At 40.3% G+C, this 144179-nt stretch overlaps 6 protein-coding genes across 10 annotated transcripts; 3 read left to right on the top strand and 3 right to left on the bottom strand.

The window, feature by feature from the left end:
• Positions 1-12425: 12425 nt before the first annotated feature.
• Positions 12426-15702, bottom strand: LOC6037887 (transcription factor MafB). Its single transcript, XM_001847701.2, has one exon. It carries the CDS (start codon positions 15072-15074, stop codon positions 13908-13910), a length of 1167 nt encoding a protein of 388 aa, XP_001847753.1. The 5' UTR covers positions 15075-15702; the 3' UTR covers positions 12426-13907.
• Positions 15703-15865: 163 nt separating this feature from the next.
• LOC6037886 (tektin-4) lies at positions 15866-35564 on the top strand. 3 transcript variants are annotated; one of them, XM_038253994.1, is made up of 6 exons: positions 30122-30458; positions 30529-30627; positions 30686-31256; positions 31321-31615; positions 34755-34977; positions 35035-35564. In XM_038253994.1, exons 1-6 carry the CDS (start codon positions 30387-30389, stop codon positions 35401-35403), a joined length of 1629 nt encoding a protein of 542 aa, XP_038109922.1. In that variant the 5' UTR covers positions 30122-30386; the 3' UTR covers positions 35404-35564. The 3 variants fall into 3 exon arrangements, with proteins under 3 accessions (XP_038109924.1, XP_038109922.1, XP_038109923.1); XM_038253996.1 differs by lacking the exons at positions 30122-30458; positions 30529-30627 and adding an exon at positions 15866-16163; XM_038253995.1 differs by lacking the exon at positions 30529-30627.
• Positions 20628-22001, top strand: LOC119766995. Its single transcript, XM_038253997.1, has 2 exons — positions 20628-21229; positions 21288-22001. Exons 1-2 carry the CDS (start codon positions 20735-20737, stop codon positions 21975-21977), a joined length of 1185 nt encoding a protein of 394 aa, XP_038109925.1. The 5' UTR covers positions 20628-20734; the 3' UTR covers positions 21978-22001.
• Positions 35388-35884, bottom strand: LOC119766996. Of its 2 annotated transcripts, XM_038254000.1 has the most exons (3): positions 35802-35884; positions 35566-35747; positions 35388-35500 (listed from the first exon to the last, which is right to left on the bottom strand). In XM_038254000.1, the coding sequence occupies exon 2, from the start codon at positions 35684-35686 to the stop codon at positions 35576-35578; it is 111 nt and encodes a 36-aa protein (XP_038109928.1). In that variant the 5' UTR covers positions 35687-35747; positions 35802-35884; the 3' UTR covers positions 35388-35500; positions 35566-35575. The 2 variants fall into 2 exon arrangements, with proteins under 2 accessions (XP_038109928.1, XP_038109927.1); XM_038253999.1 differs by having other exon boundaries at positions 35566-35850.
• An 8667-nt stretch (positions 35885-44551) lies between these two features.
• LOC6037885 (regulatory-associated protein of mTOR) lies at positions 44552-60868 on the top strand. Its single transcript, XM_038252898.1, has 5 exons — positions 44552-45153; positions 45291-45641; positions 50878-53506; positions 53563-54552; positions 59789-60868. Exons 2-4 carry the CDS (start codon positions 45335-45337, stop codon positions 54500-54502), a joined length of 3876 nt encoding a protein of 1291 aa, XP_038108826.1. The 5' UTR covers positions 44552-45153; positions 45291-45334; the 3' UTR covers positions 54503-54552; positions 59789-60868.
• A 5634-nt stretch (positions 60869-66502) lies between these two features.
• Positions 66503-141145, bottom strand: LOC6037882 (tribbles homolog 2). Of its 2 annotated transcripts, none has more exons than XM_038253062.1 (6): positions 140618-141145; positions 135018-135990; positions 127671-127799; positions 127209-127369; positions 75459-75650; positions 66503-68449 (listed from the first exon to the last, which is right to left on the bottom strand). In XM_038253062.1, the coding sequence occupies exons 2-6, from the start codon at positions 135606-135608 to the stop codon at positions 68092-68094; spliced, it is 1431 nt and encodes a 476-aa protein (XP_038108990.1). In that variant the 5' UTR covers positions 135609-135990; positions 140618-141145; the 3' UTR covers positions 66503-68091. The 2 variants fall into 2 exon arrangements, with proteins under 2 accessions (XP_038108990.1, XP_038108991.1); XM_038253063.1 differs by lacking the exon at positions 140618-141145 and adding an exon at positions 139723-139866.
• Positions 141146-144179: the final 3034 nt, after the last annotated feature.

Genomic DNA, 144179 nt, shown 5'->3' with positions numbered 1-144179 from the left:
AATGCCCGTAAAATGCAACTGAAAGTAACCCGCTAAATGTTGTCATTCGGGATATAAAGGCCTTCAAAGTCGGGGCCTCAGAAGGATTAACGCGTTAATTAACGACGTTAATTAACGGCGTTATTTAACGTGCTCCGTTCGCGTTCTCGTTAAGATCAACGTAGGCTCCGTTCGCGTTCACGTTTAGGTTAACTTTTAACGATTCCGTTAAGTTAAACGTCGTTAATTTAAACGTTTAACAGCACTGGCTTTTACCTTCATTTGAAAGCTTTTCTTGCGATCTTTTGAATGCTGTATCGCACAACTGCGAATTTTAACTTTAATATTAAGTTTTTAAAGGAATGCTTTGACCCTTGAAATCCACAAATTCGGAACACTTTTTTCTTACGGATGTAAACAAACTTTAATTCTCTCCATGAGTACATTTTTTACAAAATAATGGCTTCACGCACTGAAACCAACGAAACTCAAGCTAAGTTATGTTTTATGAATGGTCTGATAACTTTTTTTGTAAAATATCAGTTAAATTTAGGTGTTCCACAATTGTGAGAGGCACAATAACATCCCACAATTATGGAATAGGCAATTTGGAGGCAGTCACGGTGTTCAAAATACCGTTATTATGAAAAAAAATATGCACTCCGAGATTTTGGGGTCTGTCGATTCCTTACACCATAGCGCATCTCTGTGCAAAAAATAAAAACATTCGCTGATGTAGTTTTCGAGATACAGCCCTTTTAAGATGTTACATCCGATTTTTAATAAGAAAACCAAAACAATCAATACAATTTCAGCACTTTAAAGAATATGCATTTCGAGATAAAGGTGTTTTTGCTTCAAATGGCTGTCAAGTATCTCTGGGCCAAGTTCCAGAAGGTTTGCTGATGTAGTTCTCGAGATACAGCCATTTTAAAATGTTATTTCCGATTTTTTCAAAGAAAATCCATAAAATCATCAGCAAACCTTCTGAAACTTGGCCCAGAGATACTTGACAGTCAAATGAAGCAAAAAATATCATTATCTCGAAATGCATATTCTTTAAATTGCTGAAATTAAATTGATTTCATGGATTTTCTTTGAAAAAATCGGAAATAACATTTTAAAATGGCTGTATCTAGAGAACTACATCAGCAAGCCTTCTGAAACTTGGCCCAGAGATACTTGACAGTCATATGAAGCAAAAAACATCATTATCTTTAAATGCATATTCTTTAAAGTGCTGAAATTGTATTGATTTTATCGATTTTCTTTGAAAAAATCGGAAATAACATTTTAAAATGGCTGTATCTCGAGAACTACATCAGCAAACCTTCTGAAACTTGGCCCAGAGATACTTGACAGTCATATGAAGCAAAAAACACCTTTATCTCGAAATGCATATTCTTTAAAGTGCTGAAATTGTATTGATTGTTTTGGTTTTCTTATTAAAAATCCATACTGATGGGCTACATATTTCATGGTATAATATTACATAAAATTTCTTCAAATAATGCAACTTCTTTTCACACCCAGGCCTTTTACACGCATCTGGATTCTTACTTTTTTTTGCTGTGCAACGGATTGTGCTGAAAAAAAACAAATAAAATACAACAAACTGCAAACTTTATCAATCAATTTTTACTGTATTCTGTATGAAAACAACAAAAATCATTTAAATTGCACTTTATTAAAAAAATGTCTATGAGATCACATTTATTTAAAAAAAATCAACCATTAAATTCCATCAGTATCTGATCGACTGATCCAAAAACTACATTTTTAAGGTATAACTGTCACTATCACGATTTGCACACAAATCCAAAGGAGAAATACAAGAAAAAAAACTCATCGCTTTCCCAGTCACGTTCCGCTCGGACTTGATCCAACAAATCAAGTGCGACCATCTTCACCATCAGAGCAAGCGTGGGGTGGTCATTGAAAAATATTCATGTGTGAAACCGAGCGATTAGTATCGGTCAGATTTTCCGACCGTTTTTCCCAACGAGGGGCTGACCTTTTATCGCTGGCCAGCTCATGTATCATAATAATGGACCTAATCTCCCCATGTCGGCCGCCAGTGCAATCGCCCATCGAAACATGTGCGACCGCTTGTTGGACACGGATATATAAGGCGAATCCCTTTTCTCTTTTTTTCGGTCCTGGTCTTATTCCGTGTGGACAGTTTGAATGGCGAAATAAAAAAAATGTATTCACAAAGGAAAATTATAACGAGATTTGCGTTTTGGCCTTTTCCTGTGGTCATCCCCCAAGCTGAAGAGAGAGAAAAAAAACTTAGGGACCGACTTCTGTAATGAAGTGTAGAAGCCCCCTCCTGACTAAACTGTACGCAAATCACGTATGCAAAATAATATGTTCACACTCGGAGGGTAACATCAAACGCACTCTCTCGCTCTTGTTTTACGGTACGATTTTCGACCCTAATAAATATGAATGCAAATGGGATTCTTGCGGAAGTTTTTACTGTAATCGCCCTTCCAGGGGGGGGCTGGGCTGGAGAACCGGGCAACATTTGACTATTAGGTGTTACCCAAAGTGGCTTAAGTGGAAGTGATTACTGTCAACGGCGAGGGCACGGGTTAACCGAGAAGTTTATGGCTATTCCCATGAAAATTAATTTCAAGTGGTCTCTAAACAATGCCCGACCAAAATGTTAGACCATTTCGTGGGATCACAGTGAATGAAGCATCGAAACGGTCATTGATAAATAAACACTTGTCGTTCGAAAGTTGGCTCAATGGCCTAAGAAATGATTTGTCACGGTCGTAAAGCTATGTTTTGCTCAAACTTCCGTTGATCCATTGAACCGAAATAGTTTATTTCTAGAGAGGAATAAAAATGAGATATGATATTAGTTTTTGGATTTACATTGATAAAAACTCTAAGTCGTTTGAACTTGGTTCAATTTTCAAACCGACTGCAACTGGTGGAAGTAAATTATTCTAATATATACACCATGAGATTATTGACAGCTCAATCTAATTTTTTCACACCCAAAGGAAAAATATATCTCAAAATCTGCAACATTGGATTTGATGCAGAAAATGTCATATTTTATAACATTTTTTGCAGCAAGCCCGTAGATCATTTTTGCCCGCGTGTAAAAATTTCAGCGATCTGCAGTTCTCACCAACACATATAAAGCTGGCCCGTCCCCGAGCAACACTCCAAAGAGAAGCATATGATGGTGCTCTTTCACTCACTTTTCATCAAGCGTCCATGGCGCGGTGGTAGCGTGTCGGATCAATAACAAAGAAGTTGGTGGTTCATTCCTCGTTCTGCTAAGTGTTTTTTTTGTGAAATACATCCAAAAAGTCGTCGGTAATGTCGATAATTGTCGGTAACGGGCAAAAATGTCATACTCCTATATCGCAAAAAATACATGAGGACAGATTTCATGCAGATTCTGATATACTTTCATGCCGCCATGCATCACAATCATGCGACTGCCAGTTGGGTGTAGTGGTACGGGTTTCGCTTTGTAAGCGGAAGGTCGATGGCTTGAACCCCATCTGGCGAGGCAAAAGGGGGGAAGGTGGCGGTCGAGGGGGGATTTTTCGGCTGCTGCGGGAATTGATTTGTCAAATCCCAAGCCTCCCCAAAACCCATCCCATCCAATCTCTCGGACGATCTGTAGGCGACTGAGTCTGAGCGTTGAAGAACTTTGTAACAATACGCAGAGAAGAGCTTCAAATGCTACTTTCGACTCGGTCACATGCTCTCAGGCAAAATTCGAGCTGAAGATTGGGCTATAACGTCATGATTCGAATTCCCGGACGCTTCGAAATCCGGACACTTCATCTTGTTTTATCAATTATTTGGATATAAGTTCGCATTATGAATGTCAAAACTGTGTTATTTGATGAATTCCAACATTAACTTTCATTTAAAGTTTGTTTGTACGCTGTAGTTAAAGCCAAAACAATTAAATACAATAAAATTGTAAGTTTAACAAAAATGCGAAACATTTCACTTGAAATATTTCATAGGCGTTCGAAGCACCGGGAAGGCAAAGCAGAAATTTATGGTTTCGATTTCCTTAAATTCTAGCAAATTTTTAAATAAACTATCGATTGTTTTAATGTTAACAGCTTATTTGAGACCTAAAGAATGCCATTCACTGACATTTCAGTCCAAATTTGTGCGATTCATAAGTAAAATCGAGTGTCCGGAATTCGAAGCAAAAGTGTCCGGATTTCGAATCAGCTTTTATCAGTGTCCGGGATTCGAAGCACAACAAGACATTTTAATTTTAAAATTCTTATGAAAAATTGTTAGAAAAGACTTATTTTGCATGCACTTTCTTGAAACTGACTGTTAATACTACATCCTGATGATATTTCTTCATTTCCAACTTTTACATGATTTTTTGTCAGCTATAACAAAAATGATATGCTACTAAGTGTCTGGATTTCGAATCATGACGTTATGATCGGTAACGATCTCTAGATGGGTCAAAAATACACGAGGTTTCCCCTCAATCTCGCTCATCTCCACGTCCTCGAATCGGTCTCTCGTGCTCGTGTGGCATGGCATGGCATTGGGGGATTGGTCTGGGGAATGAGATGGGGCAACTGCTCGAATAATTCGTCAAATACTGTCTCGCTCAAACAATAGCGCTACGGAAGACGATCGTTCGGCAGGCTGTTCGGCAGCAAAACAGAAAACCTGAGAACAGATCATACTACAATAGATACGCAAGTGTCGCAATGGTCCGTGTCCGTGTTCACAGTAAAAAAAAAGGTTTTACTCAAGATTATTATTTTTAAAACATGTAAGGCCACACAAAGTCCATGCACTATTTTGGAAAAAAAGTTTTTTCAATAGTTTTTAGAAAAATAGCTACGTTAAAAATTCTTAGTTTAAATTCCGGGGTGACTTTGATAGTCATAGTTTTTGTAGTTAAAATCATATTTAAGATGTTAAAACTTTATTTGTACGTTAAATGTACCATCACTGAAGTTGCTGATATTGTGTTTAAGAAAAAAATCAATGTTTATATTGAGTTAACTAAGTTTATAAACTTTTTAACAAAATAAATATAAATTTTAGGTAAAATTGTTAAAATGTCGGAATTTTGTCTGTAATTTGTTAAAACTAGTTTTGTTTATAAAAATATCGATTTATATGGCATTTTTTACTGAAATCGAAGCACTAATCACAAGTTTTCACATTTTACATGAAATTTGTTCAACTGAAATTGCCTATGAATTTGGAGATTTTTTTAAATTGTGTTTCAAAACACAAATTATTTATTATTTACAAACTTATTTTACCTTCTCCTAGTGGAAAATTGTCCAAAGAATCCGAAAATGCATTCCGTTTTCCGATTCAAAATCATGTTCATTGATAAAATCATGAAACTTTGAGAAGTTTTAAATGACTTTCATCAACATTTTCTTTACTATAGTTAACTAACTTATTGAACTTTTCGAATTTTTATGAAAAGTTCTTTTTGAGGTTCTTTGAACACTTCTCTTCCACGTAGAGCGTCCAATTTTTCGTCCCGGGAAAAAATCCCGGGAATTCCCGTAAAAAAAGATTTCCCGTGTCCCGGGTTTTCGTTCTATGAAAAAACATTTAACAGAAGTCAATTATAAACCTGAAAACCATGTGGAAAAAAACATTAAAACTACTTTGTATTGTTTAAGAGGTGCCCGAAAATGCAAACATAGTTTTAAAACTTGCTCCTAATATGTGAAAATATTGAGTTGTTTGATATAAAACATACACGAGAAGTTTAATTTCTACGGAAAAAAACTAAAAAGCTCAACCATTTTTTTCAAGAGCTGAAACCAGTATAACTTGGCTTACAAAAGTTATTTGTTATGAAAAAAATAATTTCTAAATGATTTTATTCGATTCAACAAAATGTGTCAAACCATACACTCTCAAACTGATCACAGAGGCAAGTTTAAAAAAATAAGATTGTGGAGTATGGATTCATTTTACTAACTATTCAGAAACTTGGATAAAAAAAATCTTCTCAGCAAAAAATATTAGATATCATTTTTTGATTTATTACACGATTTGAGCTTATAAAATTAGAAAAGAATAGACATTTTCTTCTAGTTGCATGAATTAGTTCCCGCGGGATTTCCAGGATAATTGGTAGAAAATTTCCCGTTTCCTGGGAAAATTGTAGCCCCTGGAAATTGGACGCTCTACTTCCACGGTCAGAATTATTCTAAATAATTCCGTACGTATTTTAATAGTACTCTTCATTTGCGGAAAAATCGCCAACCTATCAAAGTCATCCCGGCTATCAAAGTCACCCCGTTTTACGATACTTTTGGTTTAGATTATTTCAACAATCTTTTATTCGACTCAAAGTAATTCAGTTCTTCTGATTGCGTAACAAATATTCACGATAGTTTACGACCCAAAATATGTGTTTATTTTCATTTCGCAGCAGTAAAGCTCCTAATTAGTCTCCAGTAACATCCGCGAAAAACATTACCTACCACGCACTGGCCACACCCGTAAGGAATAACAAAATCCAGTCACCACAATTCCATGTACCAAAATGTCCAATGTCCATTCATGGAGGGGGACTCGATTGTAAACATGCCACCGTGAATGCGAATCCCTGCGTCCCAATCATAATAAACTGCCCGTGCTTTTTACCCCTTATGCAGCGACCTCCACCGCGGCACCACAATCCTGTTCCTGATGGTCGTCGGTTTTCAATGGTAATTACAGCCCAGTTTGTTCATTAAACAATGCCTTCGCAACCAGCAAGCAGGGCAGCAGCATTGGAAAACATAAGCCACATAATCGCAGCCAGTTCGCGATAAACACCACCGCCCACGTTATTCCAGCGAACGAAGAAGATATGTTTGGGATAAACATGGAGGCCATATCAAAAGTGCGAAACTGGTTGGGGTTACCAGAAATGCTGCTTAGTTTTTTAGATTTAAAACGACAGAAAAAATAAACGACAAATTTGGCAAATATTCTTACAGGGAAAATATACCCTTTCTTGGCCCATTTTCATTATCGGTCCATCATCTCTTTGATCACAAATTACAGCTGTCATAAAGTAGTGTTTTTAACCAGATCAAAGTAATAAATAGCTCTAGAGGTGGGCAAAACCGCTATTTTTTCGAGCAGTTCATTTTCGTTCGCGGATCAAAAAGGGCGGCTCTTTAGAACGGCTCTTTCGCTCTTTTTTTAAATATGAAAATGTCATTTCTAGATTAAATTTTCAAAAGGTTAAAAGGTGCATACGAATCCCATGACTCATAGGTTGTTTTGAAAATTTACTCTAGATTTTCAGAATGGTGTGATTTAAAAAAAAATTCAAAGGACTTTAATAAATTGTTTGAAAGAAAACTAAAAACGAGAAGATACCCTTGAAAACCAAAGGTCTTTGGTTTTTTTCCAAAATCTCATGTGCTATTGTAGATTTTTGGTAAATTTTTTCTCAATTTTCCTAAAATTCTCAAATTTGTATTCGCGTTTTTTTTTAAGTTTCGTTACGATTAGTTGTACAATAAAAAAGTTGTTTATATTGTAAAGAAAATCATTCATTTTTGGAATTTCCAAGAAAAACTAGGAAAATGAAGAAAAATGGCATAAATGCTATTTAAGAATCATTTAATATATATATAGATGGGAAAGTTGAAATAGCCCCTCAATAAAATATTCAGCTCTCAAAATGTCGGGAAAATAGTCCCTCATCAACCTGCTGTTTCAACTTGTACATGAAAAACTACACAGTGGGATAACTCTGACAAATTCGGCATTGATTTATAAGCATTGAAATATTTCAAATTTCACTATCAGTTCTGTAAAACTAATTTGATGCTGAATTTCATTGGAAATTGAATGAATTATATTTACAAAATTAAAAATAGACACAACTTCAAAAATCATTCAATCTTTTAACGGTTCTCTCGAAAGACTAGAGTTATAAAAAACCGCTGCTCTTTTTTGTGAGCCATGGTTCGTTCCCTCTTTTTAATGAACCGGCACTTTGAGCGGCTTGCTCTTTTTTTGCCCACCTCTAAATAGATCAAATAAAAGTGATCAAACAACTCTCCATGGTTGATGTAGGGACCATCCACAAATCACGTGGACACTTTTTTGGGAATCTCAACCATACAATCGCCATACCCTCCCCCCCCCCCACTACCTTAAAATGTCTACGTGGTTTATGGATGGTCCCATATCTGAAAATGTTGTTTGAATAGCGGGAAACTGCAAAGGGATGCTAATAGGTCGAAGGAGGTTGGGGTCAAAAAATCTATTTTTTACGTTTGGTAAAAAAAAAACGCTCCCAAAGAAGAAGATAAACACGATGAGTGCTAACAAAATCATGTTTTGCAACGGGTTGCTTGAAACGTTTGCAATTCCGGAAACATCCTTTGAATGGATTTTTAAGTCAAAAAAAAACGACGAAAATTGCAAGTTTTCGGACCACCCTAACAAGGCATAGGTTATTCTAATGGCCAAACAAAAAAAAATACAGGTCTAACTATTTAGGCCAAAGAACCCCCACTTGAGCCAAATCAAAGCACTTTTTTATAACTTTCATTTGAAACTGCTCAATAAAAAGTTGTTACAGTCGACTCTCTGGTTGTCAATATCCAAGGGACCGTCGAGGAAGAGAATCATCAGTTTACAGAACGATGCAAAATGAAGACTCGATTGAAAATATGTTTTTCTTGATACCCAGCTATGGGAGAGAATCATGGCAACGTCCAGCAAACAAAAACAAACTAATGTCAAACACCCTTCAAAGATTCGTTTCGCAAAGAAAAATGTCTATGCAAGCCATGAGATAGTGACAATATTGACAACCGGAAGAGATTTTTAAAGCAAACAGAATCCAAGGGACCGTCGAGGAAGAGATCCTTTAAGCAAGAGAAAATATCGAGGAATAAAGCCAATAGAAGTATGCAGTTTGAAGGGACTGAAGAATTCATCGATAGATGGAGCAATATTGATATCGAGAAGATTGACAGCCAGAGAGTCATTTTTTTTATTTTCATTTAGAATTTTTTTTTTCCAACTGGAACAAAAAACTACCTTAAATTTGCGTGTTTCTTGTTTGTGGGATGTTATGAAAATTCCCACAATTATAAAACACCAGAATAAAACATATAGTTCCGTCATCAGGGGTGACATTGGGTCTGGGAAGTGAGATTAAGTCATACAAATTCCAGCATTTTTGTATGACCCAATCTCACACCCCAGACCCAAAGTCACCCCTTATGAGGTTCCACAACAAAATTATAAATTAAATATTCAAAACGTTGTAATGTCATAGAGAATAACATTGAAGAATTTTTTGTTATCTCAAGTTTGAGATTTATTTCCAGTCACTTGACTGAAACCCCAATTTTTTTTTTACGTCAGGAATGTGTCTTGAAAAAACATTTCGACATTTTTCAAATTAAAAAATGCTGGGTTAATTTCAAATCAAACTTTTAATACAACCTGTAGCCCTAAATCCGCACTACCGAACGTGCCGCGTTCTGTGTGTCACCCGGGGACAAACCGGTATGGACACTAGCCCCCCCCCGATCCAATTCGGCCGTCTCCGTGGGCTCGCATTATTGCGATTATAAAAACAACTGTTGCGTTTCGATTTTCACAAACATCCATTGATTGTGATACGACGACGACGATGTTTACCGCCGCGAGGAAATGTTTCCAACACAAAAACTGACCGTCCGACCATATCTTGCGGAAGACCTCAGACCGATCGACGTTGGCATCCATTTCATAACCTCACTTTTTTTTCTTTCGCGAGTCTACCGTTTCACGTTCCGGGGTGGTGGTGGAGTTGAGGCATTATCTTCCAATGACGTTGGACGGACCAACGGCGACGACCATGGAGACCTCAAGCAAACCAAGACTCAGACGATCTGCCATAAATAAACATCGACTCGAGACGCGGACACATAAAAGTAAATAAGAAATAAAACCACCATGATTCTTTTTTAAACTTCTTATTTTTCGTATGATAAACTCTGTGCTTGTCTTTTCCTTTAGAGACTGCTCGTTTTGATACTTTTACATAATCGCTTTTGCTTTTGTTGGTAACGCTCCGAATGATTTTTCTTCTTTGAATCGAGAATTAGTATTTATCCTGCTCCGCGAGTCACCACCTTCATCGATTACTGTATTTACAAGTTGATTCAACAGTTTTTGATATTACTAGGCAATTTAACTAATTAAATTTATCCTTGCTTGATTGCAACTATTTGCAAGTTTGTCTTAGTATATACTATTTACATTTATGTTACAGATAATTGTGCTCTTAAAACGTAACTAATTAAGTCAATCAGAAATCAAATCTCTCAATAAAATGAAAATGTCACCAGCACTATACTTCTACTTCATACATATTAATTGCAGAGGTATTTAATTCGTATACACGTGTCTATGTATTTTGAGCAAGTTTGTATTAAAATGGTGTGAAAGAATAAAAGATTGGTCGCATATAGTTAGGGGTTAAAATGATTAAAATTGATATGAGCTTCAACAAAAGTTAATTCTGTATGAAAATCAATCACTCAATCATCAAATTTATGCAAGAGTGTTTTGCATCAACTTAAACTAAAATTGTGCATTTTAAACAAAGAATGGTTCGTTATAGAAAAAGTATTCCTATGCATTTTTGTAAAAATAAATGTTTAGGACATTTGAAAATTATTTTTAATTTTACGTAAAGTGAAATTATTTTGAAATAAACATGGAAATGTCTTTCAAAGAAGTAAATTTAGTTATTTTTTTTAATTAAAATTTGATTTTGAAGTGGGATTTAATCTTTGGAGTGATTTCGACACTAACATTTCAATTAGCTCCATTTACATATGCTTTGCGTGAGACATAGCGCTGTTTGGAATGTTAGAGACGATTCTTCAGCAATATCACTTTCTACGCACTTTTGACATTTTTGCGATTTATTTCAATACAGACACCGACTAAACTTCAATTTTTAAATGTAGGTATACAAAATGTATCGCATGAATGAAATAAATCACAAAAATTGTCAATGTTGAAGGTCAAATGGCAAATTAAAAAAAATTATGGAAAGTGTTCGAATTACCTTTTCAACAAATGTTGATCTTTATTTAAAAAAAGGTCAACTATAATCAAGAAAATAAGGCTAAATAGGAGTAATTTGTCTCCTCAAAGAGCATCAAAGAGTAATATTTAAAAAATAAATAGAAATTAGAATAAATTGCAAAACAGACTGCATTTTTGGCTTTATTTGGCAATTTCTACTAACAAACACATCAAATATAATAAGCATTTGCCTATGAGAGCGTACTTTTATTACGTAACGCAGTTGGGGTGGAGGAGAGGGGTCGAAGGCCGTGTTACGCTCCATACAAAACATTTAAAATTTGTGTTAAAGTTTCGTTCTGAAGGGGGGAGGGGTCAATAAATCATTAAAAAAAAATAAAAATAACCAACATCAGGGATACCCTCTGACTCGATTTCTTAGGCAAAAATAAGTAACTGTGCCAATTTTGAGCCAAATCGGTAAAGGCTATACCAACAGGAAACAAATGTATCAAAATCTGTCGTGGTGGGTTTGCTACAAAAAATGTCACCTTTTATAACAGATTTTGCAGCAATTTTGGCCGTGTGTAAACATGTCAGCGATCTGCAATCCTCACCAACACAAGCATCTGATCAGAAAGAATCTGGAGCAACACGAGAGCTGGCCTCCCCAGCTACTGTTTAACAGAATACAGTTTGTAAAATAGTTGCTTGTTGCCTGGGAAATTGAAAATGTTGCAGCTGTCAAAATTCTTATGGTCCCTTTTTCATATCTTCATATCAAGGTGCGGTGGTAGCATGTCAGATTTGCAACCAAGAAGTTAATGGTTAAATCCTCGTTAAATCACCCTCCCCCCCCCCCTTCCCCACCGTTCCAAATTCCAGAGCCTAATGGAGAGGCAAAATGTAACTCTTAGGGTTCTAATCGAGCTGATTTGGTTAATTTGGTTAAACATTTGTTTACTATAGTAGTTACACTATGTTTGATGTCTCGCTTTTTGCAAATAAATATTTAATGCGATTCCAATCTGTTGCGCCTCTCCATATCCAGGTTTTTAAGCGAAGATGGCGTTCGAATGGTGAACGTCCCAAATGTCAAAATCGTGCAGAAGCACCAACATTAGAAAATAAAATATGCCTATCATACATTACACACTTTTTTCGTAATGTTGGTACCACTGCGTGATTTTGACATTTCGGGCGTTCATCATTCGAACGCCATTTTCGCTTAAAAATCTGGATAGGCTCTCTATTCAAAATCGGTCAAAAAACGAAAGATTTTTTTAAACTTCAAAATTTCGATGTTTTTTACAGTGCACTAAGCTGAAAACGATTTTAAATGCATCCCCTGTGCTTAAAATAATTTTTCACTTGTTTGAGTCGATTTAAAATATTTTGAGTTTTAGTAAATTCACGATGAATGCAGAAAAAATATTATATTAACTAGATTTTTTTTTAAACTACTGACTGCAAACCGACTGTACTGCCGTAAGCGGAATACGCACTTCAGAAGGAACCGGTCAAGAAAAAAATTAAATGGGCAGCAGCGGCAGCAATTACATTTTTGTTCTGTTTCAGAAAAAAATACAAAGATGACAACCAGACATTTTTTATGATTTGATTACCTGAAGATTTGATTATCAAAACTGAAATTATTTCGAGGACTATACTGCCGTTCTACGCATAATTGTCCCATGTCATTTTTGGTCGATTCTGACATTTTGACATTTTTGAGTTTAATTTGATGTATACTTTAAGAAAACCCCATAAAATCCAGTACTTTGCTCAGAAACTCATCAAAAACAACACCAAGTCTGTTTGTCCCATCGTTGAACTTCTACGTATAATTGTCCCACCAAGTATTTTCTTTCACGAAATCATTAGTTTTACGAAGTATTGTGTCTTGTTTATCCATTTTATAGCGAGAGGATTACTAATAGGAGTGACAAACTGCTAACTGGGATGATAAGGGACTTATAGGGTGAACACAGGACAATTATGCGTAGAAACACAAAACACGGTTGAAAAATTTCAATCGCGTTTTTCTCAGTTGCACTTTTTTGAACATGGGACAATTATGCGTAGAACGGCAGTATAATCGAGAATAATCGAGGCAGGAATATACTTTTTGTAAAATACAATGTTGCTTTTTGAAGAGAATGTTATTTTTCTTATCTTCGATGGTAATGTTTTACTTAAACAAAAGGCTCTTATAAGTTTTCAACTTTTGAAATTAAATATTCTTTTGACAACTCAATCCGTGATGCCCATTCAAACATCATAAATCTTTCACAACAACCAAAAACACTCGAAACTCACTTCATTAACCAATCGTATATGCGACCATTCAAAACCCATTTTCCAGCGTGCGTACGCCACGCGTGTCCATCATTCCAGCACAATAACTGTCATCATTAACGTTCTGTTTGCGCGCGAGAAACAATTTACAACCCGCTTCTCGATTGTGTTGGGCGGAATCCAAAAACGATTATCAACGACAAATAACATAACAAATGAAGCGAACCGAACTGAGGGAGTGGGTGTTTTTTGGGGTGGAAAATAAAAGAAATTATGTTATAAAACGATCATAGAGTTTAATAAATCTTTTCCATTGCAGAAATGAAAGTGTTAACAAATGAAGTTGCTTCAACTAAAGCCCTAACAGAGTGCTAGTTTGTTCACAATTTAGAGTTTTGTCTGGTCACGATTAATCCTTGAGTGAAATTACGAACTTCGTATAAGTAGCGTCTGTCATAACATTGCGCCCGCACAGATCCAGTCTTTTTATGTACACACACGTCGTTGTTCAGCGTTCCGACAGCCGGTGCTGCTGCTGCTGATTAGGAAGCGTAACGTCCGATCCACGGTTGTTGGCCCCCAATCTGGCGTCATACGTAGTACTCGGGCGAGCTGGTGCTGTCGTTGATGAGCTGCTGCTTGGATGTTCCGTTGCCGGACTGGCGAGGTTGGGGCTGTTGGGACTGATGCTGGCCCGGGTGGTGCTGGGACTGCAGGATGGCCGCTTGGTCGCGGAGTTTGAGCTTGAGCTCGTCCCGTTCCTGCTTGATGAGGGCGATCTCCATCTTCATGTGGTGCATTTCGCTCTGGAGTTGGCGGTTGGTGATCTCCAGGTCGTGGCGTTGCTGGAGTCTCTTGGAGCGACAGTTTTGGGCGTATCCGCGGTTTTTCAGAGTTCGTCTCTTTTGCTTGAGGCGCACGACTTGGTCACGTGGGCAGCCGTGCAGTCGCTTGTTGAGTTCCCGTACGGACAAGGACATGAGCATTTCGTCGTTGAGGACGCCATCACTGCTGTTGCTGCTAGTGTAGCAGCTTCCGGCGCTGGTTCCGTGGCGTGGCGATGCAAGCGATCCGGCGGAACTGACCGAGTGGGGCCGGTTGGGATGGCCGTGCAGATGGAGATGATGGTGGGATCCGCCGTGGATCGGGTTAAGGTGTTCTAGCTGACCATGGTGGTGGTGGTGGGAGAATCCGTTAGCCGAGGCGTGGCCCTGAAGGTACTCCTTGCGTTCCAGCCATTCGCCCTCGGTCGCAATCGAGAATTGGTGCGAAGGTCGCAGGTCCAGTGGTTGTTCCATGCGCATCGTCTGCGGGACGATCATCATGCTTTCCATCTGATCGGGCTGGATACGATTGCCGTAGTAGGGATAGGAGGCCGAGTTTGGATGGTTGGGAGATCCAACCACTGGGGGAGTCTCTGGAGGGGTCGAGGGAACACCGGCAATCGGAGGGTTAAGGAGAACCGGTTGACCGTGGGTTGGGTGCGGATAGAAGTCCGACGTCGGAGTGATCGAGTTGACCTTTCGCTCCTCCACGTGCCAGGTGGCTCCGTTGGCTTTGAGGCGTATCGGGATAAAGCCATTTTCCTCGGTTGCGGCCGTCCAGATCTTGGCATTCGCTGCCGTTGGGCTGGTATCCTCCCGCTTTACATTGGTATCCTCCAGGTGTTCCAGCACAAACTCCTGTATGTAGTTATCTGCGAAAGCTGGCTCTTCGAGATTCATCACCTTAGCAATGCGTTCGCCCGGTAGTTTCATAAAACAGTTTGGCTATTCACGTTACACTAACAAAAAAAAAACTCCTCTCCGCGGTACCGACGAGGAAACTGGACCAAGGCTCTTTCGGCTAGCGTTTAACTCCACACTCGTAACTGTAGAGCACTCTTCCGCGTGTTTCGGTGCCTCAGTGTTTACAAGCAGACCAAACGGAACCTTCACCAGCGGCTTGCATAATTCACCAGCGGGCAACTCAAAACAAAAACACCGCGCCTCACACTAAACTTTCAACAACACACTTTGCCCCGGGGAGTCTACCGGTTTACAGTTCTACAATCCCGTCACCACCACAAGTACAGTCACGTGGTTGATCTTCTCTTCCAAGTTATAGCAACCCGGGATCACGATCGCGAGATCCAATCAATCACACAAGTGGGTCCGGGTGACCGACAACAAACTCCGTAACACACGAACTCTACGCGACAGCCAAAAATTCCGGAGGCGCTCCGCGCAATCGATGTGAATTCATCCGCGACTGGACGTGAAATAGATGAAAAATATTCAGCCAAATTCCCATAAAGAGCCCTCCGGCGCGAATCTGTCCCGCCGACCTATGTGAGCGTGTGTCCGCAGCATACAATCCGACACATGCGCATCCTGGACATCCCTGGCGCGAAAGCGAGACGCAAGACGACGGCGCAATGTTTATGTATAGGCATTTCTCGGCCGCAAGTCAACCGACCGTCATCGTCATCAGTGAGGCCACCACCACTTGGCAACGATTCCGCGAGGACTGCGCCGCTGCTGCGAAGGGGTGTGGCCAACGCGAGCTTTCACACTGCCGTGACTCCGCCCCTTTGAGTAATTTCGGAAAGCTCTGCGTTGAGACTCGGCGCGCATGTCCACCAACTAGTCCAGCTCGGTGAGAACGGCGGTGGCGGCCTCCGACGAGCCCGTAATCTAATTCATCCTCGTGTCGCGTTTTGATTGTTGATAGTCCGCCGCCGCCGCCGTGACTTCAACGGAATTTCCTCTCGCCACTTGTTTTTGAGTATGCAGTGAGGGTAGAAAAAACGTCGTCGTCCATAACCATCGATTTTTTTTGCGGCCGATGTCCGCCTGAAATTGAAAGTGAGTTTTTCATCCGGTTTCTTGGGAGTTTGGGGGCAATTTATGTCGCCAACCTGCCGCTGCAGCAATTTTTTTGTTCGCCCCGGATGTTCAGTGTGTCAGCTAGACGAAGGCCGCCCGAACTTGATGAAAGTGCATGTGGATGGGTGGGTGGTTCGTCGCACCGTAATTTATTAATCTTTGTCCTAGCCTTGAATGCTGGGACTGCTGCTGCTGCTCTATCTGTTTCGATCTTCGCTTGGGCAAGCGAGAAAATGTGGGTAATTCTGGGTTGAACTTTATTCGCGACCGCACGAAAAAAATCGATCGATGGATGAGACTTTAACGGCGGGGTTTTGAACTCAAAATTGCAGAAAGTTTGCTACTTCCGAGTTGATCCTGATGAGTCATTAGAAATGCGATGAAAAGAAATCGGCTCATCTACTTGAAAGTATATCGAGGCTATATAAGAAGTATATAAGAAAATATTTTTTACTAAAAAATCACCAAAAATAAGGATTAACTCGGGTTGTTTTGCGTCTTCGGAAAATTTGTAGGGAATAAAATTTCCTACGTGAATTCTACACTTGATTTTAACACAATAACTTAGACGAACTAAACTAGGGGCGTGCCTTGCGATCAGCGATGATAAAGGAAGGACTGATTTTATCATAGCTGGTAAGATAAATCACAGTTTGTTTACATCTTTAAGAAAAATGTGTTCCAATTTTGTAGATTTCAAGGGTCAATATTAAAAAAATGATATAAAACGTTAAGATTTACAATTGGTCGATACATCAATCAAAAGATCACAAGAAAAGCTTTCACATGAAGGTAAAAGCAAATCATTATGTACAACTATCGATTTTCTATGATTTTTTGAACATTGGCCGATTTGTAAACCGTTCCGAATAAGTGGGATGACTGTACTGCCCATGTTCGCATGAATGTCCCATATGCAAAAACAGCAAGCTGAAAAAAACCGCATTTAAAGTTTGTCCCATACATAAGGCACGTGTTAGGTTTAGGCTAAAAAACAGGATTTCTTCCTGATTTGTAAAACAAAGTTTTGGATGTTATATGCTCTTTTTAAAGAGCACACAATTTTGAACCAAACTGCATCAATAACTTGAACTCGATGAAAATGCATATGGGACATTTATGCGATCAGGGACAGTGTAACCTAGATAAATACAGAGAGAATAAGAAAAAAAACATTACTTAATTCACCTTTGGTGCCTTCCTCTCATTTATAGTGATTCCAACCCCCCTAAAGTGTCCACATGTTTATGGATCTCCCCTAACGTTCGCAGCACCTAAGAGGTCCTAATAAAAATAAGTGATGAGTAAAAAAACAGACTACCTAAAGACTTTTTGTAAAGATTATACAGTAGGGTGGGTACGTTTTTCAAAAAGTTCTCGGATCAAGTTTTAGTATGGTTCCCCTTGTAGGGCATGCCCATAGGGACTTTCATGCCAAATATCAGCTCATTTGGTTGTAAACTGGCTGCGCGCATCGAGGTTAAAGTTTACATGGGAATAACTATGGGAAATTGGAACTTTTTGTTCAAACGCTCCTACAGGCCTGGGAAAATCACGCGCCAACTTCAACTTGGTCAGGCCAATGGGCTTTCATAGCATGCTAAGGAAAATTTGATGCTTTTTGAGGGAAAACCGTTGATTCCGGAGACATCGGATTGTTTGCCGTTGCGCCAGGTCTTGGGACAACGAATCCATATGCTCTCTTCGGGAAAAGTGTTCTCCAGACCATTCCCCATAGGCCTGACCATACCAGAAGTTGGCGCGTGATTTTCCCAGGCCTGTAGGAGCGTTTGAACAAAAAGTTCCAATTTCCCATAGTTATTCCCATGTAAACTTTAACCTCGATGCGCGCAGCCAGTTTACAACCAAATGAGTTGATATTTGGCATGAAAGTCCCTATGGGCATGCCCTACAAGGGGAACCATACTAAAACTTGATCCGAGAACTTTTTGAAAAACGTACCCACCCTATTATACAGACACGGCCTTTGAGGAAAATTGCATCCCTCTACACGGCTTTTTCATGGCAATCAGACCCGACCAGTTGAGGTTATGTGAATTCAGACCATTTTTCAAACTGCTTGTAATTTAAGATAGGTAAGTCAGATCTTGAAAATTCTTACTTCACCTAAAAGGTCTTTTCATATGCTTTCTAAAAATATATAACATGTGAGGGTTTCATGATAAAACCAACCTTTTTACCATAATTTTAATTTAATATGAAACAGTTTATTTAACATAACTTTTTAAATACATGATAAAACTGCATGAATTTGAAAAGCAACTTAGGGGACATTAAGACGGGTCGATTAAAACCATTCCGGCCAAAATTGGTTGAGCCTGTGACGAGATATTCCAGTGACATTGATTTGGTACACATGTCTACATACAGCCAAACACACAGACATTTGCTCAGCTGGTGATTCTGAGTCGATATGTACAAATGAAGGCAGGTCTAGGAGGTCTAATTAAAAAGTTCATTTTCCGAGTGATTTTATAGCCTTTCCTCAGTAAGGTGAGGAAAGCAAAAAGAGGATTCCTCTGGAGATCGCAGTAAGCCGCGCGAGCGAACGGTTGGGGAAAAAATCGCAGCACTATTTTTGACGGTTCGAAATGCTCCTAGAGAATTTAAAAGTTGTCGTTTTTCACTTGGTTTGCAAAAAGTTCACATTTTCTTGTGATAAGATTTTCTACAGTTTTTAAAACAGGCCATAAGTGCAACTTCTTTTTTAGAACCACCGAACTATGGAGAAATACTGGTTGGGAGCGGACATACTCAGTGCTAAAGTGAAAGTGTTCACGTCAAACGATCCTGAGAAGAACCTGGAATCTGACGATCGGGATACCACCTCGCGGCGTCTTTTTAAGATTTGAGCTTTATGTTAAAGATTTGCTGTTTCTTGGTGAGAGCTGTCCATCATTAGTTGTTAAATTATTATATTCCCCTATATTATGATATTATAAATTAAATAACCCTTCTATCCCTTCCACATTATCCCTTTCCCAATTTCCATTTTCCCCAACTTCAATTGCCCAATTCCACTTCCCTCCTAAAAATATAATTATTTGCCAATTTACACTTACACACCACACCTAACTGATTCGGAGCGTTTGGTACGGTATGTCCACGCATCCTTCCTCCCCTGTTGATTCTGTGAAATGTGATCCGTTCACCGAATCTGTCTCTGCGGTTAATGCAACGCAGTAGGCCTGGCCGCTTTAATATTTGCTGTACATTTTTGGGGTTATTCGGATGTACTGCAATTATTAATATAGACAAGAAAGGACTTGAGGCGTAATCTAACCGCAAGTTCTTCCAGGATGCTTTCTTCGGACTGGTTGCGCTTGTGTTCGATTAGATTAGATTAGATTAGATTAGAAGGCAAAAAGAGAATTCCTCTGGATGGACTTGGACTTTGGTACTCAAATAAAAAAGAAATCCAGATTTAAATTCAAATCGATCTGGAGCATGTAGGGGACATCTAGGACTGCCATCTGAGCCTGAGAGTAACTTTTTGCTCGGAAAATACTCTAAATCCTATTTTCGGGAGATAATTTTATCAAATTCGAGGTTCCTGATCCAATTTCACAATATTTATTTAGATTTGATTTGAGTAATTCCAGGTCAACTGGGTACACCTTCACCGATTTGGACCATACTTGTAGGGAACGTTCACCTATCGATAGTTAACAGAAATCCCAAATTTGGTGCCGATGGTCCATCCTCCATTCTTTGACACTGCCAAGTAATGATTCAAAAAATTTAAATTGTTTTTGTTTACAATGACTGATTCAAAATAGGTAAATAAGTTCTATTTTGTTTGTCCAAAAAATGTGTAAAGAACTCTAAGTAAATTAAATCTACCAAAACCATACACCATTACCGTAACGACCTCAGAAACGTGATCAGTTGGAACTTTCAAGCTATTTGGCCTATGCCCTCCCACCTCTAATTTTGGCCGTGTTCGACACGATGTAGATCGCAATCCCTTTTGTTTTAATTTTAACCTCGTACAATGTATCAACGACGCCACCACCAGATGTACTTTGAATTGACGAACAATATATCACAGTGTTGTTACCTTTCGTCATTTAGTACTTTTCCACGACTAATTGATTAATTAATTGCTAGTTAGACTTTATTCAGAAATTTATTTTTTAGTAAGATATGTATATAATTATTTATGTGGTGCATACAATCCTGCCAAGATTGCAATCTTGTTTACGGGCAGCTTGGAAATTCTTGTCCACTTAATGACTGATATGTTTCCCTACACGAGTGCACACAGAATTCAAAAATAGAACACATACGTCCAGCACTTGTCGCCGCCGCCCTCTCTCGCACAGCTGTTCGCAACCACCCCACCCCACCCCACTCAGGCAGATCACAAAAATCAAGCTAAGTGAATCACAGACGGACAGACGAACGGACAGGTTATTTAGCTATCGGCCGCAGCAACGAACTGCTCTCACTCGCAACTGCGCATCCAAGTAGTTCAGACGTGCTCCTAAATTGTCACTCTCAGCGTTTGAACCGTTTCTTCGTGCAGCATGTCTCGGCAGCAGTTTTCCAAGTGTCCTCCGATTGCGGTGGATGATGAAGTGTACGAAATTCGGCAGTGTCTGTACTCGGTTCCGGAGGAATTCTTTCTGAAGGAGGAACCGGTCCCGGACGAGCAGTGCCTTTCGGTGACTCTGAGTACGGTTTCGTCGGGTGGAGTTCCCGCGGTGCCGTCCTACACCAGGCTCGAGGATCTGTTCGACTTGGGGGCCATATCACCGGAGGTCATCGATAAGCTGTGCTTCACCGAGATGATGCTGATAAGCGCCGGCGGCGAAAGCGCAGAGGAATCTGCACTGGTCGGTGGATTAGCCATCCAAGTGGAGTCTATTGCTGACGAAGTGATTGCCGTTTTTTGCAGCTCTCAGTTCTCGATGGGCGACGACAAGGCAGCTCGGTCGGAATTATTGGCCTTGACCGATAGGCAGCTGAGCCCATTCCAGGAGCGCAAATCGGAAACGGTGCAGGATGGAGACTTCCTACAGGTGAGTTGGGTTTTTTAACGTAATTCGTTTTTACTAATATCTAGTCTGTAACTCCTAGGAGAAGCAACTTCAGCTGTACTTTGACGAGGACCAGAACGTAACGGCGGTACGGCATGAAACGATAGGAGATAAAACCGAAACTTGTCACGGGGTCCTCGAAGGTCATCAGGAAGGCATTCTGATTCCAGACGGTCTAAACGTCCTCTTCATGCGGTACCTCATGGTAACTGACTTCACCGGAGAACTGCACACCCGGACGATCGACATCACGGGCCGTGTTGGTCACTCAATCTACCAGATCACCAACGCAATACCGACGAAGGTCAACGGAGATATCCACGACATCAAGCAGGTCATCCGTACAATCTACTACGACGACACGGAAGAGCCCGAAGTGAGCGTCAGTCACTACTTCACCGATGGTCACCTGCAAAGCCACACGTGGAACAACTCCAAGTACTACCTCACCATGAACCGGGTCTCGGAAATGTCCCTGGACATGGAGGACATGTGCACCACAATGCAGGTTTACCTTGAGGAACTTGCCAGGCTGCTCGAGGGAACTCCCAAGGACGTTACACCCGCCAGGTCAACCGACGTTATCCGGGGAGTCCTCTCTGAAATCATGAACGCCGTCTCGTACAAATCAATCTCCACCTCCAGGTCGCAGTTAACCCACGGTTCCGAGGCAACCGAAAATGTCCGGCAAGTTCTCGTGGAAATAATAAATCAAATGTCGCTTTCGTAACAATAAATTTGGGTGTTATTTGAATTCATTAGTATTGTTAGCATGTACCCACTAATGCAAGCATTGACCGAATTTGCACGTCCTTAAAATCGAAAATCTACTGCGCAAAAGCTGACAAATGCACACAAAATTCTGACCTGTTCATGAAATGTAAAGTTCTAATAGTGCATCTCTACTCATTATATAAATCAGCTGCCTTCACAGCTGTGCCGTCACAGAGTCGCAGGTCAGAAGAACGGCATCTGGTATGATGTCATTTGAAGATTTCTACTTTTACTTAACGTTATCGCCATGTAGAGTGCAGGCCAGAGGCGGGTAATCTAATTCGTTTTACGCCTCTGGATGCCGCATGGTAGCAAATTTTCACACACGTGTGCTAATCAACAGCGGTTCATTAGCGAAACGGGACATATTTCCAGACTATGGGAGATTCAAACGGTCACACGACCAACCTGCGACGTCGTGGGAAAACAAACTTTACTTTCGGTGTTATTTCTGGATTTTTGTTGTTAGTTAGATTTATTTGATATGATATTTTAGGGAAAGTCAAATTTCCATAACTGAAAAAGTGACTGTATCCATACAATATTGCGCATATTTCCGAAAAAGACACGAGGTAAACCATCCTCGATTCGGCAAATGAGCGCTGTCAAATCTCATACTGCGGGTTTTGTGTTTGTTGATCTTCTTCGAATCGCTTGCCATTGTTGCCGGTTATGTTTTTTATTGCACGAAAAGTGTCGAAAATCGCTGGCAACAATTCTCTCAGATTTCGGTCATTCGATTTTTTTGTATTTTTTAATGTATGTATGTATGTATGATCCCCATACCCGCAGGCAACTTGGTCCTGGAACACATGTGAGCGCTAGGTGAACAATTCGATCATCTTTTACTCCGTAATCTGTACACCCACGTGCATAAGTTTTTTTGCACGAATTTTAGTGCTACAAATACCGGCGCATAGAACAAAATGGTTTCCCTCTTCCCTCCCCCAAGCGCCGGAAATTTGTAGCGGGTGTAGGGACACTTTGCATAGACGCCCTTGTTCCCATCACGTCACTGAGGGTATGGAGCGACGAGAAATTAATAAGCATGCCCCCCTCAGTCGAACCTTCATTAGAGAAGCAGGCAATCCACAACTCACAGCGAACGACCGGAGGAACACCCTACCGCGTATTTAGTAAAATTGGCGTGGTTGGTCTTAAATGGATTGTATGAATGTTAGAGTGAGTGAAAGTATATTTTGAAATTCATACAGGAAAGATCTCACCAAATCGGGTAGCTTCAACTCCGGCATCATCGGTCTTGAATCTGACTTGAATCTTCTGGGACTTCTGGCCTTGATTTGCTGGACTGCCGAAACCGAAACTGGCACATCACCAAAACAGCAAAAACTTCCTGATTGCCAGTTAAATCTTGAGAGGCCTCGAGCTCGAGTTAATGAGTGTTACCGATCCTGGCGGATATCCGCCGTTGCTGTTTATCCGCCGTTATTTTCCGCAATGGCCATTCCCTGTTCGCCATCCAAGTTTCACCGTTATGGCTATCACTGGCCACAAACAGATTTGCCGGCGAAATATCCGTATTTCCACTAACTTTTTGTTTTTGAAACAACATTCGATTTTTTTGTATTTTTTAATCCGACTGAAACTTTTGCAAGAGTTGAAAGGATTACAAGCCGCCCTGGATCTTCGTTACGTATGGCCTGGACGTAATGGTGCTATCATGGTGAGAAAAACTGAAAAATCGAAGGCCATATCAATTCTGTCCCGTCACGACATACAGAAGCTGTTGCAAACCCCGAAAAAGTAATCTGTGCAGCTTACCATGCAGTATCTACAACTAAACCACCATTAGTGCAACCCATTACGCAACCAACGCCTACGTAGGAAATCCTTTGAATCTGTCCCTTCCTGCCTCGTCGAATGTGATCAAAATTCTGCAGATCAATATTCGAGGAATTAATCGATTTGAAAAGCTTGACTCCCTGTGCCTATTCATACGCAATCTAAACACAGTCATCGACGTAATCGTGGTTGGTGAGACGTGGCTTAAAGAAGCTCGGTCGCAGTACTACAACATACCAGACTACCAAGCTATCCACTCCTGCCGTAGAACGTCGGCCGGCGGTCTGGCAATCTTCATCAGGAAGGAGTTACCCTTTGCAGTAACAGCTAACACAACGAACCAAGGCTACCACCACATCGCAGTCAAACTCCACGCGGGAAAAAATCAAGTTCTCATTCATGGGTTTTACCGTCCACCGGACTTTGATGCTGTTCACCTTGCCTCATCCATTGAAGCGATCCTGGCGAATGCAGATACAGCGGACCCGTGTCTCTTAGTGGGTGACATGAATCTACCGGTCAACAACCCTGAAGCTAGAGACGTTCAACAGTACACACAGCTGCTAAATTCGTATGGCATGGCGGTGACTAACTCTTTGTTACAAGACCCAGCAGCACCAACATCCTCGACCACGTGGTTTGCAGTGTGGCGAACTCATCCCGAGTTTCCAACTATACGATGGATTGTGACCTGAGTGATCACAGCTATGTCCTTACAGTGCTTAAACTCAAGATGGAGCAGGAACGGCGCACACTAACTAAGACTTGGACTAACTATACAGCTGTGAATGATGAATACCGATCATTTCTGCAAGAGTACCAACTAGACTTACTGGTACCAAACGAACGTCTGCAAGCCATAACAGAACGCTATGCTCTTCTAACAAAGAAACACACGCGAACGACGACGGTGGAGGTCAAGGTGAAGCATAACTGTTGTCCCTGGTTCAACTACGACATTTGGAAGCTGAGCAACATAAAGGACAAAGTGTTGCAGAAATGGAAGGCCAATCGACTGGATGAGGTTCAAACCGAACTCTTGGCTCGTGCAAATCTAAAGCTGAATGAAGCAAAGCGTAAAGCAAAGGCGAACTACCACTCGAGGCTGTTCTGTACAAGCAACCCAAAGCTACTCTGGAGTCGAATCAACGAGGTTCTAGGAGGTAAGTCGAAGGCAAACTCCAAAGTGCAGTTAGAAGTAAACCATGAAATCGTGGAAGACCCAAGCAGTGTCTCTAACATCTTCAACGACTACTTTGCCTCAGTGGGTGTTAATCTCGGCAGCCAGCTGACTTCTGACGGCAACATACACAAGTTTGGCACGATGAAGTATGCTACGCGATCCCTGTTTCTTCGACCAGTTACATCACTTGAGGTCCAGAACATAATTTTCGCACTAGACCCCAAAAAGGCGCAGGGTTATGATGGTTTCCCGGTTGCTGCCCTAAAAAGACATAGTACTCTTCTAGCAAGTGTCATCAAGGACTGCTTCAACGAGTGTGTCAGTCAGGGGGAGTTTCCGGCGTGCTTAAAGAGAGCTTTGGTCCACCCCGTCTTCAAAGGAGGCGACCCGACTAACCCGTCAAACTACAGGCCTATCTCAGTGCTTCCTGTCTTGAACAAGGTCTTCGAGAAGCTGCTTTTGCCAGAATCTACAACTTCCTAATCGCCACTGAACAGCTATATCGCCATCAATTTGGCTTCCGTAAGGGTTCATCGACGGAAGTAGCCATACTTGAGCTTGTTGACGAAGTTTCCAAAACACTCGATGATAAACTGTCTGCTGGCTCGATCTTCTTGGACCTCTCCAAAGCATTCGACACGATAAACCACCAAATGTTGCTGAAAAAGTTAGAGTCGTGTGGATTACGCGGATTACCGAACGCCCTTCTACAAAGCTACCTGTCCGACCGCATACAGCAAGTCGTCGTGTCTGGAATCCGCAGTGAGATCCAGTTTGTTCGTTGTGGAGTTCCCCAAGGAAGCGTTCTCGGACCGCTACTGTTTCTGATCTACGTCAACGATATGTCTAAACTGCAGCTCCACGGTAAGACCCGACTCTTTGCCGACGACACCGCCATTTCGTACGCATGCCCATCACCGGTTGTAGTAGTACAACAAATGAAGGAAGACATGGAGTTAGTGTTCAACTACCTGGAAAACAATCTTCTGGCTTTGAACCTCAGCAAAACTAAAATGATGATTTTTAGATTTCTGCATTCACAATTGCCAGAATATCCCTCACTTAGTGTACGCAACACAGTCATCGAAGAAGTAGCATGTTTTAAGTACTTGGGCGTCTACCTCGACAACCGATTCAACTGGGACAATCATGTGCGGCAAGTTATTGCAAAGTGCTCATCACTGTGCGGAATCCTCAGAAGACTGTCTAGAAGCGTCCCACACCATGTGCTCCTGAAAATCTACTTAGCATACATTCACAGCCGTTACCGATACGCCATTGCAGTTTGGGGCCCGTGTCCCAAAGTCTACTTAAAAGAACTTCAAGTGCAACAAAACCGCTGTATTAAGGCTGTCTACAAGCTACCCTTTCTACATCCAACACGTGAACTCTATTCAATGCCACAGCACAAAATCCTGCCAATGTATGGCCTCTACACACAGTCAGTCGCAGTAATTATGTACCGGATCTTAAACAACGTCAACATTCATCACAATTGGGAGTTTGAAGCTGCTATCCACGACCACTACACCCGAGGATCAACTGATTTAAGGAGGACAGGATTTCGTACTGAACTAGGAAGAAGAAGATTCAAAATCCGAGGACCAACCCTATACAACGAACTCCCGGAAAACATGAAAGAAGCACTCACAGTCAATGAATTCAAAAGAAAATTAACAATTTATACACGTGAAAATTTAAACAACTTTATTGTACGTTAGATCTAAGCAATGAATTGAATTAAAATAATAAAGTGTTACCAGCTACACACCACAACACACAACACAACACGACACAAGAAAACACAACACCCATAACATAACATAAAAACCCTTTAAAAGAACTAATGTTCACTAGGGGAATTATGGAATGCATTATGAATTGAAATGAAATAAAGATTATTATTATTATTATTATTATTATTAAAAAAAAAAAAAAAAAAAAAACTTTGTTGGTGCCTTCGGTATGCCCAAAGAAGCCATTTTGCATAATTAGTTTGTCCACATAATTTTCCATACAAATTTGGCAGGTGGCCATACAAAAATGATGTATGAAAATTCAAAAAACAGTATCTATTGAAGGATTTTTTGATCGATTTGGTGTCTTCGGCAAAGTTGTATCTATGGATATGGACTACACTGAAAAAAAATGATACACGGTAAAACATTTTTTGGTGATTTTTTATTTAACTTTTTGTCACTATTAATAATTTCAAGAAAAATTAGAATCCTGCGCTTCAATTAAACGCCGCAGAAAGATACCGTCGCAATGGAAAAACCTATGGAGAAGTCAAGAGAGTAGGCTTAGACAAAAATAAATAAAAACATGTTGATTGTCAATCTGAAAAAAATCGTAGGGACTTTTGGTGCTGGCTGTCGATTGCTTATTGGTTTTAGCTGACTGATGTTTGGTGACGGAATATGCGGTTCTGAGATCTTCTCGGCCGGCTCGGTGGCATCCGTACCGGTGCCGGAATCTGTGACCATCAGGATTAGCTGTATCGTACCGTCGAATGGAGGCACTGCGGGCGTTATTGGCTTCATTGGGCAGGCTCCCCTCTCGTTGGTGAACCTGTTGCCCAGGCTTATCGGGACATGCCCTGAGGTTAAGCCGCCTGATTATGTTGGCACTAAAAGGCGCAAGACGACGGGGAAAATGGACACGAACAGTTTAGTTTTAGTTTCCAAAAGCTTGATTTCTCACTGAGAAACCGAATCTAATGAAAAATCACACCGTACGAACCAGAGTAGGGGCCACCGGAAGATCCAAATTTGTTGAATTTTCATCATGTTTATTCATACGAATACAATTCCATGTCTTTTACCAAGAATGATTATTTAAAAGAATCTAGGAATAAAAAAAATCCGTAAGAATGGAACTTGAAAACGGGTTTCAAGATCTTCGGTGGCCACATCCAGAACCGTACAGTATAAACTGGTCATGCAAAGTACAGAACTTCTTGAATGTAGAGTGTCTCTAGTGCAATTTCGTCTTCTGGACAAGTTTTTCATGTTCCCCGGTGGCCACATCCGGTTTCTCGAGTGTAATAAAGTCTTCGACCCCCTAACCAAACCGACCCGAACCCCACCCCCTTACTGTGTTACATTATAAAAGAACGCCTGCGGTTGGCAGGTCTTTTGGGCTGGATGCAGCGGTTCCATGACCTTCGCGGTGGGCTTGGTGGTTTTTTAGCTTCGCCCTTGGCTAGATGAACGCACTGCGTTCCAGGCTTCTTCGGGCAAATATCTTTGGAGTTGAATCGGCAGCCCTAGCATCGCGTGGTCTGGTTGTGTGCTCGAATAGTGGATGCAGGTGCCGCCGATTCACCAACGAGGAACAATTTGGCCCGACAAAGCCATCACCACCCACAGTGCGTTCATCCGACCCGATACGGAGACCGAGGATCACCATGCCTGCCGCAAAGGCCACGGAATCGTTGCATCCGGCGGAATTCCTGAACATAATTTTCTTAACCTTTGTAAATTGACAGCAATGGAAAATTAAAATCAACACGGTTGCTGCGATGAATTTGAAAAACGCTTGCGCTCGTATCTTTGAGACCCCTACAAGAAAATCACCAAAACTGTTTTTTTCTCAATACGCGCAATAAAACTTGATTTGCAAAAAACACTATTTTTATTTTTTTTATTTTTTGATATGTTTTAGAGGACATCAAATGCCAACTTTTCAGAAATTTCCAGGTTGTGCAAAAAATCTTTGAGCGAGTTATGAATTTTTGAATCAATACTGACTTTTTCAAAAAAGAAAAATTGGTCGCACAAATTTTTTAACTTCATTTTTCGATGTAAAATCAAATTTTCAATCAAAAAGTACTTTAGTGAAATTTTGATAAAGTGCACCGTTTTCAAGTTAAATCCATTTTTAGGTGACTTTTTTGAAAATTGTCGAAGTTTTTATTTTTTTTAAATTAGTGCACATGTTAGCCCACCTTTGAAAAAAATTTTTTTTGAAAAGCTGAGAAAATTCTCTACATTATGCACTTTTGAACTTTGTTGATACGATCCTTAGTTGCTGAGATATTGCCATGCAAAGGTTTAAAAACAGGAAAATTGATGTTTTCTAAGTCCCACCCAAACAACACACCATTTTCTAATTGCGTAATATTGAATGTTTGGACCTTTTAAAATGTTAGTCTTGGTTTAAAAAAATTGAAAATGATTTTTTTGAAAAAATTGGAAAATTTCACGAATGTTTCATAGTTTAACATTGAAAATCGAACCATTAGTTGCTGAGATATCGACATTAGAAAATGGTGTGTTGTTTGGGTGGGACTTAGAAAACATCAATTTTCCTGTTTTTAAACCTTTGCATGGCAATATCTCAGCAACGAAGGGTCGTATCAACAAAGTTTAAAAATGCAAAATATAGAAAATTTTCTCAGCTCTTCAAACATATTTTTTTCAAAGGTGGGCAAACATGTGCACTAATTTAAAAAAATGAAAAACTGCGACTATTTTCAAAAAAGTCAAAATTTCACTAAAGTACTTTTTGATTGCAAATTTAATTTTACATCGAAAAATAAAGATGAAAAATTTTTGCGGCCAAAATTTCGATTTTTTGAAAAAATCAGTATTGATTAAAAAAATCATAACTCGGTCAATGATTTTATGCACAACCTGGAAATTTCTGAAAAGATGGCATTTTATGTCCTCTAAAACATATCAAAAAATAAAAATAATTAAAAATAGTGTTTTTTTGCAAATGAAGTTTTAGTGATAAAAAGTTAAATAAAAAAATCACCAAATTTTTTTTACCGTGTATCATTTTTTTTCAGTGTAGTCCGTATCCATGCCTACAACTTTGCCGAAGACACCAAATCGATCAAAAAATTACTTCAAAAGATACTGTTTTTTTGAATTCTCATACATAATTTTTGTATGGCCAGCTGCCACATTTGTATGGAAAATTATGTGGACAAACGATGATGCAAAATGGCTTCTTTGGGCATACCGAAGGCACCAAAAAAGTTACAGTCGGACTAAAAAATACAAAAATTAAAATTTAAGAAAAAAAGACCGATTTCGTAGAGAACTGCTCATATGGCACATACTGAAATGCCGCGCGGCGTGTATCTTTGAAAGAAACGGACAATATGTATGGAAGTGGTACTTCAACCATCAAATTCAGTCCTGTGAGGGACGGCGAAAAGTCCAATTTTAACCACCCTAATGAGCAATCTCCCACGTGCAGTCGACACAGGGGTTGGTAACCGGGGCAAATCCAATAACAACGATTCACTGGCTTCCCCTAGTAACGATGTTGGGCATTTATAAACACAAGCCAATCTAGTTTTCAGAGAAAACTACTTACAAAGATTGAGGGCTAATTTCTTTCTCAATTTACTAAATTTTACCCGTAATGGCTCAGCTGAACTGTCCACCGTGCACTCCGTGCGCTGCCACGTGCATCGAGCATCAACCAACGCAAACCGTATGTTTTTGTTACATTCATGATTACAGTTTTCCTAGATCTGCACAATAAAATTGCACAACCTGTTTAGTGTGAAGCACCGCAAGTTCAGAAGCCCCGAAAAGAACGAACCTATTTTTATGCACTTCAAGAAATCCGGAATCAAATCAAGTCCAATCGCTGGGGACATGTAATTGGAGCTAAGTTGTGAGGAGTTGAAACACTCATTTAATTTTAAAACTGTTCAGGAAACTTCGTACGACAACCCGTTCCACGTGCACAAAGACCCACCGCCGCCATGTCCGGACAGCATGGAGCTGAAAACGAGTCCCGTTGGGCTGCCGGCTAGTGATCCTCCGTGTTACCTGCCTCAGCGGACAGGCAACTCGGACGTTCATCCGCTGTCCAAGCCGATGGGACCGATCGGACCATGGGCCACGGGTCGCGTCGACTGGGGTGCCCTGTCTGGCCAAACGGGCACACGTCCGGTTGTCGATCGCTACTCGATCACTCGGTACAGCGTGGACGAGTGGCGCCAGCGAAACGCGGACACGATCGACGCTTGCGCCAGTACGGTCACCAAGAGCGAGAAGATCGAGCACGACAGCCGGAACACGATCATCCGGACGTATGCCATCACGGACAAGAACCAGGCCGACTGCACGCAGAGTTTGCACGGTCGGGCCAAGACCATCGATGACATGAAGAGCGAGCTGGAGCGGGCCATTAAGGCGATGCAGGACGAGATTAGCACGTTGGAGGAGCAACGGCGACGGTTGAAGCAGTCCCTGGCGGTTCTGCGCATGCCAGAGGCCATCGGTAACCTTATATAACTGTGTTGATCTAGTTTAAAAATGTGATCAAATCCCCATTCACCACACAGCAACGGAATGCCTCGAACGACGCACCGGCCGCCCCGATACCGAACTGATCCGAGATCGTCCCGAGGAGGAACTGATCCGCGAGATTGCGCTCATTGCGGAAATCAGGTCAATTTTATTGAAAACCCTGTCCGAAATTGAATCACAGCAGGTGCAGAACCGTGCCGCCCGACAGCGCATGGAGTTCGACTGGAGCGACAAGAAGATGGCCCACGAGAACGACGCGATCAACTGCAACCTGACGAACAAGTCTACGATTACGCTGTTCCGCCCCGGGGCGACCCGGTGCCCTTCAGAGTGAGTTAACTTTTCTAGGTTTGATTTGAATGCTCAACTTTGAAAAAACGGCCGTTGTCAATTTCGCTCCAAATTTTTTTTTTTTTTTTTAAATTAGATATATCTTAATTGAACTTTCTTATTTTATGATCACGTTGATCACGATACTTTATTTCCTTGTTGTGTCTCGTCATTTTGAGATTTCGACCACATTCAAATTAAGAGTCATCGCGTTCTCGATTGCAAGATTCCGAAACTAGGTGTCCGAAGGCTAGAGCCGTCTGCGCGAAATTCGTCATTTTCGGAAGCTAATAACTTTTCAGCAAAAAATCCTAACAATGTGGTGTTTTCGGGAAAGTTTTTTTTTTTTTTTTGAGGGTGGTCCAGCCGCACATCGTTGATGTTGAAACCTCTAAACTGGGCCCTCGTCCTGTCACGTCCGTCAGTAGTCTTGTCGTACATTACAACATGAATTACGTCAAAAGATCCGTAGTTCCTCGATTCGCAAAAACGGTCGATACAACCATAATCCGAAAACCGTTAGTTCAACAGATCAACGAATTTTGGCCGATATCATTACATTATTGATTGATCGAGACTCTATAGACAATTTGACATAAAAGAATACCTAGTATTCTACATCAGTCAAAGTTTATTGACACCATTACTCTAACTTAACAATTGCAACTAAATTTATCATCAAATAGATTTGGAAAGCATACAGATGTATTTTAAATGCTAAGCAACAAATCAATTGTACTATCCTGAAGTCCCACCTAAATCCCACATTGTGATAGTGAAAAAGTCACAGAAGCAGCGGTGCCTTGTGCAATTGTGATATTTTCACTATCGGAGAACTACCTAGTTCACGAAGACAGCTTATCGGTCAACGCTTAAGCCCTGGGGCTGCGACAAAGCGAGTTCTCGTAGCATGAAGTGGTGTCCATAGTGCTTATAAAAAAGAATATATATCCAAATTTCAACTAATGCACTAGGATCAAATCATGCCCCTTGACTTTACAAGGCCCAGGGAATGTGGTGTTTTCGGGAAAGTTGTTCTCAATTTAATAAAGGTCCTACATCTGAGAATTGGTAAGAATTGGTAAAATAAAACTGAAACAGTTGCCTTTTTCCCGTGGTCATTATGAGCTCAAATTTGGAATTTAACCTAGTGATGGGTCAATCTTTCATTTCAGGGGGTAGCCCCGAGGAAGCCCGGATTTGGACCACCCTAATGGGTATCAAACTATTTGAAATTTTGCTTGCATTTTCACTGTTTAAAGTGAAATTTTTTTATGATATAAGTAAGTTTCAAAGTATAAAACGTATCAGACGAAGCGAAATTTGATTTGTTTTTTCAATGTTCTAGTATTTTAAGAATTAAATGCTCTAGTTTTCACAAAATTCCGTATTCTTAAAAAAATATTCAAATTTTTGCAAAATACCTTTTTTTTGAAAAATACTCAATTTTCACTCAGTTGTCAAGTTGTAAATTTGATTTAAAAAAATAATTAAATAAAACATTTTCGAAAAAAGAAATAGATCTTGTTGGAACCTACTTCAGGTTCCCAGGGACTCTCCTGCTTGGCCATTATTCCCGTCACCGGCGTGCTATTCGCGGCCTCTTGTGCCCGCGTGCTCTCACTGCCGCAGTCTGTTCTTGACTGACTCCCCGTGTGTATGTGTGTGTCCTCGCCTGACAACTTGACAAGATGTTGGCGCTTTAGGTGAGCACCACAGATCTTATTTACCTTGTGATCAAAACGTCAAATGCCGTATTAAGTAGGCGAATATCTGTTTTACCCCTAATCCGACAAAATGTTTAAAAATATTTTAATTAATTTTAAATTGCATTTTTTTTATCAAATTTACAACTCCAATACTTCTAAATTACGTGAAATTGTCCGAGGATTCCGAATATGACAAAATTGAGACCAAAAAGTGCCGCAATGACGGCCTACAGGGCAAAAACTAGCGTTGTAAAATGTTTGTTATAGAAAAATCGAAAAACTATGAGAAAAACTGCGATTGGCCAAAAAGTTATTTCCGAAGGCTTATACTGCCGTTCTACGCATAATTGTCCCATGTTAAAAAAAGTGGAACTGAGAAAAACGCGATTGAAATTTTTCGATCGATTTCTGTGTTTCTACGCATAATTGTCCCGTGGGTTCCTATTCGCCCTATTTGTCCCTAATCGCCCAGTTAGCAATTTATCACCCTTATTTGTGATTATCTTGCTATACAACTGGTAAACAAGACATAATGCTTGGTAAAACTAATGATTCCGTGTTAGAAAATACTTGGTGGGACAATTATGCGTAGATGTTTAACGATGGGACAAACAGACTTGGTGTTATTTCAATGAGTTTGCGAACAAAGTACCAGATTTTATGTGTTTTTCTTAAAGTACACATCAGACTAAACTTAAAAATGGCATAAAGTCAAAATCGTCAAAAACTGACATGGGACAATTATGCGTAGAACGGCAGTATAGTCCATGAAATTACCTATCTTTTAACCTATGGGAGTATAGGTGTTTGAGGCTGTTGGAAAAAGATATTAGGGTTTTAAAAAAATCCATTTTTAACAGTAATTTGCAAAAGCTATGAGAAAAAAATCAAACCAATCCTGGATGTCTATAGTACATTTTGAAGTGCTTCAAAAGACCATTCGAATGCATCCAAGAGAGTTGGAATTGAAGAAGTTTTACGGAAATGTGAGCAATTTTAAGATTTTTAATGTTTTTTTCGACCTCAAACTTCAAAGCCCGTTTTACCCCACTTCCCTTTGTCGTAGAGGGCTCATATTTGGCATGAGTTCATCTCATGTATAGACAAAAAACGCTGAAAATTTCATCCAAATCGGAGCACCTCGATACCACCTGTTACACATTGGTGAAAAACTCGCTCTTAAATGAAATACTAAAAAAAAATATTTTTGGGAATGTACTAAAATTTTTATAATTTGCAATTTGGGTATCGTCAGCTTTTTCAACCCCGAGGGCTCTTTTTGGCATGAGTTCAAATTTTCACTCAAATTCGATACGACGTCTAGAAGACAACGAGCCAATTTCGTAGTAACAGTTCTATAGGGCGAATCTGCAAAACTGCTTCTTAAAAGAGTCTTAAAATTTCTAAAAATGGCTTTCGGAATGTTTCAGGCAATCAACGAAAATCTACTGGGAAAAGTTTAGCAAGGAAACGTTGGCAATGTGCGCCACCTGCCGGATGCAATCCCATGCCCTCCGGAACACGCTGGATGCCATCCTGATGAACGCTGCCCGTGACCTCCGCTCGCAGGCCGACAGCGTTGAGCGCGCCCTGGCCGATAGAATCTCCTGCATGGAGGAAGTCCGCCAGAAGTTGGAAATCGATCTTCTTACGGTTGAGAGTTAACTTAATTTTAGAAATGTTTATAAACTAACGTTTTGTGCTTTCCAGACCCTCCAACGTTTGGCTGACACGGAGATCCAAATCGACAAACTGAAGGTGGCCATACGGAACATGGACCACGCGATGAAGGTTGTCCAGACCCGGCTGGACAATCGCAACCAGAGACCAAGGGTAGAAAATTGTCGCGATCAGTCGCAGTTGCTGCTGATTGCGGAGGTTAAATCTATCGAGGAGGGACTGTCGGCCATGAACGCGCAACTTCGGCAGGAGGAGGAAGTCAAGAACGAGCTCATGAATCGCAGAGGTGAATTGGAGAAGGAAATTATGATGAAACGGCGCACGATTGCGATCGATCGAGATCGGTGCCAGCTTTTGCGAAGCCATTTTCCGTCGGCAACTGCACTGAGCGGATATTAGCATGATTGAGGTCATTGCGGTATTTATTTTTCAAACTCATTTACAAGAAGCAATACTTTACAGATTTGACTAGTTTAGTGTGTGGCACGATTGGAAGCTAAAATATACAAATTTGCGATACATTTTAAACCCGACATAAACACTTTGTTTTATCTAACTTACCTTCAATTTTTCAGTTATTGACGAAAAGCTCCCAGCCCATCCATTGAATCAATTTGAAGGCCAGATACATAGGGATCAACGTCAACGAAATGTAGATGTAATAGCTGGAATCCTCCTCCATTTCACATTCACTCTTTTATTTCGTTTACACCGATCAATCGTAGGGACAAAGCGATATTTATCTGTAGAATTTCAATAGTTTTTTAAACAATATTTTTAAAGAAAAACTAGTTAACCTAATCCGGCGAGCAAGTCGTCATGTTGCAATGTTATCAAACAAATTCATTTTTGGTTCCTTGTTTACGTCTTTACGCGTCTGATGACGTTAGCATACCACAGTTGATTTTATTACACGATCCTCGAAAATAATTTATTTCTGGGTTAAATCATACTCAATTACACTCAGAGATAAATTTACTCACAATAGGGTCCCACAACCAGATGTAAATTTTGATCAGAGTCTCGGCCCGAAACTTCAAACACGAACAAAGGCAGCGAACTGCGAACCGAAGATTGACAATGACGTTTTGGAATTTTGACAGTTTGGAACGCATGAATTACCCCATTATCGGTTTCCCGCATGGGTGATGTGGAAATTGTTGCACATGGTTGAAGTTGGTAATTTTGCAACTTATTTTAATTTATACTAAATTTAAAAATTTAAACACGAATCTACAGCGAATGGATGTGAAAACTAAAGATATACTAAAGGCACGATGATTTGATGTGCATTCTTTATCAGAATCACGTTAAAAGAGGTTTAAATTGAAAATTAATAATAAAACAAATTCTGGTCTAGAATTTAACGAAATTTTGTCTGTTTGTAAGACTTAATGTTACTACACAATGGTTATAGATTTTTTTTTACAAAAAAGTAAATTTTTCGTTTCGTCCACAAACAATTTTATGTTTGTAAACAAAAGACGCCATATTGCCAATGTCTAGGGGGTGTACAAAGTAAAAATATTTACCATTCGTTAACATATTGACGTTGTTGTTGATTTATTGGCCAATAAATCAACGAGAATGTTATGACCTACATTTGCACACCTTGATTTGACAATTTGACAGTTGACAGTTTGACAGACAGACGAAAACAACAAAATATTGTTGGCGACAAAATTTTACTATCTAAAGAATACCGTTTGGAAATTTTCGGAGAAAAAAGTCCTGTTCGGTCCCATATTGGCCAAATCCGGGCACAGTAAGACCTAACTTCCGGCGTAATGACGGGCTGACGGAGCTCAAACAAGAGGAGATTTCAGGACCGTAGGCGAAAGCAGAAAATATTCTTTTACCAATCGTTTTCTACGATGCGGCTCGCGGAGGATGAGGATTCGATATCAATGGTTGAAAAGATTTTCCGCGTTTTTTCTCCAACAATATGGCTCGAAGAGGCATGAAACTGCTCTGCCAACGATCATGACCATGATTATGTCCTTCCAATTGTTTCCTCTTGCGTGGTGGAAGAAGGAGGAAATCGGTCTCGATGTCGATAGTTTTCCTCCTGCCGCTACTTTTCATTGAGTGTTCATTTTTGCTTATTACATGATCGAGGAAGCAACGGGACAAGACCTGGTGACCGGAACATGGTCCCTTACTTTTGCGTTTACCACAGGCAACTTGTTCAAAGAGAAAAACAGTCTCAGATTGACCAAATCCGATCACAGGTAGAGGGAGATTCCGTCTCAATGGAGTATGTAGCGTTTCAACCGAGGTTGACCGGGTTTGACGGAATTCAAACGGTAGGAGGATTCAGGACAGTAGGCGAAAGCTTTGACTTTGACCCATCGTTGCCCTCTAGTGCAGTTCAAGGAGAAGGAGGAGGCAATATTTACGGTTTCATCCGGGATTGTCCGGGTTTTACTTCAACTGTTCCTCTAGCGGCCATGATCATGATGATGCCCACATTGAAGAAGGAGGCAATCGGTCTCGTTGCCGATTGTTTTTCTTCTTCGACACTGGTTTCATTTGGCCACAATTGATGATCGGATTTGCTGTTTCCCTTCCACTATTTTGGACCAATCCGGAAAGTCACCGGTTCTAGCATTTTTGTTTTTCTTTGCATTCTAAATATCAGGTTATGTTATCCGGCCTGTCCAAAGAATTTGTCCAAGTTCCGTAGAAAAAGAGAAGCCTGCTCCGTTTTAACGAATATAGTATTCATCGAGGGTTCATTTTTGGAGGAAGCAACAGGACGGGTTCTGATCCCGGAACATGGCCTCTTACTTTTGCAACAAGTGGAGGAGGAGGAGCAGAAGGAGCAAGAGGAGGAAGCTAAATTAGGTGGACATGACTTTTCGGGTAATCCTTCAACGTAGCGGGACGTAGAGGAATCAGTTAACCGGTCCACTGCATTTTTCTTCTTTGGTGTTTCAGAAGTAACTTGACCATTCTTGGCCGACGGAGCATGGTCCACGCTGAAGAAATGTCCAATTTCTGCTACTTATAAATTTCCTTGAAAATCCTCACCGTCAAAATTGTTTGTGTTTATGTTCAATTTGACATTTCTATTTGACAAAGGTTCAAGGATCCACAACCCAGGTAAGGTCGCGTTAAAGTATTGACGAAATATTAATCAATCAACGAACTATTATAAGCTATTATTAGTCTATCGACCAAGTTGTCCTGCCCCTAGGCCAATGTTGTTCGGTAGCTCATATCAGGCCATCGCCGGGGCCCTGATTTTGATGTACGACGGTATTGCAGATTGCAGCGATTTTTAGACAATCGTGCAACTTGTGGAAAGCTCAATACAAAAGTGCACACCTCAAACTACAGCAGAAAAAAACTGTCTAAGACACACACCCTAGTTCGAAACTGTCCTAAAGTGTTCGAAACAGCCCTCTGTCACGACGGCCATGTTTATGAAACCTAAATGTTCGACGCGAACATGAAGACAACAAAGAAGATGAAGAACGTATTTGCTGTCAAAATTTGAAAATAAACAAACCGCGTGGTAAAAAAAGGCATAATTGAAATGATTTCAATGATAAAATAACGACACGGGACGGATTTCCAAACACAAGTTCCCGAAGAACCCTATCCGCCCAGAGACAAGTTCAAAGTTCAGATTTGTTCGGACCACTTCGCGATGAACTTCTTGTGAGCCCACAAAAGGTCGGATTCTACACAAGCACGCGATTCCCTCGATTCCCTGTGTGAGTCGACAGCGGGAGTGGGCCATTCCTCGGAGAAGGTTATCGAAGGATGCTCGGATAGACCAGCTCCGCCACAATCACCGGAATCACAGATGTTTCTGCACTTGGTCGGTTACTCCCTGCCGGAGATTGCAGCGAGTTGTTCGGAAGGATAAACAGCGGGACTTTGCCAGTCCCCGGCCCAGTACTACCCGGCAAATCTTCCCGGTCAATCGGAAGCAACAGTTCTCACCTTTTTTTCGTAACAGATTTGCACACACAAAAAGTAATGTTCTTGAAGATTTGGTGTAAACAAACAGACAACACCAATACTGCTACACTCACAGAGCCCACGCAGTAGTATTAGTGAAGAGCCCACGATAAACAACGTGGGCTCTTCACTAATACTACTATGTGGGCTCTTCGAGGTTTTGGTGACTGTCAAACGTTTTAGCCATTTACAGTGGTGCCAGGGGGTTGGTTCGAAAGCAACAAAGCTCAGTCGAGACACGCACCACGCTAGGCGAAAGGGGGGGGGGGGGAGAAGGGGTAGGATTTCAAGTGTGCAAATATTTGGTGTGCAGTTATGATTTGCAAGGGTGGAGAATTTGGTGCAAAGTGTGCAATAAAGAAAACGATTAAAAACTATATTAATGGTACGTTCGTTTGATGGCTAGTTCCACACTGAGTGCCGCACACAGAGCTGTCAAAGTGTTTCTTTGAAGAAACTCGCGCTAGTTCCGCACGAGTTTCACCGCCATCTTGGAACTGAAACTCTAGTGCAACACTCGATATTTTTTCAGTTTCATACGAGTTCCACGCGCACTGACAAATGACGTTCGATTGGCACCGACGAGTGCGGCACTCAGTGCCGCACCGGCTCTTCAAACGAACGTACCATAAGGCTCTGAAAGGTATCATAAGGCTTTCTAGTCAGAAATTTACCAACACATTCAAAGTATGTTTACATGACAGCTGGACGTTTGTTTGCATCAGGTTTCCTATCTCTTTCTAGCAAAAAAATTTTGTCAGGTTACTTCTAGCTGGTTTTTTTGACTGACTGCCCGATATGTCAGCCAACATACTTCGCAGGGCTGTGACAGCTACAGCTCGATCATTGTTTGCATCAGGATACTGTGACGAGGAGTTCGTCATTTTTGAGTTAAATTATATTTTTTTCACTGGGCCTAGAAAGCCTTATTCCCGATCGGCCATTTGGCGGTCATGTTTGTTTCAGAAAAACATTCAAATCTTGATTCCGAATGTTTCAATCAAAAAATAGTTTTCGTTGTGTTTCCTGTAGAAGCATTTTACATAAGGCGCGCATTAAGTGCGCCAACCGAGGCGCCAACTGTGACGGTCTACCTCGAGGAGCAGGAAAAGAGGAAGAAGAAAGCAGCAGCATCCTACCCGAGGGGCGTGACAAAGGCCTTAATATATTAATTTTTGATATTTAATACATTAAGGAATTAAATTCCTCATGTCATTTGACATTTGACAGCGCCACACCTGCTTTGAAAACATTGGTTTGCTTTGTGTCTCTTTCGCGCGCTCGGCTGTCAAGATTGTTTTGGTTTCGTGCTTGGTCACGGTGGATAAAAAAAGAAGCGGATGAAATTCTGGAGCAGGACGATGCAAAAGTGCAATAGGAGATGTTGCAGCCGGCGGATTTTGATGACATTGGCAAGCAGCAAATCAAAAAGCTGGTAAAGTGCGGTTTCATCGATGACGAGATCCTGGGACGCGCCTTGCGTCGGACACTAGCAAGATTTCTTTGCAGCTGGTGGTGGCTTGTGACAGCGATGCCTTCAACAAGTCGACGCCGGAGGAAATGAAATTCAGTTGTCCACTCACGCTCGGATGCAGGAGTGATTAATCCGGAAAACGGTTCAACAGCTAGGCCACTTTAACGCTCGCAGGTTCAGGATCAGGAGTCAAGGAAGAGCAACCAGGAGGGAGTGGACCATTATAATTATGAGACCATCAGGGTTGGTTACTCGAAGTGGCCTTCACTAACGTTAAGTGGTGACTTTTTTGTATATTTTATTGAAAATAGACAAATAAAATAACTCAACTCTGTTGTTTCATTTATTTCAACAAGAATCGCATCAACTGTGGAATTGACGACGGTCGTCGGTGGAACCGTGTTGAGTTGGTAATTTCCTGAAGTGTCTGGAATAAATATGCCAAGTTGCCGATCGCTAAGGACTTTGACGAGGACGTGAACAAATACACAACTTTCCGTTCCCGGGAAGAGTCCTCATCACCGTCAACCGGCAATTGCTTTTCCACCGGGCTCATGGTAGTACCTTTGATGGAGGTCGTCACGGGACTAACGGAGGTCAAAGACTCAGCGGTGATAAAGGTGGCAACGGTAGGGACAACATCGGGGGAAACCACTTCTGATGGGCCACGTTGAACATGCCCAGTAGTTTGGCGGGAGTGGCGACGAAGAAACCAGACCAAATAAATAGGACAATTTTTGCCAAAATATGTGGCCCGTGGGAAGAATTGGAGTCGAGAATACGTTTAAGCAAACGCAGCATTAAGGTGTGTCACAATGCGCCGCTTCCGGCGGGGCAGCTTCGATATCGTCCCTAGTACGTCTTGGTCACTTCCTGGGATGGCTCTGCGCAGCTTTTCCGGGTTGCCTGTGCCGCGCCGGCACTTATCTGCTCAAGCTGCTCTTCGAGGACGCAATTTTTGGACCAAACACAACAACAAACACGTGCGGTGTCAAACTGTCAAATCAATGTAGTGTAAGGAGAGGTGGCGTTGTTTTGACCGTAAACAATCGTTAATGTATTTAATTCCTGCCGTTAATTAATTAAATAATTTAATTTCTTACTATTGTCGCGCCCCTCGGGTAAGGCTATAATCCTGCTCTAAAAATGAACTTTGAATCAAAACGTCGTAGACCCACCTTCATGTATACATATCGACTCAGAATCGAAAACTGAACAAATGTCTGTGTGTATGTGTGTGTGTATGTGTGTGTGTATGTATGTATGTGACCAACAAACTAGCTCATGTTTCTCGGCACTGGCTGAACCGATTTGACCCGAACCTGTTGCATTCGACTTGGTTTAGGGTCCCATAGATCGAGTTTTATACAGATTGAAGTTTTGATAAGTAGTTCAAAAGTTATGTAAAAAAATGTGTTTTCACATATATCTCACTTAAATGTATGTAAACTCTGTCCGGGTCCATCATCCGACCCATCGTTGGTTAGGTTATCAAAAGACCTTTCCAACGAGTCCAAAACATTGAAGATCTGGCAACCCTGTCTCGAGATATGGCCACTTAAGTGACATTTATGTACTTTTTGGAAACCGGATCTCACTTAAATGTATGTAAACTCTGTCCGGGTCCATCATCCGACCCATCGTTGGTTAGTTTATCAAAAGATCTTTCCAACGAGCCTAAAACATTGAAGATCTGGCAACCCTGTCTCGAGATATGGCCACTTAAGTGATATTTATGTACTTTTTGGAAGCCGGATCTCACTTAAATGTATGTAAACTATGTCCGGATCCACCATCCGACCCATTTTCGATAAGGTTATCAAAAGACCTTTCCAACGAGTTCAAAACATTTGAGATCTGGCAACCCTGTCTTGAGATATGGCCACTTAAGTGATATTGATGTACTTTTTGGAAGCCGGATCTCACTTAAATGTATGTAAACTATATCCGGATCCACCATCCGACCCATCGTTGGTTAGTTTATCAAAAAACCTTTTCAACGAGTTCGAAACATTGAAGATCTGGCAACCCTGTCTCGAGACATGGCCACTTAAGTGATATCGATGTACTTTTTTACTCCGGATCTTAAAAAGAGATGAAATTTTTGTATCTGAAAGAGATGAAATTTCTTATCAGCCATTGTTGGTAATAAGTGAGGAAGGCTCCAACCACATAGGTGGATTAAGTTAGTTTTTCTCCTTAAGGTTGCCCAGAAAACACGCTGTGACGAATATTCACCAACGCGAACCTTAAATCCCACGAACGATCTTTTTAAATTTAGAGTATTTTTTCTTTGTGTTCGTGCACAACAGGTTTCGGCAGGGGACATCAGCCTCGTTCTATATTTTTATAACAGACAAAGTACAAAGTATATTTACATGGCAGCTGCGTGTTTGTTTGCATCAGATTTGCTATCTCTTTCTAAATCGCACTACAAAAATATTACTGTAATGACAAAAGTAATTTACTCTCGAATTCAAAAGTGGGTTAAACTTGGGGTTAAATTTGATAAATTGGGTCCCAAAATGAAGCTTAGATTGCTGATATTATTGTTTACAGCGATAAAGCCTAGCTAGGATAAAGCTTATTTTTCTGAGTACAATGACCCTTTGTACGACCACAAAGAGTTTAAAATGGATTTTTAAAAATCAATTTTGAAAAATTAACCTCGCGGTCCTTCTTGACCAGCCCTCTGTCACGACGGCCATGTTTATGAAACCTAAATGTTCGACGCGAACATGAAGACAACAAAGAAGATGAAGAACGTATTTGCTGTCAAAATTTGAAAATAAACAAACCGCGTGGTAAAAAAAGGCATAATTGAAATGATTTCAATGATAAAATAACGACACGGGACGGATTTCCAAACACAAGTTCCCGAAGAACCCTATCCGCCCAGAGACAAGTTCAAAGTTCAGATTTGTTCGGACCACTTCGCGATGAACTTCTTGTGAGCCCACAAAAGGTCGGATTCTACACAAGCACGCGATTCCCTCGATTCCCTGTGTGAGTCGACAGCGGGAGTGGGCCATTCCTCGGAGAAGGTTATCGAAGGATGCTCGGATAGACCAGCTCCGCCACAATCACCGGAATCACAGATGTTTCTGCACTTGGTCGGTTACTCCCTGCCGGAGATTGCAGCGAGTTGTTCGGAAGGATAAACAGCGGGACTTTGCCAGTCCCCGGCCCAGTACTACCCGGCAAATCTTCCCGGTCAATCGGAAGCAACAGTTCTCACCTTTTTTTCGTAACAGATTTGCACACACAAAAAGTAATGTTCTTGAAGATTTGGTGTAAACAAACAGACAACACCAATACTGCTACACTCACAGAGCCCACGCAGTAGTATTAGTGAAGAGCCCACGATAAACAACGTGGGCTCTTCACTAATACTACTATGTGGGCTCTTCGAGGTTTTGGTGACTGTCAAACGTTTTAGCCATTTACAGTGGTGCCAGGGGGTTGTTCTTGACAGAAAATCTCCTACTAGACAGCTCGTTCAAAGGGGACCATAGTTGATCCATCGAAAAAATGATGTCTAGTCAATTTGAAAAAAAGTTGTACATACAAATTTACATAGGGCTTTAGTGGCTTTAGTATACCCAATTAAAAGTGTTTTTTTTTTTTAATCGAAAACATTTACTGCTAAAGTTTCGGAAAATTTTCTGACTACACTCAACCTCCGGTGGTTGGTCACTTGTTTCGTCAAACTAAAAAGTGACGAACTGTCACTTTTTACACGGCACTCACGCCCACTATCAAAACAAACGGTTTTCGAAAAGGACAAAATTTGATCTAGCTTCCTACAGAACCTGGAGCTGTTTCACGACAGGAATGAATTAGAAGTATGCTTGGATGTTTTGCGAGTTTTGTGATTGATTCGGTGGCGTTTTTTTTTTTTTTTTTTTTTTGCTGACTGACTGACCGAAATGAGTTGACGCAGGAGTTCGTCCTTTTATAGCTTATTCATTTTTGAGTACTTTCATTTGGTGGTCCCTTTAAATGATTTTTTTATTGAGCGTGTATTGTCAACTGTGGCATAAGCCAGAAGAATTTGTTTTGACGTTTCCACTTTTCTCCTCCTGCTTTCTGTCAGTGTGAAGAAAAGAAAAAATGCTCACAGGACCATAACCTCAGCATCTAGAAGTTTTCGCACTTTATTGCTAGTAAAGTTTTTACAATTTTCTACCGGAAAACGATCGATTTTCGGGACTCGCGCGTGTTGATTCAACAGTTCCCGGTCGGATTTATCGTTACGAAATAAAAGAATCTGCGATCGCAGCCATTTATCGGCTAAAATAGCACTTTTCGGCAGAACAGGCGAGCCCGAAGAAGAAGGAAAATATGCCTCCCAAACCATTGGACATGAAAGTCGCAAATTAACCGCAGCCGGACAAACCACCCAGCTTTATAAACCGATTCGAGAATATTGAATCATCACCGCTTCTGATAAGGGGGCAGTTTCGAGGAGCACGCAGCAAGGTGAAGTTGAAATTTTGTCGATTTCCTTAGGAAAGCAAGAGGGAAGAAAGAAGCACTGATAGTCGTAGTGCCTCCCGGAGGATTTCGGAGGGCGGAGGAAGCAGGAGGCGGACATTCTTCGTTGGTTGTATATTATTCTTCAATATATTAGAAGCCACCTCTGGCTGGAGGAAGAGGAAAGAGAGCGTCGTGGAAGAAACGTACAGAAAAAAAGTTTCAAGGTAAATATTGATTCTGTGGCAATGAAAAATGATTACGCCGATTTCATTGCCCATGTGGACGATGTTTTTTCCGTGAAATTTTGTCTATTTAGCGCTCAAACTGCGTCACTGAATTTTGCTTCCTCATCATTTTCCAGGGACTGCTCGGCGGTTTTGGTTGGCCCTCCTCCTGCGCAATTGAATGTGCAACACGATGATCGAAACGACGGACAAGTGCACCGATGCCAGCGTAGTGGAAGAGGAGGACGATTCCAAGCTGCCGATTAGCTTTGTGTACGCCCGCCACCTGGACCGCATCGAAGGTATCAACTGTATCACGCAGAGTTGGCGCGTCAAGGAGCGCATGAAAACGGTCAGCGTGGCGCTGGTCCTGTGTCTGAACGTGGGTGTCGATCCACCGGATGTGGTTAAAATACAGCCCTGCTCGCGGCTCGAGTGCTGGATCGATCCGTCGTCGGTGTCGCCGCAGAAAGCGATGGAATTGATCGGTGAGTTTGGGCATGCACTGTGCAACAGTAATTGTAATTGTAATTTATTTGATAACGATATCCTGTTAGTTTACACTTTGTAACAGTCCTTAAAGTTATGAGTAGAATCTTTATCGGAAAACGCCGCAGTCGTTCGCGAACCTGAATTTGATAATTGGATCCTAACATTTCAAAAGGGCACAGAACTTTTGTAAACAATAGTGTATCCCTTTCACTCGAATTACAGTTTACATAAGGTGTGAAAGGGACACAATCTTGTCTAAAAAAGTTATGTGCTCTAATGAAATGGCAAGCACGAATTTAGAAAATCAAGGTTTTTCGAATTTGGGAATTTATTGATTTTTGAATTCTGAAATTTGAGAATTAAGGAATTAATGAGTTTATGAATTTGAGAATTAAAGAAATGGTAAACTTAAAATAAAAAAAAATAATATTTTGAGTGACAGATTTTTTTACATTTCAGGGTTTTAGAATTCTGTTTATCGGATTTAAAAAAAAAATCAATTCTATTTTTTTTTTCAAACTCAACGTACACAAGTGCAAGCAGCAGTTATGTGCTCAATGCTCTACTATCGATTTTTCGAACTTTTATGCCGCAATTGACTGTGATTACTCGCTAGATGGTCCTCCAGCATTCCAAAAGCCGACGGTAGCACTACCGTCGTCGACGACGACGACAATAAACGATGTTGAAGAGTTGCTGGATGGTATGAAAATTGGTAAATCGACAGTAGTTGTTGCCCCGTTTGTTGGAGACAGCTGTAGCTAGTCATACAGGGCTACCAAGACCGTCCAATCTTCGACCTGAAGGAACACCTCTCGGGTGCCGGAATAACGCCACGGGAGGTGAAAGTTCTCTCGCAGAAGACAACGGTCACGGGTAAAAAAAAAAAAAAAATCGGTAACGGCTCGCGGAACTGCGGTGAAACACACCTCTCGGAAAAAGGTGCACTGTCACGAAATGCGAACTTGGGGAACAATGCAAAGCAAACTAAGTCGCACGTCAAGTGTGCAAACTGCAAAGGTAATCATCATACTGGAAATAACGTGACGTCGTCGTGCTATCTTGTCGCACCCGTCATTTCGACGTTCCGAGAAAAACGCGTTTTAATGTTTGACCTTGAATAAACAAAAACGAGAGCACGCGATGTAAACAATAACAAACACGTTTTGTTGGTTGACCATTCTGTGCATTGCCCCAAAGTTTGGTTGAAGTTGGTTGCTAGAGTCCCGATTTATAATTACAAATGTTTACGCTAGTCTAACTTCCCTGGGTCTTGTAAAGTCAAGGAGCATGATTTGATCCTAGTGCATTAGTTAAAATTTGGGTATATATTCTTTTTTATAAGCACTATGGACACCACTTCATGCTACGAAAACTCGCTTTATAGCAGCCCCAGGGCTTAAGCGTTGACCGATAAGCTGTCTTCGTGAACTAGGTAGTTCTCCGACAGTGAAAATATCACAATTCCACAAGACACCGCTGCTTTTGTGACCTTTTCACTATCACAGTGTGGGATTTAGGTTGGGACTTCAGGCTAGTACAATTAATTTGTTGCTTAGCATTAGCATTTAATATAAATCTGTATCCTTTTTTAATTGAACGTGATGATTTGCTTTTCCCTTCATGTGAAAGCTTTTCGTGCGATCTTTCGATTGATGTATAGACCAGCTGTACATTTTTACGTTTTATATCAAGTTTTTAAAGAAAAACATTCACCTTGAAATCCACAAATTCGAAACAATTTTTTTCTTACGATGTAAACAAACTTTTTTTTTCTTTCCAGTACAGTCATCCCACATATTCGGAACACCCACAAATTCGGAACACTTTTGTCGTAATTTGTCAATAGAATGCAAAATGCAACTTTCCTGCCAACCCTGCTATTTTTAGGGCCTTTATTTGGACACTCTCTTGCTATTTCACCAGTAAAAGTAAAACTTTTTAAACAAAAACTGCATTTCCAGACTATTTTATCTAGAGCACCAAAACACTGCCTCAAAATTGCCTGTTCCATGATTGTGGGATGTTATTGTGTCTCCCACAATTGTGAAACACCTGAATTCAACTGATATTGTCACAAAAAAGTTAGTAGACCATTCATAAAACATTACTTAGCATGAGTTTTATTGGTTTCAGAGTGCAAAGTCATTATTTTGTAAAAAAAATATGTACTCCTGGAGAGAAAAAAGTTTGTTTACATCGTAAGAAAAAAGTGTTCCGAATTTGTGGATTTCAAGGGTAAATGTTTTTCTTTGAAAACTTGATATAAAACTTTAAAGTGTACAGCCGGTCTATACATCAATCGAAAGATCGCAAGAAAAGCTTTCAAATGAATGTAAAAGCAAATCATTATGTTCAATTATCGATTTTATATGATTTGTTGAACATTGGCCGATCTATAAACTGTTCCGAATATGAGGGATGACTGTAGTACATTTTTTTACAAAAAAGTTACTTCATACTCTGAAACCAATAAAACTCAAGCTTAGTGATGTTTTAAACATGGTCTGGTAACTTTTTTGTGAACATATCAATTAAATTCAGGGGTTCCACAATTGTGGGAGGCACAATAACATGCCACAATTATGAAACAGGCAATTTGGAGACAGTGTTTTGCTAGTCTGTCTTGAAGTCTTGAAATGAGATTTTTGTTCAAAATTACTATTTTGACTAGTGAAATAGCAAGAGAATGTCCAAATAAAGGTCCTAAAAATAGCAGAGACTACAGAAAAGTTGCATTTTGCATCCTATTGCCAAATTACCACAAAAGTTTTCCGAATTTGTGGGTGTTCCGAATATGTCGGATGACTGTAGTTAGCAAATGAATATTTGGACTTAAATGAATAATTGAATAAGTTGGACTTATGAATAACACACAACTGTGCATTTATTCTAGAGTCAGATCCATACAGCGTCAGTGTTTATTTGGTCGAAGTGTACTAATTCATTGGCAGATCTGATTCTAGTTGTAATGTACGACAAGACTACTGACGGACGTGACAGGACCCAGAGGGCCCAGTTTAAAGGTTTCAACATCAACGATGTGCGGCTGGATCACCCTCCCAAAAAAAAAAAAAGTGTTTACGCTAGTCTAACTTGTACTGTACGTGCGTCAAAGGTATTCTGACCTTAAATCCCTTTGGCCAGTTGTCGCACTTACATTAATTTTCAGGGAGTGACAAGATAGCATAACAAGATTGAAACTACTTTCATATAAAAACTAACTTAATCCACCTATGAGGTTGTTGCCTTCCTCACTTTTCACCAACATTTGGTGATATGATGGGTTTGGACACAATTTCTATCTATCTTCTATCTATATATATAAAAAATTTCGACGGTTTTGTTCGAACGCGAATCAATTTAACACGGAACGTCGGATCGAGGTGATATTTGTTGCGTTGGGTTCGTATAAGTCCAAGGAAGGTTCTTACGCCAAAAAGTTATAACTTTGGCCACGCTGGAACCGATTCCGGAAAATCTGCAGATTATATGGAGAAAGTTACGTAAAATCAAATTTAGATCACAGGAGGCTGAAGAAGCAAAAACGTTAAAAACGTCAACAAACGAAAGAACGCCGAACGAAGTTTGTCGGGTATGGCTTGTTTCTCAATAAAGAAATACACAAATGTCACTTAAGCGGTCATAACTTGAGACTGAGCGTTGTCAGATCTTCAATGTTTTGGACTCATTAGAAAGTTCTTTTGATTACCTAACCAACGATGGGTCGGATGATGGATCCGGACATTGTTTACATGCATTTAAGTGAGATCCGGCATCAAAAAAGTACATAAATATCACTTAAGTGATCATAACTTGAGACAGGGTTGCCAGATCTTCAATGTATTGGACTCATTGGAAAGGTCTTTCGATGACCTACCCAACGATGGGTTGGATGATGGGTCTGGACATAGTTTACATACATTTAAGTGAGATCCGGCTTCAAAAAAGTACATAAATATCACTTAAGTGGTCATAACTTGAGACTGAGCGTTGTCAGATCTTCAATGTTTTGGACTCATTAGAAAGTTCTTTTGATTACCTAACCAACGATGGGTCGGATGATGGATCCGGACATTGTTTACATACATTAAAGTGAGATCCGGCATCAAAAAAGTACATAAATATCACTTAAGTGGTCATAACTTGAGACAGGGTTGCCAGATCTTCAATTTTTTGGACTCATTGGAAAGGTCTTTTGATGATCTATCCAACGATGAGTTAGATGATGGATCCGGACATCGTTTACATACATTTAAGTGAGATCCGGCTTCAAAAAAGTACATAAATATCACTTAAGTGGTCATAACTCGAGACAGGGTTGTCAGATCTTCAATGTTTTGGACTCGTTGGATAGGTCTTTTGATAATCTAACCAACGATGGGTCGGGTGATGGGTCTGGACATAGTTTACATGCATTTATGTGAGATCCGATTCGTAACTCTGGCACTTTTTTATACGTAACTTTTGAACTACTTATCGGATCTTCAAACAATTCAATAGTGCAGTATGGGGCACCAAACCGGATCGAATGCAACTAGATTGGCTCAAATCGGATCAACCAGTGCCGAGAAAACTTGGCAAGAATTTTGAGCACCAAGGGGAATACGCACACACATACACACACACACACACACACACACACACACACACACACACACAGACATTTGTTCAGTTTTCGATTCTGAGTCGATAGGTATACATGAATATAGGTCTACGAGCTGCTTTTCAAAAGTTCATTTTTCGAGCAGGATTATAGCCTTACCTCAGTGAGGAAGGCAAAAGTGAATAAAATTTCGGAGCTTTTTTATTTTTCATTGAATATCTCAGGATTCAAATCGAATTTTGGGGATCTGTGAAGGTCAAAAGATGAGGCATTGTTTCAAGCGGTTCCGGACACACGCCTGAAAGGTACTTCAAAATTGTGTACATCAAGAGAACTTATTGTAACTTGATTATTCACCAATAAAACTGAGTTTAATTGAAAGGTATGACAATCGAATCGCAGGGATTCGAAGTCCTTGGAGAAAAAGGGAATACACTCGTCGTTAGTACTAGAATGAATAGTAGGGTGGTCCAAATCCGGGCTTACTCAGGCTACCCCCTGAAAGCAAAGATTGTTCCATCACTAAGCTAAATTGCAAATTTGAGCTCATGCTGACCCTCGCTCTTCGCCCTTGAAGTTTGTATGAGATAAAATAATTCCAATGATCAATTTTACCTCCCCAACAGGAAACAACCTCCAAAAGCAATACGAACGCTGGCAGCCGCGGGCCCGCTACAAGCACTCGCTCGATCCGACCGTCGAGGACGTCAAGAAGCTGTGCACGTCGCTGCGACGCAACTCGAAGGAGGAACGCGTCCTGTTCCACTACAACGGCCACGGCGTGCCGCGACCCACGGTGAACGGCGAAATTTGGGTATTCAACCGGACGTACACGCAGTACATCCCGCTGTCGATCTACGACCTGCAGACGTGGATGGGCGCCCCGTCGATCTACGTGTACGACTGCTCGAACGCGGGCATCATCGTGAACAGCTTTAACACGTTCGCCGAGCAGCACGAGAAGGAGCTGGAGCAGATGCGGGCACGCAGCGGCAGCACGGCGGGTCATTCCGATCCGGAAGCTGCGAATAGGAACTCGCCTTCGCCGCCGATTCTCGGCGCGACCACGTACAAGAATTGCATTCAACTGGCGGCCTGCGCCGCCAATCAGATTTTGCCGATGAACCCGCAGCTGCCGGCGGATTTGTTCACGTCGTGTCTCACGACACCGATTCGGATAGCGCTCAAGTGGTTCATCCTGCAGTCCACATCGAAGTTGGTGCCGCACGTGACGGAGGATTTGATTGATCGCATTCCGGGTCAGTTGAACGATCGGCGGACAATGTTGGGCGAGTTGAATTGGATATTCACTGCGATTACGGACACAATCGCGTGGAACACGCTTCCTCGGGATTTGTTCCAGAAGTTGTTCCGCCAGGATCTGCTCGTGGCGAGTTTGTTCCGCAATTTTCTGCTTGCGGAGCGAATTCTGCGCTCGTACGACTGTACGCCCATCTCGAGTCCTCCGCTGCCGCAGAGCTATCGACACCCGATGTGGTCCGCGTGGGATCTGGCTCTGGATTTGGCACTTTCGCAGTTGCCGGACATTCTGGAGAAGAACAAACGCTTCAAACATTCGCCCTTCTTCGAGGAGCAGCTGACCGCGTTCCAGGTTTGGCTTGAGGGCAGTTCGGAGCAGCGAAGTCCACCGGAGCAGCTGCCGATAGTGTTGCAGGTGCTGCTGTCGCAGGTTCATCGATTGCGTGCCTTGGAGCTGTTGGGACACTTTTTGGATTTGGGCCCGTGGGCGGTGAATTTGGCGCTTAGCGTGGGTATTTTCCCTTATGTGTTGAAACTGTTGCAGAGTTTGGCGAAAGAGTTGCGTCCGTTTTTGGTGTTCATATGGGCGAAGATCCTTGCGGTGGACGGGACGTGCCAGATTGATTTGATTCGCGATCAAGGACACAAGTACTTTTTGGCGGCGCTACAAGACACTAGTCCGTGTCCGGGATTTAAGGGCAATCATCGGATTTACGCCGCGTTCGTGCTGGCCAGCATTGTTCACAACTTTCCGATTGGACAGGCAAACGCACTGCAGGGCCAGCTGGTGTCCATCTGCTTGGATCAGTTGAACGACGAAAATCCTGTGCTGCGACAGTGGTTGACGATCTGTTTGGGACATCTCTGGCAAAACTACGAGCAAGCCAGGTGGTCCGGAGTGAGAGACAATGCGAACGAGAAGTTGTACCCGCTGTTAAGTGATCCCATTCCGGAAGTTCGAGCGGCAGCAGTCTACGCGCTGGGTACGTTCATAAGCTCCGTAACGCAACGATCGGATCACGCGAATAACATCGACCGATCGACGGCGATGCACCTGTTCAACACGGTTTGCAACGACATGAGCCCGTTGGTGCGGATGGAACTGATCGCATCTCTTCAGTGGATGGTTCGGTTCTTCGAGAATCAATTTGTGTCGGTGTTTCTACAGGAGACGGCCAGCGGAGGCCATCACGTAGCCTCAAATCACCACTATCACAGTTTAGAGCGGACTATTAACATTAAACGTGTTTCGAGTACTAGTAATATAATAAATGTAGGCAAAAATTCCGTTAGTGTCGGATCTATTTACCAAAAGCTGTGGAACGGTTTGAACGCTCTCGCGAAGGACCCCTTCCCGGCGGTAGCAGCCATGGCCCAGAAAGTGGTAGAACACGTCGGCAAACAAGGCTACGAACTGGCCAAGGAGGCCACCACGTCGGAGAAGTGCATGAGCTTGCCACCCTCACCAAACACCCGCATCAACTATCTCGGCGGAGAATCCCCTCCGATCCACGGCCATCTGAACCAATCCACGCACCACACGCCACTCCCAAGCAAAAAGAAGCTCGGCCCCATCAGCGACGGCGCCGAACTACCCACAATGACCGCAACACCCCAAGCAACTCCACAGCATCCGGACCAACAAATGCCTCCGCCGCCGTCGACGCCGCAACCGGTGACGCAGCAACAGCCACCGGCCGTCACCCCGATCGTCACCACCAACTACATCGACTGGTCGGTGAGCTTCTTCGCGCGCCCCTCCAAGTTCCTCAACGAGGGCAAACTCAACACGGCGTCCGATCAAAACTCGACCGAGTATCTGGACCGGCAGTCGCGCTGTCTGCGAAACCGGATCGTCCGCGACGAGGGACGCGAGCAGCAGCGACGGGCCGTGTTTGGCCGGCTGGACACGCAGAGTTGGTCCTGCCGGACGCAGCACACGCCCACCATGGTGAAGCTGAACCCGTACGACGATCAGATTGCGGTCGCTTACAAGTGAGTTATTCAGATGTCGGTCTTAGTCTACGAACTAACTCTTTTTCTCCTTTCAGGGACCGCGTAATCCTGCAAGATTGGAGCACGGACATCACCAGTTCGTTCATCCCGTTCAAGCAGCAACCGTCGCAGCAGCACCAGTCGATCTTTCTTGACCAGAACCGGTTCCAAAGCACACTTCCCGCGCCCGTCTCCGTTTCCTCGCTCGACTTTATCAACGCCCACGACGTCGGCCTGGTGCTGGTAGCCTACAGTGACAGCGTGATCCGGGTGTGGCGTCCGGCGGATGCGAACCGGGAGTCTGCCCTGGTCACCGCGTGGCACGGGCTGTTCGACTTCAACTCGCCCACCACGGCCAAGGTCGGCACGAGTGAGCTGGGCCTGGTGATGGCGTGGCATCAAAAGACGCAAACAATTATGGCGGCCGGCGAGGCCAAGTACGTTCGGCTGTGGGACGCCGAGCGGGAAATGAAAGTCTGTGATATCCCGAGCGGGACGGACACGACCATCATCAAGCTGTCGTGCGCGCCGAACGGCATCTTTGCGGCCGGATGTAACGACGGCAGTGTGAGGTTGTTCGATCGAAGGTGTGCCCCTGCGGAAGCGCGGTTCGCCACATTCCGCGAGCATTTGAACCCAATTTTAACCGTTTGCCTGCGGGACGACTGCGAAAGCCTAGTTTCCGCGTGTACAACGTCCACCGTGCGGTTGTACGACATCCGGAAGACGGCCGCATCGGTTCAGCACTGGAGTGCCGGGTCGGACGTCTCCGCCATGAGCATCCACTCGAGTGCGGACATTGTGGCGTGCGCAACGAGCGTCATCACCGTGTACGGACTGGACGGAACCAGTCTGAACACGATCCGGTGCAACGAAGGATTCATGGGCACCAAGAAGGGTGTCACGTCGTGTTTGTCGTTCCACAAGCACAAACTCAGCCTGGCGGCGGGTTTCAACGATAACACGGCGGCCGTGTTCGTGACGGACCGGAAATGATCCGGAAGTTGGAACGGCGTGTTCGCTTTTGGTTGAGTGAGCCTGGATAGGTAGGTAAAATTCGAAAGAAAAACATATTTCTCACATTTCTCAAAGTAATTGTTGTGAGTTTTTGCAGTTTTGTCCATGGATAATTTACCACAAACTCACACATCAGTTTCCCCGACCCCTCTTCGATTTGCGTTAAACTTTATTTTAAGTGGTCCCTGATCACGAATCTGAGTTCAATTTTTCGATATCTTGTGTGTTTCCATTTTTGAACATGCGAAAAACACATGTTTTTTCAATAATTTGCAGCCTGAAATGGTGATGAGATGGAACCGAAAACCCTATTTTTTTATCGAAAAATAAACAAAAATAGCAGGCCAAGGATTAATACCTAAGAGCATGCAATGGCCCTGACCTTGTTGTGTGCTCTTCGGTTGACATCCAGGTAAAGAACATCCTGGAAGAGCGCAACTAACTACATCAGTAGTTCTGTTAGATCATTCTAATTATCTTGATCAGAACAGTACAGCTCTGGTTTCTGGGCGCGACAATGCGGGAAAGGGAAGTAATTTGTGAGTGTAGACGGTATTGTTTTGATTCGCAGCATGTCAATTCAACTGCCATCTTTAAATTCAAGATGGCGGCCAAAATGGCGATGATGCAATATTGAAAAACAGCTTTTTATTTTTAAACAGGCAATCAACAACTCAAATTTGGCTTAAATGGGGTCGTAGAGCTCATTTTAGTTGCTGAGACATGGCAATAGGGTAGAGGACCCAGTTTTCGCCCACCTACTGGATTCAATCTGTATTTAGCAAACTTATACCATTTTTTGGTTGAGTTTATTATGCAGGTTCACATATTCATTCATTTCTAGTACTAATTGAAACTTTCCTGATGAATTTCTATTGTTTATTTAGTTTTTATAAGCTTTTCAAAAAAATGCCTTACTGCAGCCGCCATATTTTTTGTCAATTAGCCTACAGCGGGTAATAATGTTTATGAAGTAAAACAACTCATTTTGCAAAAAATAATGTAAATGAATAATTCATTAGTTCACTGTATGTCTGAATTTCATGAAAATCTAGTGATTTACCTTTTTTAAATGTTTACCAAAGGTTATTTCAATAAAATAAAGTGCGCGATTTCTGGGGTCATGAAAAAACATGCGATCCAATTTTCGTCCAGGGCGAAATCTAGTATTGTGTTTTAAGATTCTAGAACCAGTTTTCGTTTACCATAAAAACTTATCTAATCGCAGCGAAATGTGCTTGAAAATATATTTGGAACATTCTAGATTATTTTTTAAGGATAAATAATCATTTTTATTCCTTTCACTCATAAGGGGGTTTTGGTATAAACATCAGTTTAAAAATTAACCTAAGCTAATATATGGGACACCTAGTTCAAATGTACACAGCAAAAAATCCGATGGTAAAATCAAATGCAAAAGCATGCACATCACCTTCGTCAAAATGAACACTTAATATTACACACTGCATGTAAAATATTTGCAAACACAAAAAAAAAGTTGCAACCGACGGGATTCAAACCCAGCACCAACAGTAAGGACTGGCGCCTTGGCCCACTCGGCCATCAGACCGATAAAAAGCTGTTAGGATAAACACATATATGAGCTTGACATTTCGGTCAAGTAGGTTTCCCATAGTGACGGGTTGCATATTTCAGGGTGTAAAATTACATAAAATTGCATAAAATAATGCAATATTTATTTTACACTCAGGCCTTTTACACGCAGCTGGATTACTACTTTTTTAGCTGTGTAGTAAAAGTTTACTGGTACAGAGGAGAAATTAAGCAGAGGATGGAAAAGTAGTTACACATGTGCTTTAAGAGGTACTCGAAGTTTTATATTGAGTCAATTCGGGAGCGAATGACCTATAGGGTTAAAGCTCTTCTAACAAAATCAACAACAACATGGAGCTAATTGTAACTGTGTGCCCTTATATTGGGTGAATCGGGACACATGAGTTCTATCACAAATTTTGATTTAGTCATATTTTTTTAGTGAGAGTGAGAACATGTTTTGGTTTTAGTTAGTATATACAAAGAACCTTGTAGCATAGAGATTTGATCATAGTAAGCCGTTGTTACATGATCATTGTTACCCAAACTAATTACCAGTTAAGTTGACATTCTGGAAATGTTACATTGGCGACGAGGATGAAGAAAATGAAAATTCGTTGAAGCACTTGAAAATTTAAAGTCAAATACAAATGAATATTCGTAGAAAAGAACTCCCAAAAGTTTTAAAACAGAAATAATACTTGAATGAAATATTTCTGAAAACAATTTCCGGCATTTTGGTGAAAAAAAAAACGGAAAATGAAGCCAATTTTGTCAAAAATAATGTTATCCATGTTGTGATTAATGATTAATCTTTATTTTAGCAAACTAGGAACTAGGAAACTTTATGCGACGCGGAGGACCTATTTAAAAAGCAAGTTGCACAATAAGTGGTTGGATCAAGATCAAGTTTAAAAACACCTTCATATCGATTTGAATAATTTGGAATTTGATAAAAAAAAATTGAAAACCTAAAACTGTAAGTAAAGTGAAAAACAATATGCTGGTATATTGATCGATTGTTTAAATTGGTAAACTGTATTGGGAAGAAACCAATTGTTTAAAAAAAGTTTGCTGCCTTTGTGATAATTTAAATGATACATTCAAGGAACCATTCTATATTTGTTGAGATTTTCCTGTGAAAATTAAAAGATAATAAAATTGGTAGAGTGCAAATGAATGTCTGCAAACAGAGTAAACAAAGACAGTTTTACCAGGATAAAACATAATCTAATACAAGAGGTAATTGGAAATAGTTTTGATTAAACGGTAAGACTCCGGTCTACCGGGGTTGAAACGTATAGCTCGTTTGACCTTAACTGTCGAGACTCCGGTCTGACAAGTAAATCGGTAAGACTCCGGTCTACCGGGACTGGAACGATCCGTCGTTCAGTCTATTTTGTTGAGGCTCCGGCCTGACAAAGAAATCGGCAGGACTCCGGTCTGTCGGGATTGAAACGAATCCGTTCGTTTGATCTATTTTGTTGAGATTCCGATCTGACAAAGAAAGCGGTAGGACTCCAGTCTACCGGGATTGGAGCGATCCGTTCGTTCAATCTAATTTGTCGAGACTCCGGTCTGACAAAGAAAATCGGTGGAACTCCATGTTCATCGTGCCAGATCGATCCGTCGATTGGTGTAGTTGGAATGATCAATTCGCTCAACAGACATCGAAGGAACTCGATTTGTTAATAAATTGATTGGTAAATTAATTTGATGAAGTTTCAGTATATGAGATAGATTTGAAATCGAATAAATCGAATCTTTTCTTTTGTTTTTTTTTTTCGGACGTCTAAACTATAACTTCATATTGGTCTAGATACATTTCTTTAATTTTAGAAGGAAAGAAGAAAGATTATCTAAAAGGATTCCAAAATCAAAAAGAAAATAAACAAAAATATGCGATTAAAAATTGATAGTCAACAATTAACAACCATGAAATCAGTTTTGGGATGAATATGAATCTTAAACAAAAGTATGTACTAAAGCAATTCAAATTCATTTCAAACAAGGAAGAGATGTAGCATAGAGATTTGATCATAGTAAGCCGTTGTTACATGATCATTGTTACCCAAACTAATTACCAGTTAAGTTGACATTCTGGAAATGTTACAAACCTCAACATTAGTAAGGTATCTGCAATGAAAACTCCTAGGGTTTTTTGAACTTCAATTTATTTTACGACAAAAGAAGTGCACATCAATGAAATTGAGCTTCGGGAACATGTTGTGTATCAATAGGAGACCATATTTGCTTAGCTTTGTGTCATAATTTCATTGGATTTCTTGATTTTTGTCGTGGGCGAAAACTGGTTCCAAGGGTGGGCGAAAATTGGATTTAGGGGGGCGAAAATTGGATTTAGGGGGGCGAAAATAGGCTCTTCAGAGCACTTTATAAAAACGCATTTTTTTTATCAAAAATGAACATGTAAATCATAAAAACCTTGTGGAAACTTAAAATCAAAAAGTTAATCATCGTTCTACAACAAATAGAACCAAAAACCATAAATTTTCATTAAATTCTCATAAAATTTCCTAGATTGCCACTATAAAGTGGGCGATTTCTGGGTCCTCTACCCTATCAAAAGGTTAAAAAAACTGGAAATGTTTTCTAAGTCTCACCAAAACAACCCACTATTTTCTAATGTCGATATCTCAGTAACTAATGGTCCGATTTACAATGTTAAAATATGAAACATTCGTAAAATTTTACGATCTTTTCGAAAACAAATGTTAAATCAAGGCTAACATTTTAAAAGGGCTATTGTACTTTATGATTGCAAATTCGATTTTACATCGAAAATTGAAGTTGAAAAATTTTTGCGACCAATATTTTGATTTTTTGAAAAAATCTGTATTGATTAAAAAAATCATAACACGGTCAAAGATTTTTTGCCCATTCTGGAAATTTCTGAAAAGTTTGCATTTGATGTCCTCTAAAACATATCAAAAAATAAAATAGTGTTTTTTTGCAAATCAAGTTTTAGTGACAAAAAGTGAAATAAAAAATCAGCAATTTTTTTACCGTGTATTTTTTTTCAGTGTAGTCCATATCCATACCTACAACTATGCCGAAGACACCAAATCGATCATAAAATTCCTTCAAAAGATACAGATTTTTGAATTTTCACATATAATTTTTGTATGGACAACTGCCAAATTTGTATGGAAAATTATATGAACGAACTAATGTTGCAAAATGGCTTCTTTGGGCATACCGAAGGCACCAAAAAAGTTTCAGCGGGATTAAAAAATACAAAAAATAAAATTAAAGAAAAAATACCGATTCCCTAGAGAACTGCTCAATTGCGAATTGCGAATTCACTTAACGGTTCAACTTTCACGTGAATAATGTTTTAGTTATTTTCGTATAATTTTGTTTGGAAAAAAACTCGCAAAGTGGCTTACTTAGTGGAACAGCATCTAATTCCAGCGTGCCTCTAATGTTGGCAGGTCAGAACTTTGACATTCAATTAAAGCTAATTAAAAGCGTTTTCAACTGAAATCGAGTGATACATAGCTCAATAAGAAGTGAGCAAGCAAGTTTCTATCAGAAGTTTTGCAAAATTAGTTGTTTAAATAGTGAATATCAGCAAATTGGATGGAGTTAGGAGCAAGTGGTTAACCTGCCAAACATACGAGAATTTCCCCTACTTATCCTAAAACACGGAAACATCATTTTTCTAACATTTTTTTTTTCTTCTTTCAATAGGCAAACTACGAATGAATTTATCGTAGAGTTAAAGTGGCTTCGCTAAATATGCTTCAACAGTAAGTATACAAGGACAAGGAACTGCTCTTGAGGCGCACCGAGCACGCTGCAAGCCTGTGCTGCTGCATACAACTATTTAGCTAAACTTGCTTTTTAAAGCATAACCTTGCTAGATATAGTTCTATAAAAATCTGAGCAATCTACCGTTGTAGAAGATGTATACATCTTAAAAGGGGCAGGATAAAAGTCAAATGGCGGTTAGCTTCACATATAGGATATATTTACCGAATGGATTGTAAGTCAAATAGAGTAACGCAAAAAGTCAGTCGATTTCTCTTGCCGCTTTCCACCAGAGCAATTATGTCTATTATCATAAACTGTACTCAAAAACCGGGATGTTTATTGCTCAAAATGATGTTAAAAAAAACAAAACTGAACTCAAACCACGCATGCAATAGCAAGGAGGACGACGAGGCCGATTCCGGCTGCGACAAAACCCCGTAGGTTTACTAAACGTGCTGCATTAGAGTATATAATTCAGAGTCAGGACGTAGAGTGGACAGCTACCAAACAAAACGCTTCACAGTAAGACACAGTACCCTTATCTCCACAGAGGTGCCGCAATATAACACTAAAACCCACACACACACTCAAAATATTTAGAGAAAATATCGCGTAACCGTAAAATGTATCGAGTCGCCACCGTGTGAAAATGCCTTTCTGTAAACTATTTTGTTAGAGTCGGCGCGCTGCGATGATGCATTGTACAGCTTGTTAGATTTGTTCTTAGCGTTAGCGTTAGAGATGAACACTACTATCGGCGCAAAGTTAGTTGTAGAAAAAAAACACTGATTGTGAAATATGTAAAGTTTAGCCTTATTTAAAACAGTACCTCATACTGATAGCAAAGTCGAATTGGTCCTTGGAAGATTTTAGTTTTTTTTTATATATTGCAAACAAAGTCATATTATGGAATATATATTATACGTTTATGCAACTTTTGTATAAAATACGCTTAAGAATGTATTTTACAATTGTACAGTTAGTTTTGCAGAGCGAAAAATACACCATTGGAAAATATATCTTTGTCTTTTTATAACTATCCGAAAGGCTTTCAAAATTTTCTTCTGAACATGGTTTTTGGTCATTCCAGGTCAACTGAGTACACTATTGGACTTAACTCTCACCGATTTTGATTAAATTCAAAGGGGAACGTTTATCTATAAATAGTTCAGAGTAAAGTGCCTAATAGTAAGTGGGGACATGAGGAACTGAGAACCCGGCGATTTTCTGTCAAAAAATTGAGCACATCCAAGATCTTACACATAAGGTGCTTACAATCTCTACTTCGTCCATAGAAATTGTCAAAAAATGAACACCTTCCATTTAAACGCTGGGTAAAATTTAAGTGCATTTTGAGTGCCTTGTCCCCACTTTCTATTAGGCAAATCATAAATTTCGAAACGATTGGACCATCTCTCTATTTATGGCACCACCCTCTTTCTAACTCCCAGTTGCATTATCTTGAAAATGGTGCATGGAATTCGATAAAAATGCAGTAATAGCTCTCAAATACTCCCCAAAGTTAAATTTTGACGTTTTAAGTTTCAAAACGTAAATGATGTTTGATAATCCGAGGTGTTTCTTGAAATTTACTGAATTCAAGTACCTGTGTAACTGCCCAGAATTGAAAATTCGGCTATTATGCCAAATCAAGTATTCCGAGAAAAAAGCGTTTATGTGTTTGTCACAAAATCTCCGTCAAGGCAATTTCCCATAAGAGTGGCATATTAGCCGTTTGGGTTTTCGCATCGGCAGCCAAGTCTAAACACTATTTCAGTGAAATTCAAGTTCCAGAAGATGCGTTGAAACATCCTCTATCACCTAGTGCTAACATCTCGTTTTTGGAAAAAGTGGATATTAGCCGTTTTTGTGATCATTTCTGTTTAATTTGATTTTTGCCATAAGCTATTTGTATTTCTTATACAAGCTTTTTACAAAAATATTCTCAAAGTCTATTCTCGCCTGACTGATTCTGTTGCCCACGCAATGTCTATTATCGGCCTAAAGTTTTTTTTCTTTCAGTGCACTTTTAGTACTAAACTAACAAAAAGGAAGCGTATCCAGTAGAAGTCTCCTGGCATTACTACAGATTGTCTAGGGAAACAGATTGGCCAATGTCTCTGGACACCAAACGTGCTGGACATCAAACGCCCTTTACGCCCAGCAAAACTGGCAGTGTTGCAAGCGCAAAACATACTTTGCCAGTGCCTGTTTATTTTGCATTGGCCAGTCTGTTTCCCTAGACAGTCTGTAGGCATTACTGGCTCACTCTCCCTGTTTGAAAAATGTCGCACGTCGTACGAGTTGTCGCACGGTTGTGATTTTACCGTTTCGATGTCGATTGGTCGAAAGGACGACAAACACTCGACAAGCTTGACACGGTTTTTCAATCGATTTACCTTCAATTCGACGTCGATTATCGTCGTCGACGCAAACAGTTTGACAGTTCTCTTCAGTTGATCTTGTTCGGACTTGATTGCAACCGAGTCGAACCAGTTGTTGTTGCTTTTAGGCTTTGGGAGGATTTTGGACAGTTAACAGGTCGTCGCCATCGTGCTAACTTGTCGTACGTGAATTTTGGGCCAAATTGAGTTAAGAACGCCATTTTGTGCAGCTCACAATGCCTCACCTTTTGACCTTCACAGATCCCCAAAATTCGATTTCAATCCTGAGATATTCAACAAAACCCGAAAAAACTCCGTGCATTTTTGTCACTTTACATATGAAAGAAGTTTCAATCTTGTCGTGCTATCTTGTCACTCCATGAAAATTGATGTAAGTGCGACAAAAGGCCAAAGGGATTTCAAGCCAGGAAAGTCAGGATGCGTTTGTCGCACGTACAAGCTAGACTACCGTAAACATTTGTAATTATAACTCGGGACTCCAGCAACCAACTTCAACCAAACTTTGGGACAATGCACAGAATGGTGAGCCAAACAAAACGTGTTTGTTATTGTTTACATTGCGTGCTCTCGTTTTTGAATATTCAAGGTCAAACATTAAAACGCGTTTTTCTCGGAACGTCAAAATGGCGGGTGCGACAAGATAGCACGACGACGTCGAGGTGAGCTGTGTTCTAGGTTCAATTACGTTTTCTGTCGGAAAGTTCCGGCCGGAGTGGGCGAGCGACCAAATCAAAGTGTCTTGTATTCCAGATTTCGGTCTTCGTGGCGGAGAAGGAGGAGGACGGGAAACTTGGCGGGCCATCCCGGAAGATGGGGCGGGAAGGAACCAGTTTGCGATCGAGTAAGCGGTTGGTGTTTGGTCGCACGAGTTGGAGTTTTGAATTCTAATATTCTAAAAATTATAAGTTCTAAAATTCCACAATTGTAAATTTTAAAAATGCTAAAATTTAAATAACTTATATTTTAAATTCTAAAATTTCAAAAATTCTGTTTTTTTTATTCTACGCATTTGAAAAATTTATGATTTTCTTAAAATTCTAAATATAAAAAAATCTAATTTTATGTTTTTAGATCTTAAATGAGCATGAGCATGAGCATGGTTGACTGCCAATGAGCTGCTACTCCGTTATTGACAGATCAACTGAAGTTAAACAATGAATCAAAAGTGATCAGTGGGAGCCAACCATCCGTTCACTGTTTAACCTCTGAAGATCCCTACTTTATTAGTCAATACCGGTGCCCTCCCAAGAAGCCTGCAGTTCAACGAAAGGGAGGAATGTTAGTCCGATAGTTGAAGTTGCAGACTCATCAAGTACATAGTTTTTCTTAATATACTTGCAGGGTTGTTACGGGAGAGTCGAAAAAAAATCCGCGCCAAATCCGCGCCGACCTAAATTCCGAAACCGCGCGAAATCCGCGCCATATAAAAAAATATCGCGATCAACATTAAAGAAATTTTATTTTTAATGAGGAAAACTAATACAGAAAGTATTTGATAAAAAAACTCGGTTTATGTTTAAAAGCTCCAAAAGAATGAAAACAATAAATCCATTTTTAAAAATACCTAAAGAGACGGTAGAAGCAAAGGTCATGAAAAAATCTTCAAAATAGAAAATACAATATTTAAAAACTTAAAAATTTAACTTCAAAAATATAAGCTCAAAAATAAATCCAAATCTAAAATTATAAGTAGATAAAATTTTAAATTTCGATAGTCTAAAAATTCAAAATCTACGAACTTTTATACAGTTTTCAATCCAGAATCCTCGCTAAAATTTCACTACGAAAGAAATTTAATTTCCGATATTTAAAATATTGTCTTCTCATCATTTCAAAATCTCTAACAGAAAAAATGACTTCAAAAATTGTGGCATTCAAGAATTTAAGAATTTAATTAAAAGCTTAAGAATACTAAAATTAGATTTTTTTGTTGTTTTCTATATTGTTTTGAATTTGTTATTTTTAGTTTTTAAATTTCAACTTTTTAATTTTGATTTTTTAATCTTCAAATTTTTGGTATTTTGAGTTTCAGATTTCTAAAATTTTGAATTTAGAAATTTCAGATTTTTAAATTGAAATTTTAGAAATTTCGAACAAAAATTAATATGTATTTTGATTTTTTTGTTAAAATCGAAAGAACTTCAAAATTTTAATGAAAATAAAAGTCAAAGCAACTAAAAACAATCTAAACGCATTTTCTGCATGTTTGTCAATACTTAGGTATTTTGAAACTAATGATTGCAAAACAACTGGACAGGTGTATAATGCATTTTTAAACACTTTTTCATTCAAATGTTCAAATCGTGGCTCGTAAATTCAATTTTAATTTCCCATTTTTTTGCCTCCCCTCGACTTTGGTCAAAGTTGAGGGACATAAACTTCAAAAAATAATTGCAACGGCCTAAAAAGTATTAAAACAAAAAAAAGTTTCGATTGTTTGAATTTCAGAAGCTTTGAATGTTCTGATCTTTTTATTTTCGCCAAGAATGTTAAAATCTTGAAAAAAAAATATTTCTACGATTAAATTCCATCTAAAATTTTAAAGTGTTTGGCGCCCACCAGAACAAGCCCCAAAAATAGTTTTTGTTACACATTCTAATTTCTATATCTTCGGGAAAAGTTTGTAATATTTGATTTACAACGTTAAAAATTTAATAAATTCAGTATAAAATTAAAAATAAATAAGGTTCAAAATCATTACTCAAAACTTAAAAGAAATGAAATATTCAGAGCCGGAGATGTTAAGAAATGACAAGAAACATATAAAAATAATTTCTACATAATCTTCATCTTCATTTTTCCACGTTTCGTACTAAGAAAATACAAACAAACATTTTCAGAAGAAAATTCAATTAATAAAAAATATGAAATTCTTGCACTCAAAGGAAAAAACAAATTATCGTAATTCCTGACAATATTTTTCTTAATAACTTGAAAGAAATTCTATCTCTCTCAATTAATTTATTTATCAAATTTGCCATCCGCGCGAAATCCGCGCCTGAGCAAAATTAGCCAGCAAATCCGCGCCAGATCCGCGCTATCCGCGCGAAACGCGCCATCCGCGCGATCCGCGCCGTCCGTAACAACCCTGTACTTGTTGATACCGCTTGAGACCGTTGAATCCACAGCATCTCCTTCAAGCGTGATTATTATTTTTTTGGGTTAGTAGGATGAGGTTTTGGGTTTTCGATGCCTCCCGAGCTACGACGCTATGGGGAGGACTTTCATAACAGACCCGTCGGCAAGCCTTCCGAGCAACGATGCTATGGGAAGGTCTTTCTGGTTAACACACAAACTCACTCACACACAGTTATTTTGCTCCACTATTAACTCAACGATCCAAATTTTCAGTGCGTCTTTCGTTCATTATATAGAAATGGCTTTTTCACCGCAAAAACATAAAACCTTATTCGAAAAATTTAAACACAATCCACCCGACGCCGTGCCTTCCGATCAACGATGATATAGGAAAGGCTTTGAAAATCACAAAAGAAATCACTTTTCACTCCGAATATTTTTACGACCACGCGCTCCCTTTGCCAATTATGCACTGATGACGCTGCATTTTCAGAGGGCAATCTTCTCCTCGCAGCACACAATACACGACAAAAATGTGAAACAAAAGGCACACACAAAAAAAAAATCACTTTTCACTCCTAATATTTTTTACGACCACGCGCTCCCTTTGTCAATTATGCACTCTAATTTTATTTTTTTAGATCTTAAATTATTAAAAAATTTCAATAAAATACAAATTTAGAAAATTCAAAAAATATTAAAATTAAAAAAACTATTTTTTAAAATCAGAAAATTTTACAATATTCTAAAATTTACAAAATTAAAAAAAAATACAAATTCATTTATTTCAAAAGTTTTAAAAATTGTATTTAAAAAAAATTAAGGTTTTAAAAGTTCTGAAAAAAAACAACAAATTTTCAAATTGTAAAATAAAATCTTTAAACTATTCACTTTTGGAAATTTTCAAAGATTTTACAAGGTCAAAATTTAAAAAAAAATAGTCTGTTTAAAAATAGGAGTTATCAAAATATCACGAATTGAAATAAATGATTTTGGTATTGAGACACCCTAATATTTAAATAAAAATTAATTCATAAAATTTGAATTTTAAAAATTTCAAATTTTGAAAGTTAAAATTTAAAGAATTTTAGAAAACTTAGGAGATATGATATATTTAATTGGAATTGGACAGTTTTCTTTCGGATACCAAATGAATACACTAACAATGTTCGGTTAACGATTTAGGTTTATTGACTCCGCTCTTACATTCTCACATTCACAATTATCTATTGCATTAAATTAATTTGTGTGTGTTGTTTTTTTATCCGTTCACTAACTATCTATTGAATCGCTTTCACGCATTACACTCACCCGCTGCTGTTTCGCGTTCATTCCATTTATCTTCCAAACTTCTCACATGTCTTACGCGGCAATCGAAATAAAAAGTTACTCTATCTATTTAATTTTTCTGTTAAAATCTACCTACTCCACACGGTTGGGGGTGGCGTGTGTTTGTTTTTTTTTACCTAACGATTAATAGGAAGAATTCAGGATTTCAAACGGAAGATTTTTTGTGTCTCTATATATTGGTTCCTTCTCTCTTGTTTACTTAATTTGTTTTTTTATACTCGCAAATAGAAATAATCTGGAAAATAGAAACTTTTTAAAAAATAATTCTCTTTATAAAAATCACAACTCAATTCAAAAGAAGCAAGCTCGGGTGCGGCGCGCCAAGCGCCAAAACCGAGCGGAGATCGCACACATGTCCTTCTTTTTTCTGTTATAATTTTGGCGGTATTTACACGAAAGTTTTTGTTTTCAATTGATTAACGCAGCTTTATTCAATATAGAGTTCGAAAGAGGGTGAGGTTAAAAGTTTAGACAGAAGAGAATAACAAATTAATTCAGAACGTATCACAAATCGCTTTGTCTTCCTCGATTTCCTTTTCATTTTTTTTTATTTTTGCATGGATTTGAACGTTTAAAACTGAAAAGTACAGCGCGTTTTTTTCTCGATTATTTTCTCTCTAACTTCTTAACAAAGTACCTTATATTAAACTTAAAAAACATGGTAGTTTCAGTCTGTTCTGTTATTCTCATAACAAGTTGGTTGTTGCTTGCGCTTAAATAAGTTAATAATTTAGTGAAATTTGCAAAGGCGTGGGGGGCAGGCAAAAGAAAGTGTAATAATGCGCTTTTTAGAGGATTGCACAAAGAAAGGTTTTTAATGTATTCGGAGCTGGCTCTATTTCGATCTTGTGTGAAAACGGTTATCACAGCGAAAATAACAAAAACGTTTGTATTTTCAAAGCAAGGGGTTAAAGAAATCAAAGCAAAAAAAAATACACGAATGCTTCGCGAATTGTTTTTAAGACACGATGGTAAAAAAATCGGGGAAAAAATAAGAATCAATCGAAACCAGCTGAGATCACGCGCGCAGCACACAATTCTTCGCAGTGGAGTGCCGTTTTGATTCAGAACGAAACAAGTGAAACGAGTGAAGAACAACCTGCGCGAGGATTTCTTGCTTTTCCTGCTCGATTGCTAAAAAAATAATAAATAAAAATTTCATTACTCCTAGTGGACCGATCTTACAGACTACTTCACGGCGACGCCTACAAAAAAAGCCCGGAAAAAACGGTGTCTGTGTGTGTGCAATTAATGGGAAAACGTAATTCGAAAACGATTCCGCTCCTTCCGACAACAAGTGCAACAAAACGCGACATGTCGCTCGATTTGCCTGGCTGATTTACGAATAAATCGAATCGAAACGACCTTTTTCCCAGAAAAAAAAGAAAGATCCTCCCCCAGCATCCCTTAAACCAGCTCGCCATCCTCGTAACGCAGCTCCCGCTTCCGCAGGTCGCCGTCACTGTCGGCCGTCGGATCGAACCACTCCGGGACGCACTGATCGTCGGCGTTGGCGGACCCCGATCCGGACCCGGACCCGGTCCCACTGGACCGGCTCACGTACTGGGGCTGCTCGCGGGTGTCGTCGTGCTGCAGCCACGGATGGAACAGAACGTCCTCCGAGGCTATCCGCTCCTCGGGTTCGCGCCGCAACAGCGCCCGGATCATGCAGCGTGCCTTCGAGGAGAGGCAGTCCGGCACGGTGAACTGGCCGCGGCTAATCTTGGCGAACAGGGACGCGTGCTCCGAGTCGTTGAAGGGGTATCTGGAAGAGGAAGAAGGAGAAATATTAGTATTGCGTGTTGCAAGGTTTCACAGGAGGACGGAGATAATTTCTGTGGCCACGGGGCATTTGGCTGGCGATGCGAGCTTTGACGGGTTTTGTGACAGCTGGACAGCTGCTGACTTGGAGAATGATTTGCGGTAATTTGCCTACCGAATTATGCAAACTGTGAGCTCAAGATTTTTAACATTTTGGTTGAGTTCTTACCATGGTAGCTCTCAACTATTCTTCTTCCCTGTAGATACAGAAATGCATTGCCACGCATCACTGTTTGAATCGTTGTGCTCAAACTCAATCCATTTCAAAGAATTATCTTTGCGGTTAACCTTCTGCAGTAGGCCTGGTCAAAATGTTCAAGGAAGGTTTAAAATCTGGAGTTTTTTTTAAAGATCCAATAAACCAAATGTTCAGTTTTTGCTTTTTGGGTGTTTGTTTACAACCCCTGACTCAAGGCGGATTCAAAAACACCAAAAAAGCATAATCTAGAAATTTGCTTTATTGGACCTTTTCAAAAAAAAACTCACGAAATTGGCTGGCATGAATAGCGAATAACGATTGCCTGAAGAACGGCCTACTCGTCTCGTAATTCGATCATAATATTTACCTTTTTTGACAGTAGTGGGGGTGTGACAATTCATTTACCCACGGCAAAACAGGGCAAAACCACACCGCTGCCAAAAAGGTAAATAGTGGTTACTAGAAGTACTGAGTATGCTTTGATCTCGTTTTTCCTGACAAAATTTGAATGATAGGGTCTAATCGCGAGCCTGCTGCGATCCAACTGAAATCTTCTCCAATTGCATTTTGTTACAATCAGCTAGTCGTGGAATTTTAAGAATCGAGACTGTTCTTATTCTAGTCTTTTTCGTTTTGTGTAGCAAAAAAAAAAAAAAAAATCCAGCAATGTTATAAAAATATCAAAATCTTAGTTCTCAGGGACTACAATTATCGTGCTCGAAATATCATCTCCCAATTTACACTGCTCTTCTTTCCGTCGCGAAATTCTTAGTAAAAGGATATGTCGTGTTTACACTAACCCGCGTGACATTTACATTATTCTCTCTAGCCACATAAGCCGACACAAAACAACATTTGAAAAAGCAGTTCAACGGGACGTAATGCGCGGTCGGTTCCGAATCCCTCTCGCGCAACATCCATTTACGATTTCTGAGAGAAAACAAAACAATCTTCGGCGAGTATGTAAAAACGAGGAAAAGAGAAGGAGTGATAAAAAGAGAATGCTCTTGCTGGCAATCACGAGATAAAAGAACAGAACTTACAAGCTATAGTGACGGTCGCTACACCCTCTGACATGTTGGTGCAAGAATCATCAAATGCTAGTATTTTCTATCACTTTTGTACAACACTGATGACCAGCAAGATTCGGCAAAATGATCATATTTGAAAATATAAAAAATAAATATCGAGCTGTCAAATCTGCAACATGGAGTTAAACTTTCTGTGAAGTTGCTGTGAAGTTTTCCATGGCACTTCGAAAAGTTTAACTCCATGTTGCAATCACACACTCTCATTTTTAATTTCTCGATAATATTTTGGTCCAGATCAATTTTATTTATATAATTTTCAATCTTTTAATTATTTTGGGTCGTTTAGCACAAATAATAAATGATCTGGGAAATTGTAATCCAAGATGACGGCCATAATGGCGACGAGGGACCATGAGAATTTTTCAAGAATTTTTGATTGGTAATGAGACAGGTAATCAAATTATCAAATTCATGCTAGTTTGAAGTCGCTGAACTCAAAAATGATGCTAATCGAACTTCGGATAACCGAATTGATAATCGAGTCAAGGATTCTCAAGTGGTTATCTGTTTTTATTTGGCGCTGTCCAGAACTGTCCAGAAGAAAAGGACTATAAACTCCTTAAAAATGATAACTTCATCACCGCCAATGTATGGAATAATTAAGATGAGTTCGACTGTTTATCGTATACAGATAAACCACCCCTAAACGTCCGGCTATCCGCTCATTATCCCTCGACATGAGTACAACCATATCCTACTGACCTATTTTACCACCCTCATTTCCACGCATAAAATTACACCGATGGTGAGGGTGAGAAATATACTTTCCTTTTAGATCGAATAACTGCACCACCACCAGCATGTGAACCAGCAGCAAGGTTGATACTTTTATACCGGCATGAAATACCGCACCTTCACCTAAATAGCTTAAATTAATCGACAGAGGGGAAACAACTTTGAACGACTTCATCCGATATGGGCGTCCTTTTTTCGGGGTGAAATTTTCATACTTGAATGATGTATGGATTGACCGCTTTGGGCGTGGGAAGGTGATGCTTCCTTTTTGGGAAGGTTGACTTGAGTTTCAAATTTTGAAAAACGACCGTTACACTAAAATTTACGATTGGCGGCTTCGAAAAAAAACTTTACAACCGCAGCCGGTTCATCTGCCCCGAAAAGAGTTGTACGCCAACAAAAAAAAGGCTCCAAAATACAAAACAAAAGGTAAAAAAAAAACTCTAAGCAGCTGCATCTCCAAAACTGGCCACCACCAATCGGGGTGATCGTTTCGCGTATAAACCTTGCCGCGCGGTGTTCCTCCAACCCTTCCCCACGGGGAGAGAGGATCCGCAGGCAATCGATCTGCAAGCAATTTAGCATGATTATACTCGCGAGGCAGCAGGACACACGGCAAAGCCCCCCCAAAAAAAAGGGCATTATTATGAGCGCGCGTGCACCTGCTGTCTAAGAGAAACCAAAAAGAATCAACAAAAGCAAAAAAAAAAAAAAAAAACAAAAATAAAACTGCTGGCTCTGGGTTCTTATGTGGTCAAGGTTTCCATTCTATGGGGTGAACTCTTTGCATAAGCGTGGCTCTCGGGCCAACTGACCACTTTGCAAGGGACCCTGCAGTGGTCATCATCATCATCATCTCAAGTGTGGCTTCTTTTAAGCCCCTGGGAGGATCCTTCCTTCCTTTCTTGCTTCAGCTTTGATATCGCGAGAGTATAATTAATATTGCGTGATAGTGAGTTTGGTCGTGTTTTGCTTCATCATTCCTGTTTAATACCAGGACTGGGATTTAGGCGCGAAAACTAAATAATAATTCTGGCTTTTCATTTATTTGAGGATTTTATTTTGTTTCAGAAAGATAAATCAACAAAAACTTGATATTGTTTTGTTGGGAAATGCATTTATCTATTGTCAATTGATTGCATAACTGTCTTCTGATTTTAAGGAAAATGTTAATATTCGAATATTTATAATACCTGTTCACAGGACATCATAGTGCAATTTTACTGCTGCTGTTATTTATGACAGAGATATTTATGTCAATTTGAGATTTCATATTAAAATCGACCTAATAGAAAACTGTTATCTTTATATGCAGCAATGAGAGCTATGTGTTTTGTGGTATATCATAACGTTTGTTATAAGGGAAATATACCAATTTTCGTCACACTCAGCCCTTCGACCTAATCTCATAAATTTTGCAGTTTTCCTTTCAGATACACTAAATTTACACAATACACAAAATGTAATTTAAAAACAATAACAGCATTAGGGATTTAAAACTTTTGTAACAACAATTGAGATTTAGGTTAACCTTCCATCGGATGAGGAAGTAAAATGTCGGTCCCGGCCTTGGTTGTTAGGCCGTTAAGTCATTCCAGGTGTAGGAGTCGTCTCCATGCCATAAGTACAAACAACACACCAAACCAAGCCTGCTCCGGTGGAATCGCTGGAGTAAAAGAGGTTTGGGTGCTCTCGCCATTCAAGCCTTCGGATTCCTAGGTTCGAGCAGAAACTTGCAATAGAGACCACAAAAGACCCGGGGTCGTTAATGTGGATGGTTTGATTTTTTAATTTAAATTAAGAAAGAAAGATTTACCACGCGATGAAACCACTTATTTCAGATTTTTTAAAACTCAAAAATTTAAATTGCAGAAAAAGAAATTAAATAGATTTTATTTTGTAATTGTTTAGGAATTATCAGGTTCTAATGTAGGGTTTGCTTTTAGTTATAAAAATGTCGTCATTATTTGCCTTAAATAGCTAAATTTAAGGTTTCCGTTAGGTTAAAAACATTATAATCACGACGATGTGACAAGTCAATCTTCAAAAAAGATATTTATCATTTAAGTTTTACTACTCAGTCCTCAGCTCAGTCAGTATGAAAGTCATTATTTCCTGTGTTCATTAGGAGGAGAAACTTACCCTTCGAAACGTTTGATAGCTCGACGTCAATACTTCAAAATTATTGAAGTAATTTTTGCTTATTTTGGTTATAAGGTATCATATCGATGCCTCTGTGCTTTCTTATGCTAAATAGATAGGAAACCCATCAAGCTTAGAACAAGAGAGCATAAAGGCATCGATATAAGGAGTACTTTTAAAATATATAATAATCCAGAAAGTGTCAAAATTTACACGAAGCCTCTCAAAATGTTGATGTCGATTTTATTCGTTTTATAAATTTTATGCATTTCACTTGGATTCTTTTTCAAGTTTATTTTTTGTTGATTTTTCGATTAATTCTTTAACCACCAAGTGCGCGGAAAACTAGGTTGGTACCATAAAAACCGACAAAATAAAGCAATAAAGTATTTTACATTACTTTCTGAAACTACAATTGGAAATAGGTTTTGAGGGAAAATAATTAAATCGTGTCAATAAATCATAAATGAAAATTGCCTTGCCTTTTGACTAGAATAAATACTAACATTTGAGTCTCGCAACGAGATGCAAAACTTTAACCGCTAAAACTCACATTAAACCTTGAAGCAAAAGCAAAGAGATACGTAAAGCTACAACTCTCCCGAAACCAAAATACGACAGACGGCAGGTGGAAACTTTAAAAACACAACACATGATTGGGCCCCGTCTTTCTCCAAAGGAACCAAAAACGTAAAACAAGGAGAGAAAAAAAACCTGCATATGTTTTCGTCTCGTCTCGTATTATCCTTTCGTTCAACTCTTGCTTGCACGATCATCCTGGCTCCTTGTTCGTGTGGCGCAATCTGCTCTCCTCCTGCTCTGTTTTTTTAAGGAAACACAAGAGGAACAACATGTGCAAACATTTAATTCCGATGGTTTGTGCTCCTTTTGCGTGTGGTGCTTGGAGAAAATCCTCGCGTTCATTTTGAAGGACGCAGAAGGAAAATTGATCTCCTTCTGATCGTCGTACTTTGTGCTCAACTTTGTCCTTTTGGATTTTCCTCTCGGTGGTGTAACGGAAACTGTGTGTTTCCTGTTGTTGGTTGCACAATTAGTGAGGAGCTCTTCTTTGAAGGGAAGATGGTCCTGTCATCTGTTGCATCCGGTTTTATTGCAATGTTCTCGAAGTTTCGATTTTTAAGCTGTAACGGTTTTTTTTGCAGGTAAACTTTGTTGCAATCTCGAGAAAGTTCTCACAAAAAGGTTATAAAGTTAATCCTGGCTGAGCGAGCCTTGGGTTAATCCTTTTATTGCTTTCTCTGCAAAGATCCTCACAAGTAATAATAAACAGTCTAATTTGGTTTGCTAATTTAGCATGATCGGGGTAGGCATGTCAAGAATGACAAAATCGCCGGATTATCTTGCACCAAACAAAACGACAACTGCTGAACAGCAGGCTGTGGAGCGGAGGCACGCCTCCAACTTGGGTAAACGATTCTTGTTTCAAATCGATTTCTGATACGGAGCTACCTTTCAGTTTCAGCTGCCTGTGGCTGTTGTAGTCCAGTCGGCGACCGACTGACATAATTAATGGTTCTCCGATTAGTGTCTGATTCCGATCGTTCGATCCCTCCCTTGCCGCAGTTTTATGTTGATGATAAACGGTTCCTGCTACTGGGCGTTGGGAAGAACTCGCAAGGTGTGCTGGCCAATAAACTGTGACTAAAATGTGCGGTTATGTTTGAAAGTTTAGTCTTTGTGGCATGTATTTTATGGTTAAGAAGCTCGTATGTTCTGTTTTTTGTGTTTGCCGCAGAGATAATTCAAATTTTATAATTGCATAAATTTGATGTGATGATTTTCATCAGTGTGTAATGACATAAACGGCCTAATACAATAACTTGTGATCACTCCAGATTAGAAGAATAACGTTTTTCAATATAGATATTTTTCAGTTATAATTTTTAAAAGGATTTAAAAGGTAATCATTTCTCTGATATCACAAATATAATCAGATTATTAATCACACCCTTGGAATTTCCTGTTCTTGCCAAAATCAAACCACAAATTCCAAGATTCCTTGATGAATCACTACCAAAGCGCTCGTAAACATGCACCCAGAATGCACTTCAGGAATTCCTTAATGGCATTCCTTCTTCAACGACCGCGTTCTAAGCCCTCCACCGATGCGTGCAAACCAGCATAACTTCCACAGAACCGTCGATGAATCATGACCCTACAATCTCCAGCATGTTCGTTTGGCGCACGATCATGAACGAACCTGGCGGCTTCCAGGTTCACTCCAACTCGCCCAAAAGTGAAAGATGACTAACACTCTTCCGAGCTTGGTTGGTTGACCTGAAACTGACTTCATCCAAACCGTACGGTACTTTCTTCAACCGAGCCCGCGAGCTTGTGCAGTCGTGTTCGAACCTGACTATACGATGACCGCATCCCCGCAGCTGGAGCCAGCTGATGATGATCTTCACTGGTTTGAAAGTCTCGCGGCGGCGCAAACGTGAGCAATAAAATGTTAATTTGGACTCGCGCCGTCGTCGTCGTCGTGATTTGTCAGGTCTAGACTTGTTCGAAGTTTGTACTGACAAACTGTGCAATCGATAATTATAGACTGGAAAGCAGGATATCGGCGAGCTGCACCTTCCGAAAAGGAAGGTTCAAACATTTTACGACCCACTTCCGCGAGTGCCATTGTGTGTGGTTGTTCACTTTTTTGCAGGTTTCCTTATCCTTCTCCAAAAGGATCGATCAATTACAAAAACCTTCGTCAATGTCTCGTCGAAAAAGTGCCCAGCCCCGCAAAGATCCATTAATTACTAGACACCTACCTTCCGACCAGCATCGTGTACAGGATCACCCCGAGGGACCACATGTCGGCGGCCTTCCCGGAGTAGGTGGTGTTCGCTTTCAGTATTTCCGGCGACACGTATGCGGGGCAGCCCCGCTTGTCCTGCAGCAGGTCCTCGGCCGGGTCGTCCAGCACGACGGCGTCCTCGAGCGATTCCAGCTTGAGGTGGGTTCTGGGAGAGGGAAAAGAAAAATACAAGAATACAATTAGTTTACGGTTGTACGTAGTACGGTGCAATTTATGATTGAGTAAAAAAATATAGTTTTCTTTCTTGTGTACATTACAATAGTAGTTTATGCAACGAGTTGCAAAAAGAGGATTTTTTCAGCACGAGTCGTACATTTATCCAACGAGGTTCACCGAGTTGGATAAATACGACGAGTGCTGAAAAAATCAAGTTTTGCAACGAGTTCCATGCAACATTTTTTTGCAATTCCGAAAACACCCATTGAGTGAAATTTTAGTCAAATTTTCAATAAATCGTTTGAATAAAAAAAAATTGAAAAGTTTTACTTTTCGAAAAAAGTTCTGAAAAGTTAAACTTTTTAGCACCCTTTTCAGTGCTGAAAAGTAGAACTTTTCAGCATTTATTTTGAAATAGTAGTTTATGCAACAAGTTGCAAAAAGAGGATTTTTTCAGCACGAGTCGTACATTTATCCAACGAGGTTCACCGAGTTGGATAAATACGAAGAGTGCTGAAAAAATCAAGTTTTGCAACGCGTTCCATACAACATTTTTTGCAATTCCAAAAAGCACACACTGAGTGAAATTTTATGTCAAATTTTCATGTATTTTGTCAATAAATCGTTTAAATCAAAAAAAAAATTGAAAAGTGTTACTTTTCGAAACATGTGCTGAAAAGTTCAACTTTTCAGCACCCATTTGAGTGCTGAAAAGAAGAACTTTTCAGCATTTATTTTGAAAAGTGATGCTATTCGATTCTGTTATTTTTGGTACAGAAAAGTAGGCTATTTCGTCGTTCAAGAATAACAGGAAAAGTAAGTAGTTTCACGACGGAATTGCAAAAATTACATTTATCTATTTTTTTATTTTTGTGTTGATAACCTCGTGCTCTCAAAAGAATATTGCAAAAAGCTTATTTTCAATTATTAATTGAAAGAATAGAAAATTACTCCGTGTGCTTTAAAATGTCAATTGTTCATTTTCTTCCATAATTAAAAGTTTATTTTTCTTAACCCTCTACAACCCATCCCCGCCTCTAGACGGGCTTCTATATAAAAAATCGCCAAAAACCAGTTTTCCAACCATTTTTTGCTCTTTAAAAAGCATTGAAAAAAAAGAACGTTTGAAATTTTACAAAAAAATTAGAGTTCAAAGTTTGCCTTGTTTTATGTGATTTTACCAATGTTTTTGAAAATGTATTTTTTAGGGATCAACCTTGCCTGTGTTTACTAGCATTTCCTATATTTTAAGTAAAAAGAAGTATGCAGTAATTTTTGTAGTGTCCCAGACAAGGCTCTACGTATTTTTTACAATTTAAATGATAATGGTTCCATTCTAGAGCAGAAAAGGTGACAAACTAGCAAAACATTTTACGTTTTTTTTGCTGAAATTTCAGTTGTTTATTTTGACAATTATTTTACTGAAATTTCAGTAAATCATCTGTCAAAGTGACAAATATCAGTTAACTGAGAATTCAGTAAAATCTAAATTACTGAATCGTTTACTGAAATTTCAGTAGATGAAAATTCAGTAAAACTTTACTGAAAAAAAAACGAAGTTGAATTTATAGCTGTCGGCCACCATTGCTAGTACCAACCACTAGTGTCTTCCTTTTTATCTACAAGGACTTCGCCGCCCTGGGCTCCTAAGCGTACGAGAGTATGGCACGGAGCGACGGCGCCGAATACCCATATTTACACAATGAATTTTTAGAGCGCCCGCCGCGGGATTCGAACCAGCAACCTCTGGATTGTTAGTCCAGTGCGCGGTCCGATTGATCCACACGGGCTTATTTTAATCAGTGTTTTGCGAAAATATAAGACTTCATCCAGTTTCAAAAAAAAATATCTGTCATTTGAAGCTTTATTGTAATTTGGCATGGTTCATACTGCAACAAAGCAAAAAAAAAACATAAGAATACTAAATGACAAAATTATTGCCAAAATCAGCTGAAACCAACTACAGTACTTGTTCGGTAATTGGGCTGAGAACGTAACCCAGTTACCAGGGCCGTAGCCAGGATTTTTGTTCGGGGGGGGCTTGGGTGCAAAAATTCAAGGAGTATAAAAATCAGCAAATCATTTATACCATCACTTGGTTTGTGGTATAATTATTGAGATGAATTGTAAAATTTTAATGTAATGTATGCAAAAAAGTTTTCGAAGATTTTCATATTAAGTTATCAATGTATTTATTGAAGAAACTCGTTCGTCATTTTTTTTCTTTATTTTAACAGCTAGTTTGTATTAAAGGAGTAGAGAACGTGTTTTTTTTAACATTTTCTTGAATTGTTTAATTGTAATCCAATTTCGTGATAAACGTCGCTAAATTTAAAATATACTTAACTTGAATCAAATTTTTGAAAGCATAAATTTTTTTTAAACCATAAGTATTATGTTTTCTGTATTTTATACTGAGAGAAATTTTAAACCGTCTGGATTTACATTTTCAGCTGTGGTTTATCTAACATTTTTCATTTTTTCTAGCAGAACATAAAACTCATAACTGGAATATTTGTTTTTCTTAAAATTTTATAAACAAACTTAAACAATGTTTTATTTTAATTGTTCTAAGCTATTGAAGCCATTTCATATTTTGCGAAGCTTCTGGTGCTCTCAAAAATAAATAATTTTAATGAAATACAAAAAAATATAATCGTTGAAATTTCAGCTTCTGAAGTGTCTCCATGGCAACTCCATCAACTGAGTTTACATGTGATTCATTTTTTCCGTGTCGAGTAAATTCACATTTTTTTTTCTGTGTAGGCCTATAATAAATATATATTTGAAGAAAAAAAATCAGTGCCTGTGTTTAATTTTAATGTGTTAAAAAATTTAGATAAAATGTATTAAATTAATTTTTAACGCCAAAATATTCACTGGAAGAGTTGTTAATAATGCATATGTAACCATTTTTACATGCATATGTAACCGTTAAAATTTTCCTCGATTGCATCAAACATTAAAACGAATCATGTTTAACTTTAATATTCCGACTAAACGCCATTTTCAAATTCATTACTCATTGTTTTCTGAAAATTGGTCCAGAATTTGAGCAAAAATAAAATTTTAAAACATGACAAAAAAATTTAATCAGATCTCAATCCTAAAGATAATTTTTTAATAAAATTTTAATCTATATACATGTTTAATAATTTAGGATTGTAACCATTTATTAAAATCGATGTTTGTTCAAGCAATATCTTGACTCTAGGAACAAAATCCTGCACATTTTATGGTTTAGAAATTTTATATTTACGAAACGTTGCTAAATTAAAAATAAAGAAAACTTTATGTAAGAATTCATAAATTGATTAGTTTTATCCTGTAAATCTAATCTTAGTCTGCACTTGAATTCAAACATACCAATATTCGAAGCATCAAAAAATAAGATTATTAAAACATAATTTATTGAAATGATTGAAAATTATTTTTTGAATGTCTTTATTTAAAAATGATAAAAAATGTTTTTTTTTTTATAATTTAAGGATTTTTTTAGTTGTAATTATTTTATATTTTTTATGTATTTGATTTTTTTCATTTTTGGAATTTCTAATTTTTTTGAAATTATCATGTGTAATTATTATTTTAAATTTTTGTTTTAAAAGTAAAGAATACTTTATGTAAGAATGCTTAAATCAATTACATTTTTCCTGTAAATCAAATCTTAGTCTGAATTTTGCTACAAGAACTATATTTTACTTTCAAACAAAAATTTAAAAAAATGTCCTGTAGTACGGAGACTCTTAAAACTCCATACAAACAAATCTCAGGGAACGGTCAAGAAATGGTTTACGAAAAGACTTCTCTTAAGCGGTACGCAGCTGAAAAGGAACAGAAACAAAAAGCGTCGTTTGATATTTCTTCGGGAGCAATATGTGTTGATGAGATTTTGATTTGTTTATTTGGATGCGACTGAAAATAACGTTTGAAAATAATGTATTCGCTTAAATAATATTGAAGAATTGCCTCATGAAGCTGACTATCAAAACGCTGAATCTTAAAATGCTGAAATAAGGGAAAAGCCATTACAAAAATCACTTAATTTTCTGGTAAATATAAATTAATTTAGGAATACTAGAATTCAAACATAAAAATATTTAAAGCATCCAAAATTAAGATTGAAAAACATAATTTATTGGATTTTGAATAACTTAATTTTAAAATGATATTTTTTTATTTTAGGATTTCTTAAGTATCAATTATTTTATTAATTTTTCAGTTTTAGATTTTTTAATTTTTGGAATTTCAGATTTTTTTATATTATTCTGTTAAATTGTTATCTTAAATTTTTTATGTTTTTATTATTTTTATTTTTGATTTCTGGCATTTCTTTGTCTTATAACAAAAAAAATAAATCAAAAATTATGAAAATTTAGAAATTTGAAAGTGTAAAATTTTTAAATCTTCAATTAGCCGTTGTGAATATTATTCTGAAGTTTATGTCACTAAACTCTGACCAAAGTTGAGAGGGTTACAAATCAAAACTACAAGCTATGGTTTTATTATTTTAAAAGTGTTCAAAACACACTTTAAATCAGTACAGTTGTTTTGCATCATTAGTTTTCAAAATATCTAGCTGATGGCGAAATCCTTTTTTCGTGAGAAAAAACTTTCCGCGGTTCCGCGACATGTTACAAAAATTCTAAATATTTTTAAACGAGCCCAAACATGTCGTATATGATTATCAAAGCAGGAAAAACATTTCAAATTTGTTTTCCGGACCCACCTGGTCGCTGGTCCTAAAAAGACTTAATCGAAATAAGTTATTTCCATTAAAATTGCGAAAGCTATTTTTTTTTTAAATATTGTATTTTTGCTCTCTGTTTTTTGGTCCATTTTGAAAAGGTGGCAACATAAACTTTGGAAAATATTTACAATTGATATTCAGAAATAAGAAATTATAAAAAAAAATAATAAAGAAATTTTAAAATTTTCAAAATGCAAATTCTAATCTGTAAAATCCAAAAAATAGAAATTAAATAGTTTAAAAATGAATTATTGATCAGAAATTATATAATTTGAAAGTGATGTTTAATTAATTTAATTTCAGAGTTTTTGAATCCAAGCTTAAATTTTTTTAACGTTTTGAATATTTTTATCATTTTATTTCTTCCTTTAAAAATCGCAAGCTCATGCACAAAGTGAAAATTAGTTGATAATAAGTAGAGCAATTCTCTGAGATTTCGGTCATTCGATTTTTTTTGTATTTTTTAATCCGGCTGAAACTTTTTTGGTGCCTTCGGTATGCCCAAAGAAGCCATTTTGCATCATTAGTTTGTCCATATAATTTTCCATACAAATTTGGCAGCTGTCCATACAAAATGATGTGAAAATTAAAATCTGTATTTGAAGGAATTTTTGATCGATTTGGTGTCTTCGGCAAAGTTGTAGGTATGAATATGGACTACACTGAAAAATTGATACACGAAAAAAAAATTTGGTGATTTTTAATTTAACTTTTTGTCACTAAAACTTGATTTGCAAAAAAACACTATTTTTATTTTTTTCATTTTTGATATGTTTTAGAGGACATAAAATGCCAACTTTTCAGAAATTTCCAGAATGGGCTTTGACCGAGTTATGATTTTGAATCAATACAGATTTTTCAAAAATCGAAATATTGGTCGCAATTTTTCAACTTCATTTTCCGATGTAAAATCAAATTTGCAATCAAAAGTACTTTAGTGAATTTTGAAAAAGTGCACCATTTTCAAGTTATAACCTTTTAGGTAACTTTTTGAAAATAGTCGCAGTTTTTCATTTTTTAAAAATAGTGCCCATGTTTGCCCACTATTGAAAAAAATATTTTTGAAGAGCTGAGAAAATTCTCTATATTTTGCTTCTTCGGACTTTGTTGATACGACCCTTAGTTGCTGAGATATTGCCATGCAAAGGTTAAAAAACATGAAAATTGATGTTTTCTAAGTTCACCCAAACAACCCACTTTTTCTAATGTCGATATCTCAGCAACTATAGGTCCGATTCACAATGTTAATATATGAAACATTTGTGAAATTTTCCGATCTTTTCGAAAAAATATTTTCAAAATTCAAAATCAAGACTAACATTTCAAACAGGCCAAACATTCAATATTACGCCCATTTGAAATGTTAGTCTTGATTTAAAATTTTGAAAGTATTTTTTCGAAAAGATCGGAAAATTTCACGAATGTTTCATGTTTCAACATTGTAAATCGGACCTATAGTTGCTGAGATATCGACATTAGAAAATGGTGGGTTGTTTGGGTGAGACTTAGAAAACATCAATTTTCCTGTTTTTTAACATTTGCATGGCAATATCTCAGCAACTAAGGGTCGTATCAACAAAGTCCGAAAAGCAAAATATAGAGAATTTTCAACTTTCCAAAAATATTTTTCCAAAAGTGGGCAAACATGGGCACTATTTAAAAATGAAAACTGCGACTATTTTCAAAAAGTTACTTAAAATGGCTATAACTTAAAAACGGTACACTTTATCAAAATTTCACTAAAGTACTTTTGATTGCAAATTCGATTTTACATCGAAAAATGAAGTTGAAAATTTTGCGACCAATATTTCGATTTTTTTAAATCTGTATTGATTCAAAAATCATAACTCGGTCAAAGATTTTGCCCATTCTGAAATTTCTGAAAAGTTGGCATTTTATGTCCTCTAAAACATATCAAAAATGAAAAAATTAAAATAGTGTTTTTGCAAATCAAGTTTTAGTGACAAAAGTTAAATTAAAAATCACCAAATTTTTTTACCGTGTATCAATTTTTTCAGTGTAGTCCATATCCATACCTACAACTTTGCCGAAGACACCAAATCGATCAAAAATTCCTTCAAAAGATACAGATTTTTGAATTTTCACATATCATTTTGTATGGACAGCTGCCAAATTTGTATGGAAAATTATATGGACAAACTAATGATGCAAAATGGCTTCTTTGGGCATACCGAAGGCACCAAAAAAGTTTCAGCCGGATTAAAAAATACAAAAAATAAAATTAAAGAAAAAAGACCGATTCCGTAGAGAACTGCTCAGTATTCACTTAGTTGATCTTCCGATTTTTGATATATTAAATAAAAATTGGAGATTGGCCACGGTGGAAACTAAAAAATGTGACCAAAAGAAAGCATTTTGGACGAGTGGTTTCGGAAAAAAGGTTTACGAAAAAGTAATAAAAAAAATACACACAGATATTTCTCAAGCATTTTTCTCTAAGGTCTTAGATATGTAACTAACCATGTTCTTAAAACCAAAACGATAAAATTAGAATTGTATTTCTGATAATAGTCAAAATTCACTCAAATGTTTTTCATATTAAATGCTTTCGTTTTTGAAAACAAAATCTAAATATTTTTGAGAAATTATGATAAATTTTGAAAAATGTACAGAAAAACATGTATTAACAGTTTAAAGGTTTTAATGCAAATAAAGGAGGGCTATTAATTTTACAATCCAAATTCGACTAGCCGAAGCCTCGATTATCAAAGTTTCGATTATCCGAAGTTCGAAGGACTTCGGATAACCGAATCAGGAACAAATGAAATCGGCATGTTTTATTTGCTTGTTTTTAACATCAAATTCGGCATCTGTTTTTTAATGGTCCAATACACCAAGTTTTTGCTTTTGGGTGTTTTTAATACCCTGACGGTTTCAAAAGCACCCAAAAAGCAAAAACTGGAAATTTGGTTTATTAGACCTTAAAAAACACCAGAAATATTTCTTGACCTCCATTTTGACCGCCATATTGAATCCAAAAATTCTAAATTATTTTATGGTTCTTCAGGGGTCATACTTAAGTTCTACAATCAAAAATAAGACAACAAGATCTAAGGATTTTTGCTGTCCCTATTCAGACTGTAGTCCCGATTCGCTCCAGATGACGGTAATTATTTCTATGTAGCCCCTTAGAGCAGTCCGCTCGGAAATTGCTATTTTCGAAGGTTAATAACTTTTTAGCAAAAAACCCAAAAAATAAGGTGTCTTCGGGAAAGTTTTTCCAAATTTAAAGAAGATATTAGTTCTGAAAATTGATAAGAACTGGATAGATATTGCGCCTTCCATTGGTCAAAAACTGAAACAGTTGCTTTTCTGCGTACAATTTGACGATTTTGCCCAAACTTGGTGGTCAGTGGTCAGAAAAAGCTCAAATTTTGGAACTTAGGCTAGTGATGCGTAAATCTTTGATTTCATGGGATAGCCCCAAGTAAGCCCAGATATGGACCATCCTAACCAATGTAATGCTAAAACTACAAGATAAATGAGATGTTACTGAATGGAACAATGTTCAAATCTGCAGCTCAATTTTTAAATATCCAAATTTTGGATCCATAATCTACAAAAACTGAGCCCGGCAATGGACAGGCAAATTACTTAGTTTGATCAATCAATTCTTGATTCTCTATCTTACAAATTATTTCTGGGAAGAGAACACACCATCATTGATTTAAGATTTTTTTAAGGTAGTTCAATTTAAAAAAAATCGGAAAAAATTTCGGGGGGGGCTGCAGCCCGGAAGCCCCCCCCCTGGCTACGGGCCTGCCAGTTACCGAATGCTGCTCGCTAACTGGGTTGAACGAAAAATTACGAGGGGACCACCGATGCATATTTTAATCCTGATAAAACATAAAAACAAAAGTTATTCAAATTTGTTTACCATGTTTACTTCTTATTTTTCTCTGATTGTAACTTGAAATTAGTTAAAATCTTGAAAAAGGTTTTTTTAATTGCTTTTCATCTTCCAACCCCTCGGTCATTTCGGTTTGTTTTGTTTTTTTGACGTTTGTCTGCTTTTTAACTGGGCTACGGCCCAGTTATCGAGCGCCCAGTTGAACAAAGCCCAGTTACCGAACAACTACTGTAGTAAAATACCTTGCGCTGGTTTGGTGAGGGATCTTTTCTCCATGTAATATTAAAAAGAGTGATAATTGTACAATTGGTGCACAAATGTTAATGGAATTCTAATGTATTGAAATATACCAATAACATCATTTATCGCAATCTACACCTTAAAAGGTCCCAAAGTTAAACGTTTCGTGTAATTTCATGTTTGCTAAATCACCATACGGTGAACTTTATCCCTCTGCAGCGCGTTCAAGCCTGCGTCACCTTAGTCGCGTTGGTTTTCGGTACGGCGAACCTCGCAAAGCTAAGCCACCGCAGCTTAATCTATTACCGTACGCGACTAGGTGAGGACAACGATCCCACTTCCATTTCGTCACGCGAGTTCGCGCCGGCCTCGCTCTTAGTAGCAGTCACTAAATTTAAAAGGCTGCAGACAAATATTGCACACACACTGTATTTGAACCCTCAGCCGACATTAAACTCAAATTGAAATGTGTTAGGTTAACACAATTTTCGAATATGCAGTCAAGGGTTACCAATCCGACAAGGTGGTACTGTCTACATTCACTTAAATCTTCGTTTTGCAGAAATACACGCAGTTGAACGGTCCCTAAAAAAGAGCAAAAGAAAGATTCATGGTGCAGAAATCGCACCGACCCGAACGCGACTCGTGACGATTGAATAACAAGTGAATGAAATGCAATTTAGTAACAATTTATATCGCGTACCTGCGCCAGGCCTTTTTTGAATGGTTTTTGGCGGGGCGGCGGTTCGAAAGCTGCAGACTCTGACTGAATATCATTAATCACGATTCATGAGCGAACTGAGCGACTTGAGTCCCTTGGCGGATTGAGACGGCTGATTAGTTGCACTCCGTTGACGGTAATTTGCATGGATTTCTGTGGGGGCTCAGCGCAATGCAACCCTGTGGGTAGACAGGGTCTTCCACGCGACAGTTGTATGGCCCGCGGGTCATTAATCAACACCGCGGAATTGAGCGGGGGTCACCAGCTGCTACAACTTAATCTGCATAGACCGAGGGTGGTCAATTAAGTCGTGCACGAACGGGTTGCACTGACTTTGATTGGACATCGGGGATTTGCTGGATAATTGTAATGTTCTAATGAGCTGATTGTCACACCTTCAAATCTTTGATCCAACGTGATACCTGGAATATCCAAGTCTGTCATCATTGTCCAATCACGACTGGACATGATTTTAACACCTCGAAAAAAGGGGTTGAGCTGCGTTGTACCCATTAACCGCAACGGTGAACTCCTCAAACACACCACTAGACCTGTCGTGGCCATGTCGAGTCAAGAAAGCACACGAAACGACCATCGCCGCGGCCAAACATTTCGTCACCACGCCGTCGTGCGTCGTCATTGGCCGAGCGTTGGGTTTCACATTGAAAACCGTTTTCAAGACCACAAACCTTGACGGCGTGTGACGGTGACGGTCAGAACTTCCAGCCAGCTAGCGCGCGCGGTGCAACATCCGGACGAGACAGCTGGTCACACCTCTTAAATGTCAACCAACACCAGATAGTGATGCAAATTAGCCTCGAACGCGGACTTTGGAGGTGGGTTTCGTTAGGAAGAGATATCGATTATGACATCGTCTCGGACATGGTGATTTCGAGCAATAATGGTCGTAGATATCATTTTGAAGCTACCGAAACCAGCATCAATCAATGCGATGAAGTAAATCTCTTCAAGAAAGTGTATAGATTCAAGCTTTCAATGGTTGGACAACTTATTCTAGAAGAGTTACCCAAGATATCTAAGCTACTGGTGCCGATGAAAAGGTGACCCATTACGAGACAACCCTCTCTTTCCATCGTGCCACTCTTCATTTGACTTACTTTCATCGACCAACTACCCGGTCGTAATGTATAATAACGGAGTGGTAACCACTCTTCTGCTTTCATCATTTCTCCAAACTCTGGTCCGCGCGGAGTGGCTCGCGGGCTCAGCATCCGCGTAAAAGTCCATTCTGCGATCTTGGAAACGGCGTTGAACAGTTATGTGGCGTGGCCGCGCAAAAGCTCTGCAGAAAGCGCGTACAAAAAGCAGACAACCGCTCAAGTTGTTTAGATATCCGCAGCCAAGTTAAGAGAGATTTGATCAAATTCAGTGATTAAAAAATATTTCCTGAATACTACAGTAATTTGCATCAAATTGTATCAAAAAACTATTCTTACACAACAAAAAATCCGATGGTAACACATCACCTTCGTCAAAAAAGACACTTAATATTACACAAAAAAAAGTTGCAACCGACGAGATTCAAACCCAGAACCAACAATAAGAACTGGCGCCTTAGCCCGCTCGGTCATCAGACCGAAGAAGAATGGAAAGAATAAACTCATTTCGGTCAAGTAGGTTTTCCATACTGATGGGCTACATATTTCAGGGTGTAATATCACATAAAATTTCATAAAATAATGCAAAATTTATTTTACACCCAAGCATTTTACACGCAGATGGATTACATTTTTTTTGCTGTGTAGTAGGGTAAATTCTTGTATGTTTGGCAGGTTAAGCACTCGCTCCTAACTCCATCCAATTTGCTGATTTTCACTATTTAAACAACTTATTTGTAAAACTGTTCATAGAAATTTGCTTGCTCACTTCCTTTTGAACTATTTATCACTCGATTTTAGTTGAAAACGCGTTTTATGAGCTGTAATTGAACGTCAAAGTGCTGATATGGCAACATTAGAGGCACGCTGGAATTAGATGCTGTTCCCCTAGTGCAAGATAATTGAATGTGAAGCAAATAAGAGAATCTGATAATCAAATAATTTGACTTTAAAATTGTCGTATTTTAGGGTAGACGAAAAGTTTTGATTAAAATAAGTAAACATACACACAAAAAAAAGTTGAATTTTTACATATGATGTAAATTTACACATTTTTAAACGCAATATTACATATTTTTTGACATCTGCACAGATTCCCAGATATAGTATTACCATGATTTTTTTTCTGTGTTATCTCATAACAATTTAATTTATAATTTAAAAAAAATCAACATTTTCTCAAATAATGCTTGAATTTATTTGAATACTGGTTTGCTGATTTTCAGTTTATATTTTCAGTTTATTGTACAATTACATCCCTTTGTCGTCTTGCGCTATTTTCTCTCGTTTGATTCATCAACGATCCAAATGATTCAAACGAAAAGTAAACAATTACCCTACAACAACCATCGAATCCGGCACAGATTTCACAGTCTGCGGGGAGAAAGGTAGCTCTTTCCCCCTGCTTTTATATTTTGGACATAGAGCAAAAATATCACCGCAGGAAGCAAAAAACCGCCAAAATATGCCCGCGCGGGCGTCTTACTTAAGCGCAACAACATTCGTCAAAAGTCAACGCACCCTCGTCAATATTATTTTTTTAAGTGGCGCAATCAACGCGCTGCTCGACTCCACAGACTGGGAGCTTTCTATTCGTCAAATTGTGACGTAAGATGACACCTCCCCTTTTTTTGATCAAAAATTCGAAGAAAAAAAAGTTGCTGGAAAGAGGTGAGAGTTTTGTTTTCGTGTTGATGTTTTTTTTTGCTTCGACGTGCGAACTGGGTTGGTGTGGTACCGGGTATTCAATTCGCGCCACCCAAATCCGCCAAAGCGAGCTTTTACCCCCTCAAAGCTGAGTCGGTTGGGTTCGTTGACCAACTTTCGCCAGTTTCAGAAGGCAGCGCCACAAACAACTCTCATAACTATCGCGCCGTGCTGTCTTGATGGGGCAGCGAAAATGTGACTTTCGTGAGTAACTTTTACTTATCTGTGTGTGCAATGAACTTTTATTGGTTGTGAGATTTGGTTGAGTCTCCATTGGTGAAAACAGCTGATCGAGGGAAGATATGCTGATAAGACTTGTTGATAGCTTCAAATGGTTTCATTTCAAACACAGCAATAAATAAGTTGTAATCAAGCTGCATGTAAAAGCTGGGTGTAAAATAAATGTTGCATTAGTTTATATGAAACCAGAAATACATGGCCCATCAGTATTAGAAACCTGAACGAGACTTTAAGTTTATATACACAGAAAATAATGGTAATATTACATCCGGGAATGGGAATTGGTGTAAAAAATGGGTAATTTTACATGAGGTTATGGTGAAATCAGTTTCGCTTGAATTACACTTTTTTACACATTAGGTAAAATTTCTCCAAAAGAGGTAATGTTCAACCAATCAAATTTTTAACCATCCAAAAATTCAACTTTTTCAAAATAACGCAGGACTCGCTGTTGCTATGCACACCGCCAAGAATCGTGTTTAAAAAGTTCACAAAATAGCGACAAAGCGCGTTCACCCTCGGGGGTCAAAAATTGCGCATGTCGCCCAACTCTTGGGCACTACTACTCAACATAAAACAGTTCCACAAAAAAGGGGGCGCGAGCAATGCCGCGTCCATGGCGATCTGCGTTGCTGCTGCTGCCATTCAAATGAAATAAGATAACTAAAAGCTCCCCTTTTAGTCGGTGAGGCTACGGCGTCGAACCCTCTCTTGTGGAAGGTCGGCCGAGCTTGTACGCGCGGCGAGATTATAATTTATCAAAATTGAAAGCTTTGCGAGATCACGCGCGTTCACGTATGCAAAATGACGCAATTTTTTCGTGGGGAGCTCGGAGTACGCACTCTTGGGCGGTGAAGGGTCGCGCGAACAAATGGTCAACCGGGGTGTGTCAATCGTAGGTTCTCAGAACGTAAAACACTGCTACGCTTTACGGGTAGATGTTGAACATGACAGAATTCTCAGGTGTAGCCACTGGGCGAGGTAGCTTAGAATCGGTGATCAGTTATGATCTTGGCACGCAACCGCGTGCGGGTGTGGTTCTCTGCACGTGATTTATGCCCAAAGTTCGACAGCAAGTCCACGAAATGCTCCGTGGCGAATTGTGACCGCGGGTTTTCAGACCTCAAACACGCAACTTTTATCCATTTACACCTCTTCGTTCAGCCCACACACTCGCAAACGTGGATTGAAGTGCTGCGACGCACTCAGGTACACCCAAAATTGAGACTTCTGACAAGTAATGTGAAAGAACTTCGGTTCGATTCTCGGCAATTGAAATTTTTTCTGTTGACTTGTAGAGACTACAAAATTGTCGGCAGACCTTCTGACAAACTTGTCTAAAAATTTGACACTTTCAATCTAGGTGTAGTACAGATTCTAACAGAGTCGAAGTACACAAATCGCCCCTGGCAGTTTCACGTACCCAAAAAGGTCGCCCTCCGCATTGACAAACCTCTGGTGGGGCGGCAGCCCCAAAACAGCTGATGCAATCCCAGTTGAGACCATATTCGATGGACGAAAATTTACCGCGATAATTAACGCAACACGATTGGTTCGATCTTTCACGGTGGGTTAACGGCGGTGTCACCCCGAACATGCGTTGATCCTTTCACCTCGCGCAAGAACGAAGAAACTTGCAAAATAGCGCGCGCGCGCGCAAGTGGAATGCCTTGATCCAGTTGATCTGAAAAGCGTCCAGGAGGCAGCACCATGTGTTCCGTGGGACGCTGGAAACCGCAATACCGCGACTTGGGTTAACCTTCTACTGGTCAAGTTTGCGTTATCTGCGGTGATATTTTTTTATGTTTCTCTCGTCAAATTGCTTTTGATTCATGGGACAACTTTTAGTATTTTTTTATTTGTGTTGCTTATTTGTCTTATGTTTCCTTTAGCATCCCAGTCACTTGTAATTTTTTTACATGGCAAGTATTAGGGGAAATATACCCTTTTAAATCAAACACCTATCTTCATCATATGAAGAGTTTGATGCTCGATCAACTCCAAAAATACTATTTAGGCTATAAACATACCAGCAACAGCACCGCCTCAAGTAAGCACGCAAATTTATGTCATTTACTGGCCAAAAAGATCAAATTGAATGCACTTTTGATCATAATTTCTATTTTGCGAGACCAATTTTCAACATTTTGGTGGCACACACATCCACACGCAAGATGAGAGGTTAACTGCTTAACGAAAGACGCCTTCAAGAACTTTTCACTTGCGCTAACGATTTCAAAGCACCTAAGATATAAAATTGCTTCCAACTACCGGCAACATGTTCTTTTGCACATTAGTTAGTCACTCACTTGAAAAATAAACCCGAAACATGTAAATAATAAGCAAGCGCCATAAACAAAAACAAACGCGCCTAGTCTTTTGACGTTTGACTTTTGCCGACCCATTCCAATCAGAGGCTGAAGAAAACCGAGCGAGGAGCGAAGAACAAAGGGTGGCCATCAACACCACCAGCAGCGCCTGTTGCAGTGCGCCAGTGATGCCAGGAAACTTGCTTGAGTGTTCGCTTAAAATTTCATCAATTTTGGCAGCACTAAGCAGATCCAAAAGAGCGCTGGAAGAAAAAAAAAACTAAGCTGAAAATAGGAAAATGGGCGTGGCCCAATGCATCTGACTGATTAGAATGCATTTGGAAAATATTTTTTTAAATGCTTGTTAAAGGAATAGCATAATTTTTAATAAAAGTGAAAATAAACTGAAATGTTCACAAAAAGTTGCTCTACTTGTTGGTGTACTTGGTTTAAGTAAATTTCAAGTAACACTCCAGATTATCCAGCATCATTCAAACACGACCGCTTATTAGGTTTAAAATAGGTATATTTCCCCTATGATTCTCGCAAATTTCAAAAAAGGTTCACAGAGTACTCACTGAGAGAGAAACTAAGAAGAGACTAGATCGCTCTTCTCTCACGCGCGAAAGGTTATTCGTATGAAGGCTCATAAATCAATTTTAAAAGTATTCAGAAGAAATTTAATTTCAAGTCAAATAACAGGGAGATCAATGATAATATCGTTTACTCTTTGATGATCTTTTGAGAACTTAAAAGAGAGCTCAGGGTTAAGCCTACGCCTCACAACACACAACTAATTGAGCCTAAGCTTGATAAGAAAGTTGAGACAACGACCTCGCCAGTTACACGTTTCGCAACTCTTCATTGTCTTGGGCGTTTCCCGTGGAATTGAGCATTTCCGTTCTAAAAAAAGGCAACTTATCTTTATTCGCGCGTAGGTATCGCGCAAATGGCACACATTTTCGCCAACTTAAGCTCGACAAGTTGAGCAAGTTTCACCGCGAAAGGGAAGTCTCGTTGACGAGAAAGTTCGATTGCACAATAGCCTCCCCCCTTCACAACACGAGGTGGGTAGGAAAAATGCCATTTTCTTGCGTTTTCATGGTGCGTAACGACGGGGAAAATTTTCCCTTTTGTGCAGAGTTGGAGAAGAAAAGTGAGCAAAACGAGATTGGATTTCCGTCCAGCACTCACGATGAGCGCGGGGAGGTGAACGACCTGTTGTTTCATTGTTTTCTGTGCCATTAATTTATCATAATGGTGATTTCGAATCGCTGATATGGATTAGTTTGTGAATGAACGGGTGAGCGTTTTGGATAATTAAACCTAGGATCGCCCATGGCCTAGAGAAAATGTTTTTTTTTCACTTTCATTTTACTCTCACTTGTTGCATATGTTATTTTTCATAATCACATAATACACTCAAAAGAAAGAAATGCTACAGAAATTGACATCCTGGGGTTGCCAATGGTCGCAAAGCTTGGTTAAAACAAATCCTAGACCTTATACCTTCCCAAAATCCGTCCAACTCCAAGCGAAACTTATTTGGGGATTACGTGGAGATTTTCCCTTATCCCCTTAAAAAAGTGGAACATCAGCATGTTGAAGATGGGAGCGACCGGCAATGGATGGCTGTCATGGTGACGAAGATTGGGTTCTGGTGGAGTTGTTTTCATTCTCAATTGTCAATTCCTAAGCAACCTGAGCTAGAAAAATCATCACATCCACATGGCGAAATCCAGACTGTTATGAGCATGAGCATGAGAGACCACCCATGGTTGTCCTTCTCCGTTGCTGAACAGAACCGTAATATCCTTTCAGCACTACTGATCATAGGCTTCGACGATCTAGTGGTGTTTCCCTTATCAACAGCATGTATGAATGCGCCGAATAGATAAAACACCATGATTGCTAAAACTAGAACAGTTGCGAATAGGTAACAGTCATTGGCCATCAACGGCGCCCGCCATGTCAGTTTGTAGATCTCGATTATAAGGGACTGGAAAGCGCCAGAAACCTGAAAATTTGTTAGTACACACAAAAAAATATTTCCGAATGTTACATCATTTATGATGTAACACTTTTGCACGTCATAAAACATTTAAATTTAAATTCAATTTGATGTAAATTTGCAACAAATTATACGTAAAAACATGATTTTACGTGTGATTCAACCGTTTAAGTCGAATCTCAAGTTTACATCAACTGAGTTTACATGTGATTCATTTTTTCCGTGTCGAGTAAATTCACATATTTTTTCTGTGTAGGATAGGGTGTTTGGTAAGGATTCATCATAGAAGATGATGATGCGACCCAAAATCACAGTGTTTGTTGAAAGGTATTGTATATTATTCTCAAGGCAAGCAATCGGATGCTGCGGATGAGACATTTCCCGTTTCCACATGGCGAAATCCAGACTGCCATTCACCAAAAACACCGTCTCCAAGCAAAGCGTTTGGTATACGTGTGGTGCAACCGAGTGATTCCTTCAAAGCGTTTTGTTATAAAAATGAAAACACTTAATTAATGATCACAGCTTCCCTAGGACAACGATTGCCTCTGTAGATCGACCAACTCAATACCCTTAAAAGTTACAAGACTTTCGCGCCGCCACGTACATTTCGCAAGTTGGCGGCAACACGGGCTCGCCTGTGATCATTCTCGAGAGCCCAGTCCCATTTCCATGCGGCGACGACGGAGTGTGTTTTAATTCACTTTTTCGATACACTGAATCGAACGAACCCAAAGTGGCTCGCTCACTTATTGGCGTGTTCCAAAAGAAAGACACAATTTCGTAAGCCACCGCCACCTAGTTTGTCTACCGGGGCGTCTGGGCTGGTGACTGCCACTAAGTTGCCCTCACTTAGGCTACGAGCAACCTGGGGGGAAGGAATAATTTGAAAATATATATGTGAGTGTGTGTGTGTGTGTCTTGGGCTTAACCTCGCGCAGAGAGTGGAGCAACCTCAGAAGCTCGGAGTGTGGAGTACAACATTTATGTCTTGATTTAACGATGTAACATTAATCACAACCCTAAATGGGAAGGGTTGACGCGAGCTCCTCACCACTCATCAATCACACCACCCCCAACTTGGTGAGGGGTACGTTCAAATGATTGAGTCTGCACAATTATTACCCCATAAGTTGGCCAATTTAGCGCGCTTCATAAACAAATGCGATTAGGTCAACTAGGCTTGACACAGCGCGACTCGTGCTCACACCATTTGGCTGGATCTCTCGGTGGTGGTTCACACGTCCTTCCCCGCGGAGGTGCCAACATGGACGCTTCTGAGCTGCGAAACTCGCGAGCATAAATCATACTGTACAAATACCACACCGGGTGTCGCGTTCTGTCATCGCCGTTGCGACGATGTACGTGGAGTTGGTTGATATTACCAAATACAAAGTTGCCCAATCGGGGTTCGATTCTTTTTTGAAGGCACAGATTCGGTACAGACTTTTAGAGGTTCTTGGTTGAGGCCGGCTACGAAATTATGGGAAAATATAAACTATAATCAAACTAGAAATTATGATAAAATTCCTAGGTCATTCTGTATACACGGTGCTCAAAATACCGTTATTATGAAATAAATATGCAATCCGAGATTTTGAGGTCTATCGATTCCTTACACCATAGGGCACCTCTGTGCAAAAAATGAAATCATTCGCTGATGTAGTTTTCGAGGTACAGCCCATTTAAGATGTTACATCCGATTTTCAATAAGAAAACCAAAACAATCTATTCAATTTTAGCATATCAAAGAATATGCAATTCGAGATAATGATGTTTTTGCTTCATATGACTGTCAAGTATCTCTGGGCCAAGTTTCAGATGGTTTTCTGATGTAGTTCTCGAGATACAGCCATTTTAAAATGTTATTTCCGATTTTTTTAAACAAAATCTATAAAATCAATACAATTTCAGCACTTTAAAGAATATGTATTTCGAGATAATGATGTTTTTTTGCTTCATATGACTGTCAAGTATCTCTGGACAAAGTTTCAGCAGCTTTTCTGATGTAGTTCTCGAGATACAGCCGTTTTAAAATGTTATTTCCGACTTTTTCAAAGAAAATCTATTTAATTGGCGTTAAAAGTCGGAAATAGCATCTTAATTCGGTTGTATCTCGAAAACAACATCAGCAAACCTTCTGAAACTTGGCCTAGAAATACTTGACAGTCATATAATGCAAAATCAATCATTATCTTGAAATGCATATTTTTTGAAATGCTGAAATTGTATCGATTTTTTAGATTTTCTTAGAAATAGTCGGAAATAACATTTTAAAATTGCTGTATCTCGAAAACTAAATTAGCAAACGTTCTGAAACTTTGCCCAGAGCTAGTTGACAGTCATATGGAGCAATGTTCATTATTATCTCGAAATGCATATTATTTAAAGTGCTAAAATTGTATTGATTTTATAGATTTTCTTAGAAAAAGTCGAAAATAACATTTTAAAAAGTCTATATCTCGAAAACTACATCAGCAAACCTTCTGAAACTTTACCCAGAGATACTTGACAGTCATATGAAGCAAAATTCACCATTATCTCGAAATGCATATTCTTAGAAATGCTGAAATTGTATTGATTTTATAGATTTTGTTTGGAAAAGTCGGAAATAACATTTTAAAATGGCTGTATTTTGAGAACTACATCAGCAAACCTTCTGAAACTTTGCCCAGAGATACTTGACAGTCATATGAAGCAAAATTCACTATTATCTCAAAATGCATATTCTTTGAAATGCTGAAATTGTACAGATTGTTTTGGTTTTCTTATTGAAAATCGGATGTAACATCTTAAAAGGACTGTATCTCGTAGTGCGTCCATCCCGGGAATTCCCGGGACAAAATTCCCGGGATTTTTCCAAAACCGGGAATTCCCGAATCCCGGGATTTTTTGTATTTTGTCCCGGGAATTCCCGAAATTGGGAAAAATATAAAAAAATCTCTGGAAATTTAGGTTTTGTTGTTGAAATAGATGAACAACGATAAAAAAATATATATATTAAGCATATATCCAGGGTTTTTTTAAAGGTCCTACAAGCTTTTACGTTTTCATATGTTTATAGGACCTATCCAAACAAGGTATCAGCATTAATTTGACTTATGAAGCAAACTTGTAAAACAAAATACCGATCCGTAAATTGCCTAGCGATCTAAATATTTTTTATCAAATTTTATATATTTTTGGAAAGACTAGTTATAATTATGATTTTAAATTTAATTAATAATATCATTTTAAATTATTTTTCATGAAACATTTTTGGCAACTCAAGACAAATGTATCGAATTAAGACAGCTGTTTTAGTCATTGTTTTTGCATAATGTTTCAATTATTTTGATTGATTTCGGTTAAAACAGGACCAGAGCAAAACAATTAGTACACCGATCTCCAAATGAACTGCTCTAAAATCTCCTGTACCTAATTAGACTGTAGTCCCGATTTTCCCCTAGTTGGCGGTAATGACTTTAAGACAACTTGATTAATAGTTTTTATATACAACATGCATGTCTAAACTTATTCAAAATTTAACTGTTATAATTTTATTTGTTGTCTTTTTATTTGTTATTTTAGACATTTAAAAAGAGGCTTTTCTAGTCATGACAAGTAAAAAAATGTATTTATAAGAGACTTATTAAATTTGAATCAGATTGGATAAGATACAAAATAACAAACCAAAGCTCAACAAAGAACAAAAATAATCTTTCAAGCTATCTAAAAACTGCTATCCTTTTTTAGGTTGAAGTGTAGATTACCACCAATGAATAGTATAGAGCTAATTCTATGAATTTTACCTTGAAAAACATGCATACATAATGAAAACATAGATTTTAATACTGTTTAAAAAATTTCCCGGGATCCCGGGAATTCCCGGGATTTCGAAAATATTTTTCCCGTTTCCCGGGAAATTCAAAACCCGGGAAAATTGGACGCCCTAGTATCTCGAAAACTACATTAGCGAATGTTTTTATTTTTTGCACAGAGGTGCCCTATGGTGTAAGGAATCGATAGTCCCCAAAATCTCTGATTGCATTTTTTTTTTTTTTTCATAATAACGGTATTTTGAGCACCGTGGTATAAATTTTCATTCTTAGACCAAGTCAATCGAAATACCTTCACAGTTCATCTGCGCAAGCTCTGTGACCAAAATTACCCCGTAAGTACTGCAACAAAAATAAACTGCAATGATTTGCAATTGCCCACCACCGTCGTCGTCGCCACGTACATCGATTCTTCGATTTTGCACCGCCACCATCGTCTGCTACTGGGCCAACCAGCTCTTACTACATCCTGATGTTATTTATGGTGACTGTGCCGATCGAAATTTGACTGCTCGTTGCTCAGTTATTGGTATGGTACTAGGTACTGGCTTGGCCGAACCAAGTGCGTATGTTGCAATTACGGTGCACCAGCCGTTGGACACTGTAAGATATTTTGCCACCTTTGGGCGAGGATTCTGGAGGCTCGTTGCACCTTGTTTCACAGTGCACCCCAAATTCAACTCTGTGTGCGCGCGCGAGCCAATAAATGCCGCGTGATATTTATAGCGAACGAGAGGGATCCGATGTGTCCACGCCGCCACATGCCTTGGGCATGAGCCCCAAAAGACCAACGTAGAGCAGTGCTCAACACAGGGCGGCGATTATTATTACTCTATTATTGCACATCGCGAGAGGTAAACACTCACACACTTGGTGGTTCAATGTAGCTACTTGCCGCGATCCCGTAGCAGTTTGTGCGGCCAGTTAAGATCTTGTGCACATTTTCGCGGCATTTGCAGAAATTGAGCGCGATCTTTGAGTCGAATGAGCTACTGCGATCCCAATTGAAGGGGGTTTCAATTAATGCGATGAATCAGACCCTGAGGAAGTTTACGTGTGGGTCGAAACGTTGGTTTTTTTTAACACTATACAAATTCCAATCATCCAGAACCTCGTTACTGTCAATTTGTAATTCATGGTATCGATATCGGGCGATCTCATCGATATAATTGCTAGAGTCTTCTTTTTTGCGCGAAGATCGATAGACCAAGTGTTGCAATTTTGCCACACTTTTCGCAACTTCAGCCACTCATTTCAACGCTAATCTCTCGCTTCCCAATTCCCCTTTTTTGCTGCGATCCCGCAAGTAACTATCTTCCAGCTAAAGTAGCTAATTGAAACGGAGAACGCGCTATTACGGCGATACCCCTCTTGGGCTTGGGCCTCAACGGCGTAGGGGTCATTGCACAGCAGTCCATAAAACCACCTCGTTCCCGCTTAGATCCGCGAATGAATTCGCGAATTTTGCTGGCTTTTCGCGATGTTTTCCTCCAGGTCTGTTTTTGTTTCGCGCGTACTGTACTTCCTCTCCTTTGCGGGGATTTCTAAGCGAAGCCGTCGTCGTTCTGTGGGCTTCGCGAGGTATTGCTACCTTCTGAGGTGGCAATTCGTAGCTTTGGCCAAGAAGAGCGTTCTAGTGGTCATTTAAGGTTATGATAAACTGGGCAGGTGCGGTATAATCTTCCCGAAAAATCTCCGCTTGCCACGCGACTGTCCAACCCCTGGCATCCGCTCTGGAACAATACGACCTCTCCCCTCGCGGAGAGACTCCCATTTGACAAAACTTTTCGGTCAGGAAGTCGTCGCACTGGACTTGTGTGTGCAGCGAAAACAATGAACGGCGGAAGTGAGCCTGCTGCCCGGCGCAAGACAATGCCCCTGAAGTCGGTGGTGTGCCTTATGCTTTCGTGTTCATTGTACGGCCGCAGAACAGGAAGTTCCTGGCGCAGCCGAGTCGCGCGAAAGAGGAGAGGAGAAAACCAAATTAGATAGGAAGTGGCTGCGCAGGTTTACTTTGCATTACAAGCTCAATTAAATGAAGGGAGAGAGCTCTCTGCGGTGAGTTGAATAACCAATCACTGCAGGAGTGCTGGACACAGGAAGCTTCGGCCAGCTGTTGACACTCGCCGCTAGTTACGTTCTGCGGCAATTGACACGAACGCTGCGTAACGCAACATTAAGTTGCGCACTCTAGTTGTACAAAAACGCGGAAATTTTCGCGCCATTATCCAACCAATCCAGGCCTGCCCAACGCGCGTGCATATCTGGTGCAACTGCAGCTGAAACATTTCGTTGGGCCGTTTTCTCCAGCCCCCGGGTAGATTACGTGGCGCTCTCTACACGAATTTCCCCCAAACGGGTTTCTTGCTGATTGATGCAAGTGTCTGCAAGTCTGCAAGTCTGCACCGCGACGCGAAGCCATGGGAACACATTTCGCAGGTTTACCAAAAGCTGTGCGCGTCCATAATTATGGTCACCGCCGCGCCGTGGACGACTTTATTCAGCAAGTGTGTGGTCAATCGCACCGTGCAGTCAACCGTGATTGCCAAATCGGCTGAGGTTTACACCTTGTTCAGGCGCGAAGAGACACAACGCGCTTAATCTAACCCCCCCTTCGACGACCCGCGCGGGTTCCTTTACCTTTTCGCCTATTTTTGGGGCGGCGTCCCGAGTGCAGGGTGGCGATTTTTTTTGCGCAAAATTTCGTCAACAACACATTCCGGGCAGGGTGATCGGGGGAGTTACGGAGGTAGGGCCAGGAAGGGGCCTTTTTGGCCGCATTCGCCGAGTTATGAAATATCGATATTTCAGTTGATGTTTATTTTTGCACCCCAACGTAGGTATACAAACGGCGGCGACGGTGTTGGTGGCAATTTTCGCAAGAAAGCATGCACAGAAAGCAACATTTTTGGCAGATATTGCGAAGCATGGGGACTCTCCCGAGGTTTTGGACGTGAGTGCGCCCCGAAACAAAGGTTGCGCGCCGTGCTCAGGTGGGCGATTGGCCAAGTGGCGAGGACAAATTGCCCAAGTGCCGCAACCTGTTTGTAATGGTGGAGTTGTGAAATTTGGCAATCGATTGGACTGGAGTGGACCATAGTGCGAGCTCTTTGGAACGTAATAATTATCTGGAACTATTCACTAATTTTTGAAAGGTAAAATTTCAAAAAATAAATCAATTAAAAACGTTACTTAATCCACCCTTAGGTGGTTGGCGCCTTCCTCACATTTAAAGGGTGCTATCCAAAATGCAAAAAGTGCGTAAATATGTAACACTTAAGTTCTTATAACTTTTGATAGGGTTGTCAGATCTCCAAAGTTTTGGACGCGTTGGAAAGCTCTTTTGAGTACCTATCCAACGATAGGTCGCATGAGAGATCCGGACAACGTTTTTATCAACATATCTGAGATCCGGCCTCCAAAAAGCGTATAAATAACACTTAAGTGCTTATAACTTTTGATGGATTTGTCAGACGTGTTGGAAAGGTCTTTTAAATACATTTTTGAAAATTTATAGCATGACGGGTTTTCTTACAAAAACCACTCTTTTTCCAATCTTCCGGACTTTTGTTAAAATGTTTTTTTAGCATAACTTTTGAAGTACTTAACTAAACTGCATAATTTTTTATAGCGACTCATGGGACCCCAAGACGGATCGAATGACGCCAAAACGGACAAAATCGGTTCAGCCAATGTCGAGATAATCGAGTGACAATTTTTTGATCAACATCCCACCACACACACAGACATTTGCTCAGAATTTGATTCTAAGTCGATAGGTATACATGAATGTGGGTCTAGGAGGTCTAATTGAGAAGTTCATTTTTCGAGTGATTTTATAGCCTTTCCTCAGTAACGTGAGAAAGGCAAAAATAAATCAGAAAACATTTCATATTTTTCAGAGGTACAATTTAATATTTCTTAGGCGAAATTTCCGGAAATTTTCTTAATCACTCGACTTTTTTTTTTGAGATGGTCACTCATAAACACATTAAAAAATACGGAAAACTACAATTTTTTAGTTTGAAACCAAGGGGACTTGTCTTGAAAACGGTGCACTTTATCCAAATTTCTGTAGAGTACTTTTCGATTTTAAATTAAATAATTATTGTAGTAAAACAGTGGGCAAGATCTGTTTGAAAAAAAAAAAAGATTTTTTGATATAACTCAATGGCAAATAATACATATTTTGGAATATTTTCGTACCATATTTGCATGCACAGCTGCCAAAAAAAAAACTTGCATAAGTGAACCAATGACAAAAAATGCTATTTTGGTCATAGGGAAGTTCCCATAAAAGTTTGAACACAATAAAAAAAAATACAAATAAAATCCATTTCCGAAATTTGGAGAGAATTGCTCAACTACGAAGTTATTGTTAAAAATTATAATTTCGAAACTCTGTTTTGTGTTTTTGAAACAGAATTCAAAAATTTATCCAAAGTTAAACCCAATTGTGTAGAAAAAAAACATAGTAAATGTGAAAAATTTTGATTCATATTTTAATATCGGTATTTTTGAGAAAACTGGAAAAAAATGTTTTTTTTATCAATTTAAGCCCAATTATGAGCAATTCTCTACGAAATCGGTCTTTTTTCTTCAATTTTAATTTTTGTATTTTTTAATCCGGCTGAAACTTTTTTGGTGCCTTCGGTATGCCCAAAGAAGCCATTTTGCATCATTAGTTTGTCCATATAATTTTCCATACAAATTTGGCAGCTGTCCATACAAAAATGATGTATGAAAATTCAAAAATCTGTATCTTTTGAAGGATTTTTTTGATCGATTTGGTGGCTTGGGCAAAGTTGTAGGTATGGATATGGACTACACTGAAAAAAAAAATGATGCACGGTAAAAAATTTTTTGGTGATTTTTTATTTAACTTTTTGTCACTAAAACTTGATTTGCGAAAAACACTATTTTTATTTTTTTTTTTATATGTTTTAGAGGACATCAAATGCCAACTTTTCAGAAATTTCCAGGTTGTGCAAAAAATCTTTGAGCGAGTTATGAATTTTTGAATCAATACTGATTTTTTCAAAAAATCGAAAAATTGGTCGCAAAAATTTTTCAACTTCATTTTTCGATGTAAAATCAAATTTGCAATCAAAAAGTACTTTAGTGAAATTTTGATAAAGTGCACCGTTTTTAAGTTAAATCCATTTTTAGGTGACTTTTTTGAAAATAGTCGCAGTTTTTCATTTTTTTAAATTAGTGCACATGTTTGCCCAACTTTGAAAAAAATATTTTTGAAAAGCTGAGAAAATTCTCTATATTTTGCATTTTTGAACTTTGTTGATACGACCCATAGTTGCTGAGATATTGCCATGCATAGGTTAAAAAACAGGAAAATTGATGTTTTCCCAAACAACACACCATTTTCTAATGTCGATATCTCAGCAACTAATGGTCCGATTTTCAATGTTAAAATATGAAACAGTCGTGAAATTTTCCGATCTTTTCGAAGAAAATATTTAAAAAAAATTTAAACCAAGACTAACATTTTAAAAGGGCGTAATATTGAATTCATAACTCTCTCAAAGATTTTTTGCACAACCTGGAAATTTCTGAAAAGTTGGCATTTGATGTCCTCTAAAACATATAAAAAAAAATAAAATAAAAATAGTGTTTTTTGCAAATCAAGTTTTAGTGACAAAAAGTTAAATAAAAAATCACCAATTTTTTTTTTACCGTGCATAATTTTTTTTTCAGTGTAGTCCATATCCATACCTATAACTTTGCCCAAGACACCAAATGGATCAAAAAAATCCTTCAAGAGATACAGATTTTTGAATTTTCATACATCATTTTTGTATGGACAGCTGCCAAATTTGTATGGAAAATTATATGGACAAACTAATGATGCAAAATGGCTTCTTTGGGCATACCGAAGGCACCAAAAAAGTTTCAGTCGGTTTAAAAATTAAAAAAAAAATCGAATGACCGAAATCTGAGAGAATTGCTCTCATCTTTTTTTTCTGTAAATTCTTGTATTTTTGGCATTATAAAGATTCGGTCATTATTTCATCAAATTAGTCGATTTTTAAACTATTTAAACAGCCCACTTCTTAAAGAGCTGATATGTTAACATTAGGTATTTTAAATAAAGTTTACAAACTTATTTTACTTAAAATTTAAATATGATTTTTACAAAAAAAAATATTGCGAAGTCAATTATCTTGTAGTTAAAATCGAAGGTAATAGTATCGAGGGAGAGAAGCATCAGTTTAAAGGAGGATGCAAATTTAGACTTGATAGAAAATATATTTTTCATGGTACCAGTTATTGGAGAAAATCATGGCCACATCCAGCAAACAGAAGCAAATGAATGTAAAACTTCCCTAAAAGCTTTGCTTCACAAATAAAAATGTCTACACAAGCCACGAGAAAGAGAAAACATTGAAAAACGGAGAGAATTTATGGAGCAAATGAAATCTGAGGAACCATCGAGAGAGGGATTCATCTAGTTAGGGAGAATATCGAGATAAAAAGAACATCGACAACCAGAGAGTCGGCTGTATCATTACAGGATCATTAGACTTTAAAAATAGGATAAAAAAATGTCTCTCGGTTATCCAACTTTTATTACATTTTACTTTGGATAATTCAAACTTTGGATAATTGAGGTTTCGGATGAACGGGCCTGGGTTGGATTAATCTATTTCTTAAACCATTGTTACAACGAAAACATCAACAGTTAGATGAGCAGCATCATGAGATAACACAGCCAAAACTGGAACTCCACAAAACGTGATCTCGCATGCATCGCATCCCTCGTAACACACTATCCAAATTTCGCCAGCTATCAACGCTAGGCGGCGTTTTCCAGGTCACATCACCCCAGCCGAGTGATAGCTTCCACAACACACTCTTTCACCCAAAAAGCATCTTCACGCCACCTTTCCCCGAGATGATTTCGTAACCCACATAGCTGCTACAAAGCATAACACGTTCATAACAGCAGCAGCTAGGCCATCGACCTGAGACTTCATAACGCCCCAACCAACCAACCACTTCTCCGTCACGGAAGAGAAAGAGATCCATCTCTTGAAGTTTGTCGATGTTTTGTTCCAAGTCGTCGTTTTTTGCGAGCGCTGCGCGCGCTCACCACTCTTCCTAGTTTCTTTCATTTCAGGCTGCGCCAACTTCCTTCTTCAGAGCTTAAGCCAAGAGCGCGCGCGCGGCCAGTTTGAGGTTATGTGCAGCGAATAACAAGGCGGAAGAGTGACTCTCGGCTACCCCCAAAAGTGAGATGGGGGGGACCAACAACTATATGACAACAGCATTGGTTGGAGAGTTCATTCGCCTTCCTCTGCGCGCGAAAGCAACCTCTGGCGTAACGCCTGAACACAACTCCCCAACTCCGTTGATGGTTATGCATGAAATTGACTATGCGCAACGCGGTGAGGCACACTTTCTTTTAATTGCGCGCCAACTTCAAACTCTCCCAGTCGTCGTCGTCACTCGACTCGAGGCAGCTCTGGACATTTCATAAATGTGGTCAGGTGATGGGAAATTTATGCGAATCGTGTCGGGTGTCGAAACTCATCCATCGAGCACAGCCAGGAAATCTGTTTTTTCGCCCATTTTCTTGTAAAGGTTCACCCCGGCTAACTACCGTTAGGCCCTGTAACCACACCGATCAACGACTAGGGGGTTGCCATTTCTCCGCGAATTTGTTGAATTGTAAGTTACGAAACCCTCCAACTGGCGTTGCAACGGCCGCAGGTCCCTGGCGATAGATCATTACACTACGCTGGCGCGCGCGCTCGATCCAAATAAATAGGAAGTTTGACAAACTTGTTTGAGCGCCCCCCCTGCCTGTTGGGTAAGAGAGACTTTCTCGTGCCATTTAGTGCAACTAGGAAGCCTGCCCTTTTGCGCGTGCATGTAACAAGCTTGAACGGCTTGGCACTTGTACTCGAATCTCTTCGAGAAAGGGATCGCTGGGCTCTTCCCTGTTTGCTTGACCTGATCGCGCGCGCACGGTGGTTTGCAATTTTAGTCCCGCGCGGTAATGGGTTTGACATTTGACTCCCCCGGCTGGACGGCGACACAGTGGAGTCGTTCGTACGATTAATCTAATCCACTTAATCTGCGCTGGTGTGGTTCACTTTATTGATCGATCTTGGAACGAAGAGGGAAAGAGCTTCGGTCAGTTCGAAAGTGTTGCGCAATTTTTGAGATTTTGCAGAATTTATGCAACACATTTGCTTGCAGCCAGAAAGGATTGTGCGAGCGATCGCGACTCGACCGGGCGACTTATAGGTGAGTCGACTTGTACAGTATGACAGAGAATATTGTCAGTTTGAGCAATTTTTGCTTTGCGAAAAAGTTATCTCCTTTGATTTTTATTTTTTTTTATATTTTTTCTTTTTATTTTTATAGTTCTGTACAAACTGTACAATCAGAAATCATTGCCTATTGTCAATTTATGACAATTTTTCGCTTCGCTGTGAGATGCTGATTTAACAAATTTCAGAATTATTTTCGTCATTTTTTTTTGCGATACTTGTGATACTAATCAGAAAACATTCTCACACCATGGCAGTTTTCATTTGCTGCTCTACTATCTTTGCCGCACACATAGGGTAAAGAAAAGGACTCAACAGAAGGGAAGTGTTGATGGTCCAATTTTTTAAGGGGATAAGAGAAATTCTCTACGATATCTTTAATACATTTTGCTTGCATTTGGAATGTTCTTTTTTTATTATTAATGGCCTAGGATTCGCTCTAAGCAAGCAGTGCGATCAAGTGCAATATTTATAAATTCAAAGGGATCAATAATGATTGTTGAAAATAGCAATTTAACTTAACCCTTTCATACCTAAAGTATCAAAATTCCCAAAACTAGCCTATAATTTCTGGCCATTAAAAATCATTTTCCCATCCATAAATTTTTTTTAATTCAGGGGTAAAAAAACACCAAGAATCGATTGAAAACTACAATGACATTGCAAAACGCTGATTTTTATGTTTAGGATATTTGCAAATTCTGAACAATGAGACCAACAATCAGATAATAGGTTAACTTTTAGAAAAATATAGTCATGAATTCATTGATATTTTGCATTTTTTTGACAGAAATTTGAAAAAAAAAAAAATAAAGAGCAAAAACAGGTTTTTGATAAACACAATTCAATATCTTGAAAAATACGGAAATTATCGATATAAATTTGAATTTGTCCCATTAAGTACTGTATATACATTATTTACAGCAAATTTTGATTATTTTTAAAATTGAGACCGCAAGTTCAAAATTTTGGAAGAAATAGACAACAATTTCCTTGGTTGCTGTGCATCTTGAAGGCAATTTACAAATTTTGAATAATGGGATCAAAAATCATAAAAGTTAAATTTGAGAAAAAAAATATGTTGATGAACTCATTGATATTTTTAAACTTTTCGACAGTAGCATTACTGAAAATGCTTTTTGAACGGTAAAAATTGGTTTTCATCTGAACTTTTTTCACTATCATAAAAAAATACCTGAATTCGCTACCAGATTGGATCGGAACGGAATCGACGTAACACCTTATAATGTGGCCCTCTTAAACCTTGCGGTTTCGTCAACGGTTCCACAGGTGTGTATCGTTCTTTTTGCGACAAGACTCCGCCTCCCAGGTCTCCTAAGTGGGAAAGTATGGCACGAGGAGAGGGCACCGAATACCTATATTTACACTTAGAATTTTTGCGTCCGCCTCGGGATTCGAACCAGCGACCTCTGGATTGTGAGTCCAGTGCGCGGTCCGATTGATCCACACAGGCAGACAACCAGATTGGATCACACAATCGTAAATTTGACGGCCAAACCGTGACCTTTCTCAGCTTAGCAAACAAACCATGACATTTTTTCTCACGCTCCATCAGTTCGTCACCCGGGTGCCATTCTCCGATTTCTGCAAAGCTTACCTAGAAGAAAAAAGAGAGAGAGAAAAAACGAAAAGTTATCAATCATGAACATAAAATAGTTTAATCGAACAAAAGGAAATGTCACCCGCCAGATTAGCATACAAAAAGAGACACACTCTAAACTGCATTGAGCAATATCGTTCAGAGTTGGCGATTTTCGCAAAACGCCGTGTATTTATTAATCGTCTCCCGTCATAAACAATTAGCATTGTTGTTTGTACAGAACCTCGCTGTCATACCTGGGTGACAGTGTGCAAATCCGATGACAGCACCCTCGCCGCTCGGTATCGATTTAAAGGTTGACATTTTTCACTCTGAATATATCGTGTCGGCGTTGTGGTGTCTTGTCGCACGTGCTGTGTTCAAGTTTTGGGGGAAAAAATGTATGGCGAGTGGCAACATTGCACGTTATTTTGCCACAACCATGTTAAAAGGTTATCAAATTGACATGCGACAAAACATCACAACGGCGACAGCATAACACATTTTTCAACTGCGATCAGCTTCCAGCTACTCAACTCGGGGAGATTAATGGAGATGCCAAGGCACCATTTGTACCAACACAAATGGTGGTTCGATTTACCGCGGCTGTATTGCAAACGCTGGTCAGTTGGTTGCACACAGTATTGCAGATTTCAATTTCCATAAAGCTGCGCAAAAAAACGCACGACATTTTGCCTCGGCGTGATTTGTGCATTTATTGCTTCCAAACTAATCTATTCTATACAGCGCGGCGGGCGCAGAGATATATTGACATTCGTCGGTTGGGACATTTCGGTCCACGTGCAGTATGCAAAAGTTTGCAAAAACGGCTTCGTCGAGGAGGGGATTGGAGAACACCTATATCTAGATCGCGATCCTCCAAATGGCAACTCATTTGCAAGCACTCGACGGAGATCGCAATCTCTGCAGACGACATATTTCGATCGGCACAATCTGTCAGTGGGACGAAAAATGGGCGCAAAAGTCATGCTAGCGATTTGGAATTTATTATCGGCGTAGCCGACGTTCGGTTTGCTCAACCAATGCAAATAAGACTGCCGAACACTTCAAGTGGGTAAACAAACTACTGCAGTTTTCGAAGTCACATTATCTTTCCCAAAAACTTTGAACAAACCGCACCACAGATAACCCACATTTCCCACAAACAGAAAAAATCAAATCCGGTAGCCACACCGCAACGCGCATGAAATCGGAAACCTCAAAACATTTCCTTGTCTCGTAAGTTATCTCCGGCTGTAAACGAACCGACCACGTCAGCGTCTTCCTAATGTTTACGCGATAGATTAACCAGGAATTGTCAACTTGAGAGTGGAGGCTCCGCATTTAAACCGCAGCAATTTTTTCGTTGCTGGAGTCTTCTTCGGCAGTCGGTTGTCACAACGTTGTATGAACGATGCAGGGTGTCGACTTCGGGTGAAAAATGTAGTCAAATTTATTTGAAAAGATCTCCACAATACACCTATGTTAAGGGAGAGCATTTACAGACGAGCAGCTTTGATGCCCCATTTTTTAAGGGGGTAAGGGAAATTCTCCACGGTATCTTAGAATAAGTTTCGTTTAGAATTTGATGGTTTTTGGGTAGATAACAGGTCTAGAGTATGCTCTAAGCAACCATGGTAAAAACAAATGAGCTTCTCTTACATACTTTCTCGTCAGCAGTCGCCACCATGCCGCGCATGAGAAAGCCCAAACGAGGAAGACAACAATTTTCTCTCGTTTTCCAGGTCTTCACCGACTCCCCAGCAGTGCAAGTCTCAAGAAAAGGAAGTACAAAGCAGATACGACATCGTCGCTTGACATCTGTTGGCAATAAAATGTAGGCCACCAGACAGACAGACAAATTTACAGGTCATGGCATTCCTTCTAGGTTAGGGAACAGGTTTGTTTTTGTTCTAGCATCGTTTACATTAGATGACGTGCACTTCTGGAAGGCAGGAAGAACTCGAACGCAATCTTCAAAGTCATCCGCTCCAAAACCCCTTATTAGATTACCTCCTCCGCGGTTCGATTGCCTCATTTCGACGTGACGCGTAACGTTCTGTTACGATATCGACGGCACACCTCGCTAATTACCCTAATGGAAATTAAATTACGTGGAGAAATAAATTACGCCAAATTAGATAAAGGTAAATTAAATAAGCACAAATTTAATAAAAAGGAGCAAGAGAGTGCGACGGCCAACGACGTCTCTCTCCGCAGGATAATGTCCCGCTGGCACGAATCTGCACCGCGCGCCGCGCTCTCCCCGAAGGGTAATTGGAACAACGTAATTAAATAGAACCAATCCGTCCACCTTCCAGCAGGTGGAGGTGGCTCGCGGCGAAGAAAGTGTCCACACTTGGTCTCTTTATTGAATTAGTATTCGGTGTGCTGCTCACATCGAAGCGAATGACACTTAATTAAATTGGCTTTGCTCCATTATTAAATTAATATAAATTCACCGGTTTGCGGTATCTAAGACGGCCTCAGCGGTCGGGCTTTTTCTGGGATAATCCTATAAGAATGACTCCTTTCCAGGTACCCGCGTGTTGTCCCAACACTAATGGAATCAATGATGCAATGCCGACTGAGGGATTCCGACCAACTTCCTGCAGTTTTCTCTACCAGCTTATCCCTGCAAGGGATCTCCACTTTTCGAGTCCACCGACCGACCTGAAACGTTGTTGTTTTTTCCCCGAAAAAGGATCATTTCCCAAAAACGCAAAGATCGTTTCTCTCAACTGTACTTCTCGTACGCATGATCATTTTTTTTTTGCCTGACCTGGGACTTCCAGATCTTTGTCAGATTTTTTTTTTGGTTTTCTTTTTTGGGTCCAGCCAAAGCAGTCGGGCCGAGGAGGCAGATGTTTCATTTCACCACAACTTTTTAGCAGGACCAAACACAGATCTAGGAGGCTGTGCAGAGCATCCTTCCAAAGCGAGTCCCGAAACGTTTCGTTCGTCACGCGAGAGGACCTCCGCTGGTACAGTCCTGCTAAGAAGCAGATTGACTCTTGAACACTTCTGGGCACAGCAGTTCGTTGGGTTTATATGATTTTACGAGGGGTCAGGTTATGTTTGCTTTTTTGGGCACTTTAGAGGTTGTGCAATCGCGGCCTGATTTGAGGCTGTTTGTTGAAGAGAGCCGATTTGCATCCTCAATCCTTTGACCTCCACAGCCGAAGAGGGATAATGGGTTTATTGCTTCCGAAACTTGAGACGGTGAAGTCAAGTGGGTTCGGGTGTCCGCAATTGTTGCCTTACGAAACAGGCTGAACATGAGTTTTATTGCCGTTGGTTTCCATAGTTTGACAAAGCTGGATTTGACTTGAATTGACTTGATGTGACTAGACATGCCTTTAACCAGTAGAATTGATCTGACTTGATATTGTTTTTCAAATATTAATTAACTTGACTCAAACCTGACATATTTTAACTCTATAATTTGTCTTAAATTGTTAAGAGATTACACTGAATTTGAATCGAAGTTGAACTCAAGTTTACTTAACGTACATAGCCAAAAAAATCATGGTAATATTACATCTGGAAAGGGATCATCTTTTATGTCAGAAATGTGGGAATGTGTAATTTTACCACTTTTCAGTCTAAATTGAGGTAAAATTACAACATTAAAGAGGTAATATTCAACCTTCCAAAATAACACCTTCACAATTTACATTATTTTTAACTGTGTAGTACAGTAAAACATTCATGGTAATATTACATGATGGAATGTGTAAATCTTCTATTCCTCAAAAATGTGTAATTTTACCTCTAAAAATGTGTAAATTCTTTTTCGGTGATTTATCACCTTTTCAGTCTAAATTGAGGTAATATTACATCATAAAATAAGTAATTATACACCTTCCAAATTTACACATTTTTTACTGTGAGATTTATGCCATGAATATTGATTAGAGTTGGCTTAAGGTTGTACAGAATTTAACTTAAACTGGAATAATAAGTTGACTTAAGCTCAAAGATCAACGCAAGCGACTGCCGGTTTTGGCAATAAAACCAATCTCACCACAGTGGAAAGGTCAGTTCGCCGCTATGCGGCAATTTGACACTGAAACAAAGTGTACCAAAACAGTGGAAGAAAAAAGCGGCACCTGGCCGAAGGCCGCCACGAAAACACATAAAAATCGTTCCGATTGGGCCCCCGAGGAAAATCGAAACTCCACAACTCGACGTTTTTCCACGCGGACGGCTATGCATCAATGAACGCGCGCCGGTTTTATGGTTTGGTTCTCCCTCTCTCTCTCGCTGTCCAATTTTCACGGTCGCCGCCGGTTTCTGGCCTTGGAGTTCGACGCCACAAATATGGCCGCCGCCACTTTGTTAGAAAATTAATTTGGAAATCATGGCTTCAGCGGTGCTGAGCGGCTTTAATGACCTCTCATTACGATTATTACGCATGCCCCAGCAGAACTCCCAAGTCTGGTTGTGGAGATTCGAGGCGTGAGAAAACTTCTCATCTGGAATTGCTGGCCCTTTAACACCCTTCCGATTGAAAAGGACTCCAATGCATTCCAACGCGTCCGTTGTTTCTTTGAACTCCCTCTAATGCAGACTGTCAACGAATTCTCACACTTCCATCAAAAGCAGCGCTTGTTGCTTATCTTAAGTGAAGAGTTCGTGGGCGCTACCCCCGGGAAAATCCCGGGTTAGTTCTGCTGCCGGTGGTGACACCCCCGAACACCATGAGTCGACACAGTTCGAGGAGGAAACCGATCCGATGGGAACCGTTTGCGCAGCAAACAAAATATTATTCTAATGAATTGAACGAACCTGGGCCAGGAGGTCGTCGCATCCGAAGGTGAGGATCAAGATCAACACAGTCGAAAGAGGGCGACCAAAGGAAAGCAAGAGGAGAGAAGAAGAAAAAAATGTTGCAGATGTTTCCTCTTTCATTTCCTTTTGTAAGATTCACCTTTGTTCTTGGATTTTTATGCTTTTACGGCTGCTGCTGCTGCTGCAGCTCGTCGAAAGGAGAACAATTCAGCGCACCCACACAAGCGTGGAGCGAATCCTTGTGCATCGTCCTCTCGTCAGCGAGTAAAGAAAAAAGTGTATATAAAAGTAAATAATTTTGCCCAGTTTCTACCTGAGAGCTTCTTTGTCCACGCCCGGTCAGGTCCTTTGAAGGGACGATGCAGCGAGCGCTCTTTCGAATAAGAACTCTGCGTTGAACTCCTCCACCAAAAGGTGCCCAGGAACGAGGGCAAATACCAGCGGATCCTTGTTGGGTCGGTGGTGCAGATGTGCACAGTAGGAAAACATGAGAATATCGTCGGGAACGTAAATTTGCTTCAAAACTTGTCAAAAACCACTGTAATTTAACATTTTTTATAAACAACTTTTTGAGGAAATAGGTTGAACACAAAAACAACTGTAATTTTACATGCAAAAGTATAGATAGAACAAACTCAACATTTTCGTTCAATTCTTGTGTAAATTTGAGATTTTGTTAAAGAACATGCAGGTTTATTATGTTTCTTAAAGTTACATGATTTATCATGTAACATTTTTGAATTGCGTGTTGCTCTGTTGGTTACCTTAAATCTCATGTAAGATTACATTTTTGAGGCGTTCATGTAAATTTTCAGAGTTCGCTTAGTAACATTACAATATTTTCTACGTGAAAATCTTTGCTGGAGCATTACATAACAACATAATTTAAAGGCTACTCAAAAATCCATGTAAAATTACACATTTCTTACAGTGCAGCTGCGCGCACCGACGCAGATGTCCCTCTAAACCTTCCTCCTTCTTCGAGGGAGAGTGCAACTGTGCTTCTGAATTTTAAAGTTTCCTTTTTATTGAACCAAAAACTGAATGCGTTGCTGCAGGAGGGGGAACATCAATAAAACTACTTGTGGCTGCCGGGTACAGCGGAAAACGTTTCGTCGAGGGACTTTTTACTGCAATCAAACAAGTTGAAAATTGTTGTTCACTTGGCGAGTACAAATCGGTGCTAATTGTTTGCGCCCAAGTGGGGAGGGGTTCAATTCGAGCGCAATCTGTCAATCTGCGGAAAAACTTTCGTTGAGACGTTGTACGCAAATTTTTATTAAATTTTAAGCAGGGTATGAGCAATGGATATTTTTGCAAAATACCTCAGCACAGGATGTTGGCACTTGGCAAACAAGGGCCCACTCATCGCGTTGGGAAGTCAACTTTATTGCACTTGAGAGGGTATCAACACTTCATCATCGCGTCCAAGTGCGCAACTTGGCATTTCTGGACTAATAGCTGCGGTTTGTAGATGTAAGTAGAAGTGGTTTGATTTAATCGCAAAGATTTGTCGATGTTCCGAGGATTCCTCCCTTTCTCGATAGTTCCTCCAATATCAACAACGACAACGTTACGATTTCGCTTATCGAAATATTTTTCACATCTCAATAACGCTCAAAGTTTGTCACAACCGCAGCCAGGTAGTCGTCGCAGCAGTTGTTTACAAAATCTTCACCGACAACTTCTGACAACATCGCGCCGTCCGGTTCAACGTTTATGGCTAGCGAGATTGCGCGGCGACTACCCCAAGTCGCGCTCGATCGCGTCACTCTGCAAACCGGTATTTAAAAATAAACGAAGTAACGATCCGACGGCTGGTAAGTTTTATTCTATGCGGGGCGATTAATATTAGTCGCTGCATGCTAATTGGCCAAGTGGGTGTCCTTCCTGGCCCGTGTGTCGGACGTCCACCACTTTTCGAAAAATTGAAATCATTGAAGTGCAATCGCGATTGCTTCACCTCAGCGTTTTTAGGGGGGTTAGATATTCGCGCTGAACTCTGGGAGGGTACGTGCGATATCTGCTCACAGCGCTCGTCAACGCCTCCGTTGCAGAATCGCTCGCGCTGGGTGAGGTCACTACTTTTCGTAATCTCCTTGACTCACGTTCGCGCGCGCCTTATTTTAATCGACTGTCCGTGCCGCGCCGAACTAAGTGTCTTGAGCGTAGACAGACCTATCAACCTCTCGTCCGTCTCTCCCGTGGGGTCTGCGGACACGTGCGCGATCGAACCCAGCTGCTGTTAATTGAGCAATGTCAAACACACAAATTCTGGTCGGTCACCGCCATCGTCGCAGAGTTCAGCGTGAAGTGTATGACTAATGTCTGCGGCAGAAATAGAGCGCGCGCATTTAACAGGGAATTTGGCCGCGGCAGCTTAGGGGGAGGTCGATGACGACACACACTCACAAAAGGTGCACACAGATCGCGCGCTAAGCAGCTCACCCAAAACCAGTTCCATTTAGACATGAATTACATAATTTTAGCGCGCGCAGTGTGCTGTTTTTGTATTGGCCATAGCTGCTGCCGCCCCGTTCGATTCGAGAAGAGGTGTACTAATACCGGTACCGAGAGAGCGTCGTCTCGTTAGCGAGGTGAAGAAATATGTTGCCACCCGAACCCTCCTGCCATAGCTGAAGGTTTGGCTTTGAAGACCTACTTAAAGGTCAACCTCGAGTTGCGCATGATTCGCCGCCTGTCGTTCAGGATCGTGCGCGCACACGACATCCTTCGCTTCTCAACAGGTTAATTTTAGGTCCAGCGCCTCGTCGCGAGTACCTGCAAAAACAGCACATCTTCGCGCAACAAACATCATTATGGCTAATTAGGACGGGGGCGCGCGCGCTTGGACAAAAACGGCTCAATTTCAGCAACCTCGTTATTCATTTATTCAAATTGATGGCCAGCACGCCAACGCGCCAAGATCTCCTTAGTCACGGCAGGTTGTCCCGATGACGCCGACGCCTTCGTGGTCATCGCACTCCGGGATTTAAGATCGTCAACGGCGGCGGTGCGATACCGTATAAGGAAGCCTGGCCGGACTCCACGCTCCGAGAGTCATTTTGGCTCAGAGTGACAATATCCATGCATTAAGGATGGTGGCGGTGCTGTACCTCAACCGTCAATGTAAATATTGAATCGTTACCGCGGACTGCTGGATATGGCTTATTTGGCGAACCTGTGGGGAGACAATGACAGTAGCTTTTAAAATAAAGTTGTTGGTTCGGCGGATGTGCCGTAGAACGGGGCGACTCTGGGAAGAATACTAAATTGAAGAACTTCAAATGCCTCTTGATCGAGTTCAAGAAGGTCGCAGAGGTTTACAGAGTGCCATTCTAAAATAAAATCAAATTTTCAAAATTCAAGCGAAAGGAACCACCAAATTGAATTGCAAAATCACAGCGTCCGTCAAATTCTGGCGTTGAGCTTGACCTCTAGCGACTTCGATGGTGACTCGAGGGAGGATGAACGCCGCCGGTGCGGTGCGGCGTTAAATGGTAATTAAGTTTGTTCTTGGTGCGGCGGCGGCGAATTGCAGTTTTCGGGCGCGAATACACACAAAAAAAATGTACACTTCGATCGTCAGAAGGTGACTTTAAAATGTGCGACTTGAAAAAGTTGATTCGTTAACAGGGTCCAACTTTCAAACTCAGTGTTCTGAGTTTCGACGGTAAAAAAAACAGGAACGTGATCAATTTCAACGAATCGTCCTTGCGGTTAACTTAACGAAGTAGGCCTGGCCGCTTTAATGTTCGTTCAGTTTTAGTTACGGATTTCAACAACTGTCAAAACCAATAATCAGTGTAAATGACCTCTAGCTTCGATGGTAACACCTCTCAATTCAAATCGAGCACAATTTACTCTCGACCATCTGCGGTGTTTGTGCAACTCGAACATATATCAAATATTAGTCAAGGCACCATCTGCCCCTGGTAATCCAGTTTTCTGAACTTGAACTTGAAAGCGATTAGAAAACCCTACCTCCAAAATCAAGGCTCCACCGCAGAGGGTCACGACAACTTTCCATCAACCCCCTCGTTGAACACGACCAGCGGCAGATGGCCTAGTTTCGGCTGGCGATAAAACCATTGTCACCCGACGTCGACTCCATCAACGCCGTCGTCAAAGGTCATGTTGACATTGAAACGCCATAAACGACGCTCTTTAATTACACATTCGATCACCTTTGGGCTGACGCTACGTCTGTGTTTGTACTGCTGCTACGCTACGCTGCCGATCTTCTTGGAGTGGAATCACATTGCTGCTCTATCATCAATTCCGTGGAGTACCCGCAGCACCACCGTGCGAACTCGCTGAGTCAATAGCGGTGTCTAGCGGAGAAGTCGTACTCACACACAGCCAGTCGTCGAAGACGATCGAGACTCGATTGCGCCAACACGACTACGTTGGCCGTTTCATGGCGGTAGCTGCCTGCAAGCCGTGGAAAACCAAACAGAAATTGAAAAATCGCTGCGCGCGCGCGCTGGTATGGGTGGAAGCGCGATCGCAACTTGGTGTGTTGGTGGGCCGCGGCTTTTCGCGCGGCGCGATGACATTGAACTTGCTCAAGAGTCGATATATCACGTCCGCGGCCGATGCGCGCACGCTCGGTTGGTGGTGCATTCTTCGACGAAGACGGGGTGAACGAGGCGAGGGGATTTTTCCGACTGCTCCGACATCCGTTGGCGTTGAGAAAGCTTGGAGCAGCGCTGAAATCATGGCCAAGGACTTGGTTGGGCGTGGGTTTGCGGGGTCGTCAAGATGTCGTGGGATTTTCGTAAGATCGTCTTAGATCACTTGATATTGATGGATTTGTAGGACTTGTGGTATCGTTGAAAAGTTATCAGAAAATGACGTCTTCTCAAGATCCTTAACGATGCATTATCTTGGCTGATCTACGAAAGCAAGATTGGTATTGATCAGAGATCAATCTACACGGAAAAAAGTCCAATCCCGAAATCGTGAATTTTGTTCATGAATGTGAGAACATCAAGCATCTTTCGAAGGGGTCTACACCCAACACGCCTTCCTGTCAATGTTAATAACAATTGATTTATTGAATTGTAGCATTCGAATGCATTGAGACATCCCAATCGCTCAAGCGGCCAGACCTACCCTGTAAAGTTTACCGCAGAGATGATTCATGAATTCGATTGAATTTGATCCTGAATGTCCCTCTCTGAGGGGAAACTACATTGCCAACGCCACATTCTTTCAAGCTGTTCAATACCGATCAAGCTTTGATCAAATTAAGGTATTCGGAGTTAATGATCGAGTTGGAGTTGGAAGCAATTTGTGCCGGTTCAGTTCTAGGTTCTAAGTAGATACCTAACTAGAACACAACAAAGTTACAGTTCCGAATTCTACTAACCTCAGCTCTACATAACACCCTTTCCTCCAGAGCTCAACACGCTAATTGATGCCATGGGAACTACTTGCGGCTACTCAAAGCGCCGTAGACCGCAATCTACCAAGAACCTCCAAAGCTCGCGCGAGCGCGGTTGAATAAATTCAGATCAATGTTGCCGTAATGACCGTCTTGTTTGTGTTTTGCTGGTCTCACAAAGTCTTGGTCGCTATGTGCCAGTTTCCAGCAGTGCTGCCAGTTACAAGCCCCGTTAGCGGAGAGCAACTAACCGGGTCTACAAAGTCCGACACGCCAAAATCTTGGTCAAGGCTATTTCCATAAGTACGGCCAGAGCCGAGTAGAAGTTGCACGGCAAATGGAAACAATTGGCCGCGCGGATCTTGGTGTTCTTTGGAGCGCCAAGTCTCTTGAGGGGGGGAGGGGGGGGGGGGGTTCTCTCTCGATCATGGCCATCGGATCGCTGCGGACTCTGCGCTAGTAATGGTTAATTGTCTGATTGATTGAGCCGCCAATTGCTCTCGGAGCCACCCCCTCGGTAGACCGGGGGGCTTATGTTAATGTATAGCTGCACACCGGATCGACGGAAATTAGACAATGAAGAGTGTGGCCGCCGACGGATTTCCAACCAGTGCTGCGCCAGTATTGCCCAACCGGCTCTCCGGCATGCAAGCCATGGAGGTCAACGGCGGCGAATACAATCGACACAATTGGCTTTGAACTCGATCCACTTTGGCCCTCGTGGTTCTACGTGTGCGGCGGGGCCCGGCTATTATTCTGGCCGTAATGACATGCCAGTACACGACCTCCTTTTTTTTGGGTTGCACGCAGATCAAGGTCTGCGTTCTATTCACGCAGCTTGATTTATAGCCACTTTCTCGCGCAAAACAATCACAGAAAGGTCCTTGCATCAAATCTGCATAGCACTCGGTTCTAAGAAAACCAGTTGGATCGCGCGAGACGCTCTTCGTCAATTCTACACAAGAAAGAAATGAAGGGAGAAAGTTTCCTTTCAATTCTTGCTGAGGAGGGTCGCCGCGAGAACCCCTTTCTTCTTGGAAAGAAATGCATTTTCGACGCCGCGCTGTTCAAGCACCGAATTCAGGTTTTCGAGTGGGAAATCCTTTTACGGATAAGGAGGTCGCCGATTTGGTGGGAATCTAATCGCGTTTAAACAACTTTCACTCGCGGACGCGGCTTTTGTTGGCGCCGAAATAATTAGGAAGAACCGGAACCTTTCTTCTGGAACTGGTTGGTTGAGATCAAGCGAAGTGGGAATGGAAATTGGGTTCATTCGCCTTTTGATTTACAGTCGTAATGTCAGTTACATTGACTTGATGGACTTCACCTATGTGAGCTATCTGAAGTTGAAAAAAACTTTGACCTCAACAATTCTAAGAAGTCCATATGTTGGACTTAGTCTCAAGTTTATACTCATTCCTCGTGTGCCGGATTCCGCAATCCAATCTGAAAGTTCGTGTTATATATGGAAAATATTTTGGTTAAAATGTCGATAAGAATATACCGAAATGAATGGAAAATTTGCCTAGTAGGTTCAAAATAGGGACATCTATCCTATTATGAACAAACTGTGATGAAAACAATTCCAGAGTTTTTTTTTTGAAACCAAATTTTCATTTTTTTGCTTTTTGGGTGTTTTTGAATACCCCTGACTCAAGGCGGTTCTAAAAACACCCAAAAAGCAAAATATCAAAATTTGGTTTATAGGACCTTTTCAAAAAAAAAAAACTCTAGAATTTTAAATTGCTCCCCAAAAGTTCGGTCGTGAATTTCGAATGGAAGTACTTCTTCTAAACAATCCCCTAGATATTGAAACCAACTAACCAACTCAACTCCGTACCAAACCCCACATCCATTACCCCAAAAACCTTCACGACGACCCTAACGGTGTCATCCCTAAGTAGAGCCCAACACAAACTCTCCAGGAAAAGTGCCGTTGGCCGACCTAGAAAAACTGTGGCGAGCGCGCGCACACGCCAAGAGAGATCGCTGGCATTCATCATGTTTTTGTAAATCCGTCCAAGTTTCTCCTCAGCAACCGAACAATATCCACGTACTGAGGGCTGGTGGTACTTCTGTCAAAACCGACACTTTGTCGACTGACCTCGAATCGCGTTTTTTTGTGTGTAAATTTCAATTTCGAGCAAACCTTGCAATATCTTCAAGAGTGTGCCTGAGCTGCGCCGAAACAAAGCCCCAGACCGATTCGCGTACGCACACACAGTGCTTCGGCTCTACCGAGATTGTTTACACTGTAAATCTCGCAGTGCTGGCGACTTCAAGATCGCGCCGCCGTTTTGTAATTTAATCATTGCTAGTTAGACACCTTTTTTCCTTCTTTCAGCCCTGAGGTAGGGACGGCGTCGCGACGCCAGTTTTGTTTGTAAAACGGTGCGCAATTACGCGCGCGCACACCCAATGGGCTGCTGCTGCTGCTGGAAATGTCTTGGAGGCCACCGCTGCAGAACTAACGAACTTTGTGAGGACCGTACGGTAATTAGCGGCAGCGGGGGGGGGACTTGCGAGCCGGCCCTTGGTTCTTTGGTTGTGGGGCTTAAATTAGATTAGCATATGATACGTTGTTTGCACTTGTGACGGTTATTAGCGTCAAAGTGCATTAGAGTTTGCTCGTAAAACTAATGGAGTGTGTTGCAGTTAGAAAATGGAAATGTTGGGTGATCAGGTGATCTTGGCGGTACTAACTACATAGAATCATACGTATCCAAGAACTTCCTTCTCAAAAATCGTCAAACTCTACGCGAAACTCATTTGAAAATACCGCGGAGATTTTTCCATGTCCGCTTAAAAAAGTGGAGCATCATTACTTCCCCTCTTCAAAATCCCTTTGCTTGTCCCTGGCAGGCGGTGAGGATATGAGCAGCCGGCAATGGATGGCTTTCATGGTTCTGCCTGTTCTGTCCAGGTAGAATTGGTTTTAATTTTCTTTAATAAATTTCAAAGCAATCAGGGTTGGACAATCATCACTTATACATGACGAAATCCAGACTGCAACCCGCTAAAATCACCATCTTCAAGCGAAGCGAGGAATCATTCAAGGTTTTCTACCTGAATCCGCTGCTATCCCAGATCGTCAACGGACAGACACGGACAGACTTTTTGAGGCAAATTCGATATTCGAAGGGGTGATTTTCGTCTTGGCTAATTATTTGTTTGAATTGAGTAAAATATGGGTTAGTTCAACCAATAATTTAGTAAGCTCTGCCAAAATTTTATCAAACCTTACAAGTTCTAAGCTAACTTTACTAAGATTTTTGTCATGACGAAAATTAAACGGAGAAAAATTAGTTCCCAAAATCAGATACAAGCGTGGAATAGTTTTTTTTGTGGTTCCGAATTTCATAAACACTTGTTCACGGGTTTGGGAACTTTTTTCCTCCGTGTAATCGACAATTTTAACTTCAAGGTCAGTAGATCCGAGATATGCCTGAGATATGAAGGATTTCCATCGTTACGGTCCCAAATTCGTATGTAAGAATGTAAACCAGGGTTGAAAGAATCTTTCTCAACCAAGATTCACTGAAGAAAGAAAAAGAGAGAAGAGAGAACACGCCTCTCTTTACTCTTTCGCGAGGCATCGCTGGATGAAAGTGCAATGAATGATATTTTTAGATTTTCGTGAGAAACTTCATTTTGTTGATGATCAATATTTGTAGACATAACAGTTTGAGGATTCTAACTTCATGAACAGGACTTACATGATTGGTGGTAGGGGTAGAGAATCAACAGTCTGACAAGTCTGATCCAAATTGACCCTAAATTCCGTTCTAACTCCGTTCATATCGCCCTTTGGCCTATTCATTACCAAATCTCGCACCGAATTCACAAGTATTTCCTCACACGCCAGCAAAACTTTGCCAAATCAAACTCGGCGCGCGTCACGAAATGCCGCCAACGCGGGCGCGCTGCAACATTTCACACCCCAACCATCAACCACCATCGACACGTTGGAACGCGCCTTTTGAACCCTTTCCCAATTTATATTGCAGACTCCGTCCGTCCGTCCGACCGTCGTCACCCGCAGACTGCCGATCTGTCCCAACGCTTAGGGTGAGCGGATGTAATTCCGACTACTTTTTGGATATCTTGGAATGTTGAAGGACCAAGCGGATCACATCCTGAATAATAGTGTATATTGGACCTTCTGGACGAAACATCGCTCCGCACTCCTCAATAGAGCTCGAATTGTTTCATCGAGTTGCCGTCACAACTGTAATCTCTTGGCCGTCTACAAACATTGCAGTGCACGACGACTACGCCACCTCTCGTCGCGTGGTGTGTGGTGTTGTGCAGTACTCGCTCAACACTATTGGCCGCGGTTCTCAGCTGTGTTGATACACAACACTCAACTCTCGGGCTAGTAGACGACTGGTTTTGCGCGCTGCACAACTACTACTACCACTACGATGAACAAAAACAAAAAAAGTGAGAGAAAAGCACCACTTGAACGCGGGGCTCTCTCAATGTCAACGTTGCAACACGTGTTCGGCAACCGGTTTCGCGGGTCTTGGTGGTGCAGCAGCAGCACAACTACATCGGCAGAGGTCGACACACGTGCCCCGTTTTGGTTGCCGCATCCAGCGATAGATCTGTGAACGGGTGAACTTGGGCACGGAGAGAAATTCGGTTGAACGTTTTTGAATAAGTCAGGCCAAGTCCACGCCAGGATTTCCCTCCGTGCACCCACCGCTTAGCGGTGTGGAAGTGCCGATCAATTAGATGGAAGTTGCTGTCAGGCCTCGCGTTGAGCAATGTCTTCATGTGCGCGCAAGATTGATTGACCGCTACCGTTTATTTTTGTTTCGCCGTCACCCCCCAGAACCACAAAGCTGACTTGGAGTTGAACTTTGGCGAGCCGTCTTGTCTAATTCGGAGCTCGTCACGGCCAAAGATGCCATTATTGCTCTCTCTGCGCTGGTCCGAGGTTCTGCGGTCAAAAAAAGTCCACGACGACGACGACAAGCCTTAAGGGTATCATTATCCAGCTTTTGGGGACGACGACGAGTGGCGGTGAGAAAGCAGCTCGAAATTGGGGTCATAGAGCATGGTGCGAGAGTACTTGAAAGAAGAAACGCTCGGAACGCTGCTGCTGCTGCTACCAGTTGTTTCAAGGTTCCGGTGTTCCAGTTTGCGATTCTGCGATGTGTACCTTCTCTCTTTGGACGCTCCAAATGGAAATCGAGCCGCGGCCAAACCGTACTGGCCGTAATGAGTGATTCTAGCGCAGCGTGTACGTAGAGGTTGGGCAACCAGCGGTGTGAACTAGTTTACACAGTTCCAATGTTTTGCGGCTAAGGTCGGGCCGGGCAGAGAGTAAAAAAGGAAGGCAAAACGAGAGAGATTTTGAAAAGCCGGAAGGGTCGCCTTTCGAGAGTTGACCTTCGGGGCTGCGACGGAAGGGTCCGTACATTTTTGTTGAGGTTGCGAAGCGTGAAATGTTTGCGCTTGCGTGACTGTGCAAAATTGTGCGCGAGCACGTGGTCGGCACACGCCGCGCACACTTTAAGAAGGGATCCTTCAGGAAGTAGTCTTCGTCATCGGCAGCCGAGTGAGACCGGGAGGTTTTGAATTAATTACAGGGGGAATGATTCGTTTAAGCTTGTTTGGCGTTGATTAATGTGGAGGTATATGGATTGTTGCAATTAATATTAATAAGAACGAAAAACCATGCGGTTTAATGAATTTCAGATGTTCAAGCTTCAGTGAATTCAGATACTTTAAAACGTTATTTCGAATGTTAAAATCATTCGCAAAATGTCTTCAAAATTTAATTAAACCTTTTGCAATACATTTCATAAACAAGAGAAATATAACCTACAACTTAGGCAAATTTGTAAGTAACTCTAACATCAAACGATATCATCCCATTTTCAGCTCTAAGTACAGTTCAGTTCAGACTCGAGTATCCGATGTTTTGATTATCGGAAATTCGATTATCCGAAGATTTCTTAGGAACCTCGGATGATCAAGCAGAGACTAACAGAGCAACAGCCTTAGATTTCAGCAATTCGATTTATTTTTAATTTGGCTGAAACTTTTTGGGTGTCTTCCGTATACCGAAAGAAGCCATTTAGCATCATAAGATTGTCCATATCATATCAATACGTTATTTTCAGGTGCCCATACAGCATTTCCATTTGGAAAAAGCATAAACCGAAAAACGTTCTCCAATCGGACTCACAATTTTTCTGGGGTTCATTAGCCGAAATAATTAGACCCGTATTTTTGTGTTTGGCCGTTAGGGTGACCTACACCGTGCTAGGGTGATCCCAAAAACGGCAATTTTCGTCAATTTTCGCAAAAACCGCATTTTTGAAAAAATATAACTCCGTGCCATTTCAACCGATTTTAGCAGGGAATTTCAGGGAAAAACAATTTGAGATTCGAAAAATACAGCCAAACATTTGAAAAAGTCGTATGAAATTTTAAAATGGTGTTTTGACCGTTTCTGACCAAAGAGCCTTTGGCTAAAAATATTTTTATCGGTTTCCTCGCAAAATAGCGAAAAACCCGGATTTTATATTCAAAAAATCATATCTCGGATTCCGGTTCATGAACTCCTGCTAGATTGTTGGAACTTTCAACTATTATTCATTGAAAGGCCAACTAATCATCTTTCATTTGCGTTTAAAACTATGTTAATCGATTTATTTTTTGTTTTATTTATATTTTTTATGGAACTTAAAATATATTTTTTTGGAAAGTTCCGCAATAGGAAAAACAGTCTGTCTTTATCCAAAATAACCTTCAGTTTTCAAAAAATCGAAAGTTAGGGTTTAAAAAATATCAAAAATAAATTTAGTGAAATGTTGATAAAGTGCACCGTTTTCAAGTAAGAGTAATTCTTAAGGAAACTTTTTTGAAAAAAAAGCACAGTTTTTCAATTTTTTAAAACATTGCTAGAGCGTCCAATTTCCCGGGGTTACAAAATTCCCGGGAAACGGGAAATTTTCAACAAATTTCCTGGGAAATCCCGGGAATTCCCGGGAAATTTGAAATTTAACGAAAATTATTCTAATCCTGTTTCTGATTAATCTTTTGCAACGAAATTGTATACAACAGCAACTTTAATGGTCAAAATGAGTGTGAGGATCCATTAATGGCTTGACTGCTTGTAAAAAATCATGTAACTTTGAGAAAATATATAAACTTTCAAATTTTTTAATCTTTCAAATCGTCCCAAATGAATGAAAATATTGTAATTTTTTTGTTGAGGAGGATCAAAGCAATTTTATGCTCCACAACCATAAAATTGTTTTAAAATTTGTCTCAGTGACCATAAAGTTAAAATAAAAAAAAAACCAAAAAAATTTACTTGTGAATAAATAAATTGAAAAGTTCAACTTTTAACCCTCTACAACCCAACCCCGCCTCTAGACGGGCTTCGATCTTTAAAAAACGCCAAAAATCCAGTTTTCAATCAATTTTTGATCTTTAAAAAGCATTGGAAAGGAGAACTCTTAAAATTTTAGAAAATATTAGGGTAAGAAGTTTGACTTGTTTTATTTAATTTTGCCAATGTTTTTAAAATATACTTTTTTATGAGTCAACTATGGCTGTGTTTTTAGTAACATTTCCTATATTTTTAGTAAAAAGAAGTATGCATTAATTTTTGTAGTGTCCCTAGCTATGTCCCTAGCTCTACGCATTTTTTTATAATTTAAATGAGAATGATGCCATTTTAGAGCAGAAAATGTGAAAAACAAACAAAAAATTAAAAAAGTGACTGTAATAACATGAAAAATTTAGAAAATCTAAATGTAATGATATCAGGTGGTAGAATAGGCCAAGTACTACCAAACGCAAACATAAACTAAACAAGATATTAAATACAAATTAAAATACTAAGAATAAAACAAGAAAAACATAAAACAAGAGAAGTAATGTTTTTCGAAGAACAAAAGTTGCTTAAAAAGACCTCCAAAAGAGAAAAAAAATATTCGAAAAAAAAATTGGCAGTAATTTCAAAGCTGAAAAGTATAACTTTTCGATTCTGTTATTTTTATTAGAGAAAAGTACGCCGTTTCGTCGTTCGACAATTTCAGGACCACCCCTGTTGATAGTCTCACGAATACAACCTAATCCCGAACTTTAAACGCACAAGATCTCCAACGATCCAACCTTCTCTTCCATCACTCGTTCAGCGGAGAATGGCATTTCACAAACGCCAAGTCGTTTAGCATGTCAAATTATCTAGCCGCAGCGCGTATAGTGAAGGTACACCCCGTCATCGCTACCGTAGTCGTTGTAGGCGGGCTTAGTGATGGTATTCACTGCGCCACGGAGGTCAAACCATTGAAATTAGGCTTTCGCAAGCGCGCACCAAATGGAACAACTCTGGTTTAGACGCTCATTTCGGGCTAGCTGTTGAAAGCCCCACTCGGTGCGTAACTTGGAAGCTTGGTTGGAGGTCAACCCCGAACGTCAACCATGGAACTTGTACCGAGAGCTCGGAGAACGTGTCAGCTGGGTCAACACTGCAGCACTGCGGTGTTGACGTTCCGTCACACAGCTGCTGATACAATCGCAGCTTCAACAGATAAAGATTTCTTCCGCAATATTTGCATTTTCGCCACTTGTAGCGCCACTAGTAAGCGACGGGGTGACCGCCATCTGAGTCTACAAACAACAATGCCGCAGATTGCAGCAGCAGCAGCTGACTCAAGTTGGGTTGTGGTAATGATCTGTTGTCGCAAAAATACCAAAAAATCGCTTCAAGCACTGCGCCAAATTAAAACAGCAAAAAATGAGGTCTCTGGCGAGCAACTGTCCTGGCCCCTTCAATTATGCTGCACTCGAGGGCGGCTGCTTGCGTGAACACGTCGACGGCGGCGGTCATTTGTTCGGCACATAATATATCAACTCCCATAACCTTCAAATCGGTTGGCAATTGTTTCGGCTTTGTTGTGGCGGTCGGTTCGCCACTAGCAGTCTGTCTAACAAGGGGGCGCAACGTCACGATCTGATCTCCCTCGTTATGCTCACCAGTACCAGCTAATAGCTGGGTAAACACTCAGCCACTACGAGTTTGTTACTCGCGCGCACCTTTCAAACAAATTTTAGGAGAGCAAGAATTGCGAAAATTCGACCGTTTCTCACCGCGCGCGGTGTACGTGCCTCCCCCGAAATAACTCGCGCCGTCGCTGGTGTGATTAGCAAATTGCTACCACTAATACGACTACCTAGTAGTGACCAACGCACGCTCTTCTTTGTTGTGGTGTCTAACCTCCATATGAATCATACGTTGGTTCGACAGGGGCTGCGACCAAACTAGCAAGTCCAATAAATACACACTATGATTGGTCCGTTTCACACCGACTCTCTTCTCTCTCGCACTCGTCATACCGCGAAGCTTCGGCAATTACCGACGATGATTACTGTCGAAATTCACGTTCTAGCAGCGATTTTATTTATTTTTTTTGTCAGGGGTGACGAAACCAATGCTTAATTTTAAGCATTCGGATATTCTAAAATTTATTTAAACCGTTTCAACGAATCATCTCTGCAGTGTATTTTATGAGGTTGGTCTGGCCTGAAAAGACAGTGAGCAAGAAAGCAACTCTTTTTCCTCCAGATTTCTCCCGTGAACTCTTCTTAACTTCGGAGCAAACGAGATAGAGAAGCAGAGCAAACAGGAGGAATTTGGAAAAAAGAGAGTTGCTCTCATGCTCACTGTCTTACTCTGAGCATTCAATATTTGACGTGTGTTTTATGTTAAAATCAATAAATTGGCTGATTTTTTTTAATTAGACATAAAGTTTGATTTTATTTATTTATTTTTTTGTCGGAATCAGTGGTGACGAAACCAGTCCTTTTCAGATGTTTATTCTTAGTTTTTTTACTATTCCGAATTGGCATAGTAAATAATTGCAGTTAATTTAAGAGGTTGGTCTGACCCGGAAAGACAGTAAGCAAGAGCGTAACTCTCTTTCCACCAGGCTTCTCTCGTGTATTCTGCTTAACCTTGGATCAAACGAGAGAGAAGCAAAGGGAAAAAGGGAGGAATCTGGAGAAAAGAGAGTTGCTCTCTTTTGCTCACTGTTAAATACTCTGAGCATTGAAAATTTGACGTCTATTTATGCTCACATCAATAAACTGGCTGATTTTTTTCAATTTGACAAAAATTTATGTCAGGAATATTTCACAAGAACCCCTGCTCCAAATTCGACCTCGACTAAACAACATTAAAATATGAATGTCAGAGGGAGCGCGCTCTTACAACAGATCTCATCGTCGCGCCACGATCTGGTTGCAGATCAGGCAGACCCTGCGCTAGATGGAACTGCGATGGATTGGGAAACAATCGAGTCCCCCAAGTACAATAAGCTCACGTCGCGAGCTCTCGTCAAACTTCTACGACCAACTTCTTGGTCCGCGACTTATGCTGTTGGGTGCTCTATGAGAGAATCAAACCCAAGACCCAGTCTCGCGTAATTTTGCATATTCACTACAATGAGACCACTAGAACGCCTAGCGCAAATGATCCGTGACCAATGCGCTTTGCCGCACGGCGACGACGTCGCTGACGAAATACATTTTGTTACAATTTTGCAACCATCATGGGCGAGAGCTATTTCCGACCGCGACAACTCATCGCGGTTAAAAATAAGTTTCAGTCTAACCATTTCTCGGTGGCGTTGGCAAGCAATTAGCCACATGGGACTCACCTTTCACTGTCGGCAAACACAAACTTCCGCAGCTTGAGATCACGCAGCACGATGCCCTGCTCGTGGCAGGTCTTGACCACCTCGCACATCTGGCGGAACAGCCGGCGGGCTTCCGGCTCGCGGAGGCGCTTCCGGACGCGGACGTGCGAGTGCAGGTCGCCCTAGGGAGCGAGAAGGGTGAATAAATATGTTGAGGGTTAGTGATTTGCGGCTTTTGGTTGATGGGGGTTTTTTTTAATGATGGACACGTGACCGGTTACGCGTAATGGTTTGAAGAGAAAGACCACCTAACGCGTCTTGTGTAGCACCCTATAACATCGTAGCTAGGGTGGCACGTCGTCGATTTATTACAATATACATCTTGGTATGAAATAATAAGCCATATTAGTCATATCGCCGACGTGCCACCCAAGGTACAATGCTATGATATGGGCTTCATCAAGCAAAACTCGTTGAACCTACCTGCGACGGTGCGAAGAACAGATACGTTTGGTTGTTTCCCTGTATGACTTTGTGCAAGAAATTAACGTGCGGGTGCCCGTCCAGCCGGAAGTGGGCGGTCAGCAGGTTCGAGCACGGGTTGTTGGCGATCTGAAACGATAAAACAAAACACATTAGTCAGTCGGTAATTGCAATTGTAACACCCTCCCCCCATCTGCAAATGCAATTAGTTCAACGATGATCGATAACGCGATCGCGCTGCTAATGGGTCGCACATTCGCGGAATTAGCTTCACAACACCTTGGAATTAAGTTGCTACATTGTGCCCAAATATGGACAACCCACCACAACCACCGCTTGTGGAGAGAGGTTGCACACAGAACGGTTCTACACGTCGTGCAGATGCAGTCAATCAATCAATATCCGATGGCCAATAGCGCCGTCATATGGAGAGTAATTGCATCGGGGTTGAACCATCTCCACCGGCGTTGGAGGTGGTCCGGGCCAGGCCATTTCCAAACGGTTTACGCGGTGTGGTACGTACGATTTGTACAGCCATCAACGCGAGACTTCAGAGATGGTGAGGGCGACGGCGTGCAAAAATTATTGCGTACAAGATCGACGACCAGCGAGACTCGCTGGACTCACTTGGTAACATTTCAATTGCACCAACGCGCGGCGGCACGGCGGTCAAATATGGTAAAATGATCAAGTCCGGGGGCAGCTGTGAATTGAATTATACCAGCGCCGACTCCGGAGGGGAAAACCTTCGGCGGAGAAGTGGTCTCTAGCTTGTTTTTACGTTGAAAGAAAGAAACCTTCAAATTTGGGTTGATTGCGACAGTCTACCCAACCTGCAGTACTGTCAGATCATCTCTAATGGTCACTGACAGCCAGAGAACATGTCAACGCAGCCATGGGTGTGGCCGCCGTTTGGGCTGTCGTTTGATTCAGCAGTTTCGCACTATTAAAATGAAGGTAGGTATGTGTAAACGAGCCTATCCCCCAGCAGTGGACACTCCCCCACGCCGAATTAAACAAGCGATTCTTTACGGCTGGGTAAGGGAGTGGACGTCGATTCACTTGATTTGATATGTTTCTCTGTGTAAGCAAACTACTACTAACGAGAAGTTTGTTCTAGACAGGCAATTAAGGTAATTGAGGCAAACAGACTAAACATTTAAGAAAACGTAAATTTGAACTGAAGAAATGTTACGTTTTATTGATTTTATGTTGATTTTTGCTTCTTTTGTTGCTCATGTAAATGTTGCCAGATTACCAAACTTGTAATCATTAAAAATTCATTTATTTTACTTAAATCTCAATAACTTATGACAGTGTTTTCAGATCATCAAACTTTATGGCACAATAGTTTTTTTAATGTCAATTCCGAGATGTATAAAAATGGAAATGAAACTAATTTTCAACCAAATTCACAGCATTTGGCCATGAAATTAAACAAAATTCACTATCGTATCGATATCTGATCACAGTGTTGCCAGATTATCAAACTTAATTTTTATCGGAAATGTTTTCCAAAAATCAGATTACAGTCAAGACTCGATTATCTGAAGGCCCCGGGAAAATTTCACCTCGACACGATAAAACTTTTTTTATGCCTTATTTTTGATTGTCGAGTTCAACCTAACCGAACATGCGCTAAAATAATTTAGTATTTTTAAATCCAGGATGGCGGCCATAACGGCGATGATTTAATATTTAAAAATGCCTTTAATTTTTAATAATCAATCTATACCTCAAATTTTACTAAAATGGAGTCGCAGGGTTCGATTCCCATCTGCTGCAACCTTCCATCGGATGAGGAAGTAAAATGTCGGTCCCGGCCTTGGTTGTTAGGCCGTTAAGTCATTCAAGGTGTAGGAGTTGTCTTCATGCCATAAGTACAAACAACACACCAAACCAAGCCTACTCCGGTGGAATCGCTGGCGGCGGTTGGACTCGCAATCCAAAGGTCGTCAGTCGTCACAGAAAAAAATAATGTAAATTTGGAAGCTGTAATTTTGGAAGGTTGAATATTACCTCTTTTATGATGTAATTTTATCTCAATTCAGACTGAAAAAGTGACATTACACCAGAAAAGTGGTAAAATTACACATTTCCAGAGGTAAAATTACACCTTTTTTCTGACATAAAAGATGTACCCCTTCCCAGATGTAATATTACCATGATTTTTTTTTCTGTGTGGGGTGGAAGGTTCCTTGGAGTAAAAAGAGGTTTGGGTGCTCTCCCCATTCAAGCCTTCGGACTCCTAGGTTCGAGCAGAAACTTGCAATAGAGACCACAAAAGACCCGGGGGTCGTTAATGTGGATGGTTTGATTTTTTTTGGAGTCGCAGAACTCAAATTTTATGTTAAAAACAAGAAAATTGAAAAATAAGATATTTTTGTGGTTCGATTATCCGAAATCCCATACAAACCTCCGGATAATCGAGTCTGGACCGTATCAGTTTCATAAGAACTCTTGTAAATTTTGCCCAAATCTAATCTAATCTAACATAGATGCAGCCCTACTGTGTTCACCGCAGAGAGGATTCTGTGAACGGAACACATTTCACACAGGTGAGGTCTAGAGCGTCCAATTTCCCGTCCCGGGGAAAAAATTCCCGGAAATTCCCGGGATTTCCCGAAAATTCCCGGGATTTCCCGAAAAAAAAAAATTTCCCGTTTCCCGGGAAATTTGTAAATTTTCCGGAAATTCCCGAAATTCAAGCGGAAGTATACATTTCTTAAATTTTTTGAACTTTTTTTGGAAAATGCTCTGAAAAAATAATAAATGATCAAACTCAACATGATTTTGTTAAATTACATGTTTTGTTTGGTTTATATATAATTAATGAGATTATCAGAAATTATGACATCAGAATTATTTCTGGTAATATTAATTTTTAAGGCAACTGGGAATAGATCTTGTTTAATGAGTATTAAATTATTACAATTAGGTAAGCTTTCAACAGATTGATGTAATTTAATCAAAACAATATTAACTCCTTACCTCAAAATTAAAATTGAGATTTTTTTTACGTTTTTGTTTACCATGATCAAATGAGATGAAAATCGAATTTGTGCAAAAAGAATTAATTCAATTGGTTGAATACCTAGTACTAAATAAATTACAATTTGAAGTAAAAGAATTATAAAGCACTGGTGCAACTACAGGTGCTAGAGGGTTAAATGTGAAAAATTGAAGACTTTTTGTGGATTGATGTTAGTTTATCGTGTAATTTAAATCATGAAACATGATAATACAAAAAAAATCATTGATAAATTACTTTCTATTGTTTGTTCTTAAAAAATGCAAGAATATATTCAAAGCTTGCTCAAATATTTGAAAACATTGGGTTGTTTGGAGTAAAACCAGCTTTACCATTTGTTCAAGAGCTGAAACCAGTATTTTTCATGAAAAACATAATTTCTGCATGTTTTTTTTCTCATTTCAATAAACTGGTAACAGAGGCATGTTTAAAATTTCTCATCAAATAATACCAAAATACATTTTCTTGTAGTTGAATGAGTTTTTACATGCAGTCAAGCTGTCTTCACGCTTATTTAAACCATTAATGTTGATGTCCTATACAATTTTGTTGCTTAATATTAATTAAAACCAAGACCATAACAATTTTCAATAAATTTAAAATTTCCCGGGAATTCCCGGGATTTCCCGGGAAATTAGCTGAAAATTTCCCGTTTCCCGGGAAATTTGTAACCCCGGGAAATTGGACGCTCTAGTGAGGTCGGATGCGTGGACATACCGTGCCAAACGCTCCAGTTTGTAATTTCGAAAAAGTTAAGTTGGTTTGTATCGGTTATGTAACTTCTTGAAAATTTCAGATTTTTTCCCATCCTTTTTTCAAATCTTGATCATTTTCATCATGCGGTGACAATAGTTTGAAACTAAAAAAAAATATTTTTATTTTAAATTTTATATTTAAATCTTTCGGCTTGGAATATAAAAAAAAATTAGGCCTGTAATTTGCCATTTATTTTCTTTTTCAAACTTTCTTATTAAAGTTGTTAGGTTCTAAAAGTACCTGCAAGAACCGGACAACATTACTACCTATTTTATAAAAAAAATGCTAAAATTAATCATTTGATGTGAGATGCCAAACCGAAAATAAGAACACGAATTGCATGATATTGAAAGAGGCAGAAATAAACATTTCAATGGGAATTTCCTCTCAATGAAACATTGCTATATATACAAAATAAATATACTTTCATTCATCTTTTCCTGGCACTTCCAATTGCGCACCGAGTTGCGTCACGACAACCGCATCAGCAGCACAGTCCAGTGATTTTCCCCCCATTTCTTTCTGCACTGAACAACGCGGAAACGATTCCACGACTTTCTGAACACGCCATCACGGCGCAGCACACCAACCGGTGCGCACTATAATGAGATATCCGACGACTTCCTCGTCGGTACAACCAGCCGAGTGCGAGAAAGAAAGTAAAAGGGCGAACCTCTCCGGCGTGTAATTACGCGTGCAGTGTGCAGATCTTACGCCCCGCGAATACTAGGTAGTGGCTTGCTTGCGCTAGTACATCGAAAGATTGCATAAGACTCTTTCTTTGCTTACTAGAAGAAGGTACGGTGCGGTAGTACAGCGCCAAAATTGCACGTAAACAACAACGCGAGCGAACGGTGTGATGTCCCGAGCGCGTAGCTTCGAATCAACCCGGAAGGCCGATTCGACTACGGCGACGTTCTACGTGCCGCGCAGCAGCATCAATAGCGTGACCGGTTATTTCTGGAACAGTCTTTATCGCGCAAAGTTGCGAAATACCTCGAAAAGAAGAAGAACGCGTGGCGTGGGGGCGATGGCGTCGTTCTTTGGTGCGACTACGTGCGATTTTGGGGGTAACCCTTGGCGCGTAGACGTGATCAGCGAGTTGAGCTGAGGGTTTGTGGACGGTGATTGGCGTTGGTAAACAACAGTCGCTTGAGGCGTGTTATCGCCGAGATCGTCAACACTCAGGATCACGTTGTACGACTGTGGGTGTGGAATAGTACCCTCGGGGTAAACACGATGCACGCGATGCCAGGTGATCTTTGGAGCTAATCGCTCCAAGCTTGATTTGCTAATTGGTTGACAAGCGCAAGCTGAAGTTCTGAAGTTCTCACAGAACGTTACCAAGATTTCCTCTTATCACTTGAAACGCTACAGGGTGACTCATTCCAAACACCCAGTCATGGGGTGTCCTGATTAGTCATCCGTTTCAATTGTGTTTGTGGTGTGACAAATTGCACAATCGTCGTTTATTAATATGCAAGCAATCGGCTACGATCGGATGACGAACGAATCCCTTTGTCTACGGCGCTACATCCGTCTCGTAGAGAGTATTCAGGACGCAACTCAGTGACACAATTTCTCGCGCAACAAAGAATTCCAACGCATCTTTTTCCTCGCGACGCAATTCTTCCCTCTGGTCAGCAGTGTGCAAAAAGATGATACCAAGCGCTGAGGTTGCGTGTGTCCGATGACGACTTCACGTCGTCGTAGAACTAATCAGTAATTTTGGGTTCGTTTACGCGCGCGGCGTAGAGACGACGATGAACCGTCAAGGTCGCTACACGCTACGCGTTCCCAGATAAAGTTCAAGGATGGTTCGATGGCGGAGGTAATGGCAGGTGTGTGTACGTGAAGAAGTTGGCGTTTGGCGTTTCGAAATTTGAGCAGATGATAAGGTAGAATGGGGAGTTACACCCAAATTTGGTTGCTTGGACAATTGCTTAAACTCAACCCACTTCAACGAACCATCTCTGCGGTAAACTTTATGCAGTAGGCCTGGTCGCTTTAACACTGGAACGCCCAACGCATGTCCAACTTACACGGACGCCCAAGCCTCCCAAAAAAGGTGGAACGGTAACTTCAACTCGCTGGTTCTCGGGCATTACTCAACCAATCGGGACGATTCTTGTTTCCAGTGATTTGTAATAAAGTCTAGATGATCCTAAAATTTTGCAGAACTTGATTTGAACAAATCTATAATTTCTGCGACCGAAAACATCGTTCCATCTTTTTTTAAAAGACTGCCTGCGCGGAATTTTGGGCGATTTTTTTTTTTTACACGCGAAAAAAAAAGTTGGAACGATGTTTTCGATCGCAAAAATTACAGATTTGATCAAATTAAGTTCTGCAAAGCTCTAGAATCATCTAGACATCCTAACAAATCACTGGAAAGAAGAATTATCTTGATTGGTTGAGTTGTGCCCGAGAACCATTGAGTTGAAGTTGCCGTTCCAACTTTTTTGGAGCCTTGGACGTTGGAATGTTAACAAGAACAAGAAACAATGGACAAGAAGGGTGCTAGGCGTAACCTAACCTAAGGCACTCTCCAGGATCCCTTCGACAGATTAGCTGAGATAGGGTTTGTTCAGATTAGATTAGATTAGATTTGGGGCTCTCTTGGATTATACATAATATTTTCACAAATTCTCTATTCTATGGGAAAACGCAACAAATCGTTCTTAGTTAAGATACAGAATAGCAAAATATTCCAACGAAGAAAATCGGTGTTGCGAAGGACGTACGATTTTTCAGACCTCAGAAACTCTCTAGAGCTTAGCTACTCATAGAATTCATCAAATCATCGCCGTCGTGCTAACTTGTCGTACGTGCATTTTGGGCCAAATTGAGTTAAGAACACCATTTTGTGCAGCTCACAATGCCTCACCTTTTGACCTTAGCAGATCCCCAAAATTCAATTTCAATCAAGAGATATTCAATAAAAACCGAAAAAAAAACTCCGTGCATTTTTGTCCCTTTCCATATGAAAAAAATTTCAATCTAGTCGTGCTATCTTGACACAGCCTGAAAATGGATGTAAGTAGGACAATTAGCCAAAGGGATTTCAGGTCAGAACGCGTTTGACACAAGTACGAGCTCGACTACCGTAAACATTTTCAATTCTAATTCAGGACTCCGGCACCCAAATTCAACCAATCTTTGGGGCAAAGCACAGAATGGTCAACCAAACAAAACGTGTTTGTTATTGTTTACATTGCGTGCTCTCGTTTTTGTTTATTCATGGTCAAATTTTAAAACGAGTTTTTCTCGGAACACGCGACGTATGACAAGATAGCACGGCATTTGAAGAATTCCGAGGGGTTTAATTTTTTAGGAAATCGGGAAATCTCGGTCCTAGAAATTTGAGATCGATTTTAAGGTAATCTGACCATATTTATCAGGGCTGTGGCTTTGAAGCCAGGTTCTTTTCGGAACCGGAATCATAGTCGACAAATTCTGGGAGTTTTAATCGGAGTCGCCAGGTGAAGGTGAGTTATCTGACTCTACAGCCCAGAGCCCAAATCAACGATATCGATGCATTCTGAGATGAAAGAACTTACCTTGCACACCAACTCCTCCTGCGTCTTCAGATCGGTACACCGGAAGAGCGAGCTGCCCTCCACGATGTCCAGCAGCAGGTAGCGCTCGGCCAGGATGGTGGCGTTCAGCGGCGGGGCCGCGTTCGTCGAGATGGCATCCCGCTGGGGGTACAGAGCCGTAGAACCGGCCCCGTTGGCAGTGCTGCGCCGCCCACCAACCTGCTGCTGCTGCTGCTGCTGATGGTGGTGATGATTCCGGTAACACTGGCGATGGTACGGACACTTTTTGTTCGCGGGACCGACGGCGGCCGCGGCGGCTGATCCGGCGAGCGCGAGGTTCGACGCCGCGGACGAACTGGAAGCGGCTGCCGCTGCGGCGGCTGCAGCGGCCACCAGCGCGACCGAACTCGAGTTGTTCACGAAGGTTACCGTCGCGGGAATGGTGGTCGCGGTACCGTTGGCGGACACCGTCACCGGAATCAGCTGCGGGTGGTGTTGCGTTTGCTGCTGCTGCTGCTGCGCAGATGTCGACGGTTCATCTGGCTTGGTCAGCAGCAGGCGCGCAAAGTTGATCCCGGCGGGGATCGTTACGGGGGAATTTATCGTATCCATTGCGATGTGAGTACGATGTTTGCGAGATTAGAAGCACCAACTAGAGAGATATCACACTTTTAGCTACTATTTATATTTGCACGAACACTAGAGGAATTCTTCTTCGAAGAGGCTATCTTGACCGAGGGGTGGGGTGTTTAAAAATCTTCCGTTCTTCACCTGAATTCTGCCGTACACTACGCGCGTCACTTCTAGTGAGCCATCTTGGAGCCCACTTCACGGTTTTGTACTAAATCTCACACACTAGACGAACATGAACTTTCCTGAAGCACGTTCACAGCTAGCAACCATCATGTTGTTGCGCCATACGGATCACACTGAATTTCACCACCGGGCGTTGTTTCTGCAGCTCCAAACGCGGAACTAGATCAAGTTCTGCGACCTGCAATTAAAAAATCAAAAGTTTTCCGTTAAAACCAAACTTCAACACGGCGCGCAAACAACTTCAGCTTGGTGGGGCGATGACGAAATCGTACTGCAGTATTGAACCAGAAGTGCAAACGTTTGTTGTTGACAACGAGTGCACGGTCAGCAATCGGCTACAAGTGGAGCGCTGCGTAAGCGATTCGACGACGCGCCCAAGGAAGTAAGCACGGCGCGGTAGTGCCAGCGACCTCCGCCGTAAACAGTGCGATGATAACAAACCGCAGGGTGGCTCGAACAGATTGAGCGTTCTTGCTTGGAGGTACGTGATTTTTGTATGAGTTCTACAGAAGCGTTTCGTCACATTGTGACACAAAGAATACATGAACAGACACGTCGTCGTCGGTCATGACATTCAAACGAAACCACTTAAAGTTTGATGACGATGCAAAAATTAATCACACTAGACCTGGTCGAACATGAACGAAGCAATTTCAAGTGCTGACGAAATGGGCAGCTGGAGAAAAAGTTAAGTTCCTGTAACTGATCGAAGATCTTGGCAACCTTATCAGCTCGTAAAAGTTTTACAATTTTCCATATTTTGTTTACAGAACGGATAACATTGAGCTGAAACCTACGCTAATATATCCTAGTAATGATTCTACATCTGCCCGGTGTAAAGCCACATCCGACTAATTTTAAAGCTATAAAAACTCGCGACGTTCCACGTTGCCACATTACATTGGCAGTCGTAAAAAAATCGTCTTCCAGGCCTAAAATTTACATCCTTTCGAAGGGTGCGACGACGCTCCGTTTCCCCCCTATCTTTACGAGTTCGTCACCAGGTGCATCCGAAAGAACCCATAAATTCCTTTACAAAGTTTACAGGGTTTCGGTCATAAACCAGGGGTGCGCCTTGCCTGGTTCGATCTAGCTTCGCGTGCTCGATGTCCTCATTTGAAGCGAAATTGTCGCACCTAGGCAGGGCCCGAGTTACCCCTCCCGGCTTTTATTCCTAGAAAAAGAGGACAATAGCGCGCTCAAGTTGGTAAATCTGCCTGGTTGACACCGAATTCGCGCAGGTCGATTCTCCAGGAACGTTCGTCAAGTGTTTCTAATAAGGGCGAGCGCAGCTCGTCGTCTGCCTGGAATCGAACCAAGAAAAACTTCTTGTCCCTCTTTTCGAGACGATACATGATTCATGCCGGGTAGACGAAGGGGGTCAATTTCAAAACATACAGCCCGCCACATGGGCTGTCGATCGAATTACGAAACCGGGGCAAGAGAAAGACGACCCCCGGACGATTCTTAAACGCGCAATTAGCGAGTGTGCGATAGAAGAAAACAAGCCCGTCGATTCACCCGAAAAATCTACACGTTTGTTCGAGCATTGTGTTTAATCGATAAACAAGCATTTTCCTGTTGGTTCGCGAACGAACCTTTATTTTTCGCAATCGCCACAAAAACAGAAGAAAGCTTCCACCACCTCGGCCGCGATAAGAGAGCTGTGGTGATAACACGTTAGTACACTGCTGTTTAGTAAGAGCGATAAGCGCCAGACTTCAAGTCACGCGAAATGCGCTCCGAATTCAGTTTATTCTGGGAAATTTGAATTACGTAATTTAGAGGTCTTCTAAATAACCTACTTCATACTGGTTGGTTGGCGCAGTTAATCGCAAGTTGTTTACGTTCTCGACCAGTGGGAACATTTTAAAGCAATCAGTTGAGGTCAGTGCTGGCCGAGAATCCGACATTGACCGCAGCAGGACCGCAGAGTCTATATTTGGAGCGCGATCACCCCGAAAATATCTGTCAGAAGCGCGCGATTTCGTTGAATGAAGCTTGAAGGAAGGCGTTTGAGACGGTGATTGGAGAGAGGAATCTTTCAGTTTTGTTGTGTTCTCAATTTGTACATCACTTAATTGCGGAATATGTTTCAACCTCTTTACTTTTAAGGAAAAAAAAACTGAATTTTTCAATTCAATTCAATTCGGGTTTATTTGTGAATAATCAAGTAACAATGAGTTCATTTAGGTGCATAACAGGGTTTTGGAGTTCCTTCAGCTGCGTGTTACATCGTAATTCAATCGAAGGCATTATTACTTATAACTATTGGATAGACAAGAGTAAGAAAAAGTTTTCAAAAAACTTACAGAAAGTGCAATGAGAAAAGGATAGATGATAAAGAGAAAGCATAATACTAGATCACAAAAAATTTTAATCAATTATAGATGTACTTGATCATCAGCTCCCCAAGGGCCAGGAATTTTTCCGAAAAACAGAATTTTCAAAAAGTTCAATACACTTATTCAATAAATTTCCAAACGTTTTAAAGAAACCTGCTAGTTCACTTCTAATCAGGCTATTCATCATTAAATTTTATCAAAATTATTTCCGGACTAAATCTCCAACCTTTTTTACTATTTGGTGATATTTGCAGAATCTTAGATAATAATTAAGTTGATTATTATTTTTTAAATTCATATTGAAAAATATTTGTATCCGACATAATTTTTTTTATAAAGGAAAAATCGAAAAATCCAATCTTTATTGGGGTTTCAATTTGAATCAATCTACAGCCCAGACTCAACTTCGGATAATCGAATCAGGAAAAAACAGTTTTTCGTTGTCTAATTTTGGATGGTCGAGCTTAGGTATGAAAAAATTATTCAGAATTTTTAAATTCTGGATGGCGGCCAAAATGGCGGAGATGCAATATTAAAAAAAATGCATTTTATTTTTAACCTACGGGAAGTCGCGTGTTTTCGCCTTTCTAACAAGTGTCCTTACAAACTGCGTACAAAGTACACGTACGCGACCTCCGGTGGGTTAATAAGCAATCAACAACTCACATTTGACTAAAATGGGGTCGTAAAACACAAATATTATGTTAAAAAAAGAAAATGAAAAAAAAAACGTAAACAATTTTTTTTGTTCGTGATCCAAAGTCCCATACAAACCTTCGGATTATCGACCTTGGGTAATCGAAACTTCGGATAATCGAATTTGGACTGTATTTCTAAATATTTAGCAAAGACCTCTAAAGTGATTTTTAAAAGGCACTATTAACATAGGTATTAAAAAATAAAAATTGCATTTATAAAATAATCGAAGTTATGGTTACTACATTATGACAAAACATCAAAAATCATTTTAAAAAAATCACGAGGCTTCTATTAAGAATTAAGACCCACAATTCAGCTTTAATAATAATAATGAAAACTTAACAAATTACCAAAATTGAAGTTTAAATATCAAAATTTGCAACATAAATATTTATTGTTATCCAACGTGTTTTTTTTATTTGTTGTAAATTTTTTGGAGATGATCAACAATGACCCAACAAAGTTAAAAAAGGAAAAAAAAAAATCTTTACCTAAAATTTTAAAGTTTTATTGTTTAGTTGTTTTTTTCGCCAGAAGAAATAATTGTATATCAAGTATTAGCCATCCTGGCAACCACATTGAATTAAACAGCTGTTGAAAGTTAGTACGTAGCTATAATATCTCAGTTAAGATCAGCAAATGTGCAAATAAAAAATGCTGAATCAACTAATAAATAATTCAATGCAATAATATTATCTTTTATTTTCTATCACTTTTGAACTTGTTTGAAAAAAATAACTAATCTTATACTTCCTTCCATAAACATATTATTTTAATATGCAAACCTAATAAAAAAATACTTTTAAATCTCCTTCTAATAAATCTCAATTGAGGTTACTAAACTCTACAAAACCCCTTCGCCAAACCTGCTTCAATTCGTGACGCAAAGCTTCCAAATCACACCAAACTCTCTTCCACTTTCCACACCAAAACACATTACGGTACTTTCGCCCAGTAGCAGCAGCAGCACCAAAATCGTGAACTTTGCAAAACTTTCTTCTTTTGTTTATGTATTGTTTTCTTCACCACTCGCTTCCCACTCCCCACACCTCACGCTCCTATCGCCATTACTCTTATCAGCTCTTTCTCCTTTTTGCGGATAATTTTCTCTTTCCCCAAACGCCGCGCGCGTCATCAACCTTTCTCTCCGCGCTGCACTTCTTCCCCGTCTCTTTCGTCTCATACGCTCCGCTCTCACTCCATCTCTCTCTCTCTCTCGCTCAACTCAGCGCGTAGAAGAGGACAGAGCGAAGCCGAAAATAATTTTCAAGGCGATCGCATTGAAATTATTTTAAAATTCTCGCCGGAATCGCCATCATACGCAATTTCGCAACTCGTCGGCCACGCAATTCAAAAATTCACACGCGCGCTCACAATACTCACGCACGTACACACGCGCAAAAATACGTAGTAGCGTCGCGCGTAGTAAACAGTATCCGTAGTAGTAGCAGGCCGTGCGTGGCACCCACACACACACACTTGCACGACGCAGAGCAACCCCGCGTCAGGGTCGCCTACTTGTTTATGTGTGCGCGTGTGTTTGCGCGTTGCTTAGCAAGGTGTCACAATAATAGACACAATCTTTCAATGCTTATTTTTTTCGCTACTCTTCACTTGCGTTGCGGTTTGACGCAATGAGTTGGCACCGCTGGAAGCTCTCAATGACGAACTTTTTTTTTGTTTCGATTCTTGACACTATCACCAAGCTGAGCTGTTATCATGGCGTTCTAATCAATCAACAGTTGAGACAACCATCATTACCTTGCAACAACACTCTCTTGATTGCCTTTTGGAGGCCGTATTTCACGATATTGCGAAAATCTAGTCTTCACCGATTCACAAGATGGTCAGCTGACAAAGATGGACTCTCTTCTCTATCCTGTTTTCCAAATGGCGACGCTGCACACTGTTATCCTTTAGCTTTTCCTCCAATATCCGGGGGCACTGATTTTCCGAAATAACAACTTCCCTTGGAAGAAAATTCCGCAACACTTTTCTGCTTCACAATCCAAGTGTTGCTCACCTGCTCTCTGTTTTTCCAACACAACGAATCGTGCTCTCTTCTTTCAGCACACACACACACTCACTCACGCTCCTCTTCTCATTCACTCACTCAAAATCACGACGGGCCGAGAATGATGAGAGAACGAACGAAATCGAACCTGCGACGACAATCGACGGAAAACGGCGGAGGAGCGAACCAAAAACACCTCAATCCACGTTGGAAGCCATCACTGAACTGCTGGCGGCACGATGTGTTGCTGTACAGGCCCGTCGTACGCTTGGCTTGATCAGCGCGTCGTTGTACGTACCAGCGCTTGGGCGAATGAGAGAGGAACGGGGAAAGCGAAAAGTGGACTCGGGAGAGAGAGCACGGCGGCAGTGCTGCCGGATTTGTTGGCGTGGTTTTGAGAGGGTGATTTCGACTATGTCATGGAACCAGATGAAGTTTCAAGAAAGTGGTTGCTGAATCAAGAAAGTAGATCCACGTTGCTTTGTGATGGGCTGCAGATCGTTAGTCTCCCTAGATTGCGGATCGTTCTTAGATCTGGCAGCACTGGAAAGTGATGGACGTGTGAGTTAAATCCTGCTCCAAACAAATTCATTTTTTGAAGTAATTTCGCCATAAATTTACGTTCAAAACGGTGGAAACTGTTCTTTAACAACAGTGTTATTGCTGCAAAGTGAAGTGCACGAAGAATTTGCGGTGTTTGCAAGTTAAATCTAAAATTTAATTTTGTAAACAAAGTCGAACTGACAATATGGCGGCTTGCGCAAAGTGCAGTGTTTTGGTGGAGAACCAGGGGGGTATCGAGTGCAGTAAATGCCGCCAACATTTTCACCCGGCGTGCATTGGCCTGAAGCCGGAAGCTCTACCCCGGATCGCGGAAGATCTAAAGCAAGGAAAATACTGGCTCTGCCAAGTGTGCGTGGGGAAAATATCACTTTTCTCCGTGTACGCTCATCCGGAACTGAACCGTCTAAAGTTGGACATTGTCGCGGAGGTTCAGCTATCAGTCCAGCAAACCATCGCGGCCGTACAGCTCAAGGCCGACTCAACAGCTGAAGAACTTGGCGCCCTTAGGGCGAAGCACGAGATGAACTTTCTGGACCTGACTAAGCGAGTACAAGCTCTGGAACTTGATCAATCGTCCCACATCAGGGAAACCAGCTTCAAGTTTGACGACGTTCATCGCCAGCTACGAAGGGACGAGGTGGTGATCCTGCGAGTGCCGTTCAAAGAAGGTGAAGAGCTGCGCAACCACTTCGCCAATATCCTGACGGCTCTGCACCTTCCTCGAGAAGAATTCGCGAACGTGATGTTGCGAAGGATCTCGCGCGCCGACGCACAAGGAGCAGGAAGGCCAAGAGTATCAGCCCCACCGATAGTTGTCGCTTTTGAAAGCAAGTTCAAGAGGAACGAGTTTATGAAGGCCTACTTCACAAAGAAGAATCTCTCGCTGAATGATCTTGGCTTTCCATCTGGTGAACGGGTGTACATCAACGAGAACCTGTCAGCTCAGAACCACGCAGCCTTTCAACAAGCCATGGCTTGGAAGAGGGAGAAGAAGATTCATTCGGTGAAGGTGTCGGATGGGATGGTATTCGTCCACACATCGAAGGAGTCGAAATCAATCCGGATCTTCCAAGGCACAGTAATTTGCAACCAGAAGGAACCACCGATGCTGTTCCCGAAGCCAGGAACCTTGGAGGGAGACAGCTCGGGATGATTCATCTGTTTCGTCGTAGTTTTCCGAGAGAGTTGTCATCGTCATCAGATCGCGTTGCCGTTCATCTGTTTTAGTTAAGTATTTTTATCTTTTTTTTTTTTTTTTTTCATTCCATTCAGTTTTTTCCGTTTTTATCATTAGCTTAAACTCCAAGTTATTTTAATTGATTATTCATCTGTTTTTGTTGGTCAAATTTGTTTTGAACTCTTGTTTAATTTATTTTTGTTTGGATTTAGATGATAGTAGATTTGCCCAGCAGTACAGGATTTTTTGTTGTTATTGTTATTTTGTTTGTTTAAGCAGTTTATCTGAAAACCAAAACAGCACTATTATCTTTTGTTTTGCCTTGATTGCTCTTTTCCTACGCGTGTTTTTCTCTACATAGATTTATATATTTTTATGACTAATACTGTGAACAACGTGCAAGAACTGCGATTTGAACCAATCAATGCAACTCTGAAAAATAATCTTTCGAAAGAAAATGGATTTAAAGTTGGTCATTTAAACACATGTTCTATAATCTGTCATCACGATGATGTTAAAAACATTTTCACTCGAACAGGATTTGACTGTATAGGTTTTACCGAAACATGGTTGAATTCTGATATAAAGGATGCTCTAATTAAATTCGACAATTTTGAAATTCTGAGACATGATCGTAATTCTACAACAAGAGTGAGAGGAGGAGGAGTAGCACTTTTGTACGCCCTGAATACAAAACTAAAATTATTAAAACATCCCCAAGAGATAGTATTGAATATATGTTTTGTGAATTAAAAGTAGGTCAGTTGCAAGTTGTAGTTGGTGTTATCTATAAACCCCCAACCTTGAATGATTTTAGTTTTTCTTTGAGGATCTTGGTAACATATCTTCAACTTATAATAATATTATTCTTATGGGTGATTTCAATATTAATATTCTTGTCTCAAATCCAATGTCAAACAACTTTACTCGTCTTATAAATAGTTTTCTCTCTCAATAGTCAACAAATCATTTCCAACTCATTTTCATAACACAGGTTCCTCATTGCTTGACTATTTCATATGTTCAGAAAATCTATCATCTACTCTATTCTCTCAAGTTTCTGTTCCAGCTGTGTCACACCATGATCTTATTTACACTGTTTTTAATTTACCTGTTCCTGTTGCGTCTTTAAAAACCATATCTTTCAGAAATTTTAATCGCATTGATAAGGAAGCCGTTAGAAATGATTTTCCAAACTTTAATTTTGATCAGCTTAATGGAATAGTGGATTGCGAAACTTTGGCTTCAAATTTTAATCATAAATTAATTCAACTAGTGAACAAGCATGCCCTCTAAAAACGAAAACAATTCTACCAACAAGCTGCCCATGGTATTCTAGAGAAGCATATAATGCATGTGTAGATCGGGATTTAGCTTACCGTTTTGGAAAAACAATAGAACTCTTGAAAACAAACTTATTTACAATCGTTTTCGAAATCGTGCTACAAATCTGATTAGAATTGCAAAAACAGTATTCTGCTAAATTATTTGATCCAACCTTGCCATCCAAAACAATTTGGAAAAACTTTAAAAGTCTTGGATTTAGGGACGACCCAGATAACCTTGAC

This window comes from Culex quinquefasciatus, chromosome 2, assembly GCF_015732765.1.
Source record: "Culex quinquefasciatus strain JHB chromosome 2, VPISU_Cqui_1.0_pri_paternal, whole genome shotgun sequence".
In the NCBI taxonomy this organism is placed as follows: Eukaryota; Metazoa; Arthropoda; class Insecta; order Diptera; family Culicidae; genus Culex; species Culex quinquefasciatus.
The sequence above is the reverse complement of the archived record's forward strand: the minus strand, read 5'-3'. Positions and strand labels throughout refer to the sequence as shown.

Bases quoted from the DNA above. Each gene is read 5' to 3' on its own strand.
- LOC6037887 (XM_001847701.2), bottom strand. From the start codon at position 15,074: ATGAAACTACCGGGCGAACGCATTGCTAAGGTGATGAATCTCGAAGAG.
- LOC119766995 (XM_038253997.1), top strand. From the start codon at position 20,735: ATGTCTCGGCAGCAGTTTTCCAAGTGTCCTCCGATTGCGGTGGATGAT. The intron at 21,230-21,287 runs GTGAGTTGGGTT...TGTAACTCCTAG, and splicing joins AGGATGGAGACTTCCTACAG to GAGAAGCAACTTCAGCTGTA.
- LOC6037886 (XM_038253994.1), top strand. From the start codon at position 30,387: ATGGCTCAGCTGAACTGTCCACCGTGCACTCCGTGCGCTGCCACGTGC. The intron at 31,257-31,320 runs GTAACCTTATAT...TTCACCACACAG, and splicing joins GCGCATGCCAGAGGCCATCG to CAACGGAATGCCTCGAACGA. The intron at 31,616-34,754 runs GTGAGTTAACTT...GGAATGTTTCAG, and splicing joins GCGACCCGGTGCCCTTCAGA to GCAATCAACGAAAATCTACT.
- LOC119766996 (XM_038254000.1), bottom strand. From the start codon at position 35,686: ATGGAGGAGGATTCCAGCTATTACATCTACATTTCGTTGACGTTGATC.
- LOC6037885 (XM_038252898.1), top strand. From the start codon at position 45,335: ATGTGCAACACGATGATCGAAACGACGGACAAGTGCACCGATGCCAGC. The intron at 45,642-50,877 runs GTGAGTTTGGGC...CCTCCCCAACAG, and splicing joins GAAAGCGATGGAATTGATCG to GAAACAACCTCCAAAAGCAA. The intron at 53,507-53,562 runs GTGAGTTATTCA...TTCTCCTTTCAG, and splicing joins CAGATTGCGGTCGCTTACAA to GGACCGCGTAATCCTGCAAG.
- LOC6037882 (XM_038253062.1), bottom strand. From the start codon at position 135,608: ATGGATACGATAAATTCCCCCGTAACGATCCCCGCCGGGATCAACTTT. The intron at 127,800-135,017 runs GTAAGTTCTTTC...TTATCGTTTCAG, and splicing joins AGGAGGAGTTGGTGTGCAAG to ATCGCCAACAACCCGTGCTC. The intron at 68,450-75,458 runs GTAGGTGTCTAG...TTCCTCTTCCAG, and splicing joins TACACGATGCTGGTCGGAAG to ATACCCCTTCAACGACTCGG.